Source organism: Rosa chinensis, chromosome 6, assembly GCF_002994745.2.
Source record: "Rosa chinensis cultivar Old Blush chromosome 6, RchiOBHm-V2, whole genome shotgun sequence".
NCBI classification, from domain to species: Eukaryota; Viridiplantae; Streptophyta; class Magnoliopsida; order Rosales; family Rosaceae; genus Rosa; species Rosa chinensis.
In genome coordinates this window covers 32,524,253-32,668,431 of record NC_037093.1, presented here as the reverse complement: position 1 = coordinate 32,668,431, position 144,179 = coordinate 32,524,253, and the positions used below count along the sequence as shown (strand labels likewise).

The 144,179-nt window shown below is 38.2% G+C and overlaps 5 protein-coding genes and 3 long non-coding RNA genes across 19 annotated transcripts; 5 read left to right on the top strand and 3 right to left on the bottom strand.

Annotated features, from left to right (window-relative positions):
- The first annotated feature begins 18,219 nt into the window (after positions 1-18,219).
- Positions 18,220-21,724, top strand: LOC112169051 (alpha-galactosidase 1). 4 transcript variants are annotated; one of them, XM_040508944.1, is made up of 16 exons: positions 18,221-18,456; positions 18,705-18,763; positions 18,937-18,993; positions 19,107-19,141; positions 19,220-19,323; positions 19,437-19,512; positions 19,602-19,660; positions 19,750-19,815; positions 19,913-19,996; positions 20,214-20,278; positions 20,381-20,463; positions 20,571-20,661; positions 20,758-20,807; positions 20,923-21,063; positions 21,201-21,315; positions 21,362-21,724. In XM_040508944.1, exons 1-15 carry the CDS (start codon positions 18,308-18,310, stop codon positions 21,291-21,293), a joined length of 1,212 nt encoding a protein of 403 aa, XP_040364878.1. In that variant the 5' UTR covers positions 18,221-18,307; the 3' UTR covers positions 21,294-21,315; positions 21,362-21,724. The 4 variants fall into 4 exon arrangements, with proteins under 4 accessions (XP_040364879.1, XP_040364878.1, XP_024161761.1 ...); XM_040508945.1 differs by having other exon boundaries at positions 18,220-18,456; positions 20,923-21,015; positions 21,201-21,724; XM_024305993.2 differs by having other exon boundaries at positions 21,201-21,724.
- Positions 21,725-25,645: 3,921 nt separating this feature from the next.
- LOC112169041 (protein-tyrosine-phosphatase PTP1) lies at positions 25,646-29,555 on the top strand. Of its 3 annotated transcripts, none has more exons than XM_024305978.2 (9): positions 25,646-25,938; positions 26,004-26,100; positions 26,206-26,288; positions 26,364-26,504; positions 26,888-27,022; positions 27,812-27,960; positions 28,046-28,187; positions 29,017-29,103; positions 29,252-29,555. In XM_024305978.2, exons 1-9 carry the CDS (start codon positions 25,762-25,764, stop codon positions 29,276-29,278), a joined length of 1,038 nt encoding a protein of 345 aa, XP_024161746.1. In that variant the 5' UTR covers positions 25,646-25,761; the 3' UTR covers positions 29,279-29,555. The 3 variants fall into 3 exon arrangements, 2 of the variants coding, with proteins under 2 accessions (XP_024161746.1, XP_024161747.1); XM_024305979.2 differs by having other exon boundaries at positions 25,647-25,938; positions 29,248-29,555; XR_002924507.2 differs by lacking the exon at positions 29,252-29,555 and having other exon boundaries at positions 28,051-28,187.
- Positions 29,556-51,986: 22,431 nt separating this feature from the next.
- On the top strand, positions 51,987-65,025 carry LOC112169682 (protein PSK SIMULATOR 1). 3 transcript variants are annotated; one of them, XM_024306738.2, is made up of 13 exons: positions 51,987-52,341; positions 52,522-53,011; positions 53,830-54,155; positions 54,290-54,382; positions 54,470-54,560; positions 56,059-56,152; positions 60,405-60,502; positions 61,054-61,123; positions 62,864-62,967; positions 63,448-63,552; positions 63,714-63,790; positions 64,065-64,109; positions 64,193-65,025. In XM_024306738.2, exons 2-13 carry the CDS (start codon positions 52,673-52,675, stop codon positions 64,707-64,709), a joined length of 1,959 nt encoding a protein of 652 aa, XP_024162506.1. In that variant the 5' UTR covers positions 51,987-52,341; positions 52,522-52,672; the 3' UTR covers positions 64,710-65,025. The 3 variants fall into 3 exon arrangements, with proteins under 3 accessions (XP_024162506.1, XP_024162505.1, XP_040363815.1); XM_024306737.2 differs by having other exon boundaries at positions 63,448-63,564; XM_040507881.1 differs by having other exon boundaries at positions 51,987-52,428; positions 63,448-63,564.
- Positions 57,632-59,367, bottom strand: LOC112169685. Its single transcript, XR_002924829.2, has 2 exons — positions 59,263-59,367; positions 57,632-57,856 (listed from the first exon to the last, which is right to left on the bottom strand). It is a non-coding gene; the product is annotated as an uncharacterized LOC112169685 (long non-coding RNA).
- Positions 65,026-65,700: 675 nt separating the features above from the next.
- On the top strand, positions 65,701-74,303 carry LOC112169684 (protein PSK SIMULATOR 1). Of its 4 annotated transcripts, none has more exons than XM_040507882.1 (13): positions 65,702-65,874; positions 66,301-66,535; positions 67,782-68,101; positions 68,212-68,304; positions 68,404-68,494; positions 69,379-69,484; positions 70,295-70,392; positions 71,040-71,109; positions 71,449-71,552; positions 72,257-72,361; positions 72,501-72,577; positions 73,404-73,448; positions 73,535-74,303. In XM_040507882.1, exons 2-13 carry the CDS (start codon positions 66,371-66,373, stop codon positions 73,989-73,991), a joined length of 1,731 nt encoding a protein of 576 aa, XP_040363816.1. In that variant the 5' UTR covers positions 65,702-65,874; positions 66,301-66,370; the 3' UTR covers positions 73,992-74,303. The 4 variants fall into 4 exon arrangements, with proteins under 4 accessions (XP_024162510.1, XP_040363816.1, XP_024162509.1 ...); XM_024306741.2 differs by having other exon boundaries at positions 65,703-65,874; positions 66,295-66,535; positions 69,379-69,469; XM_024306740.2 differs by having other exon boundaries at positions 65,703-65,874; positions 66,295-66,535.
- A 12,962-nt stretch (positions 74,304-87,265) lies between these two features.
- Positions 87,266-90,017, top strand: LOC112169664 (sucrose transport protein SUC2). Of its 2 annotated transcripts, none has more exons than XM_040507845.1 (4): positions 87,266-88,710; positions 89,184-89,203; positions 89,327-89,370; positions 89,503-90,017. In XM_040507845.1, the coding sequence occupies exons 1-4, from the start codon at positions 87,463-87,465 to the stop codon at positions 89,553-89,555; spliced, it is 1,365 nt and encodes a 454-aa protein (XP_040363779.1). In that variant the 5' UTR covers positions 87,266-87,462; the 3' UTR covers positions 89,556-90,017. The 2 variants fall into 2 exon arrangements, with proteins under 2 accessions (XP_040363779.1, XP_024162495.1); XM_024306727.2 differs by having other exon boundaries at positions 87,270-88,710; positions 89,140-89,203.
- Positions 90,018-105,523: 15,506 nt separating this feature from the next.
- On the bottom strand, positions 105,524-107,087 carry LOC121049890. The gene is made up of 5 exons (XR_005801569.1): positions 106,900-107,087; positions 106,725-106,828; positions 106,296-106,363; positions 105,770-105,833; positions 105,524-105,593 (listed from the first exon to the last, which is right to left on the bottom strand). It is a non-coding gene; the product is annotated as an uncharacterized LOC121049890 (long non-coding RNA).
- A 505-nt stretch (positions 107,088-107,592) lies between these two features.
- LOC121050072 lies at positions 107,593-108,074 on the bottom strand. Its single transcript, XR_005801674.1, has 3 exons — positions 108,014-108,074; positions 107,734-107,799; positions 107,593-107,658 (listed from the first exon to the last, which is right to left on the bottom strand). It is a non-coding gene; the product is annotated as an uncharacterized LOC121050072 (long non-coding RNA).
- Positions 108,075-144,179: the final 36,105 nt, after the last annotated feature.

Sequence of the window (144,179 nt, the reverse complement as noted above, 5' to 3'; positions counted from 1 at the left end):
CTTCTCCCTTCTTATCTAAGTTTTATGTCTTACTAACATTACTTCTTCAAGTAGCAGCTACATTTATTATAGAATTGGTTATAAGTTTTTGCTTACATTCAATATAGAATCGATTATGATGCTAGTCAATCTCTTCTAGGATTTGATTAGACATTTTTGTTTCACATTTATATGCCTCATTTGTTGGTAATGTTTCACAAATATCAAAAAATTCAAGTTATGTGTATCTCTATATCTAAGGTTCTTTCATTATCTCCTATTTTCTCCATAGTATTTACCTTTTAATTAGGTATGAGTTCAATTTTAAAACAACATTTTGATTAGGAACAATGTGAAAATTATCTTGCTCTTCTTTCACTACGTTGTGCATATACGCACGTTTCCAATTTTGATATCTAGTACAAAGATAATATCTTAAAGGAAAGGTAAGTTGCGATGGTTTCTTTTTTCCTACCTTTTTTGAATCAAACTAATCAATTTCATTCATCTTAAGTCAGCATGGCATGGATACATACCTTCCCTTGCCAACTCTAGGGCAAGTTTAGGACGTGGTATGCTAGTATCACCCATTAGACAACCAGTGCTCACTTATTTAAAGCGAGCCTAAGAACTATGAAAATAACACATAGTAATTAGGCAAAGTTTAGAAAAATAAAGAAAACTTAAATTTTCTCCATGTCCTTAACAGTTGGGCTTGGAGGTTTGGAGTGAAAGCTAAACAGAGTTCTTATGCATAGCAATCTTCTTTGACTTTGGGGGATTTTTATTCTTGGATCCGAAAACAGAGATTGTTAGTTGAATTCTTCCTCCTGGGTCCCAAATCAAGTTGGTCAATGCAAAAGCCCAAGTCCAAAAAACATTGCTATTCGTTTTGGACACCCTAAGCCCATTTGATGTTACCACCCAAACAGATTTGAGCTTCCAGAAAGATCTGGGCACCCCACCATAGCTGGACACCCATTCTCATGCATCGAACTCGATCGGTGTCATGATATCCGTCGTGCCATGTACACGGGATGATAGCCTTCCCACTGTCGTACCCTCAGATTAGAGCTCTTCTCCAGAGGGATTCTCATTCCAATCTTTCACCACCACCCTCGAATCCAACGTTCCCCCAAGATATTGGTGTATAGGGAATTGTTTCATATCATTCACAGATCGGATCGCCTCACATCGAGCAGCGTCTGATTCGATCTGGGTCCAGATATTCCACCATCGATTAATCTGCCTTGCAGTCATTTTAGTAGCCCAGATCGAGTTCGAATTCCTCAACCTCATCGTCTTCATAATCCCATTCATCCACATCTCTATTTTGAGCCACCCCCGTGTAGGCCGTAAACCCTCAATTGCAACGATCATCCCATCAGAGGTCACCTCCACTCTCACTATGCTCGCCGAGGCTAGATCACTCTGGTGAGGATCATTTTTAGCTCGTTAATGATGGGTGATCATCGAGAGGTAGTGATGTTGGAGGGTTGCGCTCGAATAGCAGGGTGTGAAGAAGAAGCCTCTACTTAGAGGGAAGACCGACACCGGTCTCCATGGTTGGAACACCACACTCAGGCGGCTAGGGTTTAGAAGCTTTCGAAGCATTTTTCAATATAAAGAGATACACAATTGAACACTAGTAAAACAAATAGTGGTTCTTTATTCCTACCTTTTTATTAGGAACCATGTTAAAACCAACCTTGCTCTTTTTTCATTATCTTGTACATAGATAAGTTTGCATTTGTGATACCTAGTACAAAGGTAATATTCTAGAAATGAAGATGCATTTTGCATATTTTTTAAAAAGGTAAGTAGTGGTGGTTTGTTTTTGCCTTCATATCAAATAGGAATAGTGTTAAAGCTCGATTATGGACTAGTCTGCTACTATACCTTGAAGTATTGTTGCGTTCGCTTTCATTAGTTGCTACTTAGTTTGTCTTAGAATATTTTTTTTTTCACTCTATAATATAGATACATTGTCTCGTTTGAGACTTTCATGTAGGTATAAATGATATGTTTACATAGTTTTTAATGCATATTATTTGTTATAATTCTTATTTTTTGAGTAGATTTAAGAAATTTGAAATTAAAAATTTAAAAATTTAAACAGAAAACAAAATCCTCTGGTTACTCATTTAGAGATGGCACACAAATATGTATGAATAATTAGAAGCAAAATCATAAAAATTGCAGGTGTCACTTTATATGTTTTTTTTCCTTAACCTAGTATTGCTTTGCTAGGGTTTGCTTTCTAGGGTTCTAGAAGGAGAGTTCTCTATACCATTTTTAATGAAAATTCTTAGCTGGAATTGCAGGGAAATCTGCAACGACATTACTAAACGGGCATTGAAGGATTTGATTGCACAAAACAAACCTCAGGTTGTGTTTTTATGTGAGACGAAGATAAGCAAGTAGGAGGACTTTCGATCTTTGCCCCTGGCTTTAGGTTTCCTGAACTCCAAAGAGGTTCTTAGCAACGGACTGGCTGGAGGGTTGGGACAGTTCTGGAGTGCAAAAATCAATCTAAGGGTGCACACAAAATTAGCGCATCACATTGATGTGGAAGTTCATGCAGGTCCTGATGATCCACGGTAGTGCCTACCGGGGTTTTATGGCTATGCCTGTACAAATGACAGAGATCGATCCTGGCAACTACTAAAGGATTTGGGGGATATTGATTCACTGCTTTGGGCAGTAATCGGGGACTTCAATGAGATCCTTAACAATGAAGAGGAAATCGATGGGCCACCTAGGGCGGAGAGGCAGATGAGGTAATTTCGCGAGGCTCTTGGCTACTGTGATTTGCTTAACTTGGGTTTTCAAGGGACTAGGGCTACATGGTGGAACTTAGAAACCTATCTCAGGTTAGACCATGTAGTTTGTACTCCTTCTTGGTGTGATGTTTTCAGATTTTCTAAAGTCACTCACCTCCCTCCTAGTGATTCCGATCACGTCCCAATCCTCCTTCAGGCCAGTGAGGTTCCTATTCCTAAGCAGCCAAAACATCACCGTTTCAAGTTTGAGTCATTTTGGTTACAACATCAAGAGTGTGATCCACTTGTGTGGCAATGTTGGCAGACTAAATTTACAAGTGTTCCCATGTTCCAGGCAGTCAAGAAGATTGCTCATACCCTAATTACTTTAGACAAATGGCCTAAGGAGACTTTTAGGCATAGGCCACAACAAATGCTTGGAGTACGGGTTAGACTTGAAAAGCTACTAGATTCTACTTCTACGGTGTCAATCCAGGAAGAGAAAAAAAGGTTGATGGACAAACTGCAATCTCTTCTTTCCCAAGAAGAATCGTTTTGGAGGCTGTTACACCCCACATCTGATTTACCCCTTTTACTGTGTTACAAGAATTACTGTATGTTTTACCATTTGCGGTTATAGTTTTACCTTTTAGGGGGTGGCTAGAAGTTGACTTTTTATGGGTTAACAATTTGAGAAAATTTCCTTCACGTAAGTTGTAGGGGACGTTAAACCGAGTCCGTGGACATATGGTACACTTAAATCGGAGTTCGTATGTGAAAGTTATAGCTTAAAATGTGGAAGTTACTGTTCATGGTAATAAAAATATATATATGGAAAGTTACCACTGTAGGTTTCCATTTTTGGAAACCCACCGTACTCTCTCTCTCCTCTCCCCCGACTCCTTCCTCTTCGGTCCTGTTATGTTCACCTTCAAATTCTTCCGTTTCCGGCCGACCCACGACTGAACACAGGCATCGGCAGGCTCGCCTTCTCTCCCTGGTCACGCCTGGAGTGGTGTTTTGCGGTGGCTCGACCGGAGGAGGTCGGAAATTAGCGGTGAAGTTTACTGTAGCCAAACGGAGTTTTGGTCGATTTCCGGCGATTCCGGCCGCCAAACCACCGTCGAAGGCGCGGTTTTTGCCAAGGATCGTTTTGCCCCTAGCCTTGAGCCACGATTTGCAGTGTAGAAGGAGAATCAAGGAGAACCCGATTCTAGGGTTCTTGGGTTTTCTGGGCTTGTGTTCAATAGCCAAATTGGAGGCCTTCAAGGTAAAATTGGAACTTGTTGTAGTTGTGAAAAATGTTGGGTCTGTTGAGTAGGTGGTGCTGCCAAAATTTGGTGGCCATTGGTGGTGTTTGCCGGTAGCGCGTGGGCCCCACACGCGGCCACTACGGGTGGCGCGTGGTGGCGCATGGAGCTGCGTTTTATTTACTGTTTTGGCTCCATAAATCCCTTAACGATGGTAGAATTTTTTACATGAAGTTTGGTGGAAATTGGAGGAATTACGAATTGAGCATGAATTGTTAATTGTTGATTTACGTGAATTCGATCGCCGAATTCCTTTCGAATTCACTTTAGAATTTATATATCGATGAATGAATATTATTGGAGAATTATGGATGGATTCGATCTGAATTAAGGAGTTGGATGTTGAAGGGGGACGTTTTAAATTTCAATTTCTAATATTCGTAAAGTTAATTTCCGTCCTGTAAATATATTTTTACGAGTACTATTCGTACAGGACGAGAGGAATCTTCGTACGAGGAAAATACCGAGCGACGTCAGGATTGACCATATATTGTGAGTGGACTTTTATTTTCAAAGAATGATGCATGCATTTATTTATTTGTTTCTGAGATGATAATTTGTTTATCGTATTACTTTATCAAGCATATGGTTATTTTCAGAAATGGTTTTGGATATTTGATTATTTGAAGATTTTATGGCGTGCAGGGTCACGTCATTGGATTATGCTTATCTTCTCTTATTTATTTATTTCCGATGTGATTTCCGGAATTATACTATTTATATTATATTTATATTCGTCGATTTGAGACTTTTAAGAGATTTTCGAAATGAGATTTCGATGGAGTTAGTCTTCATATTTATTTATCTCCTATTTATTTATTTTTAACTTGAGATTATCTTGGCGTGTGGGACACGTCGTTGGAAATTCATTTGCGAGAGTTGGGGAAGTTTTATGGATTTATGTGGTTTTCGGATTTTCTTTTGCCATACTTTGGGTGACTTATCATTGCTAGCTTTGATCTTCCGCCTTTGTGGTGAGGTGATGGGATCACCGAAGCCCTCCGCCTTTGTGGCGCTAGTTACTGTCTCTGTGATAGTAATTCTGAAGCCCAGTATCCTATCGCTACACTTAGTGGCGTAAGGGTATATTACGGGAGTAATGGGAATACTTTAGCCTGGGAGGCTATCACCCGAGCCTGGGAGGCTCATTCGTATGGCTATCGTCTTCCCCTACTCACTTTACTATTTTTGACTAGCGGGGATAGTTCTATTTCCGTTTAACCAGCGGGGCTGGTCCTATTTTCTTGAGTACCGGAGTTTCAATCTTTTCTTTTAGTTTGTGACTAGCGGGGCTAGTCGGTTTTTCTTATACAGAACTTCTCTTGTTTTGTTTTCACATTGCATGCATCGGGAGTTTATAGAGAAATAAATGGGGAAAGTATTAAATTCCTTTTGTTTAAAATTATTTATTTTTGTCCACTCACGCTAACTTGTTTTCCAATACTTTTCCCCTGGGCCCTTCGGTTTCAAATGCCCAGTTTACAGTATTACTGCTCGGCGTTCAGGAGTGAGCCATAGTGACCGCATCCGCTTCCGTCATCATATTTCGTAGGTTACCTGTTTAACCTACTGTACTCTATGTTAATTTACGTTCCTATAATTGCTCTGATTACTATGGGATTTGTGACCCAGACTTGTAATGAATTATATTTGAGGTCTACGACCTAACTTTGTGAATTGTAGTATCCTAAATCTTGGAGTTTCTTAGACTTGAAGTACTTGATACACTATTATTATTTTTGAGTTTGAGTTGGTTGAATGATGGGAGCAGGGTGGCTCCAGGAGTATGTGGTTGGATTATTAGAAGTGAAATTTGTTTTCCACAAGTTTTTAGGTTGTCCATTTTTAAGGGAGGTTATGCCGAAATTTTTGGTAAACCGTCTTTAAAAGTGGGTCCCGCAGGGCCACTTCGGATTCCAGGGTGGAATCCGGGGCTGGTCTTGTCAGAGGCAATGAGCAAAAGTGTTGTGGCTAAAAGATGGAGACAGAAATACGGGATTCTTTCACCGTAAGGCAGCTAACCGGAAGCGTAAGAATGCTATACATTGGTTATTTGTTGAACATGGAGTTTGGCGTGCTGATGATGATGGTGTAGAGCAAGTTATCACGAAGTATTACTGACTTGTTCACTGTGTCTCTGATTGATATGGAAGCTATGTCGCGGACTTTGGAGGCTATACATACTAGTGTAACACCGACAATGAATGCTTAACTATGTGAGCAGTATTCGAAAGATGAAATTTGGTGTGCATTATTCCAAATGTATCCTACAAAATCACCAGGACCATATGGAATGCCCCCATTATTTTTCCAACATTACTGGAAGGATATTGGGAAGGATGTGACAGAGGCCATACAAGATTTTCTACGTACTGGGATTTTGTTATAACAAGTGAATTTTACTCATATTTGTTTAATTCCAAAAGTTGATAATCCTGTGAGGATGTCGGATTTACGGCCTATTGCACTTTGCAATGTTATTTACAAAATATGCTCGATAGCCATTGCAAACAGGCTCAAGGTTTTGTTGCCGGAGATTATCTCACCATTTCAAAGTGCAATTACACCTGGTAGACTAATTACAAATAATATACTAGTGGCCAATGAGATTTCTCACTTCGTACACAACAAGAGGGGAGGGCAGGATGGTTTTAGGGCTATAAAGTTGGACTTAAGAAAAGCGTATGACAGAATGGAATGGGAGTTTCTCATGAGGGTTTTGGAAAGATTTGGTTTTACTCGAGTTTGGATTGATTTGATTATGCAGTTTGTAAACTCAATAAAATTTTCCTTCTTGCTTCGTGGAAAGCCTAGGGGAGTAGTTACACCTAGCAGAGGATTGAGGCTGGGTGATCCCTTATCACCTTATTTATTCTTGATAAGGGCAAAGGGCTTCTCAACACTTCTACAACAGAAACAACATCTTGGTTTGTTGCCAGGTATTGAGGTTTGTCAGGAAGCTCCTTCTGTTAATCATTTACTTTTCATTGATGATAGTATGTTATATGCTCAAGCTTCTCTCAAGGCGTGTTATGAAATTCAGGATGTAATTGAAACTTATGGCAGAGCATCAGGACAACTTATGAATTTTGATAAATCTTCAGTTGTATTAAGTAAAAATGTTGGTATAAATTTATAGGATGAGGTATCTTCGTTGTTGGGGGTGGAGATTGTGGAGTCCCATGAAAGATATTTAGGCCTTTCAACTTATGTGGAACTCAAGAAAACTGCGACTTTTCAATACATCAAGGATAATTTGGCCAAGAAGTTAAAAAATTGGCAAGGGAAAATGCTTAGTGGTGCCGGAAAGGATATTCTAATCCGGGTTGTTGCTCGAGCTCTTTCAACCTATGCCATGAGTGTCTTTCAGTTGACAAAATTTTTTTGTGAGGATTTGGAACAAATGTGTGCAAGGTTTTAGTAGGGAAGTATGGAAGACAAACAGAAGATACACTGGAAAGCTTGGGACACTCTTTGTCTTCCTAAAGAAGAGGGGGGATTGGGATTTCAGAGCCTAATTGATTTCAACCTAGCTATGCTTGCAAAGCAGGCTTGGAGGATAGCTAGCAATCCAGAGTCACTTATTGCTCGAGTTTACAAAGAAAAATATTTTCCATAAAGCTCTTTTTGGCATGCTTCGTCCCATAATGCTCCATCTTATTCATGGAAGAGCATATTTGGGACGAGAGATTTGTTGAAATCTGATTCATATTGGCAAGTGGGACTGGAGATTTGGTGAGAGTTTGGACGGATGCATGGGTACCAGGATTACCAAATTTTGTTCCTACTTCTAGTCGGACTCTACACAACGAGAATATGACAGTTTTGGAATTGATTGGTGCACCAGGCTTATGGGATGAGTCTAAGGTCTGATCCTTTTTTAAAGTGGTAGAGGCAGAAGCTATTTTGGCACTGCCTCTATCTAGACTTTGGTGCATAATAGAATTGCATGGAGATTAGAAAAAAAGGGTGAGCTCTCAGTGAAGACAGCTTAAAAACATGTTTTTTTTTTTTGCAAATGTGGGGAGGCAAGCCATGTTGAATGGTACTACTTCTCAATTCTGGAAGAAAATTTGGCAGGCCAAAGTTCCATGCACTGCTAAGGTGAATATGTGGAAGATTTTGTCACAACATTCTTCCTTGTTTAGAGAGATTGACAACTAAACATGTTTCCCCTTGACTCACAATTGTGTGCTTTGTATTGGGAAGCTGGAGTCCATAATGCATTTGTGTCGAGATTGTCCCTTTACTCGGGAAGTTTTACTCTCGAATGCTCTTCTTGCTCAGGTATGTTTTACTGCTGAAACAAATGACATGGAGATTTTGGACTGAGTGTTATTTTGTTGGGGAAAATACTGTTTACTCCCTAAACTTTCAGGAAAAAAAACAGTTCAGTCCCTCTGCTTTTAATTTCACACGTTTACTCCCTCATCTCTCAATTTTTGACTAATGGGTCCATTCCGTCCATTCTTCGTTAACTGCTGCCATTAAGTAGTTGACGGGGTAGGAAATTAGATGCCAACTCAGCTCTTGGCATGCCAAGTCACTAGGAAAATGTCCAGAATAACCCTTCCTTTCATTTTGCCCCTTCTCCATCAATCAAATCCCTGTAAAATTGATTTTATTTTCCCACTAAACCCCAAAATACCACAAATTGAACTTTGAAAAAAATCTGACAATTGCAATTATGAACTCAACACTTTCAACAGTAAATATGAATCGCACAAAAACTAAACAATTTCAAGCATCATTTCCGCAATTCCAACATTTGAATACCATCCAATTCCATTCATAATAATCCATAGTAACATAATCCCTACATAGTTTTTGCAGCATTAGCAAGCCATTAACCAAGCTCTAACTTACCAAAAACAAAAAATTAGAGCATTACATCCTCATTAATTGTTCAAGTATGCATATAATATAGCTCTAATCATCTAATCAAAAGATTAGAGCTAACAACCAATTGACACAGCAAAAGGTTGCACAAAAATGGATGTCTAAATTCATCTGATGGGCAGGCTAACACTTTGTCCAATTGCACAACTATTTTCCATGTTCTTTACCTGAGTTCTGTCTAAGCCTCTGAGATGACCTTGTTGGTGTTGCAGCCTTGTTGCTTGATCTCCCAAAAGCTTGTGGAGCCCTTGAATTAGTGGTGACAGATGTAGCTTGTGCAGGCCGTGAGCTTGTTGGAGCACTTGTAGCTAGCTTAGGCCTACCCCTTGTTGAAGCAGGCATGTTTGCTGCCAACCTTGATGCCTTTAATGTAGCCATCTTTTTCTGGACACACATAAACAAGATAAGCAAGTCAATTAAGTAGGGTAGACAAATACAAAACCAATAAACAATTGTTGAGAGTGTAATATTACCCTTTGATATTCAGCTCTTTCTCTAGCTTTCTGCCTCAACTCATTTGCAATTAGGGGACCTGTTTTGCCTTTCTTGGACTGCAGCAACAATAAACATATCAATACCATTTAAATTTGTAGTTCATTTAACAAAAATAAATTGCTAATGTAATGGTGCAACATACCTGATTTTCAGAACCTTGTCCTACTTCACCATTCACCTTCCTCTTCTTAGATAGAGCAGCAGCCTTCTTTTCCTTTGGTGGCAAGTGTCGTTGACATGTTTTCAGATTGTGTCCTACTTGGCCACAATTGCTACACCTCAAGGATCTTTGCACTCTTCGAAGTTTAGTACCAGCATTTATCTCTTTTTCTGAAGCATGCTTAATCCTCTTCGTTTTTAGCCTCCCAAGCTACCTTGAATATTGTGGAGGTAAGATAGCTTGATCTTCACTTTTTGACCACATATCCATGCTATTCACAGGCTGTATTAGGTGATTGTAAATACTGAAATAAGTCTTCTTCAGGTAGCAAGATGCCACATAGTCATCCGGATTTTTCCTCTTCCTCTATATTGCAGCAACGGCATGCTTACACGGGATTCTAGTCAAATCCCACCTCCTACAACTACATGTCCTCTCAAGGAGGTCCACAACATTCTTGGATCCCTCAATATTCTCCACTTCTGCTCTGTCACCACCATTGAATGTTGCAATGCAGTCTGTTGCAGCCTTGATCTTGTTCTTCTCTAAAATATTCCTTGGCTTGGGGCATATATTTCCATGGTAGGCCTCCATTTTATCCTTTCTAATCTGATTCCTCTTCATTAACTTCCACCTTATCTCTTCAAACATAGTCAAAGGTGGCTTGCCTCTTGACTCCAAAATGAAGCTGTTAAAGCTTTCACACATGTTGTTTATGAGGATATCACAATCATTACCAGTTGTGAAGTATGCTCTAGACCAATGTTGAGGAGGCCTCTCGGGTTCTGCCAGAATACAACATCAAAACCATGTTAAAACATACACATTTAATTGTCATTTAAATATAGGTTAAGACAAAATAGCCTCAATACCTGTCAACTAGTTATAGGCATCCTGATTTAGGGACTTCATCTCTTCCATTTCTTTCTAAAAGTAAGGCAAAGTCGTTGCCTTTGCACACTTCCACATCTGATCTTTCATTACTTTACCAGGAAACAGCTTGGTAAAGTTGGTCCACAAATGCCTTGCACAAAATCTAATTCGGGCAGCTGGGACAACCAACTCAAAAGCAGGTTTCAAACCTTTTTGTTTATCTGAAATAAATGTCCAGCCTGCTCCTTCATGGTCAATATCCAAATCCTTCACTAACAGCTTAAGAAACCAAATCCAAGAATCCTTACTTTCCATCTCTACCATTGCATATCCCACAACCCATGAAGTGTTATTAGCATCCAAACCAACAGCAGTCAGAAGTTGACCTCCAAAACAACTCTTTATGTGTGCTCCATCCAATCCAATCACTAATCTACACCCAGCCTTGAAACCATTCCTAAATGCCCCCAAGCAAATGTACATCCTCCTAAAAACAGGTTTCTTTTCTTGATTGTTGTAGTCACATTTGATATCAATAGTTGTCCCTGGATTAACCCTCTGAAGCTCTCTCTCATAATCCCTTAACCTTGCATACTACTCTCTCATTGATCCTTCCACTTCCAACATAGCTTCCCTTTTAGCTCTGTAAGCCATTGACCTTGAAACCTTTGCTCTAATGGAGGCCGACATGGTCTTTGCTAGAGAATCTGCAACATCAACCAGAAACAGCAATTACAAAATAAACCATAAAAGTAACATATTACAACAGTTAGAGACTGATCAGAAATACCTGGACTTATCTCTTGATTGAGTGCTATTTGGTCCTTGAACTTTGCAGTCAAGTATCTCATCCTAACCATGTTGTTATTGAACTTTCTTGTGCATTTGTGTTCAGCCACATATTCCTTGATCATCAGTGTACTTTCGTGTTGTATCTTTGAAGCAAATAAGAAAAAGGGGCAGTTTTCCTCCTTGCATACCACCCTCAACCTTGTTTTGTCATTTTTTATGAACACATACTCCCATCCACCTTGAATGGTCATTTCCCTTAAGTCATCCCTTAACACTTTTACAGTTGCAAACTGCATTTTTAACTTGAAGACAGGATGTTTCATATCTGTGGCCGGATTGAATTCAATTCCCACATCTTCCAATTCCCCATCAGAATTAATGCCATGCTGCAACCTCTCATCATCTGAATATTCTTCCCTAAACATTTCCTCATTATCAGAAAAGTTAAGGAATTCCTCTTACACACCTGGCCCTACCCTACTACTATTTCTAGCCTTCAAACCATTTTTTCTTCTACCCTCTTCCATCTCTTTTACCATCTCACCTTCCGCCAACCAGTCATCCTCATTAGTTCCATAATGGTCATATTCATCATCATCAAATTCAGGATCATGGTCCCTATCCTCACTTGTTGCTTCATCATCACTACCTCTTTCACTTTCAGCTGCTTCTTCATCTCCAAAATCCAAACCACCACCATAGGACTGCAAATAATCCATCAGATCCACATCATGCATTAACCCATCCAGTCCACTTGTTTGCTCCACACCACTCGACCCTTGGCCTGCACTGCTCGGCCCTTGGCCCACACTGCTCAGACCTTGCCCGATACTGGACTGCGCCCATCCACTTGACCTTTGCTCACATCTTCTTTGCTCATTTCCACTTGGATGATACTCCAAAAGCTTATGTTTCCCCTTTTCTTTAGGATCCAGACCACCAACACAGCTTACTTGAGTTGGTACATTGTCCTCAAGCTCTCTAATCACTATTCCTTTACTTATAGTTGGCCCGGGCTCATCATATAGCTCCTTTATCACAACACCTGGCTTCTTCCTAGGCTCATCAGGCAGTTCTTCTATAACAACACCACTGGTCCTACCTTCACTAAAGAGGAAATCTTCATATATAAAGATGTCATCATCTTCATCCCCAAATACACCATGCAGCTCCATGTGGTCTAAATACAATATCACTAACCTAAAGGTTGGTACAGCTGTACAAATTATCACCACATCCAAATCTGTTTCCAGCTTCATCATTGTGTCCTCTTCATCACCAACTTTGTACCAATAATCTATTCTTTGGTCTGCATAAGTCGGATTCAGCTGCTTGACCATGTTATCTACCTCCACCAGTGACATCCTATCTCTATCTACGTTATCATAAAAATCCACTTTCCCTCCGACATAACTTTCATTCCTTATGCATCCTCCATGGTACACCTTGACTGTGAAATGGTCTGGGTGAGCTACAATAAGATTATGAAAACCATTAGTCATAAACCCTAAACCAGGTAACCATAAACCAGAAAGAAAAAAAAAATCCATTTCAGTCAACAAAAAGATGCCTCAATAAACAGGTACAAGACAAACAAAAAGTAAAAAGTAAAGTGTGCTTAAGGTCTTAAAGTCATTCTTCACACATGGGAAGGACACACAGACAAAACAAGTCATTGTTTACACGTGAGAGACCAGAAAGTCATTCTTCAAAGCACATGGGAGACACAGACAAAACAAGTCATTGTTTACCGCATCTTTTGACCACTTTCTGTAACATATTAAAACCAAAACCAGTTAACTCACCCACAACTTGGCAATATTAAAGGCCATGCCTAACTTTCTCAACAACCACTCACATTTCAATCTTCACTTAAATATCATACACACACTAGAACTGAAGCAAGCAACAGCAAACAATATCAAATTTCCCAATTCCCTTTCCACCTTATAACTCCTAACCCATGAAACCAACCCTTTCTAAACCAGTTCACAAACAACCCACAACCAATTCCTAAAAAAAAAACCCCAATTTTTTTCCTTCAAACCCTAGAAATCGAAACAGCCATTGCAAAAACAGAACCCTTTCTAAATTAGTTCACAAACAACCCACAAACTAATGCATAAACAAACCCCCAATTTTTTCCCCCGAAACACTAGAACTGGAAACCAAAACAACTACCCATTTTCAAGTTATAATCGAAGAAGAGCAGTCACCCAAAATACATGAAATACTCACTATAATGAGGAATTTCCGCGTTGTCTCCTTCTCCAGTTCTAGGTTCCCACAGATCTGGGTCGTGCCCAACCATGTCGCCACCTCGATACTTCCCCCCTCCGACAGCTTCTAAATGTCTGGGGAATGACCGAGGTTACGGATTCGTCCCCGATTATAGAAGATTGAGTAGAGGATTATGTCGGGTTCAGTATTGGGTGCGGGTTGAGTCGTGTTCAGAGAGGAGCCAAGATTTTTTCATTTCTAGGTTGAGCGTGATAAGATTAGGGTTTTTTGGGGATGGGGGTGGGGGGAATTGGTTTAGGTCTGATTGGTTTCGGGTACTGAATTAGGGTAAATCTGATCCAGGGTCATATTGGAGATTTCAAACTCCACCTGGACAACATGGCGCGGAGTTGGCGTCTCATTTCCTACCACGTATAGACAGAATGGACGGAATGGACCTATTGGTCAAAAATTGAGAGATAAGGGAATAAACGTGTGAAATTAAAAGAAGAGGGACTGAACTGTTTTTTCCCTGAAAGTTCAGGGAGTAAACAGTATTTAGGCCTATTTTGTTCAAGTAGATTGGGTGCAACTCAGTTTGAACTTTTGATCTGTCTTCTATGGGGTGTGTGGAAAGAAAGGAATAGCATGGTTTGGGATGGTAAGGCTAAGAGTGTAAGTAATGTTGTTTTATCTTCCACATCTAGATTACAAGATTACATTTATCACAACTGATGTACTCTTGGTTGTGAGGGAGGAAGTGCTAGAGAGGTACGTTGGCAGAGTCCTCCAGATGGGTGTGTTAAAATAAACATAGATGGGGTATTTATGATTGCATCAGGAGCAGGTGCAATTGGCCTAATTTTGAGAGATAGCTCAAGCCACTTTCTTGTGGGTAAAGGTCAGCCGATGCTTGGCATGGTTTCTGCGCAGCACGCTGAGCTTTTAGCGTGCAAGGAGGCGCTCGAGTTTATTGTTGAGCAATCCTTGCAACCTGCCATTGTGGAGACAGACTCATTGGTTATTATGCATTAGCTTTCTAGCTCTGGAGTTAATCTATCTAGACTGGGATGCATACATGAAGACTTAGGAATGCTTTTTGATCGGACGAATATTTTCTATGTTTTTAGTGCATTTCTCTCTACATTTTACTTAGTTATTTCCTTAACATTATCGTTTCTAACTTAGTTTTGTGTTTTTAGGTAGTTTTGAGTCAAAAATGCAGGCAAGGAGGAAATGAGGCGCAGAAATGGGAAAGAAATGGAGAAATGAAGCTTTCCTAATACAAGGAAAAGGAATCCCAGTTGAAGTAGGAATCCTAATACAACTAGGAGTGAGCTCGGAAAAATGGTGTTCGGAAATGAGAAATGACAGAGTTCCAGTTGGACTAGGAAACCTGATCACGCTAGGAAACCTGACTCTACTAGGAGACCTGGTGGTGCTAGGAGATGCTGTGGCTTCAAGATGACTCAAGATAGTTCAAGAATGTTCTAGAATGCACAAGAAATTTCGGCAATTGAAGAATGGGCTTCGAAATTGTCCAATTGAGAAGCCTGGCCCAAAGATTGAATCATGTGACTTGCATAGGAGTTTCTAGACCCTTCTTGATGTCTTGGAAGAATCCTAAAACAATTCTAGTTGGTTTTGCCGTGAATTACATGAAGATTTCGGAAATCCCAAAAAGGGAGAGTTTTTAGAAATCTGCCTGTACAGATCAGTCAACTTCGACAAAGCCCAGAGGACAGCTCAGAACTAAATAAATTGCTATTTTTATATGGTTGGAAAACTACAGATGTCTAGTTTCCAGAGCTTTTTACACTTCGTCAATATCAATTTTCTAGAAGAAGTTATGGCCGATTTAGTGCACGAAGGTCAATAAGCCCGGAAATCGGTTTTGCGTGAATAAGGAGAGTTTGGACGTGAATATCTTTTGGGAAGGTCTCTACTCCATATTTGATCTGATTTTGAGGATATATTGTAGCCATGATAATGTGGACTAATGAGAAAATTCAAAAAGAAGTCTACATCAACACAAAGAAGGAAGGAGAATCAAAATTGAAGACGAAGAGCTAGGGTTTGATGTCTAAAGCATCCTCTATATATACACACCTATTTTGGATGTCCCAAGAATATTCCTTCACTCCATTCAGCCATCTCTCTCCCTCCATACACGGTCATCCCTTCCACAACTCAAAAATATCCTGAAATCCTGAATCAAAATCGCAAATCCTCCCCTTTACTCTCTAAATTTTGGATCCTCTCCATTGTTCAAGCATTGAATCCGTGAACCAAAGCTCCATCATCTCCAACACATCCTTGACATAGTCCTCATCAATTTCAACCACCTTTGAAGACCTTCTTGCGTTCTTGAATTTCTTCAAAAGTGTAACCATGCCCTTCTATCTTTTGTTTTCGGTTTTATTGTTTTGTAACTTAAAAATCAGATTCTATAGCGTTCTATGTTTTTTTATTTTATTGGATGTTTCGATATTTTGTGAGAATAAAGTCTATGTTTTGATTTTTAGTTTCCAATAATCATAAAGCATGAAAAAGTTTTAGGTTTCGAGAAGACATAAATTGCGATTTTGATATGTGATGATTTAAGTTCATTGATTTTGTGATTCAATCCCACCTTGTATGTGTTTTATGTTCTTTGGCGTACAACTTAGAATATTAAGTATGTAATTGAATCCAAATTAAGATTGCTAGTGTTCTAGGTCTTAATTGTCAAGTGGAAAACCTATAATTCCTTAGGTAAATCAATGAAGAGTCTTGCATGCTTGTATGAATGTATGGCATTCCAACTTGTGTTCTTGGCTTAAATCAATCAAACTTTCAATGTGTTTACTGCGTTAAGAATGTTTTTGTTAGTGATTAGCTACCATTAGTAATTGCATGTTTAATAGGGTTAACTATGGTGCGTTCATCTAGTTAATTTAATTAAGGAAAGTAAAAAGAACTTTGTATGCGTTCATCTTTGTTCTTGATTGATTTCTTCATTCACATGTTTTGATCCATGATTTATGATTAGAAAACTCGTTTTCGTGTTAATGACTGTTAACTTCATCATACATATTTCGTATCACCCCTTATCTATTTTGATTCATAGATTGATCATTGTAAAGTAGTTAATTTAGATTAGAAATACAAATACTTTCGAAATCTCCTTAATATTTTGTAATTTTTCATACATATTATATAGTTGTGATTAATAATTCTTTTCTTTGACGTTTAAATGACATGAGCATCCTCAATCCCCGGCTAGAATGATACCCTACTTACTCATACTACAATTCGATGCAAAGTTTTAAATTGACACTCACTTTGAGTGTATCACTTTTGGATGCACTGCCTAATGTCCAGATTGTGCACACATGAAGAGATGCAAACAAGGTAGCTTATTTGTTGGCTGCACAGGCTTCATCTATAGGCCAAGCTTTTTATTATTCTTCTGTTCCTTCCTTTCTTCATGAGGTTATTGCTCATGACCTTTGTAATCACTAGTACTTTTTTCTTTCAATAAAGTTTGACACCATTTATCTCAAAAAAAAAAAAAAATCCTCAAATTATGGGCTTTTGGGTTGTTTCCTTTATTTACCTTCCAGGGCAAAATGGACAACAAAAAAGTCACTAGAATATAGTTAAAATTGACGTAGCAAATGAGACTTTGATTAAAATATCTCAAAAAATAAAAAAATTACAGAAAATCTTTAATTGCTTATTCTATAAGTAATTTTAGGATAATGAAATCACACTCCACTTTTGCAATTCACACTTGTTCTTTCCTCCTTTATAATGAAATTCATACTCCCAAAACTTTATTTTTACAAAAGGACAAAATTTCCTGCTCGGTAACGTTTTTAAAAATAATTTTTAGAAACAAAAACGAAAGAAAGAGATTGTATTTTTCATATTTGAAACTGTGTTCGATAGTTTAGTGCGAAAGAATATTCTCCATATTTTCTAAACTAAGAGAAGAAAAATGTGAAAACATCAAGTTGTTGGTTTCAATTTCTTTGAGTAAAAGTTGAAAATAATTTCAATTTTTATTTTTCACGTTTTGAGAAATAGGTCACCGAATGCTTTTCACTCTATTATCATTTTCTAAAATGAAAATATATGCATGAAAACTTTACCGAATGTGTAAGATACTACTAAAAAAACATGGAGTGTGGATTATAAAATAGAGAGTGTGAATTTCACTCCCCTTTTAACCAATCGTATTTTATGTAAATGCATGTGAGTCACATTTAATTTTACATTAAATTACGTAAGTTTGCCACCATGAGTGCCTTTGCTCAAAATCGTCTCAAAAGGAAAATCAGAAGGAAAAAAAAAGTGAAATTCACACTCTCAATTTTATAATTCACAATCTATGACTTTTTTATTATCTCAAATTATGCCTTTTGCATCATGAGATGATACTACAAACTGTACACACAGTCATTCTTTCCGGTTTTTTTTTTTTTTCCTTTTCTGTCAAAAACCAAGTTTGGAGACTCAAAAAAAAAAAAAAAAAATCTTCTCAGCTAGAGTCCTACCTCCTCTGGATCAGTCTTTGATGAATTGGTCTTGAGATTAGTCACCAAATTCATTAAACAATGGGGATGAGTCACGATTCTGACGAGGGAGACAAAAAACGCAACTTTATTAAAATAAAGATAAACTGATGAGCTCAGAAAAATGCTTTTCGCATATATTGTTACCTTTTTTACTCCACACCTTTTTTACTCCACACCACATCAGAATAGGGTGGGTGGAGGAGAGACTGATACTTTGACTACTGAGTAAGAAGAAGCAGCAGCGCCAGAGTGAAGATGAGGAAAAAGGTCGGTGGCAGTGCTGTGCCAACATCAATGATTGTAATGGCAGTGATGATATGCTCACTCAAGTTAATGGGTGTTTCTGCTTCGCAACTCAGACGAAATCTGCTTGCCAATGGCCTTGGAGTGACTCCTCCAATGGGGTAAGCAAATATGAACTCCCATGAGATTTTCTCTGTTATTCTTTTTTGGGAACAACTGAAATGAACAGAACTCCTTAAGTCTCTTGACTGCCAAAAAAAACACAAATGCCAAGTGCCCACAAAGTTCATCACAACAGGAGCCTTGCATATTAAAACAAGAACTGTCTTTCAGATTCCAATGATGTGATCTCATCCTAGTATCAAACTTTAGCAGCGTATTGATTTAATCATTTTCACTTTTTGCTTAGGTGGAATAGTTGGAATCACTTCAACTGCAAAATTGAGGAGAAAACCATCAAAGAAACTGGTAAGTTGACCTTCTGCCTAAATCATTATTCATATACTAAAGTTGTATTCATGAAGCTATGGTAGGATAGTGATAAATGCATCTTTCTTTTTTTGTTGGACTGAAAGATGTTGGTTTTTTTTTTTTTTTACTCATACCGGTCACCGACAGTTTTTGTTTGTATCGTTTGACAGCTGATGCTCTGGTATCCACTGGTCTCTCTAAACTTGGATATAACTATGTTAACATAGGTACACTGGCATCTTTTCTTCTTTCTTTTTCATAATTGTACATGTTTTTTCTTTTTGGCTAAGCATTTTGTCACAAGTGGCTGATGAAAAACTTCATTTCCTCAAATCTAAAGATGATTGCTGGGCAGAAATAGCTCGCGATGTAAAGGTATAACATGTTTCCGATTCAATGACAAACAAGTTCAGCTTTAGTAGAGATTTAATGAACATAGCATTTCGTATTCAGGGTAATCTAGTGGCCAAGAAATCAGCATTTCCATCAGGCATTAAAGCTCTTGCGGATTATGTCCACAGCAAGGGTCTTAAGCTAGGAATCTACTCAGATGCAGGGTAACATAGCAGTCGTACACCCCAGTAAAAATATTACCTGCACAGTATTCAATTATGATATATGGACTTAGTTTTTAGAGCAAACCACTTGGTGCATGCATTGTGCTGTGCAGGTACTTTACTTGCAGCAAAACTATGCCTGGTTCACTTGGTCATGAAGAACAAGATGCCAATACCTTTGCTGCTTGGGTATGATATGTTCTAGTAATTATCCATTACAAGGATACATAGCTGATGGCAGCTGACCATACAATCCTTAATGCTGTGCTTCTTTTCAGGGCATCGATTATTTGAAATATGATAACTGTTATAATGATGGCTCAAACCCAACAGTTAGGTAATACAAAATATCTATCATTCTGCATTTAGTTCGAATCACTTTTATGTGCATATAGTTTCTATAAAGGTTCCGATATGTTTGTGTAGATACCCTGTAATGACCCGAGCTCTAATGAAAGCCAGCCGTCCCATATTCTTCTCTCTCTGCGAATGGTAATCTTAGTGTTCAACAATTAAGCAATTTCAATTTGTTACTAACAGTCTTAATTAACTGCTTTTATTTCACTTTATATTCTGTTTCATTTATCAGGGGAGATATGCACCCTGCTTTATGGGGTGCCAAGTTAGGAAATAGCTGGAGAACTACAAAAGACATTTCTGATACATGGGAAAGGTAAAGAGTCATGCTTCCCTTAACTCTGAAATGTCTTTCTGTTCATATTTGGTTCTTTCTTTCTTGCCATTCTTTTCTTTCATTTTTTTTTAAATTTTTAATTTTTTTGGAGTGGGGTTGAGGAATAAGTAGATCGGTCTTCTATTCAAGCTCCCCATTATGTAAATTGGCCATTTATTTACGGTGCCATTGTACTGTTCTTGCATTTTCCTTCCAGTATGGTCTCCAGAGCAGACATGAATGAATTTTATGCTGAATATGCCAGGCCTGGTGGTTGGAATGGTTAGTGTACCCTTAATGCACTTGCTCACCCATACTATCTGTTTGAATATCTGTGAAGTTTTTCCAAGAGATTTCTTTTAATTTTCTTCTTAATCTAAACAGATCCCGACATGCTTGAAGTGGGAAATGGAGGAATGACAAAAGATGAATATGTAGTTCATTTTAGCATATGGGCAATCTCAAAGGTACCCAACTCATGAACATTTTCTTCTGCTAGATGTTCTACAAAATGAGCATATATGTTTGGCTCATCTCATTTGTCAAAAATTACTTATAAGCAGTACTACTGCAGGCTCCCCTTCTTCTTGGTTGTGATGTCAGGAATATGACAAAAGAGACTCTGGAGATCGTTGCAAATAAAGAGGTCATCTCTGTCAACCAAGGTAACTAAAACCTTTAATAGACTATTTTTCTTTCCAGGTGAGTGAAAGTGATTATACCAAACTGAGTTGCTAATTTGTGACGATTGGCCATAACAGATCCACTTGGTGTCCAAGCTAAAAAAGTTAGACTGGAAGGAGATCTTGAGGTACAATTGAAATGCCAGAAATTCTTCTTATATGTAGGCCAAGTGATACCGAGTAAGAGTTGTTTCAGTAGAGCGATACAAATTAACTTCCATTGTTTGATTTGATTTCCACCAGATCTGGGCTGGGCCACTTTCAGGGTACAGAGTAGCTTTACTCCTTATCAACCAAGGTCCTTCGAACAATTCCATTACAGCTCAATGGGAAGACGTAGGCATCCCCCCAAATACTGTTGTTGAAGCAAGAGACCTTTGGGAGGTATGTATGACTATATATCTGGTTAAGAAGGCATAACAGCATTCCTATTCAATCTCTTGTAGCAGCTATTGCTCTTATTTTGTGTTTTTATCAAGAAGTAATATTTTTTGAACTTACATATAGTCTGTTTAATGCAGCATAAGACACTCAAGACGCGATTCGTTGGAAACTTGACAGCCACCATGAACTCTCATGCATGTAAAATGTATGTGTTGAAGCCAGTCTCATGAGTACCATGAATGAATTCAGTAGGATATTCTGAATTTCAAAGCTCAAGGTGCATGAATGAATTCAGTAGGATATTCTGAATTTCAAAGCTCAATATGCATGAGCTTCATCACTAGGCAATTAAATAATATTCTGTCTTCTCCTCATCTGTTTGACCATATGCTCGCTCGTTCCGGAACCATCCTTTCTTTCCGGCTCAAATAGTCACCTCGTCAAAAATAAGGACTAATTTTTGTGTACGTGCATTTGCTCATCATTGCAGGCTACAAATTGCAAATCCTTTGTAGCCTGCAATCTTTCTCTATGAGCTTACAAAGGAGAAGACGAGCATCATGATTTTATGAATTTTATGTAATTTTATGGATTCGGCTCCTCTAAAGTGAGGAGGGTGTGAATTTACTTTAATTTCATAAAATCTATACTTTCGGTTTAATCTAAGGGTCTTGATAAATGACACATCACTCTTCCACTAATTTTTATTTTTTTTCTGTAACTCTCAGTTAACTTGCCGTTAACTTTACAAAAAAAAAAGTTGGAGATTTCTCCTCTGCGTTGAGTTCCTCCTTTGTTTGTGATTTATAGAATTTCTCTTTGTTTCTATGGCTGCGCACTAACCATGGAATGACTCCTTACACTTGTTTTAATGGTCTTCTCATTTCTATTTCTCCCCATCCCGCTTTCTCTATTCCCCAACTCTATTTATTTACCGTTTCGGCTTCATTCCTCTAGCGAATTCCTGAAATTCCAAGCCCTTATATCCCCCTTCTTGTTTTCTTTGAATTTAACGACTAGGGTTTCCGTGAGCAGAGTGAGTGAGCCAGTTGTACTGTACCTTTTGATTTCATGGAGGCTACGGCTGCCGCGCCAGGTGGTTTGATGTCGTTGATGACGCAAGCTCAGACGCACAAGAAGTGGCGCGCTGTGTGGAAACAAACTTACTGACTTGCGATTCAATTTTGCATAAATTGCAGCAACGGATTGAATGGTTAAACAATAGCTTTATCAATCGAAGTTCTATATTCTGTTAAACAATAGCAACGATGAAGACTCTTGAAACTTCTTGGCTTCCCAGTACAACAATCGGAGGCCTATTTTTGTTGCGTTCACAATTAAACATGATAGAATATGACAAAATCGATTATGTATTTCCCCATTTCTTGGTTAAGACTTCAGAGGAGAGAGTACCAAAAAACAATCATTGCAAAAAATCGTGGAATAAAGAATGAGGCCAGGCAAATTGGCAAAAGACTTGCGATTCCAATAACAGAGCATGTAAACAACCACCATATATACATATACTAAACCCAGGGATGTTCCCCTGGTCAGTAGCTGACCAGGGATGATATGGTCAACTACCGTCCGATTGAAATCGGACAGTTGACAGCTCTCTAGCTTTTTAAAAGATGAGATCTGTTAACCGTTCGATTGAAATCGGACGGTAGTTGACCATATCATCCCTGGTCAGCAAGATGAGATCTGTTAACCGTTCGATTGAAATCGGACGGTAGTTGACCATATCATCCCTGGTCAGTAGCTGACCAGGGGAACGACACTCATACTAAACCTTCACACATATATATACATGTATACCTGCATAACATACATACCTTTTGACGTGGTTAAATATAAGAAGACCATTTCTTTGGTTAATGGGCAGCCATGGAATCAAAGAGAAATAGAAAGGAAGCACGTACAAAGAAGAAACGGCGCAGAGGAGAAATCTTAACTTTTTTTTTTTTCCTAGAGTTAACGGCAAGTTAACTAGAGTTTAGACAAAAAAAACCAAAAATTGGTTGAAGAGTTATGTGTCATTAATCAGGACCCTTAGATTAAACAGAGAGTCTAGATTTAATAAAATTGAAGTAAATTCACTCTCTCCTCACTTTAAAGGAGCCAGATCCTAATTTTATAACCCTCTTAACTTTAGAGGATCCATATCCGAATCATAAAGTTTTAAATGGGAATGAACTAGAATCTAGATTTTCAACAAAAAAAAAATAAAGGAAACAAAATCTAGACTTTCTATCCACAATTCATGATTTTGTGACTATAGAAGAGGAAAATGACATCGGTGAGACACTAGCCCATGAAGAGGCTCAGGTACCTGAAAATAAGGAATTTTTCGTAAACTATGTGTACACCAATGAGTTGTGGGATCGTAGAGATATGATCATAGACAATATATTCTCATTCACAGTAGCTACTGAAATAATAAAAGGCGATGACATTGAACCTCGCTCTGTTAATGAATGTAGACAGAGACATGACTGGCTCAAATGGAAAGATGCAATCCAAACTAAATTAAATTCTCTAGAAAAACGCAGTGTTTTCGGACCTGTTGTCCAAACACCACCCAATGTCAAACCGGTTGGATATAAATGGGTATTTGTGAGAAAGCGTAATGAGAAAAATGAGATTGCAAGATATAAGGCGCGACTTGTTGCGCAAGGTTTTTCACAAAGGTATGGGATAGATTATGAGGAAACATATTCTCCCGTAATGGATGCTATCACATTCTACTATCTAATAAGTTTAGTAGTTTCGGAAAAACTTGATATGCAACTTGTAGATGTTGTTACTGCATACCTATATGGTGAGTTAGATACTGATATCTACATGAAAGTCCCAGAAGGACTTAGGTTGCCTGAAGCAACTACAAAACCACGCAATATGTACTCAATCAAACTGAGACGATCCTTATATGGATTGAAGCAATCTGGATGAATGTGGTACAACCGCCTCAGTGAGTACCTACTTAAGGAAGGATATGTCACTGACCCTATATGTCCTTGCGTGTTCATTAAGAAATCAAATTCTGGTTTTGCAATAGTCGCAGTTTATGTCGACGACATGAATCTGATTGGAAGTTCTGAAGAACTTGGAAAAACTGCTGAATATCTAAAGAAAGAATTTGAAATGAAAGACCTTGGAAAAACAAGGTATTGCCTTGGGCTGCAGATTGAGCATTTGGAAAGTGGGATTCTTGTCCATCAATCTGCTTATACAGGAAAAATTCTGAAGAGATTTGGTATGGACAAAGCTTACCCACTGAGTACCCCAATGGTTGTTCAGAGTCTCAACACTATATATGAAAGATCCATTTCGTCCAAGACAAGATGACAAAATTATCCTTGGTCCAGAAGTACCATATCTTAGTGCTATTGGTGCCCTACTTTATTTGGCACAATGTATAAGACCGGACATTGCATTTGCAGTTAGTGTGTTGGCAAGATATAGCTCTGCTCTAACATCACGCCATTGGAAAGGGGTAAAAGACATTTTACGCTACCTTCATGGTACAACAGATATGGGTTTATTTTATACAAATAAATCTGTTGATAATCCCACGATTGTTGGATATGCTGATGCAGGATATCTCTCTGATCCGCATAGAGGTCGCTCTCAAACATGATATGTTTTTACTTGTGGAGACATGGCAATTTCATGGCGATCATCTAAGCAAACACACGTGGCAACTTTCTCTAATCATTCAGAAATAATTGCATTATATGAAGCTAACCGAGAATGTCTTTGGTTAAGATCAATGATTCGCCACATTCGAAGTACTTGTGATTTACCTTCAGTAACTGACAATCCAACAGTCATGTATGAAGACAATGCTGCTTGTATTGCTCAGATTAAAGAAGGATTCGTCAAAGGTGACAAGACTAAGCATATCGCACCAAAGTTCTTCCATACTCATGAGCTTCAAAAGAACCAAGAAATTGCAGTTAAGCAAATTCGATCCGATGAAAACTTGGCTGATTTATTCACCAAATCTCTACCTAAATGTACCTTCCAGAAATTAGTAGAAGGAATTGGATTGAGACGACTCTCGAAGCTATCAGGTGATGCATGCAAGGTTCAGGGGGAGTTTTCAATCAGGGGGAGCATAAAGAATCATGCTCCCTAGAACACATGCGTGTTGTGTTCTTTTTGTCTTTCGACCAGAGTTATTTTTGTCCCACTGGGTTTTTGTTACCTGCCAAGGTTCTTAATGAGGCAACAGTAAGCGCGTCCAACATCATCATCAATTAGTGGACATCCAAGGGAGAGTGTTGTAAATATTAATTCTTATGTGGCTGTCCACGTTATTAGTTAGGGACCTACATGTAATATCTCAATAATTTAAATACTTATCATGTAAACCCTACCTCTATATAAGAGAGGCCTCTGAGACTAAATAATACACTTCTCTATTTTCATTTCATCTCTCTTTATACATTTCTTACTCTCTACAACGTAAGTCTATTTTATAACATCAGTATAATTCTTCCAAAAATAAAAATAAATAAAAACGGGGGCCCAAAGCCCCGATTCCAGTCCAATGAATATAGTGGGCATTGCCACTCCTACTGATTGGGCATTTAAATTTTTACGAAACAAAAACAAAAAAAAGTCAGAAAACTGGGGAACGTCATATCCAGGCGCTCCCGCAGCCACCGGAGACCGAGGGCGACGGCGACGGCGATGGCCTCTTCTGCCGCAGAAAAACCACTCCCTTCCTTTGAGTTCTCGGCCGATTCTCCGCCGGCGAGACTGAAACTCAGCCCCGATCAGTATAACTACTGCTCCCAGGCTCTCAAATTCTTCAAAGACAAACTCCAGATGCCTCACCAGATCAACCAAGAGTTCGCTCTCTTACAGGTCTTTGCTTGCACTTCATCTCAATTTTCACAAAATAGGTTATTGAAACTTGTGATGGATGCTAGGGCAAGAGGATCACAGCATCTGAGATGAAGAGAAGTTGCACTGTGGCTCTGGACCCTGTCAATGTCACCAAAAATCGCTACACCGATGTCTTACCATGTATGCCTGAGCGAGTTTCGCTCTCTCTCTCTCTCTCTTTCTACATTGCACTTGTACTAGTTGAGACTAGAGCTTAATAGATTATTATCTTGTTGTTGGCTTCAGTTGATCAAAATAGGGTCGTTCTCAAGTCTTGTAAAGATTACAGACCTGAAGCAAGGGGCTACATCAATGGCAGCTACATCTCGGTAAAAGATTTGTTTTTGTACCTTACTCGGTTCATAACATGGGAGAGCTGCCCTCAGTATTGACTCTTTGTGTAGGCTTGTTCCTCTGAAAGCATTTCTAGGTTTATAGCTACACAAGGTCCACTTCCGCATACCTATGAGGATTTCTGGGAGATGGTACTTGAGAACCATTGCCCTGTAGTGGTCATGCTTACTCGCTTAGTCGACTATTACAAGGTACTTCTCTGGTTGTGTTTTTGTGATCTGAATCATTTACAGAACATCGGCCCTAATATATGAAATAGTGATTCAATCGTCTTCATATGAGGTTTGATGTTTTAAGTCTCAAGTCATTCAGAGAAAAAAAAACAAAAACAAAAATATTTTAGCAATAATTTTTCTCAATAATGACTGCAATCCCTACTTATATCAGCTTTAGTGACACACCTCAATGATCATGCAAGATCCCACCAACTAAATCTTGAATCCATATATTCATCATAACAATACATTGGTACTAGTGTAAGAGTGTTCTTGTACGCTTTGTCTAGGTGGATAAATAATCTTTACAATTGTTATTTGTACTGATATATTGTATATCTTCTTATATGTATGTGCAGATGGTCAAGTGTGGAGATTATTTTCAGGCAGAAGATGGTCCTAGAGAATTCGGTAATATAACCATAGCCACCAAGTGGACAAGAACCACTTGCACTTCATTAGTATTGCGCCTTCTGGAGGTCAGCAGTAAGGAGGTAAACCCATTTGCATTCCCTTCAGAATATGTACAACTGTTAAATCAGAAGTAAATTATACAAATAGAACTCATGTATCATATTAAACACTTTCATTTGTTTTTAAAGAAGTATGGCATGATTGATTCTTTCTGCTATACCAATCAGGGATAAAATAAGGGAAGTGAAATCCACACTCCCTCTTTCCCTTTTTGATTGAAATTTTTATAAAACGACAAAACTAAAGACTAAATTTTAACTTATTATAAAAGGAAACATGGAGTGTGGATTGTAAAATGGGGAGTGTGAATTTCACTCCCCTAAAATAATGTGGCAGCGTTTGTGAATGTTGGGGGAAGGATCTTTTTTTTTTTTTTTTTTTTTTTGGGGGGGGGGGTTGAGGTTTAATTTGACATTCCATGTGAAGCTTATCAGTCGAATTTTGGTTTCAGAGAGCCATAAAAAAAATGTTCACTTTTAGTTCAGTTCTGCAGATTCTTGTTTCTTGTTGAGGGAAATTATAGGATTTATATTTGGGTTCTTTTACATAAAGTTCTTGAGATAAGAGATGCCCCCTGTTTAAGATACATGAATGTTTCAATTTTTTTTTTTTTTGTTATTTCTTTTTTCTTTGAAGAAGGAAAATGTTCCTTGTTCCTTATATGATTTCCCAACTCTTTGTAAGCCTTTTGACCTGTAATCTTAGATACTTACTATTACAATGGATGTATTGTTTAAATTATGTCATTCTTGACTCTTAAGATATTAAACGTGAAATTGAAAGCTGTCTGACTCCCCTTTCCTTTTTAGTTAGAGGAACCATCAATGTCTGTGCTGCATATTCAGTATCCTGAATGGCCTGACCATGGAGTTCCCACGGATACAATTGCTGTTCGTGAAATATTGAAGTCAATATATCAAGTTCCACCCAACCTTGGCCCAGTAGTGGTGCACTGCAGGTTGCACATTTTTGTTACTTCCATTTATGTCTTCTACATTTGTAGTAAGTAACATTTATTTGTCTGACACACTTGCTCTCCTCAGTGCAGGTATTGGGAGGACTGGAACATACTGCACAATTCATAATACAATTCAGAGAATTCTTTCTGGGGACATGTCTGCTTTAGATCTTGCTAATACAATAACCACGTTTAGGACTGAGCGTATTGGAATGGTGCAGACACTGGTATCTTCTTCCCTGTTTGCCATATTGCTGTTTAATTCTTCCCTTTTAGGGTCGTTTTTTTTTTTTCCTCCTCTTCTCCAATAAGACTTCTCTTTATGCTTCAAACTAGATTATTGTAGAAATACGCGATTTTAAAGTAAACCAATAAAGCTACAGATATAGAAATAACAGTAAAACTACTTCAGTTTTCCACAGGTAAAAAGTGACATTAATTCCCAAAATTACTCCATATGGATGTTGAAATAAATTTTCTGTATCCTAACCCAAGGTCTCTTTATGTCTTATCCAACATCCAAGCATTTCACTTCCATGATTAGAATAACAATAAGAAGCCTTGCAACAGAACATGTTGCAGAAAACTATCTTAGTTGATTAATAGAATTATTTTACCAAAAACATTGCTTTGGTTTAGTGCACTTACACTTGTTGCAACTTACAAGGGTATTCCATAATCTTGTTTTTCCACTAGAGGCAGTTCTGTTACCCAAGGTCTTACTGCACTTTTATCGATGCCACTTTTAGTGAATCTTCTTCTGTGATGAAATGCTTGAAATATCTTGGTGCTTTAAATTGTTGGTGGTTATATTTAACAGGGTTTCATAGTAATCGGGCAATCTATAGTTACACCAGTGTCCAGCGGTGTATGATAATCAATCTTAAAGGTTCTGCTAAATTTTTGGATGTTTTTATAGACTTTAAGATTTTCGTCTGAATTGTTTAGCTAAATTTGTTGATAATATATAGAGATAATGTAATACTGTTATCCTCTTTTGTCTGCCAACCATTTTTCGAAAAAAATTTTCAACTCTCTTACTTTGTGGTTGATTAGGAGCAATATTTTTTCTGTTATTCTGCAATCATTGATGAATTGGAAGACCTCATGGCGGATCTGAATGGTGGAAGGTGCTCAAAAGAGGTATGTCACTAAAGCTGTTTAAATCGTTGTAGTGGTTTAATAGTGTCCATGTGGTTAGCCATTAAGCTTTAGTTGTAATTGTGAAATACTGAAATAAACTATCCGCTGCTTTATTTTTACTTTTTTGGTTGCTTCTTGTGGCAGCTAGGTCAATAACAGTAAGAGCTCAAAGTAGTATGCCTACTTACCTGTTGAAGGAGTGAGCGACCTTAATGTAGCTTCTCGTATGTTTGTGCACGAAAGATATGATGCTCATCTCTCTGGTGGAACAAATAGTTTTTTTTTTTGGACAAAATGGAACAATTAGTGCTTCTAAAAGCTAATTATGTCTCCTAATTCTACTTTTTAATATACCGTGCGAATAATTTATTAGCCTCTTCTGTTCCTGATTTATGTAATTAGACATTTCGAGTGTCTTGTTCGCTGCGGAATTCCAACAAGACGACCATTTATGTCCAAACTGTTAAATTGGTACTTCTTGGCTAAAGCTCATGATTTTCACTAGGGGTGGGCACCGGTCGGGTTAGATTGGTTTTAAGCCAAAACTGTTTCCAAATTCTCCAATTTCGTTGGGCCTAATTTCAAACCGAGAATCGATTTATCCTAAGATGGGCTGAAATAATGGTTTGGCCCGGTTTGGTTCGGTCCAATTTAATGAGCCTAATTATATTTCAGGATGCATAAAAAAGTTTATTGTAATCTGGGGTTCAGGCTCTATGTCATCTCCTTTTGTATTCTGCAATTTCATTAATCAAGGGTTGAGGGCAGTTGCACCAGTCCCATTTCAAAAAAATTATCTTTTAACTATAATTTTTTTTTAGGGTCCTTGACCCAAAGCCCCAAAATGAGCAAAAGTTATCCCACTTATCCCAGCAACAGATTTTAATTTCCACTAACCCAATTTAAAATAAAATGTCGATTTTGCCCTAAGACTAATTAATAATTTACATTGTATGCCACTCTTCTCTCTCCCCGATCTGCAACACGCACTCTCTCTCCTCCCTCCCTCTCTCTCTCCTCCGATGTGAATTCTCTCTCTCCATGCCAGCTTGTCCAGGACCACGCCTCCAACCGCCATGGCTTGCACGTCGTCAGCGCCGGCAGTCGATGGTAATTCGTTTGTAGACTAGAAGCCGGCGATCCTCTCTCTCTATCTCCATGAAGGTGCTGCCGGTGATCTTTTGCAACCCAGAAGCTGGCGATCGTCATGAGGCGGCGCCACGGATCGTGCAGCCAGCGGCAACTTCATCCAACTCAGAGTCGTGCAGCTCTGATGTGGCGGCTTGAAGTCGACTCCGGTGCCGAGTCCGGGTCTGCAACGATTGCGACGACCGAAGTTCCGCCGAGGTCGAGGAGGAAGGCCAGGGGATTCGTGGGGTTGTTATGAGGTCTGGGCATGGCGGATTTATCACTGTAAAGAATACCCTTCTGCATTGTTACTGTGTTTGTGGGAAAATTGAGGATGCCCACCACTTGTTCGATGAATTTCCTCAGAGAAATGATTTGATTTCATGGAATACTTTGATGGGTGATTACCTTCATGTTTCGCAGCCTCGTGTGATTGTGGACTTGTTTAAGGAAATGTGCATTGGTGGTTTTGAAGCTAGTGTAATCACTGTTCTGTATCTTTTATCAGCCATTGGTGAGTTGGGAAGTTACCTTGGAGGAGAGAGTGTTCATGGCTATTGCATTAAGATGGGATTTTCCTATAATAGATGTCTATTGGGGGGCAATAGATGTCTATTGGAGGGCAATAGACGTTTTTAAATTGATGCAATCCCTTCTTTTTTTCTTTAATCAAAGTTTTATTTGTCTAATTTTAGGAAGATTAGTTCTCATTTCGGTAACCGAAATGTCTATTGGGGGGTAATATACGTCTATTTGGGGGCAATAGACGTTTTAAATTGACGTAATCTTCTCATTTTTTTCTTTAATCAAAATTTATTTGTCTAAATTTAGGGAGATTAGTTCTCATTTCAGTAATCGAAACGTCTATTAGGGGGCAATAAACGTCTATTGGGGGCAATACATGACTGATAGTCGTCTATTGGGGGCAATACATGGCTGATAGTGGTCTATTGGGGGTCAATAGACTATTGGGGCAATAAACGTCTATTGGGGGGCAATACATGACTGATAGTCGTCCATTGGGGGCAATACATGGCTGATAGTGGTCTATTGGGGGTCAATAGACTATTGGGGCAATAGATGTCTATTGGGGGGCAATAGATGTCTATTGGGGGCAAAAAAACTTTCCGGTGAGATTTCCAGCAAATTCCGTTGGGCGGTAGCCGGTGACCGAATTCCGGTCTTTTGTGAAAGTTGGCCGAAATCCGGCGACCGGCGACAGGAATCCGGCAACCGGCGACCGGTGACCGGATTCTGGCGGCTGGTGACGGGCTCCGGCGAAGTCTCCTATAGTTTCTCTCTCTTCCATTTTCTCTCTCTCTCTCTCTCTCTAAGTAACAAAGGGGTGAGGGGTAAAATTGTATTAAAAAGAAATTTAAAAAAAAAAAAAAAATCTTAATGGGGTATTAGGGAAGACTCTCTTAGAGTGTATTGGGTAAAAGGGAATTAAAAAAACTTAATGGGGTAAGTGGGAAAAAAATCCCTAAAATGGGGTAAATGGACAAAACCCTTTTTTTTTAATCTAATCCGACATCTGTTCACTAACAAATTTTGTGGCCCAATTTCAATCACATGTAAGTAGTGTTTTTAACTTGAAATTCTAGCAAAGATTAACTTTAACTTAATATTATGAATAATAAATATTAATTTGGGCAAACTATCAGAACTACAAACCAACTTTAACTAAATCAAGTAACAAGACTTTTCAAAAAAAAAAAAAAATTCAAGTAACAAGATAACAGGGCCAAACTAATAAGATTACAAAGCATAATAAAGCAAAATGATGGACTCAAAACAACAAAAATACAGAGTATTAGACATTAGAGCATGAAATTTTCACTGATCTCAACCCTCTAGATCTCCACCCTCCAGATCTTCAAATTAATTTCTAGCAATTAAATCAAAATTCAAAATCAAGAACCAACCACAAGCACATTAAATTTTCAGGCATAAAATACTACTACATTCTAATCTTCCCTCAGCTAAATGAGCTCATAGATTCTAATACATAAACACATAATCAAAATGAAACTTTTGCAATATTCCACCATCACCAAAAATCTCAATCCACAAAGTCTTACATGCAAATAAAATATCTTAAAATTGAATTGCTCAACTTATTAGACGAAAATTGATGTAGAATTCCATACCCATGGGAGGAGCCACATCGTGCCCCACTAAGATTTTTATGAAAAACATATAAATGAGTAAGAGTTTGTTAGTAGCACTAGTTGTCAGTTTGATGCAGTGCTCAGACTTGTCTATTTCATACTGCAGGTCCCATGTTCGACTTCTATTGGTAACATTGGCTGATTTGTGTTCAAGTAAATCCAGAATATGTGTCTGGCCCAAAATCTAGGTTACTTGTGCAAGTTGTAATAGGTATTCGTAGATATCCAATCATTGTACAATTATGTTTCCATGTACAAATCTACTTTTATGCTTCTAATCCTCTATATAAAGAGGCCTCTATTATCAATGAAAACACAACAAATTCTCTCCCAATTTTGTTTTCCTTAAACACGTTATCAACACGAAGCGCTAACCCTAAAACAAATAGCTAAACCCTGATTCAAAAAGCTAAAACCCTAAATCCGAATACAAAACCTTGAAACCTTTTCTGCCTCCGCCGCATATCTTGAAGCCCTCAACCCTAGGAATCCAGAACCTACGGCAGAACCACTAGAACCGGCCGGAAACCTACCGAACTGGCCACCGGAAACTCCAAACTGCCTGCAGCTAAAACTCTGCCGATTCACCACCTTCCGGACCTCCCATTGCCACCAAATTTTGTCAGCAGCAGCGCCTCGATCTCACGATTCCAGATCGGTCAGATCATTCCAAGAATAGGTCTAAAACTTGTCGAACTGGCCTCCTGACTGACTGGTCCACATGCAGAAAACCGGACAAAAACGTTTTTAGGGTAATTTCGACCACCACCGATTAATTCTGGCCACCACAGACCAATTCTGACCTCCTCCGGCAAGCGACAACCACCGCCGGTATCCTAATTTTCCAATGATTCTCTGACAACTTTCCGGTGATTTGTTCGGTGACTTTTCCGACAATTTTAGAGGTATGTTTTAAAAGTTCCCGTTTTTGAAGTTTTAATTCTTTTTCCCTTCTTTTTCTCTGGGATTTGCAAGCTCCCTTCTTCTACCCCCCTTTCTTCTTCATAGGGAGACCAAAAGCCAAACTGTAGGGGTTCGTGCTCACTCCAACCTTGGAGCATGTAAAGTCCTCCAAACTTAGATTTTGTTGAGAAGTTATGATCGACCACAAACACATCATTATTTCAATCTAATCCAATACCTCTTGGAATCGAATTTCTTGGAAGTGACTATGCTCAGAAATTCCTAATTTCTTGAGAGTGACTACGCTCATAAATTTTATATGTTTTCGTGGTAGCCTTTTTCACTCCGAAACTAACCCTAATTTCTTGTTGTTTTTCAGGATGAGTAACCGGAACAAGTTAAACTTGCTCCACTGGAGACAACAGGCCCAAGATACCATAAACAGGTTCGTGATATGCACCAGCATCTTAAGGCTGAATGGATCTTAGACATGATCCAAGAGCCAAGTCAGAATGTGCTTACTCCTTAACAAACTGCCGTTTTGGAAGCGAATAGAGCTACTATGGAGGCAAACCAAGCTAAAACCATCATTCTCATGACAAGGCACATGAATGACACGCTCCAGAATGAGTACCTCAATGAAAAGGACCCTAGGAAGCTATGGGTAGAACTTGAGCAGTGATTTGGCAACTTTCGTGACTCCTTGCTTCTTGATTTAGAAGTGAGATGACATAACCTCCGCTTCTGTGATTTCAAGTCTAAACTTGGCTACAACTCGGAAGCCCTTCGTATCAAGTCTTTAATGGAATTTTGTGGAAAAAACATCACTGATACGATGTTGATCAAGAAGACTCTCTCTACCTTCCCCGTCTCTGCATTGATGATTGCAAAGAATTATAGGATTGATGTCAATGTTGAACGCATCACAAGGTTTCATAAGCTTATTGGAGCCATGAACGTGGCTGAAAAGCAGGACAACATATTTGTGAAGAACTATAACTCTAGACCCGTGGGAACCAAGTCTATTCCGGAGTCTAACTATAGTTGTGCCCCTAAGGGAGGGCATAAGGAGCAAAATCCTAGGGAAAGGGATTATTCTGGACGTTCTGGTCCATATACTCGCCCCAAAGAGGAAGGAAACTGCCAAGATAGGCATGCATGGAACCGTGGAGTTCAAAGTGTGAGGAGAGAATGAGGCAGAGCCTCTGGCTATGGTGGTGGCGTCACCAAGGTTAATAGCCATCTCCAACGCGCCCTTAAAGCACCTCAATCAAGAGAGCCTGACCATAAAGATGCTTGTCTTCAGTGTCGAGCATCCAGACATTGGGCCAAAGCATTGCTCCATGAGACCTAAAAATAGAAACTTTTATTAAAATCAGGGTTCTAAAAATCGGCCTAGGCGGCCGCCTAGGCGGCGCCTAGGCACTGGGCGTCGAGTCACCGTTCCGATTATAGGCTAGGCGATGGCTGTAGGCGTTTGGCTCCTTGGCGGCCGCCTAGGCGGAGTTTAGGCGGTCTAGGCGGAGTTGCTCGGCGCTGGGCGCTGGAATAATACCAGAAATTTTTTTCAATTCCTCAAGTTGCAGGTGATGGCGGCAGCGAGAGAGGTGAGGGTTTTGAAGCAGAGGGCGTCGCGGTAAAGACGGAGGTGGAGTTGAAGTGAGAGAGAGTCCAGGTCGGGTTCGGAGGTTTAAGAGATGGATTCGGGTTGGGACTTGAGAGAGGAAGGGGACGGAGGTGGGGAAGAGGAGGAGGGTTGGGACATGAGAGAGGAAGGAGGAAAGTGAAGGTCAGGGAAAAGAAGAGGTGGCTTTCTTTCTTGTTCTCCATTTTCTGGTAGAGTGAAGAGAGAGACAGAGAGTTCGGGAAGAAGAAGCAGGGGAGAGAGAGAGAGAGAGGAAGTGAGCAGCTTTTTGACTTTTTTCACTTTTTGTTGTCATATGGTTTGGCCACGTATAAGGTTAATTGGAATTGAGATAAGGGCACGTGAATTACTCAATCAAATTATTAAGTGATTTTAGTATTTGAATATAATTATTTAATTAATTATCGAGAGTTATGTGAAAAATTTAATTTATTTGTATTTATTATTATAATAAAATAAAAACCGCCTAGTCCCCGCCTAGGCTCCTGCCTAGGCCCCTGGGCGCTAGGCCTCGGGTTACCGCCCGACTAGCGCCTAGCGTTTTTTAGAACCTTGATTAAAATTACTAAAAATATAAACTTTCTTAAAAAGGAAGGATTTATTTAAGGAAATAACTAAGTAAATATGAGGAAATAACATTTAAAACGTCGCATTAAAATGCTCCTGTCAGAAGTGCGTTTGCAATAAGATTGAAACGCTCACTATATGGATTGAAGCAATCCAGATGGATGTGGTATAACCGTCTAAGTGACTAGTTACTTGATTGGGAAGGGATATATTAACAATGAACTATGCTCATCTGTGTTCATAAAAAGAACAAGCTCCTGATTTGCAATAGTAGCGGTTTATTTTGATGACATAAACATAATTGGCACCCTTAAAGAGTTAAGGGAAACCGCTGAACACTTGAAATCCGAATTTGAGATGAAAGATCTTGGGAGAACACGGTTTTGCCTTGTTTTGGAACTTGAGCGCCTTGAAGATGGTATCTTGATTCATCAATCAGCTTATACCCAAAAGATGCTTAGGCGTTTCAATACTGACAAAGTTAAGCCTTCAAGCACCCTAATGACCGTCCGTAGTCTTGATCCAAAGAAGGATTTATTTCGTCCAAGTGATGATGATGAAGATGTGCTAGAGGAAAAAGTGCCCTATCTAAGAGCAATAGGCGCATTATTGTACTTAGCTCAATGCACAAAGCCGGACATCTCATTTGCCGTGAACTTGTTAGCTAGACATAGCTCTGTGCCAACATGACGCCATTGGACTGGTGTTAAAGATATCTTTCGATACCTAAGTGGTATGATTGATATGAGCTTGTTCTATCTCTATGAAGAGACAATGGATTCATACCCATCATATGTCAAAAATGCCACCAATAGTGATCTACGTTCTCTCTCCCCATCCCAAAACGACATAAGTGTTTTGGAAGGTTTTGCTGATGTTATGTATCTCTCTGACCTACACAAATGTCGTTCCCAAACTGGTTATGTGTTCACCATGAGTAAGACCGCGATATCTTGAAGGTCTACTAAACCGACCCTAGTTGCTACTTCTTCGAATCATGTAGAGATTATTACTCTTCACAAAGCGGTTCGTGAATATATATGGCTTAGATCCATAGTTACGCATATTTGAAGCAATTGTAGTTTAAAGTTTACCACAGATGAGCCTACCAGCATTTATGAAGATAATGCTGCTTGCATTGAACAAATGAAGCAAGTCTACATCAAAGGCGACAACACCAAGCATATATCGTCCAAGTTTTTCTACAATCAGCAACAACAGAAGCTCCTCAAGATCAAAGTGAACCAAGTTCGATCTGAGGACAATGTGGCGGACTTGGTTACTAAGTCATTGCCCAAATCCATGTTCGAGAAACATGTTGCAAGAATTGGCTTGCAGAAGTTATCCGAACTCCCATGTTCATAGTCATCAAGGGGAGACGCATACATCAGACTAGGGGGAGATGTCCACATGTTGATATCAAAATTTGAAGGGTGCGTTGTGCTCTTTTTCCTCTTCGACCGAGGTTATTTTTGTCCCACAGGGTTTTTGTTACTCGGCAAGGTTTGTAATGAGGCAACGAGAGGAGCACCACATTTGGGGGACACAAGGAGGAGTGTTCAACTAAATCCAGAATATGTGTCTGGCCCAAACTCTAGGTTACTTGTGATGACCTGGATTTTCATTATTTAATTATTGCAATTAATAATGGACCAGTTATGTGAATTATGAGTATTTCGCTTGATTCGTATGTTATTGTGAAGTGGAATTATTTTCGTACGAATTGTTATTCAAAAAGTGTGGATTTAGGGGGGTAAGAAGTTTGACTTTTTATACGTTGAGATTCTCTAAAAACTTCCTTCATGAAATTTGTAGAGCGCGTCGATACGAGTTTGTGGACATGCGACACGTGACAATCAGAGTTCGTATGTGAAAGTTATGGTCTGCGGAAGTTTCGGATATTTTTGGAAACCACTATAAATAGAAATTTCCATTTTTGGAAATTTACTATCTTCATTTTGGGCTTCCTTTTTCGGAAATCAGAAATGCTCCATTCTCTCTCTTCAGCCGTGTGACCCGACCAGTATCCGACAACCTGACTCTGCTTTTTCTCTGAGCTCCGACTATAGCGGACCACTGGATAAGCTCAGACATGTTCGCCTTAACCGTGCGCTCCTCCCTGTGGCATCCTCTAGCGACGATTTGCACCATGCGTGGCACTAGAAAGCGGCGACTTTGAGTATAGTTGGACCCGGTCAGAAAGCTCAGTTCCGGTGACGGCAGCGGCTCAAACTTGGCTTGTTCTTCTCGTGGGAGCCTCCCCTGTCGATCGTTGGTGGTTGTTTGGAGCGATTTACGTGGGAATTGGTTCAACTCAAGGTGAACAGTGTAATCTCGGCTTGTGGGCTTGATTTTTGCCGATCTAGGCTAAGTTGGTTCAAACTTCAGGTCTTAAAGTTGCTCCACTCGGTATTCTCGACATTTTGGATGATTTGATTTAGATGGTTTTAAGTTTTATCCAGCGGTGACTGTGGTGCTTATGCCACCGCCTGTGGCGGGGATTTGGTCACTTTCTAGCCGTATAAGGGACAATTTCTGGTTTTATATATCATCTACTCGTCAATACGAGCATTTTGATATATAATATGTAATTTTTGGAGATCGTATGAATATGTTATGATTTTTACGGTTTCGAACCGTTTGATTATTCTATCCGTGAGGATTCGAGTGTTCGATCGACTTGTGGTTTTAACATATCGATCATAGAAGTATTCCGGAGACTTTGGATAGTCTCGGATGTGGTTTCGCCTCAATTGGTGTCACTTTTGGGGATTTTAGTTCAAAACGAGGGTTTCAGACTTAAATCGCTTGTGATTCATATACTAAGTTGAGACCATATGTAATTAGGTACTTGACGAAGTACTCTTAGACATATAATTTGTGGTTGTTCTGCTTTATTCTGTACAGAAGACGTAGCAGGATTCAGAGGTGAGTAATCTCAGAATGTTGATTTACTAACAGAGTTACCATTATTGTTTTGGGCGTTATTTATATAACTGTAAACTATAGTTGGTATTAGTAGGCATTCCTGAGAGAATGACTACGTGTGTGTGTGTGTGTGTATATATATATATATTTATGTGAAATATATATATATATATATTCTTGTGAGTGATGTATGATGAACAATATGCATGATTGTGTTCATATTATTGTTGAAGGTGACTTTTCGGGAAACAATATTGTGAAAAAAGATGTTTTCTATTATTTGAAAAGTGTTGAGTTTGATGTTACATTTTTTAGTCAAGCGTGACTTATTTTAAAATGTATTGGTCTTTGTACCAAGAGTCACAGATGGTGATCAGGGGAGAGAAAATCTTTTTGTAGACTTAAGTAACGTTTTTAGGTCGGTATGACTTACTTAACGTTTGATTTGAAGACCAGACGGGGTCTGAAAATCGTATGTCACAGATGGTGACCAAAGCAAGAAATCGAGAACCACGCCTTTAGCTGGGCGAGTGGTTACGATCAGTTAGAGCTCTAGTCTGTCTGCCATTATAGCTTATGGGGGTAACGGTTGAGGTTGCTGGAAACTCATAAGTGTGTAGTTTAAAAGAGAGTCTCGAGAGTATTCTTTCTTTTATTGTCTAGATGAGACTTGATTTGCTTATTGATTGTTGAGTTAGCAAATAGTACTTTGTCACGGCAGTGACTTTTGTTGGTCTCTCGGTGGAAAGGACTTGGAATGTTGGAAGGAATCATGGTTGCATTGTTTCCTTAAGTTGATTGGTGTGAGTTGTTGATTGATGTTCATGAGTTACTCATACAAGCTTTCATAAGCTTACCGGGTTTGTTGTGTGACAACCCGGTACACTATTCAATGGTGTAGGGGTTAATCGTGGCTGAAACTGAGGTAGCTTGTTGGCAGCAGAACGGGTAGGAAGCAAATTTTGTTGACTTTGCCATTGTTATGACTTCCGCTATGTAGTAAGCTCTGAGGAGCATGTACGTTTATCTTATTGTGGCAATTTAATTCTTAAACTTGTGTAATATATGACTCTGCGGAGCGAGTATATATTGATGTTGTGGGTTCAGGGCATCAGTATGTACTTGGGTTAAAAGGGAAAAGTTTTTCAGGTATTTTGTATTGATGGATAAACCATCATGCACGTATAAATTATATATTGATTTTCATTTGTGTTTAAAAAATCGAGGCGTGACATTACTTGTGCAAGTTGTAATAGGGTTTATGTTAAAGATATTCTCGGAGATATTTATTGATATCCAATTATTATATGATTATGTTTGCATGTACAACTCTATTTCTATGCTTGTAATCCTCTATATAAAGAGGCTCCTGTTATCAATGAAAGCACAGCACATTCTCTCCCAATTTTGTTTTCCTTAGACAATTTGAGACTTTTTTTTTCTTTTTTGGTTTGGAACATTCATTTATGTTTGAAAAAATTGATATACTTTTTATTTGTTTTTAACTCTATACTTGTTTATTAAAAAAAAAAAATACTTCCTTGTAATTTTAAAAGTCAAAGATAATTTATATCCCATCATGAAAAGTTTCTAAAATCTAAAAATATTTGATTAATAAAATATGTAATTTTTTTTTTAAATGATGTTCCTGGAACCTTATTCTAATATAAATAAGTTGATTCGATTATAAATTAGTCGATTTAAAATCCGGACTTGAATCCAAACCGCTTTTACTCGGGTTGGGTCGGTCTTCCTTATTTTTTGCTCGAGTTAATTGATTTCAACTTTACGAATCAGTTTATGCCCACCAGTAATTTTCACATATCTAGATATTTGAATTTTAATTTTGATGGTTTTTTCTTTCATAAATTGTCTGATACGAAGAATTTTTTTTTTTTTTTGGGGTACCTAGGGAACTGAGGGCCACAATTTGGGTTCCTGTGCATGTAGATGGATGTAAGAACTACTTTTACCAGTAAAGGTTTAGATGTACTTTTAACTATAAAGATTAGCTTTACCATACAATGAAATATTGGGATGGTGTCCTTGTGCATATGCTTTGTTAACATATCTAGCTTCTTGAATTGCAGTCATTTACTATTCCTTCCAATGTGAAATGTCAAAATTCTTTTCAATCAAATCCCGGAAAACTAATATTAATGGATAGCAAACCTAACCGTATATTGAGTTATGAATCCTATCACTAAAATTTGCACGAATTAGGATGAATGGAAAGTAACTTTTGACGGTCTAGTGACTACAGTGACGTGACTGACATCCTCCAAATTCAAAGTCATTCAATAAAATTGTTCTTCTTAAGCCTCTTTTTATTTATTTTTATTTGTTTATAAGAAAGCAAAGATAAAATTGTGGCTTAATGGATTATAGGCTTTAAAGATGTGGTTTTTAATTCATTTCCTCATATTCTTATGATGCAATTGATATCAATGAAGAGAAACTCTACCGAGTAGAAGAGAATCTAATTTTTTTTTTTTTTTTTGGTTGTAGGAAAATAATTAAATGAAAATTACAACTTTAAAGCTCTGGGTCCCAAATTAATCAAAACGAAAAGCATTAGACCTTAAAAAGAAAAGAAAAGAAAAAAATTATTGCACACTATAATAGAGTGACATGTACTTGCAATATCATAGGCCACAAAATTAGCTTATCTAAAAACATATCAAAATTGAACTTGATTGCAACTTTTGATCTTCTGCTAAATATCTCTGACCAAGAGTTTGATGCATCAGGGAGTTTATCACACCATTGATATTATTCATGAGCAATTTAGAATCACATTATGCTAGTATGCTCCAAAAGCATTTGCTAAAAATATGCCAAAGACCTGCACACAAGGTAAGGACCTTCAACCACTATTTTACTTGGTTACAATAATTGCAACAACCAATCAGGCAAGGTAAGAAAACCTCAACCACAAAAGCCTTCTGAGTACAATTAATATTCCACTCTCTTTGACCTATGATTCCCGATTGCATCAAACCTTTTGATTACAATTAATATCCCACAATTTCTTTCTTCTGTGAAGTTCAATTAATTAATTCATTCTAATTTCTGAATATCTACATAAGTAAATGTCTACAATACAAAGTGCAATAGAAAGCAAGATGACATAGCCTCTGTGTCTAGAGCAAGAAGAAGTGCTTACTCCAGTTCTTAGTCTGTTTGTTTTTTGTAACCAAAAAAAAAAAGAAAGTGCAATAGAAAGAAAAGTATAGATTAATGATCTTGAGGGTTTCAAGCAACTTACCTCACTAGTTATAAATTCATTTTTGTGTCCAAAATATACCCAACCCAACCATTGCTACTTCAAGTACATTCATACCTATGCTGTTGAAAACATACGTCGTTAATATCCACAAAATTGAGAGTAGAGTCATGATTTCGGAGTAGGTATTGGGTTGTGTCTCTTTTCAGGCTTCACAAAATCATCTCTCTGTTACATGTACGTGAGGCTTCTTTATCAATTTGGCATTGGGTTGTGTCCCTTTTCAGGCTTCAATTCTATCCAGTTATATCATTAGTTTATCTTTTATATGACAACTTCATCTTTGACCTCTATATCTTCCAAGCTTCTTTGGTTTATTTCATTTTACAATATTCTGTGGAGTTTTTGGATGGAACATAATAGATTAAAGCATGATGGAGGTGAATTTAATGAGGTTAATTTTAAACAGAAGTTGATACTGTATTTTGAGGAATTAGCGTGCTTGATTTTTACCTCTTCTTCTAACCCTTAATCATTCCCACTTTTTGAGCTTTTGGGTCTCTCAACATTGCGGCCTGCAGACCCTAGAGTTGTGCAAGTGCTATGGCAGCCCCCTCCCTTTCATTGGGTGAAAATGAATACATATGGATCTTTTCATGATTCTTTACATGCAGGTTATGGTGGAAATTTTTCGAACTAGTGATGCAGCGATTCGATCTGGGAGCTTTCTCTTTGTGTTAAAGTGCCTAGTGCTCTGGATACAGAGATGTTAGCTTGGACAAACGAGTGCCATAATCTATGGTGGGAAGTGGAGTACTCAATGCTTATGTTAAAGTACTTCAAGGAACCCTTGTTTGTTCCTTGGCATCTTCGTACAGTTTGGGAAAAATTGCTTACATACGGCCCATCAAATAAATGTTCACATCTCGCGCATCGTTAGAGAAGGCAACTCTTTTTTTTTGGAAAAAGAGAAGGTAACTCCGTAGTACACAAATTAGTAAACTATGGTGCTAGTGTGGATAACTACATTTGGTGGGATCTGTTACCATCGTTTCTGTATTCTTCTTCTAGTCATGATTTCTCTTCCCGTCCTCATTACAAGTTTTCCTAATCTTGGTTTTCGCGGACTCCACTTTGGAGTTCCAATTTATATAAGGCTAATTCAGTTACTTGTTTTTCTTTGTAGGGAAAATGATTTTGGCCTAGTCCCTGTTCTCCTAATTTTGTATTTTTAGATTTTATTTCAATAAAAATAAAATTGCTAGTAGGGTACAGATGGTGGGGTTCCTAGTTGTGGTGGTCCTTTTCGGAGTTGTGTGGATGGTAAAACATGCATCTCAAATCACTGCAGAAAAACTAATGTTGAGACTAATTTCTACTACATTTTTAGTGCATTTATCTCTACATTTTGCTTAGTTATTCTCTTAACAATGTCATTTCTAACTTGTTTTGTGTTTTTAGGTAGTTTTGAGTCTGGAAATGAAAGGCAAGGAGTTATTTGAGCATAAATGAGAAGAAATGGAGAAATGGAGTTTTCTCAGTTCTACCAGGAAAGGGAATCCCAGTTGAACTAGGAATCCTAATGCAACTAGGAGTGAGCTCGGAAAAATGTGTTCTGAAATGAAGAAATGACAGAGTCCCAGTTGGACTAGGAGACCTGATGACACTAGGAGTCCTGATGCTGCTAGGAGACCTGGTGAGACTAGGAGATGTTGTGTCTTGAAGATGACTCAAGATGGTTCAAGAATGTTCTAGAATAATGAAGAATTTCGGTAATACAACATATGGATTTGAATTGGCCCATTTTGGGAGAGTTTGGCCCGAAGTTTGAAGCATGTGACTTGCACATGAGTCTCTAGATCCTTCTATGACGTCTTGGAGGAGTCATTGGCCCATTCTACTTGTTTTTTGCCATGACATTTAAAGGGAAATATCAAGGATTTTGGCAAACATATATTATGGGATATTCTTGGATTTTCTAGGGAATTTTTGAAGAGAAAATAGAGGAATAAGTATTGAATTATGACTCTACATACAAGGAGGCCAAAAATAGGTCTAAGTACATGGAGAATTCGGCAAGAGACTAAGGTGACTTGTTCTCTACTTCTCAAGGAATTTTCTTATTGGTTGAATGATCTCACAAGTAGATTTCAACCTAGATTCTCAGGCCCTTGCCGTTCACTATATAAAGGAGGTTTGTGAAGCTCTTCTACACACCACAAAATTCAGAATTAAATACACAAACACCCCCCCTTCTCTTCCAAGTTTCGGCAACAATCCAAAGAAATTCCAAAGTTCAAGGCCTTGAGCATCATCCTCCCTATTCAAGCATCCTTGCCGTAGCTATCATCCACTCCACCACCTTTTGAAGCTTCTTGCGTCCTTGAAGATCAAAAAGTGTAACCATGAACATAACTCTATGTTTTCGGTTTTGCTTTGTAAACTATTTCGGGTTTTATACGAATTTCGATTTTGGTTTTCTTTCTTGGCTTGATAATTTGCGATTTCTATGGTGGATGAAAGATTGATTTTAGATATGTGATTTTCGAATACTATGAAGCATGTTTTAGGTTTTCAAGTTAAAAGTTGCGATTTCATATATGTTAAGCATGATTGTTAATTTCGAGCTTCAATCCCATCTTTTATGTGTTAATTGATCTTTGGATGCATACTTAGGTTGATGAACATGTAATTGAATCCATATTAAGGTGCTAGCGTTCTAGCTTTAATAATTTCGGTGGAAAACCTAAAATTACTTAGGTAAATTAACAATGAGTCTTGTATGCTTGATTAGCGTTCTAACTTGTGTTCTTGACTTGAATTGATCAAACTTTCTACGATTCTTAATGCATTAAAAGTGTTTTTGTTAGTGATTAGCTACCACTAGTGATTGCATGATTAATAGGGTTAACTATGGTGCGTTCATCTAGTTAATTTAATTAAGGGAAGTAAAAAGAACTTAATTTGTATGCGTTCATCTTTGTTCTTGATTGATTCTATGCTTAGACATATTTTGATTCGTGATTTGATATTTGAAACCTTGCCAACGTGTTAATAGTGGTTAATTCTATCTAATTTTGTTTCATTCATTTATTTCTACTTGATTCTAGTTTTGATGTGTCACACATGTATATATTTACTTAGTTTTTAAATTAAATAAAAATCCTAAATCCCCTTCTTGTATTTTTCGTAAATAATATGTTGTTTAAGTAAATCCAAATTGTGTCTGGCCCAAACTCTAGGTTACTTGACCTAGTGGTAATAGGGTTTTAATTAGAGAGAATCTCGGAGAATATCTTAGAGATATCCATTCATTGTATGATTACCTTTCCTTGTACAATTCAGATTCTATGCATTGTAATCCTCTATATAAAGAGGCCTTTATTATCAATGAGAACACACAACAATTTTCTCTCAATTTCTGATTCCCTAAAACACGTTATCACCACGAAGCCCTAACCCTGAAAACCTAAATTCGTAGCCTTCAAATCCCAGAAACCTTCGCCGCCCACCTTGAAGCTCTCACTTCCAGGAGCCCAAATCCGGCAGCGCTGCCCCCAGAAGCGGCCGGAATCAACCTAAACCGGCTGCCGGAAGTGACCAAACCGGCCTCCCAAGAAGAATCCGAAGATCTCCTGCCTGATTCGTCATCTTCCCGTCCACCCTTCACTACCACCTTTTGTCAGAAGCTGCACCTCGTCCCCAGATTCCGGAAACTGGAAAAATCATCACCGGAACCGGCCTAGAAATACCCGAACCGCCTGCCTGAAACACCTGTACCCTAAACCGCCGACAACCCTTCCTATTTCAAGCCCCCATTCTGTTCCGAGCCCAATCCAGCCCAAGTCCAGAAGCAAGGAGCCGAACCCACATGCAGCAGCCCACAGTCGGACCCACGACCAGCCTCGCCCCAGAAGAAAGCAAAGACTCAGGCCTAGAAGTAAAGAAGCAAGCCCAGAACCGAGAAGCAGCCTGCCTTGTCAGCGTCCATGCAGACATCCAGTCAGCACACAGTCAACATCCTGTCAGACTGCCATGTCAGCAGACCGATCAACCATCGGTCAACTTTTTTCGGCGACTTTTTTTGGCCAAATTTTCCGTCGACCCATTTTAAGGGGAGACCAAATTAAGCCGAACTGTGGGGATTCGTGCTCACTCTAAGCTTAGATCTTGTTGAGATCTCCAAACTTAGAGTTTGTAGAGAATTTATGATCGACCACTTATGTCATTGTTTCGATCTAATCCAATATCTCTTGGAATTGAATTTCTTGGAAGCGACTACGCTCGGAAATTCCTAATTTCTTGGAAGCGATTACGCTCATAAATTTTATATGTTTTCGTGGTAGCCTATTTCGCTCCCAAACTAACCCTAATTTCTTGCTCTCTTTCAAGATGAGTAACTTGAACAAATTGGACTTTGCTCTATTGGGAACAACTAGCTCTGGATATCACAGGTGGGTTCGTGATGTCCGCCAGCATCTCAAGGCCGATGGAATCCTGGAGACGATTCTCGAGCCTAGTTAGGACGTGCTAACTTTTGAGCACGCTCAAGCTTTGGAAGCAAATAGAGCAGCCTTAGAGGCAAATAAGGCGAAAGCCATCATCCTAATGACTCGTCATATGGATGATTCGCTCCAGTACGAGTGTATGAACCTAGAAGGCTGTGGGTCTCACTCGAAGAAAGATTTGGCAACGTTTGTGACTCCCTGCTTCCCTACCTAGAAGTGAGATGGCATAGCCTCCACTTCTGTGATTTCAAGTCAGTTCTTGACTACAACTCGGAAGCACTTCACATTAAATCCTTAATGGAATTTTGTGGTAAAGAGATCACACATGCGATGTTGATTGAGAAGACTCTCTCTACCTTCCCCGTCTCTGTATTGATGGTTGCTAAGGACTATCGAATCGATGTTGCTGTAGGACGGATCACAAGGTTTCATGAGCTCATTGGAGCTATGAATGTCGCTGAAAAGTATGGCAACATCCTTGTTAAGAACTATAAAGTCGAGATCTGTGGAAAAAGAACATATTCCGGAATCCAATTATAGTCGTGCCCCTAAGAGAAGGAGCCAAGAGCGAAACCCTAACCTTAGGGATACTTCTGGACATTCTGGTCCATAAAATCGCTCTACTTGGGAAGGTAACTGCCAAAATAGGCAACACTGAACCGAAGAGGTCAACGTGGAAAGAGAGAGGGAGGCAACGCCTCTGGCCATGTTGGTGGCTCCACCAACACTAAGAGCCATCTAAATGATGCTTTCAAAGCACCTCAATCAATGGAGTTTGAGCAAAGAGATGTATGTTCTCGATGTGGAGTGTCTGATCATTGGGCACACATTTGTAGAGCTCGTGAAGAAATTGTCACCGCCTACAAAGCATATTGTGAAGCAAGAGAAGCTCACTATATGGAACAAGAAGATCAAGAAGATGATCTAGAGTGAATGGTTGAAGACTACAAATCTGGCTAGGATCAATAGATCGCCAATTCTGTTTAAGTCTTTATTTTTCCAAGAGATGTAATAGGCAATTGCTATATATTTTTGTAGTAGATGCCAATGGTTTAGTCTTTCTTCAAAGTAGGCTCACTCAAAGTAAGTGTGATGTCTAGGAAGGTTATGAGATTAGTGGTACTTAAACGAGCTTTGCTCCACTGACATCTCTTTACTTACCTGGTCACATTCATTTTGGAATTACCAAAAGAAGTTAGATGATTACCATTGTTTTGCATCAGCTAGCATTTTGGATTAGATTTTCTTTGGTCAAAGAGACAATGATGTAACTCTGTTGGCTTATGAATAAAATTTCGAGTTCTTTATGACTCCGTTTTGATTCTGAGCATATGACTTTTGTGACTACGATGGCTGGGCCATTAGTATTAATTCAAGGATATGGAACAGCCCAAGTTCCACTTGCCAAATGGCACCTTAATTACTGTCATACAAACTCTCTACGCTCGTAGGGCCAATCGCACCTATGAATAGCCAACGGATTCCATGCGAAAACGCATGTAAAGAACGGAAATGAGTTCCTTCGCAATATCTCTAATGATTGCGAACAAATGCGCATCTTAGAGAAGTTTATGTGTCTCTCTAGTGGACTTTATATCAATATTCGAGCTATTAAATCCAATAAAGTTACGAGAGAAGATCTCTTGGATTTAGACACATATTGGCTTTGTCACAATAGGATAGGTCATTCTGGTCTTGATATGATGATCCGTCTACTAAAGACTTCACATGGACATCTTTTCTATCGAGCGAAATGAAGCATGAATCAAAAGTTGATCTCTGGACTAAGTATGACCGACGCTGCTGCCTAGGGCACCGCCTCCGTCCACCACCAGCCTAGGGCTGGTACAGTCCCTATCTATGACACCATGGATAGCGTCCATCATGGTGATGGCGTCCTAGGTGATGCTGCAATCACCAACTTGCTTCAAATAGCATTTCAGACGCTCAGGCCCAACCAAAATTCTCATAGGTTGCTTCTAAAGCCTCTCACTCCTTTTACAAAGCCCGTTCCTTAGGGAAATTAGGACTGAGACCGTCATATGCAAAGGATATGAAAATACTCACTATGTTCTTACATAGAATCCGTGGGGATTCTGTGGACTGATTCAACCAACTTGCGGACGTTTAAATATCTCATGATGTTGGTTGACACGCAAACACGCTGGTCACGTGTTGTGCCATTGTCCATCTGTAAATGCTGCTTTTGCTACACTCCTAACACATATCATATGACACCGGGCTCACTCCCCAGATCATCCTCTTTCATCAATTGGACTTTGATGGTTATTGCATTGGGACTAATGTTGGACATTATATTCCCATAAACACACCCAATTGGTCTCGCGGAAACGACTACGATGTAGTCAGGATATTGGTAATGCGCACCAACCTCCTTACATCCATTTGGGGTGATGCAATATTGCATGCAGCTATGCTAATTCATCTACGACCCACTGCCACTCAATCTACCTCTGCGTTACAGCTAGTGACTGGGTACAAGTATCGTACTTACGCATATTTGAGTGTGTCTTTATGTGCCAATTGCGCCGCCACAATGCTCTATAATGGGTCCTTACAGACGAATTGGCAATTCAGTTGGATTTGAGACTCCAACAATCGTCCGCCACTTCATGCCCTTGCTAGGCGATCTCCTTACCGCTAGATTTGCGGATGTCACTTTGATGAGACAGTCTTCCCATCGTTAGGGGGAGATAAGAACACAGATGTTTAGCAGGAACGACAGGAATTGTCGTGGTCTGTCCCCAGTATGTCTCATCCCAATCCCTACTAAAGTGACGAGATCACACAAATATGCTGCAAACATGCCTGCAAGGAAAGACGTCCCTACGAGAGGACGTAGCGCCACCCTACATGGAGGTAGGCATGGCGCCAATGCCGAAGAGAGTGGCACTCTGGCGTTACAGGCCATGACCCCAGCTAGGATGCATGGGAGGCCCGTGAATTCGAAGGATACTTTGGCACATTTCAGTCCTTTGATCATCAAGACTCAAAATCCATCTCATGAGAATCTTCCGGGTTAGGGTTATCGTTGGGGGACACCTCAACGTTAGAACCTATTCCTGAGAATATAGAGCTCTATGAAAATTACACTAGTGTACATGAGACATGGGATAGAAACTCCATCATAATTGTTGATGTAGTTGCGCATTTCGTTGTGCATGAGTTTGTTGAGTCCGATAATATCGAACCACGCTTCGTTGATGAATGAATGCCAACATAGAGAGATTTGGCCTAAATGGAAAGATGTGATCCAATTAAGATGGATTCTCTAACGAAGAGGAAGGTTTTTGAGCTAGTGATGCCAACACCTCCTAACATAAAACCTATTAACTAATGGGTCTTCGTTAGAAAGTGTGATGAGAAAAAGAGATGGCAATCTCACCTTATGGCACAAGGCTTCTCACAAAACACCCTGAGATCGACTACGATGAGACATATTTGTTTGGACCCAAAATGAGCATTTTGGCCTGAAAAATTGGAGCCAAACAATATTCTCTCGTAATGGATGTCAGTGCACTCCACTACCCTGTCAGTTTGGTAGTTTCCGAATAACTGAACATGAAGCTTACAAATGTGGTCACTACATATCTCTATAGGGGTCTAGATACGGAATATACATGAAAGTTCATGGTGACCTTCATCTACCCAAGTCAAGTGGCTCTAGACCACGGAGCGCATTTACAATAAGATTGAAACGCTCACTAAAGTGACTACTTGATTGGGAAGGGATATGCCCACGCGTTTCTATAACAAGTTTCGGATTCTATCACAGTTCATGTTGGACATGATCTTCATTGGAAGCCCTTAAAGAGTTAAGGGAAACTGCTGATCATTTGAAATCCGAGTTTGAGATGAAGGATTTTGGGAGAACACGATTATGTCTCGGTTTGGAACTTGAGCATTGTGTTGATAGATGCTTAGGCATTTTGACAAGGTCAAAACTGCAAACACCCCATGATCGTTCGTAGTCTTAATCCTGAAAATGATCCTCTTTGTTTGAAGGATGATGACGAAGATGTGCTAGAGGCAAGAGTGCCTTACTTAAGTATAATAGGCACATTATTGTACTTAGCTAAATGCACAAGACCATACATCTCATTTGCAATGAACTTGTTAGCTAGATATAACTTTGCGCCAACGCGACGCCATTGGATTGGTGTAAAAGATATTTTTCAATACTTGAGATGTATGATTGATATGGGCTTGTTCTATCCCTACAGAGAGATGATGGATTCGGACCCATCACACACCAGGATCGCCGTCAACACTGGCATGCGTCCTCTATCCCCATCCCAAAACGACATGTGTTTTGGAAGGTTTTGCTGATATTGGGTATCTCTCTGACCCATACAAAGATCATTCCCAAACTGGTGAAGTGTTCACCATGGGTAAAGACCGTGATATCTTGGAGGTCTACAGAAATAACCCTAGTCGCTATATCTTCGAACCATGCAGAGATTATTGCTCTTCACTAAATGGTTCGTGAATGTTTATGGATTGGATCCATGATTACGCATGTTTGAACTATTGTGGTTTGAAGTCTACCACAGATGAGCCTACGAGCATTTAGGATAATGCTGCTTGTTTTGAACGAATGAAGTAAGGCTACATCAAAAGCGACAACAACAAGTATAATCGGTAACAACAAACTCTCCTCAAGATCAAAGTGAACTAGGTTCGATCTGAGGACAATATGGCAGACTTGCTCACTAAGTTATTGCCTAAATTCCACTTTCGAGAAACATGTTGGTAGCATCGTTTGCGGAAGTTATCCGAACTCCAATGACCGTAGTTGTCAGGGGGTGATGCAGACATCAGGGGGAGGTGTCTACATGTATGGTCTCAAAACGTGAAGGGTGTGTTGTGCTCTTTTTACCCTTCGACTGAGGTTATTTTTGTCCCACTGAGTTTTTGTTACTCGGCAAGGTTTTTAATGAGGCAACGAAAGGAGCACCACGTTTGGGCGACACAAGGAAGTAAATCCAAATTGTGTCTGGCCCAAGCTCTAGGTTACTTGACCTAGTGGTAATAGAGTTTAAATTAGAGAGAATCTCGGAGAATATCTTAGAGATATCCATTCATTGTATGATTACCTTTCCTTGTACAATTCAGATTCTATGCATTGTAATCCTCTATATAAAGAGGCCCCTATTATCAATGAGAACACACAACAATTTTCTCTCAATTTCTGATTCCCTAAAACATATGTAAATTTATTCTTTAATTTGTTTTGCTAACGTTTTATTTTTTAGGAATTAATTAGTCCTTAATCCCCGGTTGAGAACGATCTCTACTTATTCTTACTACAATGATAGAGTTTTAAATTGATCACTAATTTGTGCAGGAACTAATATCGCCTAATCATTACTAATTTATAAAATGTAAAAAAAAAAAAAAAAAAAAACGACACCACAAAGCATTTGATTCGGTTTGATTTCGGTTAATGTTTATCGGTACGGTTAAGGATGAAATCAGCTGTCCCCAATACACTATTCATATTTTGTCCCCACGCATTCATTGGTCTACAAAGATCAAGTCTTATTCTTAATTTTTGTTCCATTTTTTATTCTTCATGGACCTATAACTGCATTAGGGGGAGAGTAAATTTCATCCCGTAGGGTTGAGACTCTTGCTTTAGGGTGAAACAACGTATATAATGGTTAAGGACTTGAGGTCACGGTCTTTTCATTTTCTCGCTCTTGGACGAAAAATGGTTACAAACTCGGATCCTAGTTTTTGTTTTAAAATCTGAATACCCAATGCAATGTTTATAGTTTTTTATTAAATAGGCCAGAGCAGCGCCGAGTGGGTGACTTGGGGCTTTGTTGACTACCATCTCGTCTTCCTTTTCGCCCTCAACACACACAAAGAGACACTCTCTTCTGTTCCAGAGCTGCTACTCACCACACCTTCTACAGTGTTAACGAATGAAGAGAGGTTGAAAGTTGAAAGTGAAAGAAGCAAACAAAAAAACTTGCTCTCTCACAAGTCACAAACAGTATTCTTGTTTGCAACTGCAGGCGTTGCTTTTCGTTTTTCTTTCCTCAGCTCTTATTATACTCCAAATAGCAAAGCCCATCACCCTCATCCATCTATCTTTCCTCAATCGAATACTTCCATCTTCCCACAGATCCAACTGTAAGTCTCCTCTCCCTCTCTGTCCATTTTGAAATACTGGTGTTGGGTTTGTTTCTCCCATTCGTAGAATCTGAAATTTTTTTCGAAGTGGGTTTTTGCAGATTTCATCCTCATTCTATTTTTAATGTTCCTTTCTTGTGTTTGTGATTAATGGGTTTTGACTGTTTTCTTGATTCGCAGCTACTTGGACCTGAGCTGATGGACTGGAGTGGCTACTTGGGTCTGAACATGGCTGCTTTCTATATTAATGACTTTGGGGTAGATCATTCTTGCCTTACAGCTTCCTGAGGAACCTCATCACTTCAATCTTGGGTGGGTTTTTAATTTTTGCATGAAATATACTTGGTGGCTTTTCATCACAATGGGTGGGATTTGCTCCAAGTTGAGGAGATCCACTGTTGAGGATGTCGCTGCAAATGTTGCTTCCACTGTAATCCTTCCTAATCTTAATGGACATGTTAATAATGCCTCTGCTGGAGTGCCCGTCAAAGCGTCGCCAGTTAGTGATGGGATGGATAAACATATACGAGACCCTTTTATGGTGCCGGAGACCAATATTATGGTACCTTATGGACTCATCACCGATGATGTCAATGACGGCATTCCTCATTTGTCTAGAGCCTTATCGCAAAAAAGTAGAGCTACCAAGTCTCAGCAGGCTGTTGCAAAGGTAATTCCACTTCTTCTTGCTTATGTTGTTTTGTAATGGCTCTTTCTATGGCATTTGGAACCACAAAGCGGCTGATAACGAGTTGATGGAACTGGTACTCTTAATAGTGGAGTCATTAGAATGAGCATAGCACTTCTAGTACACTTTATATTGTGAAAGGTTAGACCAGAAGGCTTCATCTGGTTTTTAATCGCGCACAACCTGAGTTCAACATAAAATCTAAGTTCTTAGTGAATTCTGCACCCTAAAGAGCAACCGGTCAATAGCAATAGGTAATAATTGGCCTGCCAAAAAAGGAATTCTGTCTGTACATATGAGACAACCTACTGAGAACTTCAATTGAGAAAACCATATGAGGGGACTAAGATGCATCTATCTAGTTGTGAGTATCAGTATCACCAATTCACATTTGATCTAATCATGATATGTAAGTCCTCAAGTTAGGCTCTTATTAGAATGCTGACACCAATTCACATCCGATCTAATCATGATATGTAAGTCCTCAAGTTAGGCTCCTATTAGAATGCTGACACCAATTCACATTCGATCTAATCATGATATGTAAGTCCTCAAGTTATTGGTTAGGTGTTTTAAATTTCTCCTGTAATATGGTAACATTAGTTTGTGTACTTGGGGTTCTGGTATAAGTATAAAATTTGTTGGTCGGTGTTTGAAGTAGATATTGAATCAGTAGTGAAGTAAATGGTACTGCTTTTGTGTGTAAATACATATAATAAAACATGTTTTTGTTTCTTTTTTTTGTTTATTTTGTTTTTACTCTTATAGTTATTTGATTGTTTTATTATACTTGATTACAGGTATCAGAAGTGAGCTCCCTTCTGGGCAGGGCTGGTACTGCGGGACTTGGGAAGGCTGTGGAAGTTTTGGACACCCTTGGCAGTAGCATGACAAATTTAAACCCTAGTAGTGGTTTTACCTCTGGGGTGACAACAAAAGGGAACAAAATTTCAATTTTAGCTTTCGAAGTTGCAAACACAATTGTTAAGGGTTCAAATTTAATGCAATCCCTTTCAAAGGATAACATCAAACATTTGAAAGAGGTTGTGCTTCCATCTGAAGGGGTACAGAATTTAATATCGAGAGATATGGATGAGCTCCTAAGAACTGCTGCAGCTGACAAGAGGTTGGTAGTGAAACTTTTCCATCTATACTTTTCTGGATGTTTAGAAAACTGTATTTGTTATTACCATCAATCTTTAAATAATAATATATAAAGGTTGGAGAATAATTTATGGTTTTATTGTCAAATCCTGGCAGAGAAGAACTTAGTGTCTTTTCGGGAGAAGTTGTGCGTTTCGGAAATCGTTGCAAAGATCCGCAGTGGCACAATTTGGATCGCTACTTTGATAAGTAATCCTAACAAATCTTGTTTGTTTTCGTAGTGTATACTCAATTTAGTCCATGTCAGATTCTGATGGTCACCTGTGCTATATTTAGATTGGGTTCAGAACTTACACCTCAAAGGCAATTGAAGGAGGATGCAGAAATAGTGATGCAACAATTGATGGCCTTAGTCCAGTATACAGCTGTAAGTTAATGCATGTATAGAGAATGCTGTGTCTCAGTCTCATTTGCGTCCATTAGTGACTTATCTTAGAGTTCATGTAACAACATGCACCATGTTATTCTAGAGATTATTTTATTTTATTTTATTTTTGTCTTAGTATATTCTTTCTGCTGGGAAAAATGAATTGGTATACGATTGTCATTGGATTGATTTTACCTCTAGTTTTATAATTATCATTCATCATTCGTATGTTATTTCTTTCCGAAATCTGATTTGTCTGAATATATAACAAGGGGATGAAGCTGAATGAAATTCATTGGTAATTCATAGATACAGATGAATCTTTGTAAGTTGGTCTGAATAAAAATTGACTAGTTTCCCCTAGATAAGCAATTATAAAATCCATGTCAAATTGATTTTTGTTACATGTCTGTTATCAAATATTCAGTAAATCTGCCTTAAAAGGTTGGTATGAAGCCTGTTGTTACAGTAGTGAATTGTATCATTGTTGAACTGCATCATAATGCTGCATGATTAAATTTAGATATTTTTTACAAAGGATATACTGCTCTGCATTCTTGCAGATGCATTGAGTATCATTTTAGTAGACATTCCTCATCGACTCAGTATCAAATCAAATGCAAACTCAAATAGTCAATACTTGTAGATGTTGAATAGAGAGAGCGTGGGCATTTCTTTTGGTTTCCACACTCTAGGATATCCTAATAAACTTAAATTTTCTTCGTCACCCTGTACTCTTAAGCAATAGAGTGAGCCTCTTTGCAAAGGGTAAGATGCACCAAAGATAAAGAGAAAAAGAAAAAAACAATTAAAAGTTTTACCTGTTGCAATCTTATAGATTGTATTCTCCAGGTAATTCAATGGAACCTTCGATTGCCAATGTTTCATGAATTTTCAGCTCTTTGATGGACATTATGGTGAGAATAAAACTGATGTACTCGTTTCAGCAATAAAGTAACTTCTGAACCAAAATCGTTTGTGCTGTTGCTTGACAATCTTGGTTTCTTGACCTAAAGGCAAGACATCATAAGAGTAGGTTATTTGATCAAATTTTAGGGCAAGCAATTCTAAAACAGCATAGGTGGATTTGAACTTTTCATGTCTCCAAACAAGGCAGTCTATTGTACTTGGGATTAGACTTGATTTCATGGTCTGTACCTAGGTTTAGTACCGGAGTGTGCTGGAAACAGCTTGTAGTTGGAAGGCTATATAACAGGAAAGGGAGCACAAAGATGAGTGGATACTTTAGTAGCAGTACACTTTCTGGACCCCAGATTTTAACCCTCGATTGTTTGAGAGTACAGTGCTCGTTTGATTGCTCTGTGTGTGTGTGATCTATGCCAATCTATGCCTCTTTTGTATTTTTTTCTTTTCTTTTCTTTTTTTGAATAGATAAACAAGTCTCGTATTGCTAAAAAATGTTCCAACCGCAAAACTACTTGACAGATATTATTCCTTGGAGCTTTACTGAAGGAAAGGCACCTATTTCTTGTTACAGGAATTATATCATGAGTTGCACGCATTGGACAGATTTGAACAAGATTATCGGCGTAAACTTCAAGAGGAGGACAACTCCAATACCACCCAAAAAGGTAACTTGTATTAACATTGTTTTTGATTCTTTCTGCCATTTTTTTTTTTTGGGTACAGATGCATTCCATCTGGTGTGTATGTGTGTTTGTGTAGGGTAGGCATTGGTATGCCTGGGTATCACTATCCCCTAAGATGACCCAAATTTGGCTGTGCCAAGTCAAATAATGGTGCTTCTACCCAAATTTGGCTGTGCCAAGTCAAATAATGGTGCTTCTTTACTGAGTTCTGAAATTGTTCAGTATAAAAAAATAATAGGATAAATTTCAGTTTAGTGCCCTGTGGTTTGGGGGTAACATCATGTTAGTCCCTGCTCTTTCAATTTGATCAGCAACACACCTGTGCTTTCAATTTCAATCAGCCGTGCCCAAATTTTACTGTTCCATCCAAAATTTGATCAGCAACACACCTGTGCTTTCAATTTCAATCAGCAGTGCCCAAATTTTACTGTTCCGTCCAATTTGAACATTAACTTTGATTGGATTGACAAAGTAAAATTTGGACTGAACAGTAAAATTTGAGCCCGGCTGATTGAAATTGAAAGCACAGGGGTGTTGTTGATCAAATTGAAAGAGCAGAGACTGACATGATGTTACCCCCAAACCACAGGGTACTAAACTGAAATTAATCCAAAATAATATATTATCTTTTCTCCTGATAAAAGCAGTTAGTGATTTGACTATTTTCTGCAATTTTTTTTTGGGTTAATTACATATAAGTGCATCTTAGAATGTTTTTTTAGCCATAAAGCCACCAACTAGTTTTTTCCTTCATAAGGCCACTAGACTAAAAAATATGTTATATTTTGGATATTAAAAATCAATATATTTACATAAATGCCACTAGAGTATAAAATCAACATTCATTCTCTCTCTCCTCTCCGGCGAGGTCTCCGGTCAACTCTGGCAAACTCCGGCGGGTCTCCGGCGAACTCTGGCAGCCACAAAAGCTACTGTCCCTAGCAAAAAAAGCTACTGTCGCTAGCAACAAAAGCTACTTTGGTGAGATTTCCGGCAACCTCCGGCGATGTTACAAAAGCTATTGTCACCAGCAACAAAAGCTACTATGCTCCCCAAAACCAAAAGCTACTATCTTCACCAACAAAAACTACTGTCACCAACACTAAAAGCTACTGTCACTAGCAACAAACGCTACTGTCACTAGCAACAAACATTACTGTCACTAACATCAAAAGCTACTGGTCACCAGCAACAAACTCTACTGTCACTAACACTAGAAAGCTACTCTCACCAGTAACAAAAACAATTACCAAACAGAACAAAAACTACTACCAAGCATAACAAAAGCTTCTCTCAGAAATTGAAAAAGATATTCTAAAAAACTACAAAGCTATGGAAATTTAAAGGATACAACCAAAATAAAAATGCTACTGTAATAGAAAACATAAAACATATTCAATGATACACAATATGCATGATTCAACAATGATATAACTATGTAAAAAGCTACTTCCATAGTTGTAAAAAGCCACTACCATAGCTGTGAAAATCTAGTATAATAGTTACATAAAGCTACTGTCAATGTTGTAATGCTACTGTCATTTTTCAATGGTGATGCTCTAAACTCATAGACATAATTCTGCCACCTTCAACACGAGACTTCATTTCAATACTTCTTGGTTGGCTGAATCATCTCTTGGTCAATGGAGGCACTACTCAAATTTACATGATCTTTGGAATCTACCACTGCAAATGGAAAGGAAAAGAATTATGCAAGAACAATGATAAAACAAAATATTAGTATTTGAAATGCAAAAAACAAACAGCAGCGTGTTGCTGCACTGCAAAAGTGGCACTTTTTATCAACTATATAATAAAAAACAAGCAATCTAAAAATTTAATAACATAGATACAGAAAGCTACTATGACACATGTACAAAGCTACTAGATCAGTAATAAAAAGCTACTGACATAGATACTAATTACACAAAGCCAGCTAATTATCCATGTTGGTAGTGTAACACAAATCCCAAACAAGAAATGTTAGATACGAAATCACAACAAAAATAAAATTGAATTTCATTCAAAATCATGCTTTTCAGTTTGATAAGCTATTGACAAAAGACCACTTGAAATCAATCAAAATGAAAACAAAAAAGATACTGACATCAGATTAAAAAGATACTAACATGAAGATAGAAAGCCACTATCCTTGTGTTGAAAAGCCACTATAACAGTTATAGAAAGCTACTGGCTTGAAATCAATCAAAATGAAAACAATAAAGATACGGACATCAGCGTGAAAAGATACTAGCATAAGGATAAGAAACTACTATCACTGTGTTAAAAAGCCACTATAACAGTTATAGAGAGCTACTGACTTGAAATCAATTAAAATAAAAACAGATGCAAGTTATCATCACTAAAAGTCGACGTTCCACCTGTTGGAACCTGAAAAATGATTGCTAATATATCAAGTTTCATTCTCAGGGAACATGAAAAAGAAATGTTGCATTGTTATTCTCCATTACCACTTAGATAAAGAGTGTAAAAGTCAGCCTATGATAAATTGGTCATCAAGTGAAATCATGTGGATGGATGTTTTTAACCCAAATATATCAACTTGATTCGATGCGAACACACACACACACACACACACACACAGATATATGTATATATAGAGGTATGAGATGTCCAGGTTATATATATATATATATATATATAGGTATGAGATGTGCAGGTGTTAAGCTAGCTTTGGAGAACATATAATTGATATGATTCTAATGAGGCCTGTATTGACATACGGAAGGTGTAAAGCCATCAAATGGATTCTTGCCAGCTTTTGAATCTACTAACAGTTCTCAAGCAGTTTTGATATATGATGCCAAAACCCCTAGACAGCTTGAATTGAGCGGAGTCACCTGTAATGAATTTGCAATCAGAAAAAGTCCCTATTTGTCTTGACAGATGCATTGTTCTACATGGATTTGATCTTATTCAACTAAAATTTAAGTCCAACTCCATCAAAACAAACACCAAACTATCACTTTGATCCAATGCCTCCACTTCTTCGCACCAAAATCCAATCTCAGATCCCAACCACCAAATAAGCAAAACATTCTACAAAAAGAAAGGGCCAAAAAACTCCTAACCTGATCAAAGAACACTTTCTTTTCCTCATCATCAACGCTAAGCTCCGCCTAATGTTTGAACTAGTGAATTTGCCTCATCTTCACAAGCACCTTTGCCATCTCCACCTGCCACTCACCGTAAATCCCAATCAAAATCAATACAAAAACCTAATTTCATCTCCATTATCAAAAATCACTAATCAAAATTGAACACAAAATTTACATCACCGTACCTATTCGGCGGAAAGAAGCCAATCAGATCGTTGCCGGAGATACTCAGTGGAGCTTTGTTGAGATTAAAGGCGCCTGATACCACAGCCTTCGTCGGGCTTCGAGATTGTTGCCTAGAAATGATTCTTCGCTGCGGTAGAAACAGGACGGTGCGCGGGCGGAGACGCGATCCTTCCAGCAATTGGATGCCTGCGAAGACGGGATGGTGTGCCGGTGGAGACTCACAGTCATGCCGACGGAGACCGGATGGTGCACCGGTGGAGATGCACGGTCCTTCCAGTAAAAGCCAGTAAAAGGAGGGAGAGGGAGAGGGGGGGGGGAGGGAGGGAGGGAGGGAGGGAGAGAGAGAGGGAGAGAGAGAGAGAGGGAGGGAGGGAGGGAGGGAGGGAGGGAGAGAGAGAGCGAGCGAGCGAGGGAGGGAGGGAGGGAGGGAGGGAGGGAGGGAGGGAGGGAGAGAGAGAGAGAGAGAGAGAGAGAGAGAGAGAGAGAGAGAGAGAGAGAGAGAGAGAGAGAGAGAGAGAGAGAGAGAGAGAGAGAGAGAGAGAGTTGATGCACGATCTGTTTTTGAAAAGATCAGTTCTATCGAAGAAAAGAGAAAAGGGAGAGTTGAGGGCAAAATTGGTATGATTAAAAAAGAAACTGATGTTTTTGAACCTTAAAGTGGCCTTACGAAGACAAAAAGAGTTAAGTGGCCTTATGACTAATTAAAGTTTCAAAATGACACTTATGAGTAATTTTCTATTTTTTTTTTGGCTGGGCACTCAAAAATGCTCCTGTGGGTAGTCCAAGACTCCAAGTCAATACATCTTTAATTCCGATGATTGGCCTGATTTTTGTTTGTTGAAATTTTGATATCCTACATTTGTTTTTTTGCACGCCACAAAACTGTAACTATCAAGTAACTTTGTCTGGTTGTCTGTATTTTGATACAGGTGACAGCCTTGCAATTTTAAGAGCTGAGTTGAAAAGTCAAAGGAAGCATGTGAGAAATTTGAAGAAAAAATCACTCTGGTCTAGGATTCTGGAAGAGGTAGTAACTATATTCCTTTTTTGTCTATCTTGCAGAAAATAGGTTAAGATGCATTTTCTTTTTAATTGACTCTAGTTCTTACTGTTGGAAGGTAAATATTTTGTTTCATATCGGATATTTACCATGGGGTTGGCCTCACGGAGCAGCTGTCAATTCCAATCCAATTGAACTATAGTCACGTGATAAAACTGTGGAAGCTTTTCTTTACAGTCAGAAACTTGCTTCGTGTACCCATTCTTTAATGAAAATTAATTAGAAAAAAGAAGATACCCTCTTGAAAATTACTAAAAAGGACTGATGAAGAAAGATAAAGTGATGCTGAAATTCAATAGAAAATATCGTTTCCACCAGCTGGGCTTTTTAAATAATTGTTCTTTCAGTTTTGCAATTTTAAATAATAGTTGATTACAGGGTGTTGTGGTGTTTCGGGAGTATCCTAAGAATTGTTGAGTAAAAGGGTTGTTTAAATTTGGGTGGGTATGTTGAGTAAAAATCTGTCTAAAGATTTTTCTTCAAGTTCTTGCAACCAATCATATATCTCCTATTTTCAGGTCATGGAGAAGCTTGTGGACATTGTGCATTACTTACATTTGGAGATCTATGAAGCATTTGGCATTGCTGGTATGCTTCAAAAATTTTCTGATAATGGTCTTCTAGGATGTCTTCTACTTCTCCTTGGGAGTAGGAAAGGGGTAGATAAAAATATGATGTGGATTTGGCATTCCCTCTTAGTTTTTACCTTCCAAATAAATTTGCATATAACTTGGATTGCAAACAATCATGACCTTGTTCAATTATAAAAAGTGAGAAATATCTTTATGTTGGCAGTATGTAATTAAGATACGGGAGACAACTTTGTTCTTTTGACTTTGTGTGGTTTCTAAAGGACCTAAACCAATGCTACATTAAAATCCACTGGAATTTTATAGGATAATGCTGTTACTCCTTCAATACTCCAAAGTAAAGAAATGCTAACATCTCTTTCATATATATGTCCAGCTACTGCCTATAATATTATTTATGTCTTGCAATACTTGAATCTTGCATGCACTTATTGCAAAAGTTATTCATTGTGGTCAATTATTGAGTGACTATTATCTGATACAACCTATGATGCACGGATACGTGAAATTGGCTTCGTATCCCGTACCGATCCGGGATCCGGGTACGATACGCTCGGATACGCCCAGATACGTGTATCCGGATTTGGATACGGTTTGGATACGGTTTGGATACGTCCGTATCTTATACCGATACGTAAATATGTAAATAAATCGGATACGTGGGGATAATGCTGACTTTTTACCCTGAAAAAAAAAAATAAAAAAAAAACAAACCCAAATCGGGGATAGAGACCGAATCTGAGATTCGCTCTGCTCTTCATCTCTTTTCTTCTGTTCTTCTTCGCAAGTCGCAACCTTCTCTGCTCAAGACTTCTCTTCATTGATTCGCTTGAAGCTTGGAGCTTGGATCTTCAATTTCTAGCCGATTTCTCCTGCTCTTCTCTTCGATTCGCTTTGGGTACGTTTAATCTGCAGCTTCTGGTCTTCAATCAGTTGAATGCTTCAATTTGGGATTATACCCAGTTCTGAAGCCGATTGCTTAAAGCTTTGTGCTTCTTCTCATATATATATATATATATATATATATATATACACACACACACACACAGACAAGTTCAGGAGAGGGCGTCCGCGAAAGAAGAAAAAATGCGGATCAGAAGAGAGTAATGGTATCCACGTGTGAAGGATGAGCAGATTCTTGTATAAACCAGAGTAATAGTTGGGGTGCTTCAAATAGAGGATTCTATGCTAAATTGAATTGGAAGAGAAGTCAGTAGATGAAGGATGAGCTTGTTTTGGATGGTGATGTCATTGAATTGGTTTCAAGGTCGGTGGCTTATCAACCAGAGATGCCATGTGAACAAGGACATCAGGAAAGCCATGCCCGTTGAAGTCATTTAATCCCATCCGACGGCTGAAAATGGACGTCCGCATTTTTTTTTTTCACGGACGTCCTCTCCTGATCGTGTCTGTAGAAGTGTATATATATATATACACACACATATAGAAAGATACATGGAGATTGCTTGTGTATACACGTTTCAATCGGTGAATGTGTTGGCTTCTGAATTGTGAATTGAGTATAAATTAGAACTTTGTTTATGTTTTTTGTTGTTGTTGAGTTTTTCTAATTATTTATATATATATATATATATATATTTAATTGACGTATCCTTCACGTACCCGTATCCTATTATTTTTAAGATTTGCCGTATTCACGGATCCGATCGTATCGTATCCGGATACTCGTACCCGTATCAGTGCTTCTTAGGATACAACTCTTTCTTTGGTCTTGCAGATACTGATAAACCTGTGAAAGGATCTCAGAACCATCACAAAAAGTTGGGGTCTGCTGGTCTTGCCTTGCATTATGCAAATATTATCACACAAATTGATACTCTTGTGAGTTTTCTTTCCTCATGCGTAAACTTTTTTTGTATGTGGGATTTTGCGAAAAGGTGTATTCCTAAACTTGTTATTTCCTTCTTACCTTCTTGTTTATGCAAATATCATCACACTAAACTTAATCTTGTAGTCTGCCTGCTAATTGAGTGGGAAAAGGTGATAATATCTTTTTTTTAACTACAAGCTAGCAAGCTTACCGTTTCAGACTATTATTATGATCAATAGGCTACTTAAGAGTGGTACAGCCAACTTAACTATGAGAGAGTACATTGCATCCACTTCATTTTTTGAAACACACAGTTTAAAAGCATGGTTATAGTAATTTTCTGGATTATGACAAAAAATTTATATTTTTTTTTCTTTCACAAATTCAATAACCATTCCTCTGCAATTCAACTGTTCCTGTTGATTAAGATATTGGAAACATAGGCTTTATATCGGTCAGGGTCTTATGATTTAACATTTGAATGTAACCAGGTGTCTCGGTCAAGTTCTGTGCCTCCAAACACACGAGATACGTTATATCAAGGGCTGCCACCTGGTATAAAGTCTGCTCTGCGCTCAAAACTACAGTCATTTCAGGTTAAGGAAGAGGTATCTGTAGTCTGTGATTCACGGAAATATTAACAAACCAAAGTTATATTTTTCTTATGATTTTATTTCTCCACTTCACGGTTGACTGTCAATTGTTTCCTCATCCATGTACTGGTTTATAACTATCTCTTCAAATGCTATTCTCACAGCATACAGTCCCTCAAATCAAAGCTGAAATGGAGAAAACTTTGCAGTGGCTTGTTCCCATTGCTGCTAACACAACAAAGTAAAGCTCCGTTCTATTTACTCATCTACTATATTTTTCTTCATTTTATTTTGTTTTTTGTTTTCTGGGTTAGCTTTTCACCTCCAGTACTTTGCAAACTCTGCGGTTGAACTAAAGAGGAATTGTACAATCAGTTTCTCTCAAATTTTTTCCAAGTGGCGTATTGACATTGATCAAAATTTTTACTGTGCCCTCTATATCATTTATGATTCAAATCTGTTCAAAGTTTTTAGTTCTATATATTGAGTGGTGCTTTTTGCTGTGTTTCATTTAGAGCTCATCATGGCTTCGGTTGGGTCGGAGAATGGGCAAACACTGGGTGAGTTCTGACTTGCAGATGCCTATTCATTTACTTATTGCTCTATCATGTTTTGGTAGTTTTAACAGATTTTAATTCTTTAGGTCTGAGATGAACCGAAAACCTGCTGGTCAGACCGACTTGCTGAGGATTGAGACACTACACCATGCTGATAAAAATAAAACTGAGTCTTACATTCTTGAGCTGGTAGTGTGGCTTCATCATCTGGTCAACCAAGTGAGAGTTGGAAATAATGGAATCAGATCTCCTATTAAGTCCCCTATTTCCTCCCCAAACCAGAGGACAATTCATTTATCTACAAACAAGCCCAGCTGTCCATCCCCCATATTAACGGTTGAAGATCAAGAAATGCTTAGATATGTAAATAAGAGAAAACTGACACCGGGGATTAGTAAAAGTCAGGAATTTGACACTGCAAAGACCAGGTTCAGCGAGTACCATAGGTTAAGTAAGAGTAGTAGCCAGTCTCCAACAAGTGAGCGTAGGAAGGATCCTTTTCCCATAAGGAGGCTATCCTCCGTGCCTGTCATTGACTTTGATATCGACAGGAGCAAAGCATTGGATCTCATTGATCGAGTGGACACAATTCGAAGTATCTGAGAATTGGCAGCAGTTAAAAATGCAGATGTGAAGTGTTCATGAGTATGTCTAATAGGTCCAACTGCTACAATTTTTCCTTGGGTGCACTCTTAGGTTGTGGTGAGGGTGATGTTGTGTTAGTAAGCAAATGCTGAGTGATAAGTCACTGGCTTTTTGGATGTTAAAATCTAGGGTGGTAAATGTATTCAATGTAAGTCAAACTCTGTAGATGTGGAAATGGAAAAGGATGTTGAGTTATAGTTTCCTTAGTTTTCTGTATGTACAGAACTTTCAAATAATAAGTAAAAGTTTAAGGTCTCCCTTTTCTAGTTTTTAATCCATTGAAAGTTGATGGTTCGTTTTACAATCAATCCCTTGCATTCCATGGAATCAATTTCGTTTATGGGTTTGTGTTTGTGCAAAAGAGTAGATCAAGTTGTGCAAATGGTGCAAATGTCAACTGCCGTGTAAGTGAAAGGAGGGTGGTGTAGGGTTTGGAGACTTGGTTGAGATACGCTAGCCAAAAACAGGTCATTATCAACTCTGAACCTGTTTTTTGTCTTTGATCGGGATTGAGGTAGCAAACCACTTCGGTTATGTTAGCAACTTAGTAGTACACCTGCCCAGTTAGTATTCGCATCAAAGTCCACGAGGGTATCACAGCAAAGTCAGACTAATCTCTCATCTCAGGCACATAATCTCGAATGCATTTTAAACTTGCAAGCCATAAACTGGTGGGAGTTGGAACTTGGAAAAACTTGAGAAATGAATGTGCTGGAAAACCCAACTCCTCTTATTTTCTGCAACAGAAAAACTTGGAAACAAACCCTCTTTAATGTGGAGAGGAGTGCACCGTCCCGTTGGAGCTTGCTTAACGACTAAGAAGCACTTCCACGATAACACGACACGTTAAGTGTAATATTAATTTTGGTTTGCAGCTCTTAAATTAATAATAATGATGTAACGTAACGCCTGAAGGGGACTGGAACATTCTGAAATAAATAAAAGAAGAAAAGGCCGGGAAATTGATTGTTGTGTGTGTGTGTGTGTATATATATATATATTGTTGGGAACAAATGGGCAACTGCGGAGAAGGTGCTAGAAAGAAAAGTAAACGCGCGAAACTTGAAAATGCCGACTCCGGGTAACCTTGTCTGCTGTTTCTTCATCCCTCTCATCAATCGGGGTAACCTACTTCTCTCTCAAGTCTTAACTTTTTGGGTTTCCTGCAACAAGAGCTGTTTATCTATGTCTTGTATTGGGTTTCTTATGCTGTCTTCAGCCTTGTTTTCCTGAGTTGGGGCAGACTTTGTTGCATTTGGGTTTGTTGAGTTTATGTTATTCCACTTTACTTTTGATTTGAGTGATTCATTTATGGTTTCGGTTGCTTTCATAATTCACACAGTTGAATCAAATACAGTTATTTTGCACTATAGCTTCCTTAAATGCGGCTTCCAAATTTGCAGCTACGTGAATAGTTTAACTACCATTAGACGTTCTATGTTATGGGTTTAATATTATTTGAATGGATGAATTAATAGCTTTGGGGACATGATATTATATATTATGGGAAAGACTGAGATTCTAACCTTGCAACTGTTTTCAGTTTCAGTTGTTGGAAACATTTCTGCTATGAAACTTGTCCATAACGAGTCAAATTCAGTTTTTGGGTGATTCACATAATGGGTGGGATTTTCAACAAGGTCAAACGGACGCCCAAAGTAGAAGATGTCACTGTAGCTATAAATTATCATCATGCTAGTAATGGGTGTGATGAACTGCCCCCAAGAGCAAATGGTATTACAACTCCATCCAATTGCTTCTCTAAGCAGGCAGCTGTTGCTAAGGTAATATTTACAAATTTGGTTCATTCTGAAATTCCTGTTACTTATGGTGTTTTCAGACTGATCATATCTTTTTTAATCAGATAATGTGTTAAGATGTAGCCTCCATTTATTGTGGTAGTCTTTCTTCACTACAAATATGTGAAAAGTAGACATACTAACAATACATTATAGTCAATGTTAATTTGTAATACAGATTTCTTGACTCCTCATACTATCCTATTTGTCCAAAATATGGAGCCATGATGGTTTATGGGGTCATTCTGTCAATCCTTTTATTACATAAATTTTCTTAGTCCCTCCTGAATTTGAATTTATTTCTGTGTTGTATTTGTCTTTTAGTTTAATACTATAGAAGCTAGGGCTAATGAACTTCATGAATGGAGTCATCCTCCTTGTTCAGTTCCTTTCCCATGGAGAGAGCTCTGTTATCTGCATACTCATCCAATTAGAGATTAAGTTCTTATCTTTGTCAATGGTTTACTTGAATATTCAAATTTGGACAAAGGAAACTAAAGTAGCTACACATTGGTTCACAAGTGCTTTACCACCTTGCTTCAAGATCCATACTTGAAATTTCAATATGAGGGCAGAAATTACTATAGGAGAAGATAAAACTTTGTACATGTAATCTGAAGATGTTTCTTGTCCTATACTCTTTTGTTAGCTCTATGGTTTTCTGTTTTGTTAGAATTAAGAGACTACAGCATTTTTGGTACAATGGGGGTCAAAGACCCAGAAAGAAAGCAAAAAACAGAAAGAACTAAGACATAGCGGTGGCAACAGCTCTAGGCCTTACAAGGCCATTAGTATCATCAAGGACGTCTTGGACAATGAAGTTAAGCATTTTTTATATTTTGATCGACTGAAAGAAAGCAGTATTCTAAGGTTTCGGTCGCTGTTTTGTCTGCACCTAATAATTTCATCTGGTGAGCCATGTGGGTTTTGCTGCTGTTTCCCTCTGTTGTGGACCTCCTATCCACTTTTCTTATATCATTCAAACAATCAATAAAACTTCTCTTCTTTCCCAAAAAAAGGAAACTAAAATAAAATAGAGTAACAAATTGCAGTGCTATTTAAAACATAGACCAAACTGAAACTTGTATTTCTGCATTTCTGATTGTAAATTTTGCATTTATGTGCCGTTTTGGGTGTACATTATAAATACCGATTACAGTCTTCAGTTTTGATAGGAATATTGAAAATTCTACCGGTTGTTGAACATATAAGTAATGTCATCATACTACAGGTTTCAGCAGTAAGCTCTCTTTTGGGTAAAGCTAGCTCGATTGGATTTGGGAAGTTAATGGAAATTTTGGACAGTTTTGGCACTAGCATCACAAATTGGGACCCCACTTTAAATTCTGAGGTGCAAACAAAAGGGACTACAATTTCAATTTTGGCTTTTGAAGTTGCAAACTCAGTTGTCAAGGGTGCGAAGCTAATGCAGTCCCTTTCAGAAGATGAGATCAGATATTTAAAAGATGTGCTGCTACCATCCAAAGGGGTGCAAAGTTTAATATCTACAGATATGGATGAGCTCCTCAGAATTGCCGCTGCTGACAAGAGGTGACTCGTAATCAGCATCACTTTTTAGTTGTATTTAGAATAAGAGTATCTCTTATTATTTGATTATCATCTTAGAAAAATAATGACTTTCTGCTTCACAATTACTGCAGAGAAGAGTTGAGTACTTTTTCGAGAGATGTTGTACGTTTTGGAAATCATACTAAGGATCCGACATGGCACAACTTGGATCGCTATTTTAGGGAGTAATACTACCGCAATATTTTAACTCACGTTCTTGCTCAATTATAACATTTTAAGTGAGACTTCTAATATGTTTAATCTGCTTATTTTGATTATAATAGGACTGGCTTGAAAGTTACCGAACAAACTTATTTAAAGAAGCAAGCAGAGAGAGGGATGGAACATTTGATAACTCTAGTTCAGTCAACAGCAGTGAGTATTTGCACACTGATCTTCTACAGGAAATACTACACTATTAGTTACAGTTGCATCTGTTAATGGTTTAGTGTTGAATATCTGACATATGTTTATCCAGTTCAATACAAGTTTAAAATAATAAACATAAATCTTTTGTCTCACCTTTTGGGAAGATGTTTCTGCACAGTACATTTTATCTTTTGTATTTGGTACCTAACATTTTAATTCATTTGCAAAGGACTGGATGGGAGAACATATTCATTTTCTCATTCTAACACTAGGACCTCTCCTTGAATTAATAGAAATATACACCTTTTATATATATATATATATATATATATATATATATATATATATATATATATATATTGGACATGTACTCTGATTTTTTGATTGAGCTTTTAGAAGAGCAGTGATGCATCTTGTTTCATTATACTCAGTTACACAGACAATTTGCTATTTAATGCTGATAAGTTCTTGTGTGTTATTATTGCTCGCATTGTTAGACTAGCTTGAATAAAGTGTGTCTGGTATTGGGCTAGGAAAACAAATGATTCCTAATGTTTCCAAAGCTTCTTTAAAAAATATTCGGATGAATCTCATCATAACCAAAATATATTGCTCTTTTCATGTTGATTTTGTAGCTAGAATAGCTTTCCTTGCGATTTAGATCAGGATGTGTTCTTATGCACTGATGTAAAGTGTAGGGGATAATTTTTATTTTTCATAATAGTAAGAACCAAGGATTATGGGAGTCAGTGGACATAATTAAAGCTTTGAGATGATGAAGTAGAGAAAAGGCATTGATGAGTGAATACTTCACTGCATAAGCTGAGCTGGGGAAGCATTTTACCTTGGAACACTAATGAAGGAAAGTCATATTTGTTTTTTGGTTTCAGGAACTATGTCATGAGTTGCATTCGTTGGATAGATTGGAACGAGAATATCGGCATAAGCTTGAAGAAGATAGTTCAGTTACTGTTAAAAGAGGTAACCTTGTCTTTGGTAAGTTTCATTAGAGTTGCATATTGTGGTCTTGTAAGCAAAAGAAAAGTTGTCTCTTATTGGTGTCACATAAAGTACTTTTTTACAGCTGATGGTAGGTTTTGAAAACTTCAAAAGCACTGATAATGTAATAAGCTGGAAATGTCATGCAGTCTAGTAGTCGAGTTCATTGGAAATTAAATTTCTTACACCTACAAACTATAGGAGTAATGCTCCCATAGGAATATTAGTCCTAATCCTAATTAATGAAGGTATGTTATGCTGTATATAAAGAAGTGGTGGGCTTTTTGTTTCAGCCGCTATGTTAAGCCAAAAAAAAAAAAAAAACCACAGAAGAAAGATTATATCCTTCCTCGTACACCTCTTACAACAATTACTTTCCAAACCTAAAAGTACTTATGCATCACGTTCCAACAATATTATGCAATAGTGAACAGCGGGGAGACTCCTTGGCTAAGTAAGTTAGTCCTTCAAGACAGATCTTCAAACTAGCCCTACATAGTTTTTGAGTTACTTCAGTAGCAACAAAAATACTGTCCACCTTCAGTTGTAAGTTCTAAAGTTTCATCAACTTTGTAAGGGGGTGTGGTACTCTTCACCAGCCTAGGATGTGTGGTACTCTGTGAATGTCCATTGATATTGATAAATGCACTCAATGAGTTTTTGGAATTAGTTCTGTTTATATCTTGCTTTGGCTTGGCTTGGGAAGGAATGCACCAATTTACCTCATATTGCTGTTGCTTCTGTCCAGAAGATTGTCTTCTTGTTTATACTTTTGTTTGATGGTTCACATAAATTCTTGACATGCAGGAGACAACCTTGCAATTTTAAACGCAGATATAAAGAATCAAATGAAGCTTGTAAACAGCTTAAAGAAAAAATCACTGTGGTCAAAGACTTTTGAAGAGGTAGAAATGTGATCCTTCATGTAGCTCTCTTTATGAGCACAGTATGCACATAATATATAGAAAATTTCACTTATGGTCAATTTGGCAGCAGCTATACCTAAAAAGACCACCTAATTTCTTATCCATTTTTTTTTCGAAGTAACAATTGTGAAAAATGTTACTGACCCTCAGTATCATTTACTTATTGACTGCAATATAGCCCATTTTCTTAATTACAGAAAGACCATAGAGCGCAAACATACGTAATAAAACCCATGTTAAAATGTTTGCACCAGCTTGAAGAGAAGGATTAGATAGTTTGCAACTGTTACAAAACATCAGTAACAAATCTGCCAGTCAATAGCTTCCCCTACAAAAAAAGTAAATAATATAGTCAGCGACTCTTCCCTTGCACCTCTTCTTTATTGGCGGTCAAGGGAAATGTCTTCTGTCTTTGTGTCCCCAGGAAAAAAAGAGTTAAGTGATTTCAAGTGTAAAAAGCTCTAGAATTTAATATAGGATAATAGAGGTTGATTTTCTCTGTTTCCTGACAATATTAGTAATTATGCATGTTCTCGTGAAGTAATGGGGTTAAAGTCGGTCCTTTAATCTTTCACCAGATAAATCAAGCATATTTACTAATTCTATCTAATATCTTATGTTTACAGGTTATGCCGAAGCTTGTAGACATTGTGCAATTATTACACTTCAAAATTCATGAAGCTTTTGGAAGTACTGGTATGCATTCAAAAATTAGTCTGAGTCTCTAATTATGGACCCAGGAAGTCTCGAATGACCCCTTGATTTATCATTAATAAAACTTTATATCTTCATTTTAAGGCCACCGTTGTTATAATGACAATATAATCTATTACTTTCTAGCAGGCTTTGATAGGATAGTGCTCTTTTTGAACCAAAAGAAAGTCATTCATAGAATCTATTACCATCAAATCAGATATTCATTTATTATACTGCTGTTTCCTCAAACAGAAGAAAATAGATTTAAGTGTTCTAAGTAGAAGAAGGTGATCGTGATTTGTAGAAAGTTTCTTGATGTCTTTCCCCTCCCCCTTGCAGATGATGACGAACCAGTGGAACGTTCTGAGAGGAACTGTAAAAGGTTGGGGTCTGCTGGTACTTCATTACACTATGCGCATATTATTACACAAATTAACACACTTGTAAGTTTAGATTCATCCCCTATTGTTTCCTTTACCTTTTTTATTTCTCAAGTTCTATTAATTTATATCATCTCCACAATTTCGTTCACTATACCCAACCATCAAAGGGGAATGAAAATCAGCATAGCTTGCTGAAAATGTTTTGTTTGAGGACCTATGACCTTAAAGGACAAAGTTTAAATACATAAAACTATGTCTAAATTTTTGATAGAGAGGAAGCAACAAAGGGTTTGATAATATTTTCATATTTTGTATATTCTCTCCTGTTCTAGAGAACAATAAAATAACTGAAAAAAAGGACCATAACCTAACAACCCTCTTCAAGTCGGCACATAGATATCACGTATGCCAACTGGCCAGCAATTAGGATATGATGGAGGGATTTACCACTTTCAGTTAGAACATCTATTATATTGCCTCCTTTTATTAGTCTATCACCTGGATGTGCTTGAACTGTCCTGCCCCATTGGGTCATAAATCTATGACAAACAGTAATTGTGTATATGCTGTAAACATAACTCTTCCAAGTATTATGAGAATGCAAGGTGCAGATTGCTCATTATGGTATTATTCTGGGTATGAGGACAATTTTAATATTTTTGTTGAAAACTCTATTGTGTTTTTCAATAAGAACTGATGTGTAAATTAAATGAGAAATATTGTTGTTCATAACCTTATGCTGAGTGATATCTGATTATAACCAGGTGTCTCGATCAAGGTCAGTGCCTCAAAGTGTGATAGATACTCTGTATGAGGGACTGCCATGCAGTGTAAAGTCAACTCTGCGCTCAAAATTTCAGTTAGTTGAGGTTGAGTTATATGCTTTTCTGTATTATGATTGCCAATTGGAATTGTTATTATCTGCCTTGGTGTATTCTCTGTAGCAATGATGTTCCACAATGAAAGCATTTTATGGATGATTTACCTCTAGATATGATGTTCTTGCAGCTCACCATTCCTCAAATCAAAGCTGAAATGAAGCAAACTTTGGATTGGCTTGTTCCCATCGCCATTAACACAACCAAGTAAAACTGCTACCTTTTATCAAATCTTTAGTTGGGCTTGAAAACATCTAGCAACCGTTATTTATTTATTTATTTATTTTTATTTTACGAGTTACTACCTTGTGTTTTCAGTTTTGCAATTTTGACATAATCCCTCATACTATTTACTTACTGATCTCATGCAATCCAAATCCATATTGGAGAAAGTGTCAGTAATTGTATTAGCTGTGGCACACGAACTAAGGTTTTTCTCCGTGTAGGGTCATAAAAGAATAAACCCTCACTTTCCCTGCCCCTTGAAATGGTAAATGACTCTTTTGCTTGAAGGGTATACTTCCCAATGCAATTCTCTGTTCCCACGCAGATAAGAAACCCTTAATTTGCGTGGCATGTCCAGGAATTTAAGAGCCCATGCAGTCCACTTTAGCAGCCGATAGAACTGGTGATGATCATGGGGGCTGTTTGTCAAAATTGAATTGCATGAGACTGGTAAGTTAATGGGGGGTTTTGTCGAAACTGAAAACACAGATAGTAAATTCAATTAATGCTTAACAATAAATCTTTAATCCCGTCTACAGCCGGGAAATTCTTACCAATGTATGAGTCCATAATGTGGAAGGGAAGAAAAAATGTTGTCACTTAGCTTTCCTTTCTAACATGAAATTACTGGCAGTGGAACATACCCTTCCTGGGTTATGGATGACTTTCTCTGGGAACCATGATCAGTTCTTAAGTGGTTGACGAGGGACTTTTTCTTCCTGCTTATATCTGTTTGACCACTTCATTGTTAACACATATTCTGTTACTTCAACTTCACTGATTACGAGTGTAATTTTGTCCATTGTAGAGCTCTTCATGGCTTTGGATGGGTTGGAGAGTGGGCAAATACAGGGTGAGATTTTCAGGCTGCCCCCATGTGTGTTTGTCTGTATATATTTTCATATATATTCTTTGAACTTTTCTAATTCAACTTCTTAGGTTTGAGGCAAGCTGGTATACTGGCTTGACTAGCATTCCGAGGATTGGGACTCTACACCATGCCGATGAGAAAAAAACTGAAGCTTATATATGTGAACTAGTAGTCTTGCTACATTATCTGATCAGCCAGGCGGGGGTTGGCCATGGTGGAATGCCATCGTCACCTGTTGAAACCCGCAGCCAGAGGACGAATGAGTTAACAGCTGAAGATCAAGAGATGCTTAAGGATGTGGGTATAAACAGCATCAGACTAGGAATGAGTAAAAGTCATAATTTTGACGCAGGAAAGGCCAGCAGGTTGAGCAGACACCATAGGCTGAGTAAGAGTAGCAGAGACTTCCTAGCAAAAGATAAACTTCCCATTGAGAATCTGTTGTCTAGGCCCATAGACTCCGATATAACCTGGACCAAGTTCTTGGATGTCATTGATGGAGTTGACACAACGTGCAGGTTCTAAGTTGCACACATGAACACTAGTATGCGTTACTCCATCTTTTTAATCTTCGAGTGTGTAAAAGATAATCTTCAGCAGCATCTTCCCTGCTAGGCGCTCTTAATTTGCCCCGAGGGAGGTGTTACATGAGTTTGAATTTGATGGAAACTGGTGAGCAAGACAAGTAGCATTTTGTAAATTTGAAACTTAAGTTATGTATGAACTTATTGACAAAATACTACACTACAAACTAGTGGTGTTCACCTAGTCACCCAGAAAATCATGTTCAATCACTCTTGAACTAAATTAACGGTAGAGAACAAAACAGCTCAACTTTAAAATAATTGTTTCCAACTTTTGATTTTCATCTAAGGGTGATTGAGTATGATTTTCTTGGTCAGTTAGTAACAAGATGAACATTATTGTCAAACTCTTTATATAATACACATAGCAAATTCTCTCATCTTTAGTTCCCTATGCAGCATTGAGTCCCTAAACAAAAATCGGTCAAATTAGAAATCGTTAAATCACGGATTAAGGTCTATTAAAATCAACTTCATTCAAATTTTATTTGACTGACTGCATTGCTTGGTTGTACTCGAGTCAAACTCAATGACCAAATAGTCATAAACATTTGTTTGCATACTTAAATGACTAAGCCGTTATATGTTAGACCGAGTCTTAAATGTTTGTTTTGCATACTTAAATGACTAAACCGTTATGTGTTCGAAAGAGTCTTGTTACAAACATGATAAGTAAGAAATTATTTTGTGTGCTATTTATCCAACAACTGCAACTTGGAAATCTTCATGAATGATGATTTAATAAGGGCAACACCAAGTGGTCACCCCTTACTCCAAAGTCAATAATGAATGAGGAAAACTCTGCTGCCTCTTCATTGTTGCAGATTTTGGGGTTCCAAAACAACAAGTCCACCAAACCTAACCGTCGTCAGCATCTATAATTGCGTTTCCTCTCAAAGTGAGTATGTGACAAAAGATGATGCTGCACGTTCCCGATCGACGATTTTCAACGAGCACGACTCTTCTTTGTGAGACACAATTGACAACTGATAAACATTTGGTCTTTCCAAGTCAGCAACTTTGACTCACGTTTTTAACATCTTATGCATTAAAACTCTCGAAAAAACTCCACTGATTTCCTTACTGACTATAACCGGGTGGTCGGTGTGAAGGATAACTCTTAAGATCAAGGAAAACGAACTATCCTGTGTGATTACATCATAATAAAAGCAGCACGAAACATTAGAAAAAGCAAAATGAGCTACTTTGTAAGTCGCAATATTATCTTGACATGCAATAAATATAAGTAAAATAAGAATCTGACATCTCATAGAGACGAAATGTAATGTCATCATACATACAACCGATGGTAGAAGTACAGAGAATGACTATGATTTTTTGCATTCAGTAGAGTGATTCAGTCGGTCTCAAAAATCTTCGGAGGAAGGACTTGCTCAGAGACAAGTAAGATGGTGCCCTCCCTGCTATTGCCTCGACACGTGAAATTGGATGATGATCACCTAAACAGTGACAAGGAGCATCTCTAATGATCAGTCCCTCTCCTCCAGCTTGAGAGTGAGGATGAAATGCACTATCAAGATTCACCCAACTTACCGGAAGAGGTTTCCACCTTATGCTTCTCCTCTTAGCTATTGAAAGAACCAAGTCACAATTAATCACCAAGATATACGTTGATTGAATTAATTAAGAACCTACTCATATTATGATCGTAATTTAAGACTGATATCATTCTACAATCCATACTTCACTAAACTCATTTTGCAATAATAAAGAGAGGTGTATTTAATTCAGAATTTAGAAGATTGTGTTTGAATTTTTATATGCCATGAATTTACTTAAGCCATACACTGTTTAAATTTCATATGAACTCTGATTGATTCTAATGAATTTATTTATCAGCATTTCTTTAGATTTTAATAACTCCTTGTGATGTTTTTGGTAGTACTTTTATTTTTCATTATTAACGTGTTGAAACCCTAGCAGCAGAGAGCGAAGCCACAAGAACTTGTGATTTCATCCGGCGGTGACCGATGTCAGTGGTGGCGCTTGCTTCATTGTTGTTGTGTTGCTACCGGACGAGATTCCTTGGCTTCTAGGATCGGTGGGCTTGAGGTGATAGTGCTTGGTTTGAATTCGATTTCCAGTTCGAATCTTCTCGAAGGCAAGTGCTTTTCGTGGGGCATTGGTGCAAGTGATGGCGACTTGTTGCGTGGGCTGGGTTTGGTTTTGATCCAAATCTTTCCAAGCAGCAGCGACGGCGATGATGACAACGTGGAGCTTCCGGTGGTCTAATATGCAGGGGGTTGCAAATCCATTTTGGGTTTGGGACCGGTGTACAGCTTCTGGCTCTTGTGTGGCGGCTTCATGGCGGTGGGTTAGTGATCCTTGTGTCATGGCGACAGTGAATGGTGTGTCACGGTGATGGTGGTTTGTGAGACAGTTTTTTGGGAAAATGTTCATTTATTCAAATTTGAGTTACACTAACCTCATTTACCCAAACATCTTATAAAATTGCCCACTTACCCAACAAATTACATATTTTTTGCCCTTATATCCAATTAAGTTATTTTTTTTATATTAATTTTTGTTTATTTTTGGGACAATTTTGCCCTCTCTCCCTTTGTCACTGAGAGAGAGAGAGAGAGAGAGAGAGAGAGAGACTTCATCGGACTCCGGTTGCCGGTCGCTAAACTCCGGTCACCAGTCGCCAGAATCCCGTCACCGGTCACTGGTTGCGCAGACTCCGGTCACCGACCGCCGGAATCCAATCACCGACCGTAGGAATCCGATCACCGGCGGCTGAAATCAGGTGACCGGCGACCGGCGACCGGTGTCTGGTTTTATTGCCCCTAAATAAACTTTTTATTACCCCCAATAATACCCAATAAACTTTTAATATATATACAGCGGAAGCCTGTGGGTACTACCACTAACTTCTTATCTGTCTATGTCCTTAAATGACAGCGGAAGGGTATGTAACAACCTATTCTAGCTTGTGATGAATATACTATTTCTTGATTCAAAAAGAAAAAAAATGATAAAAACAATCAGTTGATGTTTGGTAACATTACTTTTAAAAATACTGTGTAAATAAAAAGCATCATGACGATGTTTAGCAAATTGTTATATCAAGTTTCACGGCTGTTTATGATGACAAAACTAGACATTAACTGATATACATTTATGCATTTCCCAGTTAGCTTTGATAATATTTTAACTTCTTCACACCACTATAGATAAACTCTAGAAAAGCCAAATCGAATTTTTAAAACAATGGCTTCAGAAATTATGTTCTGAAATCCAAAGCAACATTCTTTTTTTTTTCTCTTTCTTTCCAATTTTGGACTAAAATTGAACAATATCGCAGATGTTCCATAAGTAATCACTCTATGAACAGTTGGTTGAGTCAACCAGAAATCTAAAATCAAATTAATTTGTAAATGGATGACAAATTTGAGACCAAATGACTTGTGTATGTTGGTGTCTTTGTCTTCATATCCATGGCCATGGAAATAAATGAGAAGAAAAAATCCCTGCCAAGCAAATTCAAATCACTGAGTAAATAAAAAACTACCAAATCAATTAGATTACGAGCATAAAACTTGGGACTAACAACGCCATATATCAATTAAATGATACACTAAAAGTAAGCGCGCATTCGAATTCTAGATCTTGAGCTGTAAATATATTGGATTTGTTTGAAACTAAGAGCTTAGAATTCCACTTAATTTTAATATCAAAAACGCTCCCGAAAACTCGGAGCTTAGTATACCGAAACCTAGGGTTTCGTGTAGCAGGACGGCGGCGACCGGAGGGTTTTCTGCACGCTATAGGGCGCTTCCGACGTTGTTCTCTTTCGGTGAACATAGCAGGCTTGTTGGTGGAGGCGTCAGACCCGTGATAGGATCGGGCTGTTTGGTGCTGGGGTTGGAGTTTGCAGATCTGGTTCCATCATCGTACTGTGGCACAGCAGTCACCTCTGAGGCGGTGCTGTTGGGTTGAAGACGACGCCGGCGTGAGACGGCGTTGGTTCGGATTGTTTTGTCAGGGCGAGTAACAACTGGCGACGCTCAGTTGAAGGCGGCTCGGATCCTTGCAGACCTTCTTCGGGCGGCTTGGCAAGGAGGAGACTTCCACTAAGGCTTTGGTTCGTGTTTTCAGGGCCAGATAGTCGCAGCGAGCATTTTTGGTAGGCGGTGCAATGGTTTCTATGGGCCCCTGCCTGGGGAGGCCACCGGACTGACGAGGGGGTGGTGGACGGCTTCTTGGAGGTTCCAGATCTGGTCGGTAAGGGTTGGGAACGTAGGGTTTGGGTAGCGGGTCTTAGCCCTTTGCCTTCATGGGCTGCCCAGTTGCAGTCCAGTGAATTGGGTCTGATTAGCCCATTTGGGCCTAATTAATCCAATTCCCCTAGTTTTCTCACTCTTGGTCGGGTTTGGGCTTCTTGGGGGTGGTCTGTCTTGCTCTTTATCCTGCACTTGTTCCTAGCATGCTGTCGTGGGTGTGTTGAATGTTGTGACGTACACCAGAAGGGTCTTAGGAGTCAAGATGTTCAGGACAATGGTTCCATTTTAGGGCAGTGTAGGATTAGGGGGTTTTTAAATTCTGCATTGTTTTTTTCAGCAGTTCCTTTAGGTTTTTAGTCTTTTGGACTTTAGTTTTCTGGATTTCTTTTAGATTTAGTTCTCTTCATGAGCATGCGTTGTAATATGAGGGGTGTTCTGTACCCTTCATGCTTGACCGAGTGAGGTCGTATGATTTACCATCAATGGATTAGTCTTCCGTTGCCCTAAAAAAAAAAAGTAAGCGCGCAATTTAACCTAGCAAAATGTAGTTGTCAGTGTAGAAAAAGTAGGGATCGTTCAAGCCGGGTATTGAGGGTAAACCTATAATTGCATAAACAAATAAAAAATTAATAAAAGTATAAAGTATTATATTTACAAAAAATAAAATAAAGAATGAAGATATATACAAGTTAACGTAAAGAGGGGGGATTTTAGGATTTTGTAATTAAAAATTAAAAGAAACAAAAAAAAATGTAAATTATATATACAAGGGGTGGAACGCAAGGAATAAATATCAAAACCACAATCATATGAATGAAATCCGATTACAAATCCTATAGTTGATTATCTATATCATGAGAAAAAAGTTGACCATGTGAAACGTTAACAAGCAAATGATTTCCCATAATTTACTTTCCTTTAATATTTAATCCAAGTGAAAACACCTAAATTAAACCTATTGAACATGCAATCATAGTCTAGAAAGTTAGCTAATCAAGAACACATTCAACGCATGAAGAACAAAGAAAGGATGTCAACCAAAGTGCAAAGCCTAGTATGAAAAAGTTCATCTATTTGCAATCCTCCTCAATTGATTTCGACTTTTGTCCAAAGCATTTACTACTTATGATTTAGGTTCACAAAACTATTAGGTGAATTGTTAACCTAAATCTAGCTCCAATTACATGCATATATCCTAAGTTGGCCACCAAAAACACATACATATAAATGTTTTCTATAATCCAAAATCAATTAAGCAATCTCACATAAGCAACTTAGAAATCAACACTTAGAAATCACAACTTTATTTCAAAACATATAAACGGGCTTTAAACTTTGCCTTTAACGTCATGTTAACTAGAATTCATAACTCTACGAATCAAACAAAGGAAAATAAAAGAAAGTATGAAATACACTGTGAAAGATGAATGACAAAGCCTTGAGACGAAGAACTTGAAGATCCTTGAAAGCAAGCAATCTTCTAGGGACAAAACAAGGGTGGATGGCGGCTAGGATCTTGATGTATTGCATACATGACTTCTTCTCCTCTTTGGTTGAGACGCAGAGCTTCTGAAGACTAGAGAATGGAGAGAATTTTTTGTGTTTAGAATTATGGGAGAAGTGGTGTGTGAAGTGATCAAAATGATGCTCCTATTTATAGGAGGATGGCAACTTGGTCTCCAAGCCTTCAAAATTCTTCTTTTTATTTTCTAGGATTTATCTGATTAATCCACACAGCAGTAGCCAATCAGATAATTCCACATCATCCTTCCTGTGTCATCCAACTAATAAGAAGTCTTCAAATTATCACCTTGATTCTAGGGAGGTTATTTTGAATTAATTACATGATTATTTTCTGATTTATCTCCTCAATTTCTGCCAAGGATGGAGTGTAGAGCTCAAGGAATGTATCTGGACCTGTTTTCAACCTTCCTGAATATTGTAAATCCCTTAAAACTCTCCATGATAACTTCAAAAACGTCACTTTCCAGAATCTCTTGAATATCTCACGGAAAAAACACTTATTTCACTTAGAATTCCTTCATTTTGCATCCAAGAAACCCTAGTATACTTAGGTCTCTTTATTTGCCGCAATATCCCAAGTTTTCTAGATCATTCTTGAGCTTTCTTAATCTATCTTGAAGCCATATGGTCTCCTAGTGCTCTCAGGTTTCCTAGCCCCATCAGGACTCCTCATGTCTTCAGGACTCCTAGCCAAACAAGGACTCTTCATATGAAATGTTCTTGAACCTTCCAGAATCTTCTTTTGCTTTCCTAGTTCAACTGGGATTCCTTGTGTCATTAGGATTCATTTTCCTGGCAAGAGTAGGTTTCCTTGTCCAACTAGGACTCTGCATTTTTCTTCATTTCTTCGAACATGTTTCCTAGTTGACCCAGGATTCCTACTTTGACTGGGTTTCCTAGTCGAACCAGGAATTCCTAGTTGGACCAAGAATACAACATTTCTTCATTTCAACTCATTTCTGCAGCCCTCGTGCCTCGCCGCTATCATTTCCAACGTTCCCTTTCTTCTCATGTGCCATTAAGCTCATTTCTTCTCCATTTGCTCTAAGGTACATAAAAATAGAAACTTTATTAAAATTGATTTATTTAAGGTAATAATTAAGTAAAATATGAGGAAATAACTATTAAAACATCGCATTAAAATGCTCCTATCATTAAACCAACTCCATAAACCCTGAGGAAGAAAAACTGGAAGACTAAGAAATTATGTTCATCGAAAAACAAGACTTCAAGAATAAAAATTAAGAAATTATGACCCTTTTGAAGGAATTTAGAAAAACAAGACTTCAAGAATGGCTAGTAAGGGTACTGCTGCATAGGAAAAATTCAAGAAGGAAGAATAAGAATTGGATTATGAGAGTGCCAGATTCACTCGACAAGAGATCACTGAGCACAAAAGAGGGATGAAACAAGTTGAAAACGACGAAAGGACGTACAAGATATATTGAAAGAATAAAAGTGTCATTTTGAAGAAATTGTGAGGGAATTATCAATCTTGAGAAAGTTTCATTAACTTCCTTTCGGTTCCGTGTGTTGTATAATTAATTAGTTTCTCAAAAGCAGCCAAGAGGTTGCTTTTAAAAAACCATGTTTAAAAGATTATTGCATCCTTAATAAGCACTTCTATTTCCTTACCTTAACTGATCAAAACAGTAATAATAAGTGATTTTATTTGCGGAAACGCACAGACAAACTGTGCCTTAATCTCAATACCAGAGAAAATCAAGGAACTTTGAAAGATTGAAAATTTTTCATAGTCATAGAAAACCTATTTCATCATTTGTCAGACTCATTCCCCCAAACCTTACCAAACCTCGCAACTACACCCTCAACAAACCTAATTCTCCAAAACGAACACATTTAGGCAAAAGCCCATAAACAAATTCAAAACCCCCCTAACTTTAGAAAGATTGAATAAGAAAGATGAAGACTAAACCAACCTATTGAGATAAAGCTGAAGCAACAAAGCTCAAATAGAAGGATATTAGCAAAGCTGGTGAATTTTGTTTTCTGGGTTTTTGGTATCATGGTATGGCATGGATGGTGTGTCCGTGTGTGTGTTTGTGAGAGAGAGAGAGAGAGAGAGAGAGAGAGAGAGAGAGAGAGAGAGTGTGTGTGTGTGTGTGTGTGTGGGTGATTAGTAGGGGAAGACCAACAAGGAAAAAAAAAAAAAACTCTTGAGAGAGACAAATTGCCCATTAAATAAGTTACATGGCAAATGAGTTGATGCTGTTATAACTGCAGAATATGAAAATTGTGTCGGATTTAAATGTTGAGGTATTAATGTAATAGTTTTTTAATAGGATTTTTATCATGGATGGGGTCTGAACCTTTCGTGACCAGGACAAGCTGGTACCCAGACATTAAAAGCAATCAATTAGGTAATGGTGCTTCCATCGACCATCTGTCAATTCTCCGTTAACTTTAAGGGCAAGTAAGGCATTTTACTCAGGTTGCCTAATGAAATGTCTGTTATATCCTCATTTGTTGTAGCAACCTTTCTCCAAATACTATTACTCTGACACTTGCATTTAATTCCCCTCCAAACTATCAAGCTAAAAAAAAAAAAAAAAACTTCCCTCCAATTAATAAGTGTACCCATTACAAACAATAAACCAAAGGCACAAGAGCAAAACATTTGAAACAGTAGAGACAAAATTATAATTGTCCTAGCTCTTTCATTGGAAGCACATCGCGACTCATTTTCTTTATCTGGAAGAATGAATTTTTGGGTATATCCATACATGTTTTAGGCTCGATTTTTGAACTTGTGCATCAACTTATTATCAATTGAAATAGAGAAGACAAAATGGCTACGGTTCTCTTGATCTGTGGTGGGTTTAGTCACTGAAGAGTAGTTTCTCTACCAGCTTGGTGTTGTTTAGCGTTAAATTTCTGGGTTTCTTTGTTCTTGGTTTTTGGGTTTTTGTTCTTGATTTGTGTGACTCTTTTGGGCTTTTCCTTTATCAAACAATATTTGATTTAATCAATCAATAAAAATTCAAATGCAGACTTTCTTCTTTGATCAAGGATTCCAACTCCAAATCAGACTCATTCAATAAGATATTTCATCTTCATTCTTCAATTAAACAATACTTGAATTAATCAATAATCCTTGAATCTTGCATCTGCTGGCGGATGTTGGACGCCTCATGTCCATCATCTTGAATAGCTTAGATATATCTATGCTTGCAGCAACAATATGTTTTTAGCAAAGTTAGGAGAATCTCTTAGTTCTTCGTGGATTGATAGAGACCTTTGGCTAGAAGTGATGAAGATTTTTTTTTTCAACTAGAATGAACGAGTTCAAAGGATGGAGATTTGGTGTATAAGTCCTCATAGGTTTTGTTTGAGGTAAAAAGTCAATTACGTCCCTATGTATTGGATCAATTAATTGACACGTGACTAATACTAACAGAGAATAGACGGAGTGTGGACGGAAGTACCTTGTTGATGTGATTTTGAGAATTCAAGTACCTAATGTGATTTTGATAAAAAAAAAAAAAAAAAGGGAACAGAGAATAGACAGAGTGTGGACGGAAGTATCTTGTTGATGTGATTTTGAGAATTCAAGTACCTAATTGATTATTTTTAAAGTTTGGGTATCATCTTGTTCCATCACGAAAAGTTCAGACCCCACCTATGATAAAAATCATTTTAAATATAATGTACTAAAATGATGAATGGTCTTTTTTTAAGGTATTGTTTGTAAAATTTTCTCTTTTATTTTTTGAGAAACAAATTGGACAAATTTCTTGATATAAGAGAATGACTTATAAAATTACCTTCAAATTTTTGATCGCATATGACTTTTCATCAATTTTATGTCACTAATCATGTCTCATGTCACTAATTGTGTCACTAATCATATCTTAAGTCGCTAATCATGTTACTAACCATGTCTCATATCGCTAATCATGTCACTAACTATATCACTAACCATGAATCTGAGATGACATCACAGCAGTCGAACTCAATCATGTCACTAAACATGTCTCATGTCGCTAATAATGTCACTAACCATAAATCTGAGACGACATCACATCAATCAAACTCAATCATGTCTCTAACCATATCACTAACCGTCTCATGTGAGTCAACCCCCAATTCTCCATTTTGCAATTTCAAGTGTCCAATCCAAATTAGTAATCAATGTATCATGGGCTAGCTGTGCCCCCTCAAAACTTGATGACCTTCTAGAAGTGGCTTTCTGCCATGGCCAGAACAAGCTCTCCGGCAAACCCAAGCCCTCACTGATGCACATATGGTGTACTTGGAGTGTCTAAGAACACTCGCCCTCTCCCTCACTCATTTCTTCGATATTGGAGTACTTGAAAGAATAGTGTTGCAAACCGATCCACAAGCATTACTAATCAGATCCACAAAATTAACATAAAAAAACATTAAATTCGAAGAATTTAATCCTTGAAATTCAATATTTGACTGCAACAAAGGAATAATAAACAATGAAAACAACAAAATTGAGAGGATTTAGGAGGGCATACCTCAGTATCAGCGACAAGTGCGAAAGTGAGAACGAGAAATTCGTGCACCAGAAGCTTATCCTCGACACTGAGCCGACCACCTAGAATGCGTTGAACTCGTCATTGTAGATGAAACCATCGTAGTTTGTGGGATTTTCTTTTCTTCTTCTTTTTTTAAAGAATATTTGCTCTGTTTTTTTTTTAGAATAATTGAGAGAGAGAGAGAGAGAGAGAGAGGATGGCATACGTTGTAATTTTTATTCTTATTGAGTGATTTAACATGAAACATATTGTATGACCTAATCTAACACATATTCTTATTGAGTGATTTAACATGAAACATATTGTATGACCTAATCTAACATAATATGTGTTAGGTACATATGACTTTATTTATCATTATCTCTTTTTTTCTTTTTCCTTTTTAGTGGAATAATATCACATGATTCACAAACTTTATTCCAAAAGGTTCGAGTCTTATAGAGATACAAAGGTAGACTATTACAAATACAAAGAAGGATAGCTGTGTCGATGATATTATTTTATCTTTTTAAAAACAATAAATAAACTTCCATAATACAATTTGAACATATTTACCCCAAAATTAAAGAGAAAGTAAAACTCAATACTTCATTAGATATTTATATAAATAAACTTCCATAATACCAATTTGAACATGTTTACCCCAAATCAAACAGAAGGTAAAGGAAAGTAATAAAAATTTCCTTTGTCCAAAAAAAAAAAATAAAGGAAAAAAATTTATATAATAAAGAAAAAAACTAACCGTTTATGCTGACACCAAATCAGACAGTAGATATATGAGCAACAATTTAACATTAGTTAGATAATACTTCTTTACTAATTTCCATAATATACCAATTTAAACTTCCACAATACCAATGTGAACATATTTACAGCAAATCAAATAGAAAGTATAGGAAAACACCTTTGTCAAAAAATAAGAAAAGTTTATATAATAAAAGAAAGACTAAAACTTTTTGCTGACACCGAATCAGATAGAAGATATGATGTCTGCAACAATTTCAATAGTTAGATAATACTTTTTTGTAAACTTCCATGATACCAATTTGAACATATTTACCCCAAATCAAAGAGAAAGTAAAGGAAAGTGCCTTTGTCCAAAAAAAAAGAGAAAGTAAAGGAAAGAAAAGAAAAGTTTATGTAATAAAGGAAGAGACTAAAACTTAATGTTCACACCAAATCAGAAAAAAACTATATGAAACATGGCATCAATTCAACATTAGTTTTTTTTTTTTTTTTATCAAATAAGAACTTCATTAATAAAACGAAGATTACAATGAGAATGAGAGATAAAAGCTTCAACCGAAACTTTTCCCACTTTAGACGTCAAAATGGACATCTATACTGACGCACTGTTGAAGCCCAACTAGCCCCGACTCCAAACATACTAAAAAACTCAACTAAAAATACTAAACTGGCACCAGACAAAGTGACAGAAACAACAAAACGTATTAGAGCAGACTCAGCCAAGAACACCAACTCCCACCCAGAATCCACTTGGCCAGCAATTGATCGACTAAACCAACACCCGATCAAAGGGATTTCTGGACAGTCAGACCTAGGACTAAAGAAAACCCAACACCGTCATCCCATCACTACTCCAAAGCACCATCACTTCCAACCCAAATCCTGACAGAAAAGACCTCCTAGAAAGCCATTAATGCTCGTCTATGCCACAGGCAGACTTTGTGCTGACTCTAAACTAGGCAGGAACGACCCTCAGGAAGGCCAAAGTGATGATTGTTTCTACCACCACCTACAGTGCACCCAACCTAACACAAACCAGCTAAAAACCACAAACCAAAACCAAAACCAGAATAAAAAAATAAACACCAAAACACTGTTTCCCAGATTGGGCCCAATACCACAGACCCAGCCTAACTGCAGCTCCATCATCCCGACTCCCATTGACTGTCGTGACCACAGTTCCCTCGCTCCTTCGCCGTCCAAACCTTGGTTGCAGATCGAGACACCTCACTTGTCTTCACATCACCGCCGCTGCGGTCACATCTACCAGGATCGCGGCCTCCCCACTCCACCCATTAGCACCACCCCTGTAACACCCCTCTGGAACCCGGCCGGAGATCGATCTGACTTCAAACCACCAAGAAGTTCCGATCCAAGCAGTAGAGCACCCAAACAAGCCCGATCCGAACCCCACCCATCCCCCCTAAACCAGATCGGGAACGAAACATCACCCTCGATCTGGGGTTTCCCGTCCCCAGCCAGCCACCCGACCATCCAAGCCTGGATTGATCCAGCCACCCCCTCCACGACGTCCCCATAAGTCTTCTCCATCCAGTCCTGATGAGTCGTTCCCATTCTGATTCATCTGTCCATCCTCCGCTTGCAGAAAACCCCGCAAACTCCTGATGGTCGAAGCCCAAAGCCTACTGACTCGACGCCACTACTTGCCGATAAACGGTGACACTAGGTCTACCCGTCCGGCAACAACGTTCGTAGGACGCGTCACCAGACGAGTGAGAAGAAATTTGAGAGAAACTCTTGCGGCCAGGGTTTTTTAGTACGATTACCTTTCTTAAGCGGTTGGATATTAGGGAACCAGCAAGTACTAGTGTTTGATTGCTTTAATTGAACATTAGTTAGATAATAAAGAAGTATTATACAATATTAAAAAAAAAAATACTAAAACTTTATTATGCTGACACCAAATCACAAATCAGATATTAAGTTGTAACTAGATTACCTACCATTTGAATTGTAGATTTATTAGTTTGAAATTACTGGTGAAACAGTACACAGATTATTTGACCGCTCTTCTAAAAAGATAAAAATATTATTTGACCACAATTGGTATCATGTCTGGATTTCCGAGAAAAGGAAACAGCGTATTAATGGCGTTTTCCACACTTGGCATCAATGACTGACTTGTGAGGCTTGACTCCAAACGGATAAGGCCGCCACCCTTTGCCAGTTGCCTCGATGCAACACCACCTTTGCCTCCTTAAATTTCCATGCACTCCCTCACAACCTCCTCACTCTCACTCCAATTTCCAGAGCCTTATCCGAGAAAAAAGTCGGTTTGCTTTTTCGAGAAACCCAGTCTGAGACTCTCAGAGACTAGTGACAGAGACCACTGTACCCACAGCCAGCAATGGAAGTCGAAACCACCCAGAAGAAGAAGCCAACACCACCCCAATCAAGCCCAATGAGAAAGATCATTCTGGTTGCCTCAATTGCCGCCGGAATCCAATTTGGATGGGCCATACAGCTCTCCCTGCTAACCCCCTACGTCCAGCTCCTCGGCATCTCCCACACCTGGGCACCCTTCATCTGGCTCTGCGGCCCCATCTCCGGCATGCTCGTCCAGCCCATCGTCGGCTACCACAGTGACCGCTGCACGTCCCGCTTCGGCCGACGCCGTCCCTTCATCGCTGCCGGCTCCTCTCTAGTCGCCATCGCCGTCTTCCTCATCGGCTACGCCGCCGACCTCGGCCATCTTTTCGGTGACTCCCTCGACAAACCCACCAAACCACGCGCCATCGCCATCTTCGTGGTCGGGTTCTGGATCCTCGACGTGGCCAACAACATGTTACAGGGCCCCTGCCGTGCTCTCCTGGCCGACATCTCCGGCTCCGACACCAAGAAAATGCGAACCGCGAATGGGTTCTACTCTTTCTTCATGGCCATCGGCAACGTCCTGGGGTTCTCCGCCGGGTCCTACACCCACCTCCACAAGATGCTCCCCTTCACCATGTCCAAAGCCTGCGACGTCTACTGCGCCAATCTCAAAACCTGCTTCTTCCTCTCCATCGCTCTCCTTATAGCCCTCACCATTCTCGCTCTCGTATCCGTCACGGAACCAACACCAACTCCGGAAATGGTAGAAGCTGTGGAGGAGATTGAGGAGGAGGAGGAGGAGAAGGTAGCACCGGTGCCTTTCTTCAGCGAGATCCTTGGTGCTTTCAAAGAGCTACAGAGACCGATGCGGATCTTGTTGGTGGTGACATGCCTCAACTGGGTCGCGTGGTTCCCTTTCCTACTGTTCGACACTGACTGGATGGGAAGGGAGGTGTACGGAGGGGAGGTCGGGAAAGGCAGGTTGTATGCCTTGGGGGTCAGAGCCGGTGCCCTCGGCCTCATGCTCAACTCTGTCGTTTTGGGCTGTGTCTCTCTCGGAATTGAGATTCTCGCGCGTGCCCTTGGTGGGGTCAAGCGCTTGTGGGGCGTTGTCAATTTTCTCCTCGCCATCTGTTTGGCCATGACCGTTTTGATCACCAAACTAGCTCAGTCCACTCGACACCACGCCGTCGTTTCAACAGGAGCTGAGCCACCGCCGCCACCCGCCGGTATCAAGGCGGGTGCGCTGGCTATCTTTGCTGTCTTGGGTATACCTCAGGCGGTAAGTTAACTATTCATATCTAACGCCCTTAAGATTTCTCTATAAACATGCGTCATTTTCTGCTTTTTATTCAAGTGCATGCAGATAAAGTTGACACACTTTCACGTTTTACCAGACCTTTACAAAGTGATAGTTAAATCATTACCTAGCTGGGACCGAAAGTTACATATGAAGCAAGTAACAAATATGAGAAAAACCATGATACTATTTTAATTATTTCAACTAGCGGTTTCGTGTCGAAACTTCTTGACAAATTTGGTCAACTCTGTAATTAATTGGCACTGGGCCAACTTTTGCAGTCTTTATTGTCATTTTTGGGGGAAGTTTATTGCCAGTTTGGTTCTGTTGCTTACTTTTGCAGCAAACTTTTTTTTTTTTGCTGTTTCTTTCTTCTTCCTGTTAATCGCTTCATTAATTTTACACCTACAGATAACCTACAGTGTTCCCTTTGCTCTGGCATCCATATTTTGCAGCAATTCTGGTGCAGGCCAAGGTAAAGTATCCAACAGTACTAAATTAACTGGGCATATATATATGCATCATATATGGAGGTTACATATATATGAAGAAAAATGCTGCCATTCACCTACTTCGATCGGATCTTTGGGTTTTGCAGGGCTTTCTTTAGGAGTCTTGAATCTTGCAATTGTTGTGCCACAGGTAATCAATAAGTCACCTTAATTAATTTCATCACAATCAATTAACTTGGCTGGCTGCCTGTAACAGAAGAGGTTTCGGTTTTGATTTGGATTTCGATTTTTCTCATATGAAATTTCATGCATAAACATGCAGATGGTAGTGTCAGTAGCAAGTGGACCATGGGATGCTCTATTTGGTGGTGGTAATCTACCAGCATTTGTGGTTGGAGCCATTGCTGCTGTATTCAGTGGAATATTAGCACTCTTCATGTTACCATCTCCACCACCTGATCTTCCTACAACTAAGAATGCAAGAGCTGCAGCTGCTGCATTCCACTGATTTCGATCGCAATCACCCAGCTCCAGCCGAGAGATATCGAGAGAGTTTTAACTCTAGCTTTCTTTCTGATATTTTTATTTTATTTTCCATTTAATTTCTTTCAGCTTAATGGGTTTTGTACTAGAGTACTAGTAGGTATCTTTCTTCAAACTTTAAAAAAAATGCTGCATTGCCATCTGTAAATGGCATAGAAGTTACTCTGTATCCATGCGTAAGCATGATACAGTTGATACAACCAGGAATGGTTGACCCCAAAATCCTTGTCTTTGTATATTGCTTCATCTTCCTCTAGTAGTTTATGGATTTCGTGTGTGATCAGTATATAATAAGGATGAGCATTAATATTTTTCTTTTATCTTTATTTTGATTGAGAATCCAACCGCATGAGCATAGCATCTTAATTGAACGTTAACTGGAAAACTGGAGACTGAACAAAAAAAAATATATAATATGAGGTAATCTCTTCAGTGAACCGTTAGTTAAGAAAAAAAAAATTGTTACAATTAGACCCAATTTAAAATCATGCTTTTCTCTAAGTGTAGTTCTTTCAATTTATACAAATATGAATTTGGCAAGCCTTCAATTTGAATCTCAACCCAGTCATATACTTGCGTTGTTGAGTCCCAATTCAATCACAAGATCAAGTGTAATCAATGATTATGGAAGCCATTAATGTTGGTTATATAGAGCTTGGGTGGAAATCAAACAAAAAAATAAAACGTGTTTATCAATCTCTATGGGCTTATGATGCGGAAAATGTGAACACGATAGCAAGAGGCTTCGTCAAGCGTCGAAAACCATGTGAGATGAGTTAGAATCCACTAGTAATTACGGGCACAGCCGTAAGAAACATAGAGAAACTTCTCTAATATTTGTTTTTTTTTTAATTGATAACTTGAATGAAAATTACAATCTAAGAGGTGTCTTAGATAGGGCACATAGCATAAACCAAATACAACTAGAAAACATAAAGAACAATTTATTGTAGACTAAAACTAGGAAACCTAATTAAACCTGATTAAATAAAAATCGAAAATAGAATCCTAGATACTAAAAAATATTACTCTTGGAATCCCAATCAAGATTTTGCTCGAAAATCCCAATATATCCAAAAGAGTAATTTATGATTAATTCCATCATTAAGAAGCCTATTTGAATACTAATTTCCAATATTTAAATTATTTTTCTTAATGTGAAAACGCTTCTTTCTTATTGAGATTTTTTGTTGAAATTGGCTAAAATCTCGTCCTACATCAGTCTCCTCCACTTGAAAAGAACTTGACCTCGAATTCCTCCTGAATGCAGCTCGATCATTAGTAGGAATTAAACATGATAAGCCATCAACTTCAATATTCTCGAAATTAAAAGGTATCATCATGAATCCAATACCATAGACAAGTTTAGAATAAGCATCTTGAAACTTAAGCTCCCCCACTTGAAAAGGAATGGCCATTGACTTCTCTTTGGGTTGGTCTTGAACACTATTAAGCATGCATGACATGGATATCGATGTGATGAATGAATCAGCTTCCTTGTCTTTAATAAGTTTCTCTTCAATCTTCAAAGTGGCTTCTTCATGTTTCTTTTCACACATCTCAGGATGGTCATTCTTGATGTTCTTCCTTCTAGGCTTGATTTTAATTTTGTGCTCATCCCACCTAAATAAATATGTGTTGTCCTTGCAATAACCACCATTGACACTTTCATGCCATGGTCTTCCAAAAAGCACCTTAGTGTCGTCCATGTCAGTCACATGACAAATAATCTCTTTTTTATAAAATTTTCCCATAGAGACATGAACTTTACAAACCTCTGTTACTTGCGCATATTCATCCTCTCCAAATGGAATCTAGTATGGATCACTCAATTTCACTGTCGGTAATTGAAAATAATCCACAACTTTGTTTGCTACAAAGTTCTCTCGTAGACCACAGTCAAGTATTACCCAGCATACCTTGTCTTTGATGATACATGTTGTTCGGAAGTCATCGTAATCCGGCGTTGTGAATATCTAATGTTCCATGTTTTTTTTTTTGGATTGATGAGGTTGTCCTAGGGCGAATCCCTCGGCATATTCATCTTCAACGAAACTTTCTTTGATAGATAGTCTATGATCAGCGTCGTTGAGGTTGGCACTAGTGAACTTCTCCCTTGGATCGTCGTCTGCTAAGTGTTGGAGACATCATTGAGTATGAAAGTATATGCAAATGTATGTGTGATGTTACCTACTCTCAAGTGTAGGAGATCAAGTTTAAATATAGGGAAGTGAAGAGTGTCGTATCCAAAGGATTGGGAGAAACTCAAACCTAGCTAGATTTCCGCAAGATAGCCTAGAAAAACATGCAATCTAACTTTGTACAAGTTCACAACCTTAGCCCTTTGGAAGCTAAAGATTGCAAGGATGGTATTAACAATTATGGTAGTAAACGGCTTGGTTGATTTTAGTTTTAAGATAAACTAAGTTGCATAAAATAAACTAAGCTAATAAAAGTATGGAGACTAAATAAATGAGAGGAGTAGAGACTCAGGCATCAAACCTAACCTTACTCATGCACAAAATGTAACCAATACTTGATGTAATAACATGTTCTAACAAATTTCCCCTTAGTGCTTTGGTGAAGCTACCAAGAAACCAACTTAATTATCATGCAACTTAACAAACTTTGGTAAAGCTAAGTTAAATTACACAACCTTAGTCTCATATATATTTCATTAAAACACAAGTGGACTGATACGCTCAAAGCAAACATATAATTTTAACCCTGAAAATGTCATCATTAGTATATAGTAAATAGGGATCGTTCTATTCCGGGGATTGAGGGTACACATGTCATTGTAAAACAATTAAAGAATTAAAATAAAAACAAAGTATAATATTTACACAAATATAACAAACTATATACAAATTTACGAAATAAAAGGGGATTTTAGGTTTAGGTTTTCGAAAATTAAAATAAAAGAAACAAAGAAAACTTAAAAACACATGTACAAGAATGAAATGCAAGAAACAAAGATCAAACCAATTTCATACAATCAAATTCGATTCAACCCTACAATTGTTCATCTAAGTCATGAGAAAGAAGTTGATCATGTAAAACATTTGCAGCAAATGATTTTCCATATTTTACTTTCCTTTACTAATTAATCTAAGTGAAAGCACATAGATCAATCCTATCAAACATGCAATCAAAGTCTAGAAAGCTAGCTAATCAAAACATGTTCAACGCAAAACACATAGAGAAAGGTTATCAACTTAAGTGAACAACCTAGTATGAAAAAGTTCATCTATTTGCAATCCTTTTCAATTAAATTCGACCTTTGTCCAAAGCTTTTACTACTTTTGATTCAAGTTCACAAAACTATTAGGTGAATCATAAACTTAAATCTAGCATCAATTATATGCGAACCCTAGATGTTTCGAACCATATAAGATAAACACATAAAAGATATCAATCAAGCAAATTTAATTGAACAATCTCACATAAGCAACTATAGAATCACAACCATAGGAATCGAAAATTTCATTCAATCATAAGATTTCGGAATTAAACTTTGTTCAAACATTGTTGTCAACTAGAACCAATTCCAACGAAAATCAAATAAGGTTACAAAGAAAGAGGGCGAATTACACCGTGAGATGGAGATGGAGATAGGGATGGAGGCTTGACATATGGAGTCTTGAATCTTGGAAGCAAGTCTTCAAGGTGGACAATGGATGATGATGCTCACGACTTCTTCTTCTCTTCTTCTTCCTTGCTTGAAAAATGTGGAGCTTGCACTAGAGGATGGAGAGAGGAACTTGACGTTTTAGAGAGAATTTTCTGAATTCAAGGGGTATGTAAAATGTCAAGAATGAGGGAGTATATATAGGGGAACGGCAAAGGCTTTCCATGCTTCATGAATGTTCTTTTATTTTCCAAGAAATTATCAGAAAATGCCACATAACTCCAACCAATCGCAAATTGCCATGTAAGCCCTATTATGTCTTCCAACCGATCAAAAGTCTTCAAAATAAAGTCTAAATCCCTTAAAATATATTATTGCCGAAATATATAGGATATTTTTCTGATTTTCTTCACCAATTTCGGCAACAATATCTTTAGAGAAAATAGGGGACAAATCTAGACTTGTTTTGAACCTTTTCTTGTTGCACACACTTCTTCTTTCCTTGAAACTCTCCCCAGAAAATCTCCAACGTAATCTTTTATTCTCTTCTTGATTTTCACGTTGCTTTCTTCAATCCCTCTTGGTATTTCACAGCAAAACCCTCCAACATGTCTCTTTGCGTCACAAACCCTAAAATCTAATGGGCTTTTATCCATTTTGCCGAAAATCCAAGTTAATCTAGAGAGTTCTTGGGCCATCTTGCGTCATTTTCAAGCCATGTTGTCTCCAACGTCATGTCCTTCATTATTTCGATCAAGTTTCTTGGTTGGCTCCGAAATCTAGCTTGATACACTTTCCTCTTTTGAACAGGGTTTCCTGGTTGGAACAGGAAAGCTTCATTTCTGCTCATTTGTGTAGCCCTTTTCCTCTTGTCTTAACTCCTCTCAACGTTGGCTAGCTCCTCTTTCCTTTCTTGAGTTCATTTCCACTTGTTTGCTCCAAGGACCTGAAAATAGAAACTATTGCTAAAAATAAAAAATTTCCTAAAAAAGAAAATAGAAACTTTCCAAAAATGAAAAATAGAAACTTCCTAAAAGTAAGAAATGGAAACTTGCTAAAAACAAGAAAAAGAAACTTTCCTAAACTAAAAGGATTCATTTAAGGAAATAACTATTAAAATATGAGGAAATAACTGTTAAAACGTCGCATTAAAATGCTCCTATCATGGACTATAAACCGCAAGCCTAACACCCTCTTTGAGCAATTAAACTCATGGTTTTTGCATTAAGTTTAAAGTAAGAAATTCAAGTAACTTAACATCCTGTAGGAATCATTAAGCCACCACCTAAAGGCTACTCATGCTCACGGATTCAAGAAGTGGTCAAGTTCGAGTTTCCGATTCATTAGTTTCCTAAACATGCATTTTAGGTGACTAAGCTAACAAACACATTTAGTAAGCATTAAAGTTTAGAAGCCCATAGATTCAAGACATGCATAAACATCAAAACACATGAAAATTTACATTATTTGCACATAAGTTTGGCTAGGGCTAGCCCCCCTAGCCTCAAATCCAACTACTCACAACACAAGTTATTACAAATTCAAGCCATAAACATCAAATTAAAGAGAGAAGGAAGGGAAAAGGAAGAACTATCCATGGGTTTGACTCTTGGTGGAGTCAAACCATGATGTCAAAGATCCCACCTAGCTTCTAGATGTAAAATGATGAGAGAATTGCTTCAAGGTATGGGATTTTCGGTTTTTACAACCCAAAACACCATACATATTTTTACAACCCAAAACACCATACATATCCACAAAACTCAAGAACAAGCAAGAACAAAGGCTTGGATATGTGAAAGCAAGTGTTATGATTGATTTAGACACTGCTACAAAAAATAGGTTTAAGGACGTTTGAAAACTTTAGATGACACGCAAAAAAAATGTCATCTATCCAGGAGTCATAGTAAGTCATCTATTAGGACGTTGAAAAAACGTCCTTAAATATCTACAAGGACACTGGAAAAGTGTCCTTGTTTCCATAAATAAACATCATATAATGTTTATAAGGACACTTGAAAAGTGTCTTTGTTTCTATAAATAAACGTCATCTAATGTTCATAAGGACACTAGAAAAGCGTCTTTATAACTTAAAAAAGCGTTACCAAATATGTCACGCCCCTGATTTTACACACATGAAAATCGCTATATATAATCCCATAATTATACATGCGTGAATTTTCAGTCATCAATACAAATACCTGGAACATCTTTCCTTTATAACGAGTACATACTGATGCCCTGAAACCATCTGAGTTAATATACACTCGCCCCATAGAATTATATATTACACAAATTTATGAATTAAATTGTCATCACAAAATAAAGCGTAAATGCTCCTCAGAGCTTACTACATAGCAGAAGTCATAACAAGGGCAAAGCCAACAAAATTTGCTTCCTACCCGTCCAGCTGCCAACAAGCTACCTCAGCTTCAGCCACGATTTTCCTGACTTGCAGGATTAACCCCTACACCAAAAGAATGGTGCACCGGGTTTCCACACAACAAAACCCGGTAAGCTTATGAAAGCTCGTATGAGTAACTCATGAACATCAATCAATAACTCACACACATCAGCTAAAGGAAACCATGCAGCCATGATTCCTTCTAACACTCCATAACCCTTCCATCTAAAGGACGACATAAATCACCTCTGTGACAATGTTCTATTTGCTAACTTAACCATCAAGCAGCAAATCAAGTCTCATCTAGACAATAAAAGAAGAATACTCAAGGAATTCTCCTTTAACTACATACTTATGAGTCTCCAGCAACCTCGACCGTCACTCCTATAATCTATAATGGCAGACAGACTATCGCTCTATTGAAATCGTAACCACTCGTCTCACTACGGATGTGATTACCTATTTCCTGCCTTGGTCACCATCTGTGACATGCGGTTTCAGACCCCGTCTGGTCTCAAAATCAACATTTAAGTCACCATCTGTGCTCTGTCACCATCTGTGACACATGATATTCAGACCCCGTCTGGTCATGAAATCAAACGTCAAGGTCACCGTCTGCAACCTGTCACCATCTGTGATATGTAATCTTCTTAGACCCTATCTGGTCTTAAAGCTAAACGTTAAATAAGTCGCAACCGACCTAAAAACGTTATAATATCTAGCTTCGGCTTTCCTAACCCCTGCTCACCATCTGTGACTCTTGGTACAAGGACCAATACATTTAAAATGAGTCACGCTTGACTCAAAAATGTAACATCAAGCTCAATACTTTTCAAACAATAGAAAACATCTTTTTCCACAATATTGTTTCTTGAAAAGTCACATTCCACAATAATATGAACATCATCATGCATATTATTATTCATCACAATCATCCACAATGATATATATATTTCACGTAAATATATATATACGTAGACATTCGCTCAGGAATGCCTACTAATACCAACTATAGTTTGCAGTTAAATGATTAACGCCGAAACAATAATGGTAATTCTATTCATAAAGAACCTTGTGAGATTACTCACCTCGAACTCCTGCTGCGTCTTCAATAAAGCACAAAACGGCCAATTCACAAATAATCGTCCACTGTACTTCGTCAAGTACCTATTCACATACATTTCCAATTTAGTGACGATTCACATTTGATTTAAGTTCGAAACCCTCTGTTTTGAACTAAAACCATCAAAGTGGCGCCAATCGAGGCAAAACCACATCCGAGACCTCCCAAAGTCTCCGGAATACGTCCACGATCGATGTGACCAAACCACAAGTCGATCGGACGCTCGAATCCTCACGGATAGAATAAATCGATCGGTATGAAACTGTAAAAATCATAACAATTTCATACGAACTCCAAAATTTGCATATTATATATCGAAACGCTCGTATCAACGACTAGAACATATATAATACCACAAACAGTCCCATACATGGCCGGAACACCGCCGGAACGCCGCCACAGGCGGTGACGCACCGCCGTCGGTCAAAACTCAATATTTCACAAAACTCCCAACATCAAAAAGTTTCATCTAAGCATGCTTGTGAACTTTCATAACTGGATCAAAGTCAGAAAACAAGCTTAAGGGATCGAAAACTATCTCACAAGCTTTGGATTATTGCTCAAACTGAGTTGAATCGATTTCCACGTAAATCGATCGAAACAAACATCATAGATCGACTCAGACGACCACCACGAAGCCAAAGAAGGAAACTTGAAGCCTTGACGTCACCGGAACTGTGTTTTCTAGTCGGGTCCGAAAACACCAAGCTGCACCGCCTTGCTACGCCGTGCACGGTGGTTATCGCCACAAGAGGATGCCACAGAGACGACCAGAAGGAGGAGACGAGTCGTTCTGTGCAGGTTTCATGGCTAGAGGTCGCCGGAGATCGCCGGAAAAGCCGGGTAGGATCGGCCGGGTCCGGGTCGGGTCAGTCTGAAAATTTCGTTTTTGAAGGAGTCGACCGAGAGTGAAGAAAGAGTTTCCGGAAAAGGAAAGGGAAAAATGAAAATAATTTCAGATTTTCCCTATTTATACTAAAATGGAAACTTCTTCCAATAGCCATAACTTCTTCAGACGAACTCCGATTGACGCGTTCCGCATGTCCACGAACTCGTATCGACGCGCTCTACAACTTTCATGAAGGAAGTTTTCCGAGAATCCTAACATATAAAAAGTCAAACTTCACACGACCCCCTAAACTGTGAAATTCGAATAATTATACGTACAAAAACTATTCCACTTCACATACAACCTACGAACAAAGTACAATAACAAATATTCATACAATTGGTCCATTATTAAATACCAAATTTAAATAACAGAAAACCAGGTCATCACAGTCTACCCTCCTTAAAGGAATTTCGCCCCGAAATTCACGCTTGCTCATCAACAAACAACTGTGGGTACTTCGCTCTCATATCCGACTCCAATTCCCAAGAAACATCACCCTCGTCATGGTGACTCCACAATAGCTTGACCAAGTCAACTTCCTTCCTTCGAAGTTGCTTTGTTGACTTATCCAGAATACGAACAGGTTCAACAACAAAGGTCGTATCCGTATGTACCTCAATCATACCATAATCAATCACATGTGACTCATCCTGGACATACTTCCTCAGCATAGACACATGGAACACATTATGCACGCCAGACATACTAGGAGGTAAGGTAAGCCTATAAGCCAAATCTCCTACCCTTTCCAGAATTTCAAAAGGTCCAACAAACCTTGGTGATAACTTCCCTTTCTTGCCAAATCTCACCACATCCTTCATGGGTGAGACCTTCAAGAACACATGATCACCCTCTTTAAACTCAACCTGCCTCCTTTTCAAATCTGCATAACTCTTCTGTCTACTCTGTGCTGTTCGAATCCTGTCCCTGATAATTGAAATCTTGTCAGTGGTCTCTTGCACAATCTCAGGACCCAATAACACCTTATCTCCCTCCTCTGCCCAGCAGATCGGAGATCTATATGGCCTACTATACAGGGCCTCATATGGTGCCATGCCAATACTGGAGTGATAACTGTTGTTGTAGGAGAATTCAATCAACGACATATGATCCTCCCAACTTCCCTTGAAGTCCAACACACAGGCTCTCAACATATCCTCCAACACCTGATTCACTTGCTCAGTCTGCCCATCAGTCTGAGGGTGAAATGCCATACTCATATCTAAATTAGTTCCCATGGCCTTTTGGAAACCGCTCCAAAATTTAGAAGTGAACCGAGCGTCACGATCAGAAACAATTGACACAGGCACACCATGAAGTCTCACGATTACCTCGATGTAAAGCTTGCACAACATGTCAACCGAATACGTCATTGACACCGGAAGAAAGTGCGCCGATTTCGTCAAACGATCCACGATCACCCACACTGCATCGTGACTTCATTTGGACCTAGGCAGTCCAGTGACAAATCCATTGAGATCTGCTCCCACTTCCATACGGGAATAGGTAACGGCTTTAACATACTAGCAGGTCTCTGATGCTCAGCCTTCACACGTTGGCAAGTAAGGCACTTGGAGACATACTCTGCCACATCCCTTTTCATTCTATTCCACCAGAATTGCCTTCACAAATCCCGATACATCTTAGTGCCTCCAGGGTGCACAGTATACCGCGATCGATGCCCCTCACGAAGAATTTCTCCCTTGAGGTCAACACGATCCGGAACATATAACCTATGATTCATCTGCAAACCACCATCCGTTCCCACCTACCATTCCAATGGAACGCCAATTGACGAATCCGCAGCCAACTCTGGCAACTTCGCACGTGAGAACTCATCCTCTGTCTGACCTTGAATGATCCTGGAAATCAAGGTAGGCTGTACCGTGATACTTCCAAGGAAACTTCCATTCTTAAGTCTTGCTTGCACAAGGTCAAACTCAGATGTAGTCTCCAACATAAGCCACTCCTGAACCATAATAGAAGCAACAATACCTCTGGGCTTTCTACTCAAAGCATCCGCCACCACATTGGCCTTTCCTGGATGATACTCCAAGGTGAAATCATAGTCCTTTATGAGCTCCATCCACCTTCTCTGTCTCATGTTCAACTCCTTCTGAGAGAATAGATACTTCAAACTCTTATGATCCGAAAAGAGTTCGAACTTCTCCCCATACAAGTAATGCCTCCAAATCTTCAAGGTAAACACAACTGCAGCCAAGTCCAAATCATGAGTAGGGTAATTACGCTCATGCACCTTCAACTGTCTAGAACCATAAGAGACAACACCGCCATGCTGCATCAACACACACCCCAAACCCTGATGAGACGCATCACTATAGATGACTAAACCACCACCGCTTGTGGGAATAGTCAGCACTGGGGTTGTGGTCAATCGAGCCTTCAACTCATTGAATGCTCGCTCAGATTCCTCAGTCCACACAAACTGGACATCCTTCCTGATCAACTTGGTCAAAGCCGAAGCAACACTAGAAAATCCTTCAATGAATCTCCGGTAATAACCTGCCAAACCCAGAAAACTACGTACCTCAGTAACAGTAGTGGGTTGGCCCCAGTTCATCACTGCCTCAACCTTAGAAGGATCCACAGAGACTCTATCCTTCGAAACTACATGACCAAGGAACTTGACCTCCCTTTGCCAAAATTCGCACTTCTCGAATTTCGCAAACAACTTCTTTTCTCTCAAAACCTGTAGCACAATCCGCAGATGCTTATCATGATCCTCCATCGTCTTGGAATAAATCAAGATATCATCCATGAACACCACCATGAACTTATCCAAGTACGGAATAAACATACGGTTCATCAAGTCCATAAAGGCAGTAGGTGTATTGGTTAGACTAAAAGGCATGACAACAAACTCAAAGTGTCCATACCTAGTCCTAAAGCAGTTTTAGGAACATCATCATCTTTCACCCTCAACTGGTGATATCCAGATCTCAAATCAATCTTCGAGAATACAGTAGCTTCCTTAAGCTGGTCGAACAAGTCATCAATCCTAGGTAAAGGGTACCTATTCTTGATCGTCACCATGTTCAATTGCCGATAATCCACACACAACCTTAGTGAACCATCCTTCTTCTTCGCAAACACCACAGGTGCACCCTAAGGAGAAGTACTAGGTCTAATGAACCCTTGTTCAAGTAAACCATCAATTTGCTCCTTCAACTCTTTAAGTTCAGTTGGTGCCATCCGAAAAGGTGCCATGGATACAGATGCAGTACTTGGTATCACATCGATAGCAAAATCCACTACCCTCCTTGGAGGTAACCTCGGTATTTCCTGAAATACATCACTGTACTCGGAAACCACGGCAATCTCTGCCATAACCGCAGCACAACTCACCGACTCCACATGAGCTAAGAATCCTGCCCTCAAAGCAGTATCTGACCTAAGACACAGATAACGAAACACTGGCTGTCCAGGTATATGAAATGACACTACTATTTCAAAGCAATCAATCATAGCATGATTTGGCCTCAGCCAATCAATCCCCAAAATAACATCATACGTATGATCTGCTAACACAATCAAAGTTGCAGAAAGCTCCCTACCACCGATCACAATCGGACATGCATCACAAAACATATCAAGCTCAAGGGAAACACCAATTGGGGAAATAACACACAAGGGTCTAGCAAGAGGTCTAGGAGTCAATCCTAACATATCAACCACAGAGCTAGATATGAAAGAGTGGGAAGCTCCCGTATCAAACAACACTCTAGCAAAGAAATCAAATAAGGATAAGGTACCTTCCACTCCAGTATTCTGCTGACCAATAGCAAACACCCTAGCCTGCCCCTAAGCCTGTTGCCTCTGCTGGTTCCCTTGTCCCCTACCCTGCTGGGTACAATCCCTTGAGAAGTGCCCCGTCTGGCCATAGGTGAAGCATGCCAAGTTCTTCGGTTTCGTGCAAGCTCGAGCAACATGGCCCATCTCATTGCAATTGAAACACTTCGGGTTCGCCACAGGCCTATTAGGTGCAACCCTAGCAGGTGCAGCTGCAGCCCTAGCTGGTGCCTGCTGATTTGTCCTCTGTCTCTTCCAGAATCCACCTCGATTCCCAAATGTTTTACTGCTCCCCGCAGTTGCCTTTCCCTTTCTTTGGAAATCCCTCTCAGCTGATTCCTGTTCCTGGAAAGTCAAGTTCTCCTGCTCAATGGCCATAGCCTTAACGAAAATGAGCTCCACCATCTTCAGTTCCAGAACAGCGACATCGCGCCGGATTGAAGCATTCAGTCCCCACTGAAACTTCATAGCTAAGCTCTCAGCATCCATCTGCCTCACAAAGCGATACAACCTTGAGAACTCAACCTCATACTCTCTCACACTTTTAGTCCCTTGGACTAAAGAGATAAACTCCCTTTCCAATTGCTCCCTCACTGAAGGCGGAAAGTACTTCTTCCTGAACAGTTCCACAAAACCGTCCCAGGTCATAGTGGATACATCCATCACTCTCTGTGTGCCATTCCACCAGACCCGTGCATTGCCTTGGAGCATAAATGTGGCAATCTTCCTCTTCTCAATGTCGTCGCAAACGACCATCTCGAAGTAGGTCTTCATGTTCTCGATCCACTGATCTGCCAACATGTGATCCGTACCTCCCTGAAATGGGACTCCTCCCAATCTCGAAATCTCCTTTGCCAACTTCGGCAAACGAGTGGGATCTACAACATTTGCAGCCTCCACAACAGGTGGAATAGGCAGCTCAACATTTGATGCCTCCACATCATTCTCGAACATCTCCTCAACAGGAGGAGGAATCTTGCCCCTACCTCGGGCTCTACCCCTGCCTCTGGGTCTACCTCCACCCTTAGCTCTGCCTCCTTGAGAATCCATCACCTAAGGAGCATAACAACCTGTGGTTAATACATGTATAGCTCTCAAACACAAGTATAAGTCAACGCTATGACTCGATCAACCACAACACTACGTCAGAGGATACAATTCCATCCCCTACTTCAATCTTGAGTTAAAACTAAAGGTCATCATTCCTTAAAAGTCTTTAACTCATAGAAGCTACATCTAGCTCCTACACTTCATCCCCTGAGCCGACACTACCCTGACGACTCACATCCTACCGCTCACTACATACCCAATGACTATATCAATACCGAAGAGCATCTGATGGGGATCCGCTGCAGACGGGCCATCACTCGAGGAGTATTGATTTTCACCAAATATGTACCTTACGCTCTGATACCAATCTGTCACGCCCCTGAGTTTACACACATGAAAATCGATATATATAATCCCATAATTATACATGCCTGAATGTTCAGTCATCAATACAAATACCTGGAACATCTTTCCTTTATAACGAGTACATACTGATGCCCTGAAACCATCCGAGTTAATATACACTCTCCCCATAGAGTTAATATACCTCTGTGACAATGTTCTATTTGCTAACTTAACCATCAAGCAGCAAATCAAGTCTCATCTAGACAATAAAAGAAGAATACTCAAGGAATTCTCCTTTAACTACATACTTATGAGTCTCCAGCAACCTCGACCATCACACCCATAATCTATAATGGCAGACAGACTATCGCTCGATTGAAATCGTAACCACTCGTCCGACTACGGACGTGATTACCTATTTCCTGCCTTGGTCACCATCTGCAACCTGTCACCATCTGTGACATGCGGTTTCAGACCCCGTCTGGTCTCAAAATCAACATTTAGGTCACCATTTGTGCTCTATCACCATCTGTGACACATGATCTTCAGACCCCGTCTGGTCATGAAATCAAACGTCAAGGTCACCGTCTGCATCCTGTCACCATCTGTGCTCTGTCACCATCTGTGATATGTAATCTTCTTAGACCCTATCTAGTCTTAAAGCTAAACGTTAAATAAGTCGCAACCGACCTAAAAACGTTATAATATCTAGCTTCGGCTTTCCTAACCCATGCTCACCATCTGTGACTCTTGGTACAAGGACCAATACATTTAAAATGAGTCACGCTTGACTCAAAAATGTAACATCAAGCTCAATATTTTTTAAACAATAGAAAACATCTTTTTCCACAATATTGTTTCCTGAAAAGTCACATTCCACAATAATATGAACATCATCATGCATATTATTATTCATCACAATCATCCACAATGATATATATATTTCACGTAAATATATATATACGTAGACATTCGCTCAGGAATGCCTACTAATACCAACTATAGTTTGCAATTAAATGATTAACGCCGAAACAATAATGGTAATTCTGTTCATAAAGAACCTTGTGAGATTACTCACCTCGAACTCCTGCTGCGTCTTCAATAAAGCACAAAACCGCCAATTCACAAATAATCGTCCACTGTACTTCGTCAAGTACCTATTCACATACGTTTCCAATTTAGTGACGATTCACATTTGATTTAAGTTCGAAACCCTCTGTTTTGAACTAAAACCATCAAAGTGGTGCCAATCGAGGCAAAACCACATCCGAGACCTCCCAAAGTCTCCGGAATACGTCCACGATGGATGTGACCAAACCACAAGTCGATCGGACGCTCGAATCCTCACGGATCGAATAAATCGATCGGTATGAAACTGTAAAAATCATAACAATTTCATACGAACTCCAAAATTTTCATATTATATATCGAAACGCTCGTATCAACGACTAGAACATATATAATACCACAAACAGTCCCATACATGGCCGGAACACCGCCGGAACGCCGCCACAGGCGGTGGCGCACCGCCGTCGGCCAAAACTCAATATTTCACAAAACTCCCAACATAAAAAAGCTTCATCTAAGCATGCTTGTGAACTTTCATAACTGGATCGAAGTCAGAAAACAAACTTAAGGGATCGAAAACTACCTCACAAGCTTTGGATTATTGCTCAAACTGAGTTGAACCGATTTCCACGTAAATCGATCGAAACAAACACTATAGATCGACTCAGAAGACCACCACGAAGCCAAAGAAGGAAACTTGAAGCCTTGACATCGCCGGAACTGTGTTTTCCGGTCGGGTCCGAAAACACCAAGCTGCACCGCTTTGCTGCGCCGTGCACGGTGGTTATCGTCACAAGAGGATGCCACAGAGACGACCAGAAGGAGGAGACGAGTCGTTCTGTGCAGGTTTCACGGCTAGAGGTCGCCAGAAAAGCCGGGTCCGGGTCGGGTTAGTCTGAAAATTTCGTTTTTGAAGGAGTCGACCGAGAGAGAAGAAAGAGTTTCTGGAAAAGGAAAGGGAAAAATGAAAATAATTTCAGATTTTCCCTATTTATACTAAAATGGAAACTTCTTCCAATAGCCATAACTTCTACATAGAACTTCGATTGACGCATTCCGCATGTCCACGAACTTGTATCGACGCGCTCTACAATTTTCGTGAAGGACGTTTTCCGAGAATCCCAACATATAAAAAGTCAAACTTCACACGACCCCCTAAACTGTGAAATTCGAATAATTATACGTACAAAAACTATTCCACTTCACATACAACCTACGAACAAAGTACAATAACAAATATTCGTACAACTAGTCCATTATTAAATACCAAATTTAAATAACAGAAAACCAGGTCATCACAAAATATGTATAAGGACGCTAAAAAACGTCCTTGTATCTTTTTCATGAAACAAAAAAAAAATTTAAAATATGCAAATTTACACCATTACTAACCAAACTTATATATAAACATCCAAAATACAATATCAAATGAGCATAGATTTATTTTCCCAAGTGCACTAAATTATAAGTTACAGTCTAATCTAACTACAACTTTACAAGTATTGCCACATCACATTCATTATGAGCATCCATGAGTTTGTCTTGAACTGCAATATCAATCAAATAGTAGTGAAGAATTATAACAAGTGCAAATATAAGCCTTACAAAAAAAAAGTGCAAATATAAGCCTTTTCATTGAAGTCTCAATTAAAACCAATATTCTCACTGGAAAATGGAACTGGAGAAAAGAAAAAACAATTTGAACACTAGTGAATTTAAATACCTTTTCAATCCGAATAGATTTTGCTTCATGTAAATTTTATGGCAAGCATTTGAGAATGCAAAACCTGTGTGCGACAAAATCAATTCTTAACAAACAAATAAGTGATAACTTGACAAGATTATGATAATGAATGACATGATTATGAATAAAACATTCATCTATAGCCTTCATAATGAATGTTTTATTTATTCAAAACAAAAACTCAGTTTGACAATCATTAAGTGAAGGACAAGTGATTATGGTGCGCCTGCCTATATCACAAATACTAAATCTAAACAAAACATAAAGTTACATAAGTGACTAATTCTCAACAAATGCTCAATCCAGTTTTATAACTTCAACCAATCCAATCATCTATCAAGTTAATTTATGTTTGGGACCTTCCTCGTCCTCAATTGCTTTCTCAATTAGGCAAAGGCTACTTCCACTTGAAACTTCATCTATAGAAATACATGCTAAAAGATGACTAACTTTAAAGTGGTAAGACCAAATCACATGAATGAACAAAGGAAGACAAATGATTTACCTTTCTTACTTATACTGGAATTGGAGAAACAAACTGAATATAGAAGTCAAAAATAGAGCGATCAGAGGCTGCAAAACAAAAGTTAAATAATTAGAATGAAATATACAAGCTAGAAACTTAGATCTCAAATTGAGAAACAAACCAATATTGCTGCACCAAGTACAAGTTAGAAACTGAAATCCCAACTGAGAAACAAACCAGTATTGTTGCACTAAGTACAAGCTAAAAACTGCAATCCTAATTGAGAAACAAACCAATATTGTTGCACTACGTATAAGCTAGAAACTAGATAACAATTAAGAAATAAGCCAATAACATAATTATTTATCTTTGTTACCAAACTCGAACTAACTAGCCTTCATATATAATACTTAAATTAAACAACACACAATACAAGCATATAGACTACAAAAATAGGAGAATACCTACCATGCAAGCTGCCAATATTTTCAGAGGTGGGTAGAAATCCTTTGCTGGTTAATGGCAATATCCTTTTGTATCCTTTTTGAACCATCGACGCTTATCATGGTGACCTGATTCAGCGAGCAAAACTTAATCAATAAGCCATAACCTATGAAGAAAAATTAAAGCAAATAATTATTACCTTCACACTCTTTAGTTCCTCTTTAAGATCCCAAGGTTTGTCTTCTTCATCCCTTTTTCTCCTCCTGCACTGCTGAGCTTCTTCTTGTACACCTGATGCTAGTCTTCTAAGACTACTCACTTGATAGTCATAATTAGCATAGAGACGAGCATGTCCATGTTGCCTATTGAGAAGAAGAATTGTCTGAACAGAACCACGCAAGAACCTGAAAACAAGAGAACACTCACTGGGAGACTACTGATTGCAAGAACCATATGAAAATGGTAACACATTGAATGAAAGTAATACATCCTTGTCCAAGTCAATTATCTTTCACAAGCCTTAGAAAATTAGATTAGAAGGTAAGAAACAATAATCCATAGGTTATGAAATTTAGAAGCAAAGCAAAAGTTTCTCAACCAGTTTTAAATCTGAAATTTTAATGCATAAACAAATAGGATATGCATCTATCACTTATATTTTATGCCCATCTATAAAGTGTAGACCACCTTCAAATTGGGGATCCTCTGGTCAAAAGCAACTTCCTTTCCCTCATAATTTTAATAAGAACTTGCCTTCCAACACTTCCCTGGAAAAGAAAAAATGGTTGAGCAATCATGTGAAGTTAGGAAGATCAACAATATCAAATGACAAATCATGTAGAAACTGGTGAACTTACCATATCTACCAGGACATTTACCACCATATGATTTTCAGAATGGAGAAGAGAGAGTAGTTGGGTGCCTTGTCTGTGGTAGCATACGAGGTGGAATATTCAACCTACACCAGAAAGTAAGAGAGAATTATAATCATAAAAGGAATCAACGTGTGTATGAAATAGAATTAAATCTCTACCTTGGTCGTGAAAAGTCATATATGATAATCTGAAGGTGATTGTACTGTGCTTCCCTTGCACATGTTCTGAGAAGTTGAGAGAGATTGGTCCAGCCAGAATTTTGAAGAATCAAACTCAAGATATAAAATTGATAAAATTAAACATATATCTCCTCTGACCAGAACGAACATTGACCCTATAAGAGATAAAATGATAAAATTAAATGTATATATCCTAATACCCAGTGATTATAGTCATTAGATTATAGATTCACATAAGCAAGAACATACTAACATATACCTCGCTTGTCATAAGGAGTTAGATCTGACCCAGCCAATCTACTGGTTTGGTCGCAATGAATATCCCTCTTCTTTTTTTCTTCTTCGCTGCACCTGCCAATACAAACACAATTGATGGATTAGTGCAAAGACCCAGGATTTTATTCAATAAAAATCATAAATTATCAACAAGTAAAAAAGTGTACACTAAAATCACTAACACCAATACAAAACAAAAACCCAACATGAACCTTCAATTTTGATTGAGCAAGGATTTCACACGTTTGGATTTTCGATGGTAGGGAAGAATATTAGGGTTTTCTAGGTGATGATGGATGCATCGGGATGAAGGTGAGAAAGAATAGAGAATTACTGATTGATAGGATGAAATTAGGTGAACTATTTCCATTTGACGGGAAACTTTGATAGAAATTGAGGGAAAGTGAAAGGGAAGGGTTTGAATCTGAGAGGGAAGACAAAAATTTGAGCCATTTGGTAAAACTTGAATAGTGAATCATGTAGTGGATCCAATGCCTAGCACGGGACTTTTCTATTATTTCCCTTATTCAACTATTATGGTTTTTGGGTATCCGTGATTCGAACCCGAGACCTCTTTGGATTTTAGATGCGTTGGCCTCTGCACAACTTTTCCCTGTTTTTGCTTTTGAAGTGCTTGAGTGGTGTTGAAGTCATGGCATATATGCAAGGACATTCAGTAAAAAAAAACGTCCTAAAAAAAATTAGTGGGTGTCCCCAATACTGTTTTCTGTAGTAGTGAGAGTGTGTAGTAACTTTGGTTTTGGTGAAACCCAAGTGCCTACACACATATTTCTCACACAAACTTAAGCAATTATGAACTAGAACTCAAAACTAGAGAGAAACTATGCTAAAACTAGAGAAAAGAGAGATTTTGGTGTTGCAAAATGAGAGAATAGAAGGGTGAACGGTTTTGGAGAGAGAGAATGGGCTATTTAAAGGCCAAGGCAATTCAAATCAAGGGTGGAGATCAAAAGGAATTAAGGGCTAGATGTGATTGACAAATGTGTAAGCACAAAATGTGGATCTAGTTTTTAACTCCACATAGAAATGACCAAGAAAGCCTATAAATATTTTGGTGGAGGAGAAAAATTAAGGGTAGAAGGGTCGTTGTGTAGGGGAATAAGGTAATAAATGGGAGACAAAGGGTGCATTTCCAAGCTTCTCCATCATTTCCTAGCATGATAAAGAAAATGTAATAAATATATATAAATAAACACAAAGGTTAAGCAAAAGTGCAAAATTAGGGGAATAATTAGTAGGTAATTATGGACCTAACACTAAGGTTGTGTTTGTTTCACAGATTTTGGGCATTGGGAAGGGAAAGGTGTGATGCCTCGGAAATTCGTATTTATTTTCCAAGGATTTTCCGGATTTAAATTGTGGTTATTGGACGGTTTCGTGGCTCGTGGATGGAGCGGAAGTGTTTCGGGCGAATAATTAATTGAAGAATATGGTTTTAGGGGGTTGCCAAGGGTTGAATTTTTGTGCGTTGGGAATCTCTAAAAACTTCCTTCACGAAAGTCGTAGAGCGCATTGATATGAGTTCGTGGACATGTGGAACGCGGAAATCGGAGTTCGTATGAGAAAGTTATGAGCATTTGAAGTTTTGGGAAAGTTCTATAAATAAGAGTTTCCATTTTCAGAAACTTACTATTTACATTTCACATTTACCATTTCCGAAAAAATCAGAAACGCTCCATTCTCTCTCCTCGCTCGCGACTGACCCTACCCAAACCCAGTGACCCGACCCGACTTTTCAGGCTAATTGCGGCGGTCTCCGGCGACGAAACTTTCCAGATGGGATCGTCTCCTCCGTCTGGTCGTCCCTCTAGTGTCTTCTAGGGCCGATTCTCCTCCACGGCAACGCTGCAAGGCGGTGCAGTTTGAGAATTTCGGACCCGGTCTGAAATCCTTGTTTCGACGTCGGCGAGGCTTCAAGTCTTCTTGGTTGAGCTCAGAGCAGCCTCCTTGATCGATCCTTGGTGTTTGTTTGGATCGATTTACGTGGAAACCGGTTCAACTCAGTTTTAGCAAAATTTCAAAGCTTGTGAGGTAGTTTTCGATCCTTTATGCTTGTTTTCTGACTTCGAGCTAGTTATGAAAATTCACAAGCATGCTTAGATGAAACTTTTTGATGTTGGGAGTTTTGTGAAATATTGAGTTTTGGCCGGCGGCGGTGCGCCACCGCCTGTGGCCGCGTTCTGGCGGTGTTCCGGCCATTTAAGGAACTATTTTTGGTATTATATATGTTCTACTCGTTGATACGAGCGTTCCGATATATGATATGAAAATTTTGGAGTTTGAATGGATTTGTTATGATTTTTACGGTTTCATATCGTTGATTTATTGATCCGTGAGGATTCGATCGTCCGATCGACTTGTGGTTTGGTCACATCGATCGTGGACATATTCTGGAGACTTTGGGAGGTCTCAGATGTGGTTTTGCCTCTTTTGGTGTCACCTTGGGAATTTTGGTTCGATTTAGGGTTTCGAAACGTTATTCCTTGTGATTCGTTGACTGAATCAGAGCTGTAATTCCTTAGGTACGTGACGTAGTACTCTTTGGACGGCTATTTTGTGTATTGGCTGCCTTGTTTTGTATTGAAGATGCAGTGGGAGTTTTGAGGTGAGTAATCTCACGAAGTTCATTCACGAACGGGAATACCCTTATTGTTTTTAGAGTTATTTATTAACTGCAAACTATAGTTGGTATTAGTAGGCATTCCTGAGCGGATGACTACATATAGATATATATTTACGTGAAATATATATGTTTTGGTGGTTTGTGGATTTATGAAAATAATAGGCATGAATTAATGCGTTTTATTGTTTTGGGTTGTGGCTTTTGGAAAACAAATGACTGTGGAAATGATTGATTTCAATTTGTTTTGAAAAGCGTTGTGATTTGTGTAACATTTTGGGTCCAGTGCGACTCCTTTAAATGTTTTGCTCCAAGGGACTGTGCGGCCCGAGGACTGAAGGTTTATGACCTTGGGAAAAGTGCTGAGATTTGGGTATGAAAACAATATGCATGAATTGATGCTCTTTATTGTTTTGTGTTATGGCTTTTCGGAAAACAATGATTATGGAAATGTTGATTTCGATTGTTTTCAAAAGCGTTGAGATTTGTGTAATGTTTTTGAGTCCTGTGTAACTGCTTTAATGATTTTGTCCAAGGGACTGTGCGGCTCGAGGATCGAAGGTCTATGACCTCTATGACCTTGGGCAGAATATCAGGTAATCACGTCTTTAGCCGGACGAGTGGTTACGTTTCAGTTAGAGCTCTAATCTGTCTGCCATATAGGTAATTCACGGGGTAACGGGAACTGGTTATTGATAACTCATGACATTACGTATTTTTAGGGAACAATGTGTGAGTTGCTTCCTTATTAATGGTTTTTAAGGGGACAAGGTGCAAGTTGTTTTCCTTATTAATGATTTGATAGAAATCAAGATGTGAGTTGCTTTCTATGGTACGATTATGGTACAACTGATAGAATTCAAGGTGTGAGTTGTTTTCTATGTTTTACTGATAGAAATCAAGGTGTGAGTTGTTTTCTATGTTTTATTGATAGAAATCAAGGTGTGAGTTGCTTTCTATGGTACGATTATGGTACAATTGATAGAATTCAAGGTGTGAGTTGTTTTCTATGTTTTATTAATGGAATTCAAGGCGTGAGTTGTTTTCTATGTTTTATTGATAGAATTCAAGTGTGGGTTGTTTCTATGGTACGATTTTGGTACAATTGATAGGAACCAAGGAGTGAGTTGTTTTCCTTTATTTGAAAGGAAATTAAAGTGTGAGTTATTCTCCTTTATTTCGTGTTTTAAGGAATCAAAGCGTGAGTTGTTTTCCTTATTTCTGGTGTGAGTTGTGTTAACTGTTTTGAGTTACTCATACAGTCTTGCAAAAGCTTACCGGGTTTGTTGTGTGACAACCTGATACACTATTCAAACGGTGTAGGGGTTAATCTTGCAGGTTAGGATAATCGGGGCTGAAGCTGAGGTAGCGCCTTTGCAGCTTTACGGTAGGAAGCCATTTTTATGACTTTAAGGTTGATAAGGTTTCTGTTGTAGTTTAACTCTGAGAAGCATTTATGTTTTATCTTGTTGTTGATAATTTAATTCGTAAGCTTATGTAATATATGACTCTGTGGAGCGGGTCAATATTGATATAGTAGGTTCAGGGCATCAATATGTGTGTAAATTAAAGGGAAAAAAAGTTTCCAGGTATTTGTTATTGATGACTGAACGTTCATGCATGTATAATTATGAGATTATATATCGATTTTCACATGTAAAATTAGGGGCGTGACAAAAGGAATGTCATTCCTTTCTTGTATTTGGGAGTGACAATGGAAGGGAAAATTCTTCCCAATGGAAAGGAAAAAGAGGTGGAAAATGATTCCCCCCAACCCACCCAGGATCCAGTTTTCCAATGGAAAGGAAAATGATTCCTTTCCTTTCCACCAACCAAACAGAGCCTAAGGAGTGGGCGAAACCCGCTCTGATACCACCTGACGCAGTCGGAAGTAACCCTAGGTTTACAAGCAATAAACCTAAAATAAGAATTCTGAAGTCCACCAGAGATAAATGAGAAAACTCTCAATTTTGATTGATAATATAATAAAACATAGGTTCTGCAGCCGTTTAAGGTTGCTTATATAAGGGAAAAGAAACCCTAGGGCGACTAACAATGAAACTCTAAATCCCACGGGTAAAAACAAAACAAATCCAAAACAAACTAGAAAACTGAAAATTCTGAAAAATAGTAAATTGCAGTTTTGAGGCCCTAAACGACCCCGAAAGCCCGAAAAAGCCCACACGTTGTGGCAAAGCAACGAGATTTGCTCCTGGCGTCGTTCCATTTCTGGAAAGCTATTGCAATCGCAATTCGGATACCAAATGCTAAAGTTGCAGCAAACCGGGTTTTCCTCCTTTTCCACGATCGAGCTATTCTTCAATTCTTATCGCCATTCACTCTACATCAGTTTAGGTCTCCTCTTATATTGAAAGAATGAAGACTTCATTTGATTGAGGATTATGATATTATTAAGGCAAATGTAGTTGATATGCAGATTGCTGATGACTATGATATTTAGGTTGTCCTGTGGTTTTGCTATTTAAGACTGGGAAGAAATGTGACATTGTGGTTGGTACCATGCCAAAGGAGTTCTATGTTGCTGCCACTGAGAGGGTCCTGAAGCAGTAACCATCTTCCTATTTGCGCCAAAAGGAGTTAAAAATAGTATTAGTTGATTTTACCCCAACATAATACTAGTAAGATGTCCTACCTGAATCTTCAAAGGGTCTATAGTTTCTTAGTTTCATATATCTACTGAGATGATTATAAATGAAGATAGAAATACTCTATTCTTTGCAAAATCTGCCACTACTACGATTGCATTCAGAACTTAAACAATCACAATACACTACAAGCAAAGCGTTTAAATGCCTGCATGGATGAAGAGAACGAATTATGAAAAGCTAATGCAAATGCATGCTGTAAGGCAAGGGCTACAACATTTTTCAACACATTAATGTATCCTGCTCTTGTACAAAACCTAATTTAGGTCCCAATTCAATAAATGCGAATGAGGGGAAGCGCATTTCAATCATAATATGACACCTGAATTCTTTCACAAACCAGCATAGGTCTTAGCTACGGCATTACCAGTTTCTAGCTCTTCTTCTTTGGCACTGTCACATTCTTGGTTGAGAGGCATTAGCTGAAATGTAAGTATTTCACTATGGCTGATTGTTCATCCCTAATTTATTTTATTGGCTAGCTTGAACACTGATTTGTGATTGTAATGCAGAATTACTCTATTGAGGAGAACACCAATTAAAGAGTCAGTTTTTTTTTTTTTCGTTTTTTAAAAATTTGTAGAAGGGGTAAATAGGAAATAAATTTTTACAAAAATTAGAAGAGATCTAAGTAGTAAATTGGAAGGTTTGAATAGAACCACCCTTATCATTTTCATTTCTAGAAAAAAAAAATAGAAATTAATAGACCTTACTCAGATATGAGTAGTGCTACATACGAGAAATTTTTCCATCCTACCGTCACACCAGATGGATATCTGACGTTCTAATGAAAAACTTCCATGTGGATTTTGTGGCCAACTCAAATTCACATTGAACACCAATTTCTCGGAATACCCCTCCCTCTTCCCTACTTCCCTCTTCTTCTCCCTTCCCTTCAATCTTTCTGTAAACACCAGAAATTTTTCTTCAATCCCCGCTGGTACCTCTCTGCGAAACCACCAAACTGAAACTCATGAAGCATTAAATTTAAAAAAGACGAAATCAAGAAGAAACCCAATCGTAAACCCATAAATCAATTAGAAGTGATTCTGCTCTGTGAATCAATCCTTCATAAGAAAAATGAACCAGTGAGAAATTTTGATATCCATTAACATATTCTTCACGAAAAGAAACAAAGAAAACAAAACAAAACTCAAACATATTCATGGAAGTCAAGATTACGCATGGAAGATGACATTAATTAGGTGGGTGGATCAATTGAAACGCATTTCTACAAACTTGTGAAGTTCTGAGCTTTAGTTGGATAAAATACGCAAGTCTACAAACACAGATGAATGCATAATTCCAACAAATCATTGAGTGTTTCTAAATATAATAATTCAATTATTTCTAATTAATCTTTTGGAGCACAGTTTTCCATTTTAATTGAAATAATTTTCTAGAAACAAAAGAATAGTGATCTGAATAAGATTCATGAGGTTTTTGATATAATCTCAAGGATATAGACCAAATCAGGAAGATTAGTTCTTCAAAAACAAATTTGATGAGGCCTTTTATCCCATAAGACGTTCAAATTTAATCTGTGATTATGTTCAAGGTTCTGGTTTCTTCCTAAGGAATTGCAAAGGGGTTAAAGAAGAAAAAGAATGGAAAGAGAACCCTGGGCAAAGAGAAGAAAAACGGTATTCTAGAGAAATTGGTTTTCAACACCAATCTGAGTTGGCAACAATATCCACATGTAAGAATTTTATTGGCCCGTCACACAATCTATTTGGTGTGACGGTAGGATAGAAAAATTTGCTACTGTCCCGCCCCTGATTTTTAACACAAATAAAAATCGATATATAATCCCATAATTATACATGCGTGATTGTTCAGCCATCAATACAAAATACCTAGAAAATTTTTCCCTTTAAACCAAGTACATACTGATGCCCTGAACCCTCAAAGTTAATATACACTCGCTCCACAGAGTTATATATTACACAAGCTTACGAATTAAATTGTCAACAACAAAATAAAACGTAAATGCCCCTCAGAGCTCACTACAAGTGGAAGTCTTTATAACGGTAAAGTCACAAAATTGGCTTTCTACCGTAACGCTGCCAACACGCCACCTCAGGTTCAGCCACGATTACCCTGGCCTGCAGGATTAACCCCTACACCATTTGAATGGTGCACCGGGTTGCCACACAACAAACCCGGTAAGCTTTTGCAAGCCCGTATGAGTAAACTCAAAACCACAAAGTAAAACATATTTCTTAAGTCACCTCAACCTAAACAACGATAAGCATACAACTCACACCTACAACCATCTGTTTCATAATCTTCCATCTCATGCTTACGTAGGTGAACTCGTGACTAAACTACATACTCGGATTCTCAACCTAGCATCCCATTACACACATTTCCGGTCAAACAAAACCTCCTCAGATAATGTTTGAAAATCCCTTGATGCACAACGGCGAGTCACAAGGATCACACTCGTTTCCTTCCCACTGGAAGCCTTTGTCATCAACATGACATCAAGGTGAAAACAATGAATCACCTTCCTAGCAATCATCATAAAGACTCATTGCTGGTCATCACACAGATAGCAATCATCACACAGACTTCACCAATTTTTCACACAGATATCCTTACACAAGCTTTACATGATAATCATCACAAAGATTCATCACACTGATGTTATCGATTCATCACAAAAATATTCCCACACAAGATTTACCATATCTTAAATCTCACTCAAGACGGTCATATAGACCCATGGTATCTCAACACATGATATTCTACAATCACAACTCAATACACAATTTCACCATTCTCGAGCAATAATGAACTCATTTGAAATATTGTTTGCCTCACAACGAAACCACAAATTCATATATATATATATATATATATATATATATATATATAGACACACACACACACACATTCTCAAGCAATAATGAACTCATTTCAAATATTGTTCGTCTAACAACGAAACCACCAATTCATATATATATATATATATACACACACACACACACACACACACGAAATCATCCACTCAGGAATGCTATTAATACCACTATAGTCACAGTTAATCCCATAACTCCAAGACAATATGGTAATTATGCTCATAAAGAATATCGTGAGATTTACTCACATCTGAATCCTGCTGCGTCTTCACACACTAACCAAGACAAGCACAAATCGCTGCAATCCGCTCAACCCAAGCCTGTCAAGTACCTTATAACAAATCAGACCGATTGAAACCCTAGAACTTCAAAGCTTCGATTCGTCCTCCACAAGTGAAATCGCTCCAAGCCACTTTGAGAGAAACATCCACGTCCTCTGGGCTCCAAAAGCCCCCAAGAATCACCGGCAAAGGTGGTCGGAATCTCCTGTTCCGATGAAGGCGATTTCGTCCCTGACGAGGCTTTCTTCTCGGCCTTGCAGCGCCACCTACAGCTCGTATTTCACTTCGATTTCTTCTACAAACTGGTAAAGGATGTCGAGACAAGAAAACCCCACTTTGTTTCACGTCAATCGATGGCCGGAAAATCAGAGAGGAAGAAATCTGGGCTCTGGAGAGAGAGAGAGAGGGTCAGTTTTCTGGTTTTGGAAAATTCTGTCATTTTTTGCAAATTTCCGGAATTTTCTCATATTTATAGAATTTTTCCCAATTTTCAATCCCTCATAACTTTCTCATACGAACTCTGATTTCCGCGTTCCACATATCCACGAACTCGTATCGACACGCTCTACAACTTTCGTGAAGGAAGTTTTTGGATAATCTCAACATATCAAAAGTCAACCTTGAACACCCCCCCCCCCCAAATCCACACTTTTCGAATAAAAATTCGTCCGAAACACTTCTGCTCCATTCACGAGCCACGAAATCGTCCAATAACCACTAATTAAATTTTGGAAAATAATAACGAATTTCTGGAGCACTACAGCTACATACAATAAAAAAATTATACAAAAAATTTATACCAAATGATGTGGCATCCTAAGTGGCATATGCCAAGTCATCACCGTCGATTGAATAATTTCCAGTAAATCTAATTATTTTCATTTTCAAATTAGCCTTAAAAAGGTAAAAAAAATAAAAATAAAGACAAAATACTGTTTACTCCCTATACTTATAGGGAGTCGACGTTTCAGTCCCAAACATTTCATTTTCATCTAAAAAGTCCCTAAATTCTCCAATTTCACCCAATTGCTCATTGCCGTCAATTTTCCATTAAAATCTCCGTTAAATTGCTGACATGGCGTTTCTTACACGTTGAAATGTCTATTATACCCTCACTTTTTTCTTTTATATTTATTTTTTTCCTCTTTTTTTTTTATGGGAGTTTCTATTCATACCTCCAAAATTGGTATTTGGACCTCCTCACTTAATAGACCTCTAACTTACTTTTACAAATAACCAATTTGCTATCTAGACCTCCTTAATTTTCCCACAATGCCCATTGTCCAATAAAATAAATAAAAGCTTTTTTTTTTTTTCAATTCATACCTCAAAAAATAAGTAGTTGGACCTCCTTCAATTTTTGAAGATTTCACAATTCTATTTTACCTTAATACAATTAAGCTGAAAAAAAAAAAAAAAAACCTTTAGTTGGTAGTCGTCTCTCTCTCCCCCTGTTGCTTCTCCCTCTCTCTCTCTCTCTCTCTCTCTCTCTCTCTCTCTCTCTCTCTTATTATCATTTGTTATTTTATAGAGGTCGTTTATAGCCTTGTACGTGTGAACTCTCTTCAGAAAATTTTCAACGTTTTATGATCTTATGGAGGTTAGATGTCTTATGTTTCTTTTTGTTGAATCAATGAAATACAATGACTCTTTCTCCCCTTGTCAAATCTTCTTTCCACCATCATTCTTGCTAACAGTTCCACAGTTTTTTGTTTCCTTATTTTTATCAGTTTCATAGCTGAAGCTCTTTTTTCATATGAAACTTATTTCCATTGATGGGTGATCAACCACAAAGTTTAGAAAATTTTGACAACAACATAGATAACGTTTACCGATGTATATTTTAAGGTTCACGTTGGAGGAGAAAGTTTTCTCCAATTAAAGATTACTACTATAGATAGAGGTAAGAAATTTTCTTTTTCTTCCCTCTTTTGTGTCTTTATTGGTAATTTGACATGAGTTGACAAAGTCAACTATTATTTGAAAAAGATGGAGGTTCAAATAACAATTTTGGAGGTATGAATAGGAGCTCCTTTTTTTTTTTTTTTTTTTTTTTTTTTACCTCTTCTTCCAACTCTCTCTCTCTCTATTCCCTTAACCATTTTCAACGACCATCCACCACCACCACCACCATCACAACCCTCATTCCTCTCACTGGTGCTTCTGCCCCACGACCTCCTCCACAATTTTCAATACCTCCTCGGATCCACCCACATATCTCAGCGATTTCGGGGTCCGAATCAAAACTGAGCACCAGAGGCGCATCAAAACTCTCCAGAACCTTCGTCTCGCTTCTGCTGCTCGTCGACTCAAGCTCTTTGCCTTTCCCAAACCACCCTCCCAACCAGGACCCACCGGAAGAGCTTTCTTCAGACCCAACAACGCCGGAATCTCCAATATCAAACGCACTCAGAACTTCGCCGCCAAGGCCGCAGCTCAATGCCTCGCTCAAGTAATGGCCTCGCAGAACACCGGAGATGACAACGACGATGAGGACTCGGATTCCGGTATAGTGCTCCTCCTCCATTCTCTCTGGCCACGAATGCCAACAGTCCCGGTGCTAAACGTGCGGTTCCGTCCGGGAGGACCAATTCTACTAGATCGGATTCACCCGCGGTAGATTTCTCGTTGTTCGATTTTGCGCTTCTACTCAGTACTTAGATTTTTTTTATTTTTTTTATTGTGGTGATAGTTAGGATCAGCTGGATTGATCGGAATGCAATTCGATTGAGTCTGAGTAACAAGAATGTTGCTTTTGGTTTATTGAATGTTGAAGATTTGATTGAGTGTGAACTTATTGGCCAGAAACTAAGCTGTTCAGATTTATATCTAATTGGATTTCTCTGCCGCATCTGGAGGAAGCTGCCGGTGGTAGCGCAGGCGATGATGGAGTTCCTAGGGTTCTCTTTTTAGCGGAGGTAGACCATGGTGCAGTTGAAGGTGGATTAAAAAACAAATTGACCTAAAAATTTGAGATCTTTGAATCTAATTTGGCAACTCCAAGAACCTTAGAAAGCGTCTGGGAAGTGATGGTACTGGAAAATTGTGGAGGGGTTGTGGAGGAGGAGGTGGGGCAGAAGCGCCGGCATGAGGAATGAGGGTTGTAATGGTGGTGGTGGGGTGGTTGGTGACAATGGTTAAGGGAAGAGAGAGAGAGAGAGAGAGAGAGAGCTGGAAGAAGAGGTAAAAACAAAAAAAATTAAAAATTAAAAAAAAAAAAGAGGAAAAAAAAGTAAGGGTATAATAGACATTTCAACGTGTAAGAAATGTCACGTCAACAATTTAACGGAGATTTTGACGGAAAATTGACGGCAATGACCAATTGGGTGAAATTGGAGAGTTTATGGACTTTTTAGTGGAAATTAAAATGTCAAGGACTGAAACGTCGACTCCCTATAAGTATAGGGAGTAAACAGTATTTTGTCCTAAAAATAATATAACTTCCTTATCTGGAGAAGAGACCTATTTGGTGCAATACCTATGCTTTCTTTCACATTGTTGCTTATGCAGTTCATCCAAGACAATGTCTATGCATATTGAGATTTGAATATATAAGCCATTGTGTTGTTGCCTCAACTAGTGGCAGATTAAACTGAAAGAACTTTACATGGATTAATAGAATGATAGCTATTCTAAAAAAAAATAATAATAATATAACTGAATCGTTGCCTGTCACCTTGGCCAAGGTCCAAGCATCCAATATTTTGCCTTGATCAACAATGTGATAAAATGTTCCTAGATCGAAACATTCAAAACGTCCACTTGACTCGAAATGTCACAATCAACTCAAAATACTTTTTTAATACAATTTCATCAATCATTCACATGATGAATCGTACACCGTTACACTCAACTCAAAATACTCTTCAACACAATAAAATCAACACTTACATGATATATTGTATTTCCGTAACGAGTAAATGCTTGAAATAACAATTCAATCAACTCTAAATCATTACTTCACCACTGTCACACCATCCAATATATATATTCTACGTAAATATATATATATATATACACATAGTCATTCACGCAGGAATGACCACGAATACCAACTATAGCTCATACGTATTAAAACTAAGAAATTCATTTTTATACTTAAATTTATTTTTTTACCTTTGAGTCATAGCCCTATGAACCGTAGTCGATCGAGTTCATATTATTTCAAACAAATCTTTATTTTCAAAAACGATTTACAATTATCAATCAATTCCGACATTAAATAACACAGTTCGTAAATGAACCACGTGAGATTTACTCACCTCTAACTCCTGTTGCGTCTTCTCACCACAGATAAGGGATCAAATACACTTCATCAATTACCTAAGTACAATACGATCTTAACTTAGTCCCCGAATCAAAAACGATTATATTTCGAACTCCCATTTGACATAAAATTCCTAAAGTAATGCCGATTGAGTCGAAACTTCATCCGAGACCACCCGAGGTCTCCAGAATACTTATACGATCAACATATCAAAACTACAAGTCAATCGGACGGCCGAACCCTCTCGGATTGAAACCGATCGAACCGAAAAACCCTAAAACTTTGAAAATTCATAACTTGCTCATACGATTTCCAAAAATTACAAACTATACATCAAAATGATCGTATCGATGTGTAGAATGAAAAGAAGAATAGAAACTGTTCCACAGTGGCTGGAAGTGGTCGGAAACCACCACATCAGTGGCAGCGCTGCCGCCGGCTCAAAGTAAAAATTTGACAAACTTCCTAAACAAAAGATCTTCGATCTTCTCAACACGCCCAAAAACATTTATAACTAGCACAAAGTCAAAATCAAAACCATTTGGCCGTAATTTACCTCGCAATGTTTGAAACCCGAAGAACCCTAGATTCCCAATCTTCAAAATTTGATCACCACGAGTCGAATCGTTGCAAGCTACCTTAGGAGAACCCATCTACATCCTTTGAGCTCCAAAAGCCCCTAAGAATCACCAGCTATGGTGGCCGGAAACGTGAACTCCGACCAAGCCGATTTGTAGCGTCGCCGCCAAACTTCCCGACCTTGCTGCGTCGTGCACGGGGCGACCCACGTCATGAAACTTCACAAGGTTGTAGATGGGAGTGAGGCGAAGAGATAGGGCCAAGAATCTCGGCCTATGGTGGTCGGACTGCGGAGAATGAAGCTGGCGAAGTCGGCTGGGTAGAAACGGGGTCGGGCTGAAGAGAGAGAAAAAGTTTCCCGATTTGGAAACTTCTGATTTTTTCTGATGTTTTTCCTATTTAACCAAAATGGAAACTTTTTTCGAAGGCCATAACTTCTTCATACGAACTCTGATTTTTGCGTTCCACATATGCACGAACTCGTATCGACGCGCTCTATGTGTTTCATGAAGGAAGTTTTCACAAAATTGAAATGTACAAAAAGTCAACTCTTGAATCAAAACATTCCGCGCGAATAATTGTTCGAAATAATTTCCGCTCCACCCTCGAACCACGAAATCCCACTAACGAATACTTTATTAATTCTAAGAAATTAATAACAAATTTTTGGGGTATTACACAAGTAAACACAAATAAGGGGGTTTTAAGATTATAAAATTGAAAATTAAAATAAAGAAAATGTAAAAACACATATATAAGGGTGGAACGCAAGAAACAAAGATCAAGACCACATCTATATGCATGAAATCCAATTACAAATCCTATAGTTGATTATCTATGTCATGAGAAAAAGTTGACCATGTGAAATGTTAAAAAGCAAATGATTTCCCTTTGTTTTTCCTTTTCTTGAATGATTAATCTAAGTGAAAGCACCTAAATTAATCCTATTGAACACGCAATCATAGTCTAGAAAACTAGCTAATCAAGAACACATTTAACGCATGAAGAATAAAGAAAGAATGTCAACCAAAGTGCACAACCTAGTATAAAAATTCATCTATTTGCAATCCTCCTTAATTGATTTCGACTTTTGTCCAAAGCCTTTACTACTTATGAAATAGGTTTACAAAACTATTAGGTGAATTGTTTACCTAAATCTAGCTCCAATTACATGCATATATCCTATGTTGGCCACCAAAGAACACATACATATAAAAGTTTTCTGTAATTCAAAATCAATCAAGCAATCTCACATAAGCAACAAAGAAATCAACATATAGAAATCACAAATTTATTTCAAAACATATAAACGGGCTTTAAACTTCGCCCTTAACGTCATGTTAACTAGAATCCGTAACTCTACGAATCAAACAAAGGAAAACAAAAGAAAGTTTGAAATACACCGTGAAAGATGAATGACAAAGCCTTGAGATGAAGAACTTGAAGATCCTTGAAAGCAAGTAATCTTCTAGGGATGACACAAGGGTGGATGGCGGCTAGGATCTTGATGTATTGCATGACTTCTTCTCCTCCTTAGTTGAGACGCAGAGCTTCTGAAGACTAGAAAATGGAGAGAATTTTTGGTGTGTGAAAAGAATGAAGAATTAGTTGGTGAAGTGGTGAATGAGGCTTGCAGGGTGCATCTATATATAGGAGACATCTGGGGCTTCTGGATCCTTCTTTTAATTTCTAGGAATTATCTGCTTAGCCACGTAAGTCCAACCAATGAATTAATTCGACGTCAGCTTTGCTATGTCATCCAACCAATGAGAAGCCTCCAAATTAACACCTTGATTAAAGAGAGATTATATTTTTGCCAAATTTAAATAAATAATTTCTGATTTATCTCTTTAATTTCGGCCAAGAATGAATGTAGACATCAAGGAATGTATCTGGACCTGTTTTCACCCTTTCTGCTTGTTGTAATCCCTTGAAATTCTCCTTCATTATCTGTAGAAGTCTCCCTTTGGCCACAATCATGTCTAGATGCATTTAGGATTTAATTGAGATGTCATTATCCAGATATATTCTTGAAATTCTGCCAAAATCAGTATATGTCTAATACGGACTCCAGATTTGATTTTTAACCATCTTTTCTTGTCAAAAATGACTCCCAATCTATATCACCTTTGTAGAGAACGTTTTGAGCTTGTTCTTGGGCTCTCCTAGTCCACCCAGGTATCCTATTGTCATCAGCACTCCTAATCCAACAAGGACTCTTCACATGAAATGTTCTTGAACCTTTTGGAATCTTCTTTTGCTTTCCTAGTTCAACTGGGACTCATTGTGTCATTAGGATTCTTTTTTTTTTCTAGCAGGAGTAGGTTTCCTAGTGCAACTAGGACACTGGATTTTTTGCCATTTTTCTACATTTCTCCGATCATGTTTCCTAGTTGACCCAGGATTCCTACTTTGACTGGGTTTCCTAGTCGGACCAGGATTTCCTGGCTGGACCAGGAAAACTTTATTTCTTCATTTTAGCTCATTTTTGCAACCCTCGTGCCTTTCCTCGATCATTTCCGATGTTCCCTTGCTTCTCATGTGTCTTGAAGCTCATTTCTTCTCCATCAGCTCCAAAGTACCTAAAAATAGAAACTTTATTAAAATTGATTTGTTTAACGAAATAGCTAAGTAAAATATGAGGAAATAACTATTAAAACATCGCATTAAAATGCTCCTATCAACATCTTCAAACACTTTTCAAAACAATAGAAATATCATTTCCCACAACATATTGTTTCCTGAAAAGTCATACCCCAAAACAATATATGAACTCACTCACAAATATTGTTTGCATCACACAATTCAACCAATACATGTTGTATTTCTGTAGACAATTAATGCTTGAAATAATATTCCACATAAAATCACCATTATATTACTTTACCCAATGCCACACCATCCAGATATATATATTTCACGTAAATATACACACACACACACACACACGTAGTCATTCAAGCAGGAATGACCACTAATACTGTTGTCACGCCCCTAATTTCGAATAAAGATATTCGAATCCGAAACGCGATAACTTAACAAGTACAACAAAAACACATAGAAAATTTTTTCATTTAAATTAAGCAACTAAACAAACTGAGCTCACAATGTCAATACCGACTCGTTCTTTAGAGTCACATATTACATTACAGATAGTTTACAAATTAAACTGAATGACAATTCAATAAGTAAACTTACCCACCACAACTCACTACACAGCAGAAGACTTAAAACTAAGATTACCCTTCGACGTCCACGCTACCGAACGTACCTCTCAGCTTCAACGACGATTAATCGATATTCTAACCTGCACAAAAACCCTACACCATAGAATAATACACCGGGTTGAACAAAACAATCCCGGTAAGCTTTTCAAGCCCGTATGAGTAAACTCAATTAAAATGACTCACGTCACTCATGCTTATAATTTCTCAACTCGTGAGATAAATTAAAGCAACAACATTTAACTTCACAAAATATAACCAAACACACAATCATATTAGGTAAAAATTAGTAAACCTGCATATAGTTTAGTTTAGGAGATCTCAACCTAACAAAATCGACATGCAATTATCACAACAAAAACATCAAGTTCATATCCTACGATATCATGCTTATGTAAGATAACTCAAAACTAAAACTCACATGCTTTAACTCTCGACTCATGCATCTAATTTCGCACCACATCAATTTTACAATTAAACTCCAAGAACATTTTAAACACAACAATCTACCAGATCATCCTTCATTTGTCTCAATGACACCACTACGAGTTCACACTCATTTCCTCTCAACATAAAGCATTTGCCAAAATTATGACCTCACAACTCATATCCCACTCACTACAAATCACAACCCACAACTGTACTCACAATAAAAATTAAGCAAGATAAGTAATCCCTGCGTAAAAACTTAGTTCAGTGGATCACCTTAAAACAATCAATAAAAATCATAGTAACTCCTGCATATAGTTCATATCACTTAGTTCAGGAAATTACATTAAAACAAACAATTCAAAATGCAGTAATCCCCGCATATAACTTAGTTCAGGAGATTACATTAAAACAAACAATTCAAACCATAGTAATTCCTGCATGTAGTTTAGTTCAGGAGATTACATAAAAACAAACAAATAAACCTTAGTAATCCCTGCATATGGTTTAGTTCAGGAGATTACTTAAAAAATCAATAATTGAATGAAAAAGGAAAATAATTAAAGAAATCAAACAAGTTCTGCCAAAACCAAGAAATCACCCTTCAATTCCAAATAAACGAATCCCACAATAACTCTTTTTCAAAACTCAACAACCTTACGTCATAAGGGTAACATACATCACTAAAGTGACAAAATCATATTATTTTCAACTCCCCATTTTAATATGAAATTCAAGTCCCTCTGTCACGCCCTTGATTTTACACACATGAAAATCAATATATATAATCCCATAATTATATATGCGTGAACGTTCAGTCATCAATACAAAATACCTGGAATCTATTTTCCTTAACTTACACACATATTGATGCCCTGAACCCTCAAAGTTAATATACACTCGTTCCATAGAGTTATATATTACACAAGCTTACGAATTTAAATTGTCAACAACAAGATAAAACGTAAATGCTCCTCAGAGCTCACTACAACGGAAGTCCAAATAACGGTAAAGTCACAAAATTTGCTTCCTACCGTCTAGCTGCAAGTATGCAACCCCAACTTCAGCCCCGATTATCCTGACCTGCAGGATTAACCCCTACACCGTTTGAATGGTGCACCGGATTGCCACACAACAAACCCGGTAAGCTTTTGCAAGCCCGTATAAGTAACTCAAACCACACACAACTCACACCAATCACGAGAATAACTCACACGAATCACGAGAATAACTCAAACGAATCACGTTTAAATCAATAAACAAAGCACGAGATAAACTCACTCAAATCACAAGATAAACTCACACGTTTAAATCAATAAACAAAGCACGAGATAAACTCACTCAAATCACGAGATAAACTCACACGTTTAAATCAATAAACAAACGCGGCGGACAGACTAGAGCTCTAACTGATCGTATTCACTAACCCGGCCAAAGGTGTGAAGTCCCGATTTTCCCACCCACGATCCTCAACTCGTAAGTCTTTGGACCCGCGGTATAAATACCAAAACATTAAAGGAGTCACAGTGGACCCAAAATGTTACACGAATCTAAAATGAAAGATTCCCCGTAATTGACCCCTATCAATTACTCCCGGTAAAAACCCATATTTAAATAAATCACCCGCGAACTAAAATGTTCCTCAAATACACAAATCTCAACTCTTTTCAAAATAAATCGAAATCAACATTTCTACAATCATTTGTTTTCCAAAAGCCACAACCCAAAACAATAAAAAGCATCATTTCATGCATATTGCTTCAAAATCCACAAACCACCAAAACACATATATTTCACGTAAAAATATATATATACGCTGTCATCCGCTCAGGAATGCCTACTAATACCAACTATAGTTTGCAGTTAACTAAATAACTCTCAAAAGATAAAGGTAAGCCCATTGTGAATGAACTTCGTGAGATTACTCACCTTGAAATTCCCGCTGCGTCTTCACACCACTAGACTACTTACAGAATGCACTCTGTCAAGCACCTAAGAAAACCACAGCCTTGATTCAGTAAATGAAACACAAGGAATAACGTTCGAAACCCTAAATCGAACCAAAATTCCCAAAGTAACGCCAATCGAGGCGAAACCACATCCGAGACCACCCAATGTCTCCAGAATACATCTACGATCAATGTGACTAAACCACAAGTCGATCGGACGCTCGAATCCTCACGAAACGAATAATTTCACCGACATGAAACGGCAAAAATCATAACAATTCCATACGAACTCTAAAATTTGCATATTATATATTGAAACCCTCGTATCAACGAGTAGAACATATATAATACCAAAAACAGTTCCTTAAATGGCCGAAACACCGCCGGAACGCCACCATAGACGGTGGTGCACCACCGCTGGCCAAAAACTCATTATTTCACAAAACTCCCAACATCAAAGTTCTTCATCTAAGCATGCTTGTGAATTCTCATAACTAGCTCGAAGTCAGAAAACAAGCTTAAGGGATCGAAAACTACCTCACAAGTCGTGAACAGTAATCCAATCCGAGTTGATCGAAGTTTCACGTGAATCGATCCAAACAACCACCAAGGATAGATCAACGAGGCTGCTCTGAGCTCAACCAAGAAGACTTGAAGCCCCCCGACCCTGCACCGCCTTCTACCTCCGCCACCACAGAGAATCGGTGCTAGAGGACACCATAGGGACGACAAGACGGAGGAGACGAACTGATCTGGAAAGTTTCGTCGCCGGAGACCGCCGCAGTTCGCCGGAAAAGTCGGGTCGGATCGTCCGGGTTCGGGTCAAGTCAGCCGGATAATTTTGATTCTGAAGGTGCAGCCGAGAGAGAAGAGAGAGAAAGGAAATAGTTTTCCGGAAAATGAAACTTATGAAAATAGTAAGTTTCTCCTTCGGGAAATTTCTATTTATACCAAAATGGAAATTTCTTCCAATGGCCATAACTTTCTCATACGAACTCCGATTCTTGCGTTCCACATATCCACGAACTCGTATCGACGCGCTCTACAACTTTCGTGAAGGAAGTTTTTGGAGAATCCCAACGAATAAAAAGTCAACCTTGAGCCCCCCCCTAAAGTCATACCTTTCAAATAGAAATTCGTCCGAAACGCTTCTGCTCCATCCACGAGCCATGAAACCGTCCAACAACCATAAATTAGATTTCAGAAATTCCTCGGAAAATAATTACGAATTTCCGGGGCATCACACCCTCCTTGGACAATTAAAAAAAGAATACACCCCAAATTTTCTTTTAAAAACACATACTCATGAGTTGCAAGTAACCTGCTTGTTACCCATGATGACATACAATGGCGGACAGACTAGAGCTCTAACCGAGTCATAACCATACCCCGGCCAAGGGCATGATTCCGATAACCACCCTCGGTCACTACTATCACTCTCGATACAAAGACCAAAACATTTAAAAGTCACACAAGACTCAAAATGTTACACCACCTCAACACTTTCCAAAACAATATAATTGACTGCAACAATTATTGTTTTCAAAGCTCAACTCCCATTTCAAAACAATAAGAAATCAATTTCGACATATTGTTTTCACACCACAAACCACCAACACAATTAACAAGTAAATGTTCAATTCAATAACATAAATGAAATCACCAAAAGTCTACATATCACAATGTCACACCATCAGGATATATATATTTCACGTAAATATATATATACGTAGTCATTCACGCAGGAATGACCACTAATACCAACTATAGTTTTATAAATTATACTTCTCGAAAATCATTTTATATCAAAACATTGTTTTAACTTACCCATGAACCATTGTCGATCAAGTTCATATATTTTAAAACAAATAATTTGTTTCGATAAATATGATTTTTCATGCTAACAATTAAATCTACTAAATTAAACATAACTAATTTATCGACCGAAACACCGTGAGATTTACTCACCTCCAAATCCTGCTGCGTCTTCACACAAACTAAGACAAGCACAAAATCATCCAAATTCCGCTCACACAATTCTATCAATCACCTAATCACATACAATCTCAACTTAGCACATAAATTAACAAAAACCATTTAATTCTGAAACTCCCGAAACACACTAAAAATCCAAAAGCACGTGATGCCAATCAAGGCTAAACTTCATCCAAGACCACCTGAGGTCTCCGGAATACTTATATGAACAATGTGACAAAACCACAGGTCAATCGGATAGTCGAATCCTCACGGATCGAAAGCTGAAAACCCTAAAATTTTGAAAATCCATAACTTGCTCATACGATTTCTAAAAATTACAAACTATATATCGAAATACTCGTATCATCGAGTAGATCGAAATCAGGAACAGAAACTGTCCTTGAGGTGGCCGGAAAACACCACCACAGTGGTGGCATCGCCACTGGCCCAAAGTCAGAATCTGGCAAAACTTCCAACACCAAAGTTCTTCATCTCAACTCCAATTGAAATATTCATAACTAGCACAAAGTCTGAATCGAAGCCATTCTGCCGAAATTTACCTCGCAAGTTTTGAAAACCGATGAACCCTAGAACCCCAATCTTCAAAATTCAACCTCCACAGGTTGAATCGTTGCAAGTCATTTTGTGGAGAGTATCTACGTCCTCAGGGCTTCAAAAGCCCTTACGGATCACCGGCTATGGTGGCCGGAAATGTGATCTCCGATCTGGGAGATCTGCAGCTCCATCGTGCGACTTCTAGGCCTTGTAACGTCGTGCACGGTGCTTCCCACGACGAATCACCACCACAGACGTGTAGAGGGGACTGAGGAGAGCAGGATTCCCTTGAATCAAAGCAAAAGGTGGTCGGAGGAGGAAGAACGACGCCGGCGAAGGTAAGGGGGCGAACTAGAGTCGGGACCGGAGAGAGAGAGAGAGAGAGAGAGAGAGAGAGAGAGTTTCCCTTTTCAGAAACTTCTGATTTTTCTGATATTTTCGGGTTTTTTTGCTATTTAACCAAAATGGAAACTTTTTCCAATGGCCATAACTTCTTCATATGAACTCCGATTTTCGCGTTCCATATGTCCACGAACTCGTATCGACGCGCTCTACAACTTTCGTAAAGGAAGTTTTCAGAGAAACCTAATGTATAAAAAGTCAACCTTTGCAACCCCCCTAAAACCATACTTTTCAAATAAAAATTCATCCGAAACACTTCCGCTCCGTCCACGAGCCACGAAACCGTCCAATAAACATAAAATTAATTTCAGAAAATCTTCGGAAAATAAATACGAATTTCCGGGGCATCACAACTGTAACGGCCCAAGCTGCACACGAAATCAAACCGCACAATTCCAAGTTTGCTTCTCTAGTTTACCTTTGCTAGTTTCTGGTGTTGTAACAGAAACTTTGTTTTCCAAAGCTTGTTGCTGAAACTGGGTTTGTGATGAATTGATGATTTCTCGTGCCACAACCCAGAAAGCTTCACAATACCTTTTCTGCAAGAGTAGTCACGACTGAAACCGAGCCTAGAAATTCCAAAATTTGCCGCCATGCACGGCAACTCTGACGAGGCCAAAGGCACCCAAAACATCAATCCACCAAAACCCAACCAAACTCAAAAAGTAATTATACACAGAAGCAGAAATCGTCGAGAGGATTTCGTTATTACCACAGACAACCCAGACAATAGCCGAAGTCACTAGAAAAGTCAGAAATTGCAGGAAGAGCTTCGCACCTTCCGAGTTTCGAATCTCCCTTCACGATCTGTGCATGGATGATCCATCACCATAGGCACATCGATGATGATGAGACGAAGAGAATGACGCTGGTCCGCCATCATCTTGTCGGCCGATGGTGGAGAACCGCTCGGGTCGTGGCTTCGGGTCGTTGCTTCCGGTCGTCGAGAAGCCGAAACTGGTCAAGAGCTCTGATGGGTTCTCGATCATTCTGAGGCATCCATCTGATCTCGCCCTATTTATAGCATTTTTGCAATTAATTTTGAACAGCCTTGATGAAGCGGTGGAAAATTTGTGCGGACTAGATTACACCAAGCTAATTTTCCCTTTTTCTGTAAATATTTTCCTTAAGTCCAAAACTTTCAAAATTCACCACAAATAGCTTGGAAGTCTGAAAAATCCCCCGAAAATTCGTATGAACTCGTCATGTCATGCACTTCATTACCAAACTCTTAAATCGTAGGATTTCACTCTGTGAAAATTTCTGAAAGTATTATCGAGTACTTTGACAATTACCAAGATCGTAAGTAAATAACTTATCGAAAGATCTCAATTAAAGCTCGATAAATTTTCCGGGGCTCACAAATACCAACTATAGTTCATACGTATTAAAATCAAGAAATTCATTTTATACTTAAATTCATTTTCTTACCTTTAAGCCGTAGCCTTATGAACCGTAGTCGATCGAGTTCATATTATTTCAAACAAATCTTTATTTTCGAAAACAATTTATAGTTATCAACCAATTCCGACCATTAAATAACTCGGTTCGTAAATGAACCACGTGAGATTTACACACCTCTAAATCCTGCTGCGTCTTCTCTTACAGTGGATAAGGTATCGACTACTCTCCGTCAATCACCTAAGGAATATACATCACAACTTAGTATACGAACAAAAATGATTATAATTCGAACACCCATTTGCCCTAAAATCTCGAAAGTAATGCCAATCAAGGAAAAACTTCATCCCAGACTACCTGAAGTCTCCGGAATACTTTTATGATTGATAACTCAAAGTTACAAGTCGATCGGACAACTATATTCCCACGAATCGTAAACCAATCGAACCCTAAAACTTTGAAAATTCATAACTTGCTCATACGATTTTCAAAAATTACAAACTATATATCGAACTAATCGTATTGATGTGTAGATTAAAAAGAGGAACATAAATTGTTCCTGGGGTGGCCGGAAACGGCCGCCACAGATGGTGGTAGAGCCGCCGTCAAACTCAAAATTTGGCCACTCTTTCTAAACCAAAAATATTCTTCTCAACAAGCCCAATAACATTCATAACTATCACAAAGTCAGAATCAAAACCATTTGGCCGGAATTTACCTCACAATGTTTGAAACCTGAAGAACCCTAGATTCCCAATCTTCAAAATTTGATTACCACAAGTTGAATCATTGCAAGCCACCTTGGGAGAAATCTTCTACATCCTCTGGGCTCCAAAATCCCCCAAGAATCATTGTTATGGTGGCCGGAAACGTGAACTTCGACCAAGGCGATTTGTTGTAGTGCCACCACCACTTCTCGGAGCTGTTGCATCGTGCACAAGCCGACCCACGTAGTCAAACTTCACAGAGTTATAGATGAGAGTGAGGTGAAGATATAGGGACAAGAATCGCAGCCAATGGTGGCCAGAAGGCTGAGAAATCGGCAGGCAAAGGTGGCTGCTCGGGAAAACTTGGGAGAAAGGTGCTAGGTCCATAATTATCTAGTAATTATTCCCCTAATCTTGCACTTTAGCTTAACCTTTGTGTTTATTTTTATATATTTATTATGTTTTTCTCATCATGCTAGGAAATAATGGAAAACCTTAGAAATGCATCAGGTTGCCACACAACAAACCCGGTAAGCTTTTGCAAGCCCGTATGAGTAACTCAAACCACACACAACTCACACTAAAAACGAGGAAAACCTTTCAACTCAAGAATAAGGAAAACATATCATGCTTCCCAAAACAATGCTCTTTTCCCAAAAGAAAACAACGCAAGTCACACCGTGACAAAATCATATAAATCATTAACCTAACAATTCAAATATGATAAATCAATCCAACCTGGATAAAACATCAAATCGGTCCAACCTGGACAAAACAACAAATCGGTCCAACCTGGACAATACATCAACACACACCAATCATATCTATCGTTAACCTAACAAATAGAATATGACTCACAAGTCCTCCTAAGACATTTAAAAGAAAGAATCCCAGAAAACTCTCTTTTAAAAACACGAACTCATGAGCATCAGATAGCTCCCTGCTACCCCCCATGATGTACCATGGCAACAGACTACAGCTCTAACTGATCGTAACCACTTGCCCGGCTCAAAGGCGTGATTCCTGATTTTCAGACTCCGTCTGGTCTTAGAATCAAACGTTAGGTAAGTCTCACCCGACCAAAAACGTTACAAACATCAAATTTCGGCTTTCCCCATCCCAGCTGGTGTGTGGCTCTTAGTATAAGGACCAATACATTTAAAATGAATCACGCTTGACTCAATATGTAACATCAAACTCAATACTTTTCAAACAATAAAAAACAACTTTTTTCACAATATTGTTTCCTAAAAAGTCACATTCAACAATAATATGAACACCATCATGCATATTATTCCATCATACATCACTCACAAGAATATATATATATATATATATTTATATTTATATATATTTACATATCACGTAAATATATATATACATAGTCATTCGCTCAGGAATGCCTACTAATACCAACTATAGTTTGCAGTTAAACAAATAACGCCAAAACAATAATGGTAACTCCGTTCATAAATGAACCTTGTGAGATTACTCACCTCGAAACTCCCGCTGTGTCTTCAATAAAGAACAAAGCAGCCAAACTGCAAAACAACCGTCCAAGAATACTTTGTCAAGTACCTAATCACAATTGGTTTCCACTCAGTAAAAATTCACAAACGATTTAAGTCCGAAACCCCTATTTTGAACTAAAATCCCCAAAGTGAATCCAATAGAGTCGAAACCACATCCGAGACCACCCAATGTCTCCAGAATAACTCTAAGATCGATATGTCCAAACCATAAGTCGATCGGACGCTCGGATTCTCACGGATCGAATCATCAAACGGTCTGAAACTGTAAAAATCACAATATATCCATACGATCTCCAAAAATTGCGTATTATATATCAAAATGCTCGTATCAACGAGTAGATGATATATAAAACCAGAAACCATCCATTACATGGCCGGAAAGCCACCAAAATGCCTCCACAGTCAGTGGTGCAACCACCACCTGCAAAAACTCAAAACTAGATTAATCCAACCGTCCAAAATGTCAAGAACACCAAATAGATCAACTTTAATACCTGGGGTTCAAGCCAACACAGCCTAGATCGCCGCCACAAGCCTCCATGAACTGTTCACTTTGAGTTGATTCGATTCCAACGTGAATCGATCAAAACAAACACCATGGATCGCTCAGGAAGGCTCCTACGAACTCACCACTGGAACCATGAAGTCACAACGTCGCCGAAGCTACGTTTTCCGACCGGGTCAGAAAACACCAAACTGCCCGCCTTGCTGGGCTGTACACGGTGGATATAACCGCTAGAGGATGCCATAGAGATGACCGGATGGAAGAGACGAACTGATCTGGAAAGTTTCATCGCCGAAGACCGCCGGAAAAGCCAGGTCGGATCATCCGGATCCGGGTCGGGTCAGCCGGATATTTTTGATTCTAAAGGTGCAACTGAGAGAGAAGAGATAGAGAAATATCAGTTTCCGGAAATGGAAACCAAATGGAAATAGTAAATTTCTCACTCGGGAAACTTCTGTTTCTACCAAAATGGAAACTTCTTCCAATGGCCATAACTTCTTCATACGAACTCCGATTTTCCACATTCCACATATCCACAAACTCGTATCGACGCGGCCTACAACTTTCGTAAAGTTTTCGGAGAATCTCAACGTATCAAAAGTCAACCTTGAAACCCCCCCCCCCCCCCTAAATCCATACTTTTCGAATACAAATTCGTCAGAAACACTTCCGCTCCGCCCATGAGCCACGAAACCGTCCAATAACCACAATTTAGATTCCGGAAAATCCTCGAAAAATAAATACGAATTTCTGGGGCATCACACATGTCAACTACTTGACGACTCAATTTGTTAAATTGAATATAAATATAAGTATACTTAAAGATCATTTCACAATCATATATATAAATATGATATCATGTACTATGAGTATGAATACAACATGAAGGATAGGAATAGAAAACATACCCTTGATAATTGTGGCAGAAAATGATAGCATCATAACACAACAAAAAGTAAGGATGCTCTTCTATCTGCTCTTCACTAAACTCTAGCTTCTGGAATGGAGCAGAACTTATGCTTATTGTTGTATTGAGAGCAGAGACCATAATATCCTATTATATAGACTAGATTAAGGTTTGGACTCCTCCCATGAAAGAAGTTCAATAATCCTTAACTTCATCCTTAAGAATCTTAATATATAATTCTTAGGTAAATAATCTAACAAATGGATTTTTATCCTTAATGTATCTTTAATGAAGAGATTGGTGTAAAAACTGTGACAGAATTTCTTAAAATTAGAGAACAAAATAATAACATAATATTTTAGAAAATAAGAATGAAAATAGAGATAGGAAAGTAAAATAAAAGTAAGAAGCATAATATAATATTTTGGCTTTATATAGGAAAAACTTATTGAGTCGAGATGGGCAAAGCAACGTCCTAAGAAAATATGTGTCCCATACTACATACGGTTGAATGATGAACTTCCCCAAAAGATAACAATTCTTTGAGCTCTGTCATGCAACAAAGAATCTCTGTTGACCCTTAAATCCATGTATAGTTAATATATAGTGTGTGTGTGTATATATACACACACACTGGCGAACCCAGCTCATGCCTAGTGTGAGCTATTGCCATCACTCAACTTATGTGTGTGTGTGTGTGTGTGTGTGTAAAGTGTAAGAGTACTTTAGGTAGCTAATTAATTTTATGAGAATAAGTAACTTTATTCAAATGAAAACGATTACAAAATATGGGGATGACCGGCGGTAAGGTATATATACACAACTTTAGGTAGCTAATTAATTTTATGCTTAATGAAAATAAACAGTACACGAAATCATGCATATGTATGTAACTTCTTTCATAATTTAGATGCAAAAGCAAAGTTAGACAAAAGGAAAAAAAAAAAAAAAAGTTAGACAAAAGAAATATTGTCATAGAAATTGGTTTTCTCCCTAGGTGACTCCTTTATGGTCATTGTCATCTTCAGGTGAGAGTTTCTTCATATTTTTCATGCTTGACCAATAGAATATGATTACTAAGGGTGGAGCTACTTCATTGCAAAAGGTGGCCGTGGCCTCCCTCAACATTAGACAATACTTTGTGTTCATACTGTATCAACAATCTTTAAGAATAATAACAACATATTTTTGGTTACACTGGAAAGCTCAGAAGTGCTGAGTTGGTTCCTTCGTCCTATCTACACTGTATCATACCATTCTAGGTTAGAGTAGACTGCCAACCTCTTTATTTGTACCAAAACTGATGAACCAATTCCATCCAAAATTCATGATGCAATTACTCTCTAGTTAATTAATGTAGCATCTGGTATATATACATTCGATGCAAATAGTTCTCAACTGACCAATCAACTTTTTTACAACATAAAGGTTTTGAAAGAAAATACTATTTTTGCACCATAAACGCTACTCTTGTTGGTTGAATAATGTTACATATAATTCTTATCATGATATAAATGAATTTTTATATTTAAATTTTATTTATTGGCCATTCCCCGAATAAATTTCCTAGGTCCGCCCCTACATGGCCACATGATATATATATAGTATATATACACACACACACATATATAGTCGGTATTGATGCAAATACATATCTATTTTATAGCTATTTAGTTTGTGATAACATTAGGAAGGAAGGAAATATCAAAGTATTGTGCTTATAAAGAGAAAATTGTAAGATATTAATAAGTTTTATGAGAAAGGAGCTCCCGCAGAATAAATGAATGTAATTAATAAATTGTTTACTTTATATCACTTCTGTTGTTTTCTTTAGTTGAATATTCTTTAATTTCTTTTTGGGTTACATAAAGGCCTGAAAGGCCTGAATCATTTATTTTTTTCTTTGACAAGACTTTCATTATAAGTCAACATTTGCAAAATCAAGCACCCCATTTCGTTTCAACTTAGAAAAATACTTAGATGCTCCTGTCAGACCATCTTATACTACTAAGTGGTTTGACACCCCAATGATAATTCAACATGTGACTTGAAAAAAATAAAACTAATTAACTCAGTTATTTGTAATAAGACCATTACGGAGTTTAGACTTTTCCTTTTAAGCCAACATGAGATTTTATAATGCCCTTGGGCTAACTGAAGTTGTGAAGGAGATTAGGATTTGGAAATTTTGGATTATGACTGGGCTAGATTATTGGTTCAAATTCCTTCCAATGAAAAAAAAATAGAAATTTAATAATAAAATGTGTATAATTGATTAATTATCCGGTAGAAAACAAAAAGTAGGAAGAAAACCTCGCACTCAGCCGAATATAGCAATGTGAGGGGAATGATTGTGTCTAGCGCAAGGGTTACTGGGAAGGGAGGATTTCCGACGTTGACTTGCACATAGAACAAGTTGGATGGGGTTCCAATTATATGTGTCGAAGGTTTTGTAAAAACAGATTTTGGATAAAGGGTGAGAAGCTGGTTGACATTGGGGTTAGGCTATCTTTTGAAGGAGAAACCATCTTCATCTCCTTGACCAGCAGTTGCTGCAAGGAAAGTGGAGATGATGACAATGGTATAGTAAGTAGGCACAGTATCAATGTCTGATTGTCTTTGGTGATCTATGATGATAATGGTTTAGTAGGTAGGCATTGTATCTATCTGGTTTTCTAGGGATGAATTGTATCAATGTCTGATTTTCTCTGGTATAAGGCTTGTGGAAGAAGAAGAAGAATGGATTTATATAGGCGTTGAATAGCTAGTATTGGTACGTGTGGGAGGTTAAGATCAAGTGTACATACATGCATTTTGGGGCTCCCAATACAAATGTTGGTATGTTACCACATCCAAATAAAGCATCTAATGGTCTACTCAATATATATATATATATATATATGACCTACACAAAATTAGTGCTCAATTTAAAACCCTATCAATGTAGTAAGAATAAGTAGGGATCGTTCTCAATCGGGGATTATATATAGCCTAATTAATTCCTGAAAAATAAAACGTTAGTAAAACAAATTAAAGAATGTATATACATATTGTTCACGAAAAATACAAGAAGGGAATTTATGATTTTTATTTAATTTAACAACTAAGTAATTATATACATGTGTGACATATCAAAACTAGAATCAAGTAGAAATATATGAATGAAACGAAATTAGATAGAATTAACTACTACTAACACTTTGGCAAGGTTTCAAACATCAAATCACGAATCAAAATATGTCACGGCACATAATCAATCAAGAACAAAGATAAACGCATACAAAGTTCTTATTACTTCCCTTAATTAAATTAATTAGATGAACTCACCATAGTTAACCCTATTAATCATGCAATTACTAGTGGTAGCTAATCACTAACAAAAACACTTTCAACGCATTAAGAATCATGGAAGCTTGATAAATTCAAGTCAATAACACAAGTTAGAATGCTAATCAAGCATGCAAGACTCATTGTTAAGTTACCCCAAGTATTTATAGGTTTTCCGCCGAAATTATTAAAGCCTAGAATGCTAGCACCTTAATATGGATTCAATTACATGTTCATCAACCTAAGTATGCATCCAAGGATCAATTAACACATAAAAGATGGGATTGAAGCTCGAAATTAACAATCATGCAAGAACATATATAAATCGAAATTTATCAATTCAAAAACCTAAAACCTAAAACATGCTTCATAGTATTCTAAAATCATATATCTAAAATCAATCTTTCATCCGCCATAGAAATCGTAAATCATCAATCCAAAAATGAAAACCAAAATTGAAATTTATGTAAAACCCGAAATAGATTACATAGTTCAAAACCGAAAACAGAAAATAGGGTTTCATGGTTACACTTTTTTATCTTCAAGGACACAAAAAGCTTCAAAAGGTGATGGAATGGATGAGGATCATGGCAAGGATGCTTGAATGGATGAATGGATGCTCATGGCCTTGACTAACTTCTTGAATTGTTGCCGAAACTATGGAAGAGAAAGAGGAGTGTTTGTGTATTTTGATTCTGAATTTTGTGCTGTGTAGAAGAGCTTCACAAACCTCCTTTATATAGTGAATGGCAAAAGCTTGAGAATCTAGGTCGAAATCTACTTGTGACATCATTCAACCAATGAGAAAATTCCTTGAGAAGTAGAGAACAAGTCACCTCCTTGTTTGTCGAATTCTTTCATGTACTTAGACCTAATTTTGGCCTTCTTATATGTAGAGTCATAATTAAATACTTATTCCTCTATTTTCTTCTCAAAAATTCCCTAGAAATCCAAGAATATGCAAGACTATATTTGCTGAAATTCCTTGAATATCTTTTTTAATTTCCACGGCAAAAAGCAATTAGAATGGGCCATGGACTCCTCAAGATGTCAAGAATGATCTAGAGACTCATGTGCAAGTCACATACTTCAAACTTCAGGCCAAACTCTCCCAAAATGGGCCAATTCGAAATCCATTATCAACATTGCAGAAATTCTTCATAAATCTAGAACATTCTTGAACTATCTTGAGTCATCTTCAAGACACATCATCTCCTAGCCTCACTGGGTCTTCTAGCAGCATCAGGACTCCTAGTGTCATCAGGTTTACTAGTCCAACTAGGACTCTGTCATTTCTTCATTTCCGAACATCATTTTTCCTAGCTCTTTCCTAGTTGCATTAGGATTCCTACTTCAACTGGTATTCCTTTTCCTGGGAAAACTTCATTTCTCTATTTCTTCTCATTTCTGCGCAAATAACTCCTTACCTTCCATTTCCAGACTCAAAACTACCTAAAAACACAAAACAAGTTAGAAGTGATATTGTTAAGAGAATAACTAAGCAAATTGTAGAGAGAAATGTACTAAAAATTTAGTTGAAATTAGTCTCAAAAATATATATGTGTGTGTGTGTGTGTGTGTGTGTGTGTGTGTGTATATCACATTATCACCATTTGTGATATCATAATAAAAATATTCAAGATTCCCACCTTATCATGCACTAGAAGTGTTGGAAAATATGGACGACATTGTGAAGGGTATACTATAGGTCACCGCTTGATAGCCAACACACTAGCCTTGACATTAGTGGGTGATGATTGCGGTTCAACTTCAACAGCAATGTCAGCTACTTGACAACTCAATTTGTTAAATTGAATACATATATAATACACACACACACGATATCATTTATTATGAGCATGAATACAATATGAAGGACATGAATATATAAAAAAACATACCATTGATGATGGTGGCAGCCAAAGATGATAGCATCAGTAACACAACAATAAGTAAGGATGCTCTTTTGCTCTTCACTAAACTCTAGCTTCTAGAATGGAGCAGACTTATGCTTATTGTTGTAGTGAGAGTAGAGACCATAATATCCTATTATATAAACTAGTGATGAGAGCAATATCAGCTATGTTTTTAATGTTATTCTCTCTATATTTTATTTAGTTGTTCTCTTAACATTATCATTTCTAACTTAGTTTTATGTTTTTTAGGTGCTTTGAGTCTAAAAAGGCAGGCAAGGAGTAAATAGTGCAGAAATGAAAAGAAATTGAGAAATGAAGTTTTCCTATTCCTACTAGGAGAAGGAATCCCAGTTGAAGTAGGAATCCTGAGTCAACTAGGAGTGAGCTCGTGGAAATGATGACATAAATGACAAATGACAAAATCCCAGTTGGACTAGGAAACCTAATCCTGCTAGGAAAATGAAACCTAACATGACTGGAAATCTCTGTTACATCTTGGAAATGAAGAGTCCTAAATATACTAGAAAACATGTTGGCATGAGGAGTCTTGATGATACTAGGATACCTGAGAAGGCTAAGAGATACTGTGACTTCAAGATGATTCAAGAATGTACAAGAATGTTTCATAATGACAAGATGGCATCACAATTAGAAATACGAGCTTTGAAACATCCAAGTGAAGAAGCCTAACCCAAAGATTGAAGCATGTGACTTCCATGTGACCTTCTAGAAGACTCTTCACATTTTTGAGGAATCCTAATTCCATAATAATTGCTTTATCTCGTGCAATATAGAAGATAATATCAAGGGAATTTCGACAATTACAAATTGGGAGAGTTTGGAAGAATATCTACTTCATGTGAATTATGAAAAAGAAAATAAAAGAAAATAATTATCAATGAAGGTTTCCTGATTGCATACGAGATGAATGAAGACCAAATCGAGGGAAGATACATGATAATTTCTGCAAAGAAGAATCAAGATTGTTCTCTACTTCTCAAGGAATATTTCTATTGGTTGAATGATGTTGTTGAAGTAAAAATCAACCTTGATACCTTGGCTACCCGTACACTATATATAGGGAGGTTTAGGCGTCAACTTTTCACCACCACAAAATTCAGAATCAAATTCACAAACACTTCCCTTCCTTCTCTCAAGTTTTGTCAATCTTCCGAGTTCTAAACACTACAAAAAAGTTCTTATACAACGAATTATATGCAAAGAATGATAAGTTCCTTGCAATTGGCTAAATTATACAAAGAATTTTGTGGATCCTTGCATTTGGCCTTTTGAATTTGCAAGGACTGCAACAAGTCCTTATACTTGGTCTTCCAAACTCTAAAAAATGATAAATTCCTTGTATATAGATTTAGAGTCCTTGCAATTATCGTTGGGCGGGATTTTTGAGCGCCCTACAAAATTACAAGTGCAAGAATATGACTCGACTCCTTGTTTTATTTGTCTCGGAGTCTTTATCATTGACTCTGGTTAGAAAACGAAGAAACTAGAGTGAACTCTAGTCCTTCCAGATGAAGAACATACCCAAAATACCAAAACCCCAAATCCAACTGCGATTGGCGAATCTAGAACTCATGAACACTTGCACTCAAACTCAACACCAAATGGCAACAACGCAAGGTTCTCCACCTCTCCTGTCGTCATCGCCACCCATCTCTCCATCGATAATTTCGTATCTCTCTCTGGCTTAATTAGTTGACTTTCACTTCATATTCTGGTTCAATAATTAATAGATCTGATTTGATTTCCCTTGATTTTTGGATATAAATTTGGTTTGTTTTCAATTCAGTTTCCCTAGGGTTTATATGATTGCATTTGGGTTTCAAGATTGGGCTTTTTATTTAGGCATTGCCCTCCCTCGACCTCTCAAGCTTCATAAAGCTTCATGTTTTTGGGTTGTATGTTTCACTGCTATAATATCTGTTTTGGATTTTTTTTTTCTTTTCTTTTTTGCTTAGTTGTAGGTTGAATTGTTCTGGTCATGCCGATTGAAATTACTGGTGAATATGTATTTGAGGTATTGTAACATTTCGAGATTCCCCCATTTAATTCCATTTTTTAGGCTAGATTTATGTTGCATTCTGAATTTTATTGTTTGTTCAGAATGTTCATAGTTACTATCAGTCTCTGGGTTGTGTTTGAATTGCACATGAGCATAGATTACGTAGTTTTGATATGGGCTTGGATTGTGCTAAGGGTGTCACGCCCCTGATTTTACACACATGAAAATCGATATATATAATCCCATAATTATACATGCGTGAACGTTCAGTCATCAATACAAATACCTGGAACATCTTTCCCTTAAAACAAGTACATACTGATGCCCTGAACCAATCCGAGTTAATATACACTCGCTCTACAGAGTTATATATTACAAAAATTTACGAATTAAATTGTCAACAACAAGATAAAACGTAAAAGCTCCTCAGAGTTTCCTACAAAGCGGAAGTCATAACAATGGCAAAGTCAATCAAATTTGCTTCCTACCAGTTCTGCTGCCAACAAGATACCTCAGCTTCAGCCACGATTTCCCTGACCTGCAAGATTAACCCCTACATCGTTTGAATAGTGCACCGGGTTGTCACACAACAAACCCGGTAAGTTTTTGCAAGCCCGTATAAGTAACTTAAAACAACTCACACCAATTCACGGGATAAAAGCCCACACAACTCACGCCAAACACGAGGAAAACCTTTCAACTCGAGAATAAGGAAAACATACCATGCTTCCCAAAACAATACTCTTTTCCAAAAACGAAATCACAAAAGCCACACCGTGGCAAAATCATACAAATCGTTAACCTAACAATTCAAATATGATTAATCGATCCAACCTGGATAAAACGCATAAGCACATCAATCATACCTATCGTTAACCTAACAATAGCATATGATTCACAAGTCCTCCTAGGACATTTAAAAGAAAGAATCCTCAAAACTCTCTTTTAAAAACACGTACTCATAAGCATCAGATAGCTCCCCGCTAACCCCCATGATGTACCAACAACAAATCAGTCGAACTTAGACACACAACACATCAACACAGATTCACCACGAAGCCACTAATACATGAATACATATGTGTATATATATATATATATATCCCATAATATATATATGTACACACATAGTCATCCACTCAGAAATACCACTAATACATAACTACATATGTGTATATATATATATCCCATAATATATATATATGGGATATATATATATATATATATGTACACACATAGTCATCCACTCAGAAATACCACTAATACATAAATACATATGTATATATATATATCCCATAATATATATATATGTACACACAGTCATCCACTCAGAAATACCACTAATACCATCTATAGTCACAATTAATCCCATAACTCCAAGACAATATGGCAACTAGGCTCATAACACAGATAATTTATTGGTCACCATCTGCAACCTATCACCATCTGTGACTCTTGGTTTTCAAACTCCGTCTGGTCTTAGAACCAACCGTTGGTCACCATTTGCGACCCATGCTTTTCAGACCCCATCTGGTCTCAAGTCAACGTTAAGTAAGTCACACCTGACCTAAAAATGTTACGACCATTTAGTTCCGGCTTTCCCTATCCCTGCTCACCATCTGTGACCCTTGGTACAAGGACCAATACATTTAAAATGAGTCACACTTGACTCCAAAACATAACATCAAACTCAATACTTTTCAAACAATAGAAAACATCTTTTTCCAAAATATTGTTTCTATGAAAAGTCTCATTCAACAATAATATGAACCCATCATGCATATTATTCATCACACATCATCCACAAGAATATATATATATATATATATATATATCACATAAATATATATATACGTAGTCATTCGCTCAGGAATGCCTACTAATTCCAACTATAGTTTGCAGTTAAATAATTAACGCCAAAATGATAATGGTAATTCTGTTCATTAATGAACCTTGTGAGACTACTCACCTCGAAACTCCCGCTGCGTCTTCAATACAGA

What these genes read in the sequence shown, in the direction of transcription:
- LOC112169051 (XM_040508944.1), top strand. Translation starts at nt 18,308, where the DNA reads ATGAGGAAAAAGGTCGGTGGCAGTGCTGTGCCAACATCAATGATTGTA. An exon ending in CAGGCCTGGTGGTTGGAATG is followed by an intron (nt 20,279 to 20,380) that starts GTTAGTGTACCC and finishes TAATCTAAACAG; the next exon opens with ATCCCGACATGCTTGAAGTG. An exon ending in AAGCAAGAGACCTTTGGGAG is followed by an intron (nt 21,064 to 21,200) that starts GTATGTATGACT and finishes TGTTTAATGCAG; the next exon opens with CATAAGACACTCAAGACGCG.
- LOC112169041 (XM_024305978.2), top strand. Translation starts at nt 25,762, where the DNA reads ATGGCCTCTTCTGCCGCAGAAAAACCACTCCCTTCCTTTGAGTTCTCG. An exon ending in CCAGTAGTGGTGCACTGCAG is followed by an intron (nt 27,961 to 28,045) that starts GTTGCACATTTT and finishes TGCTCTCCTCAG; the next exon opens with TGCAGGTATTGGGAGGACTG. An exon ending in TTGGAATGGTGCAGACACTG is followed by an intron (nt 28,188 to 29,016) that starts GTATCTTCTTCC and finishes GTGGTTGATTAG; the next exon opens with GAGCAATATTTTTTCTGTTA.
- LOC112169682 (XM_024306737.2), top strand. Translation starts at nt 52,673, where the DNA reads ATGAAATATACTTGGTGGCTTTTCATCACAATGGGTGGGATTTGCTCC. An exon ending in CATTTCAGGTTAAGGAAGAG is followed by an intron (nt 63,565 to 63,713) that starts GTATCTGTAGTC and finishes CTATTCTCACAG; the next exon opens with CATACAGTCCCTCAAATCAA. An exon ending in GGAGAATGGGCAAACACTGG is followed by an intron (nt 64,110 to 64,192) that starts GTGAGTTCTGAC and finishes TTAATTCTTTAG; the next exon opens with GTCTGAGATGAACCGAAAAC.
- LOC112169684 (XM_040507882.1), top strand. Translation starts at nt 66,371, where the DNA reads ATGGGTGGGATTTTCAACAAGGTCAAACGGACGCCCAAAGTAGAAGAT. An exon ending in CAAAATTTCAGTTAGTTGAG is followed by an intron (nt 72,362 to 72,500) that starts GTTGAGTTATAT and finishes ATGTTCTTGCAG; the next exon opens with CTCACCATTCCTCAAATCAA. An exon ending in ATCGCCATTAACACAACCAA is followed by an intron (nt 72,578 to 73,403) that starts GTAAAACTGCTA and finishes TGTCCATTGTAG; the next exon opens with AGCTCTTCATGGCTTTGGAT.
- LOC112169664 (XM_024306727.2), top strand. Translation starts at nt 87,463, where the DNA reads ATGGAAGTCGAAACCACCCAGAAGAAGAAGCCAACACCACCCCAATCA. An exon ending in CAATTCTGGTGCAGGCCAAG is followed by an intron (nt 89,204 to 89,326) that starts GTAAAGTATCCA and finishes TGGGTTTTGCAG; the next exon opens with GGCTTTCTTTAGGAGTCTTG. An exon ending in TTGCAATTGTTGTGCCACAG is followed by an intron (nt 89,371 to 89,502) that starts GTAATCAATAAG and finishes ATAAACATGCAG; the next exon opens with ATGGTAGTGTCAGTAGCAAG.